The sequence below is a fragment of the Panthera tigris genome, chromosome E1, assembly GCF_018350195.1.
Source record: "Panthera tigris isolate Pti1 chromosome E1, P.tigris_Pti1_mat1.1, whole genome shotgun sequence".
Classification (NCBI taxonomy): domain Eukaryota; kingdom Metazoa; phylum Chordata; class Mammalia; order Carnivora; family Felidae; genus Panthera; species Panthera tigris.
In genome coordinates this window covers 23,266,980-23,407,093 of record NC_056673.1, presented here as the reverse complement: position 1 = coordinate 23,407,093, position 140,114 = coordinate 23,266,980, and the positions used below count along the sequence as shown (strand labels likewise).

The window sequence follows — 140,114 nt, the reverse complement described above, 5'->3', positions numbered from 1 at the left end:
TTTTTTAAATCATGAGTTGTGACGAATTTGAGGAATTAGATGACACATTCATAATTTAATCAACTAGATGACGTCTGGCCTCATTATGTCTTAAAATATCAGTTCCATTTCTTTCCTCTTTATAGCCTCACACTATATTTTGAACATTTAAAGTAATCAGTGTGTATATGCTAAGTTAATGAACATGGAGAAATAGGAACTCTCATACATTGTGTTAAAATATATGTATGTGCATTAAATATATTTGTGTTAAAAAGGTAAAACTGATTCAGCCTCTGTGGAAAAAAATTTGTTGGTTCCTCCAAGCATTAAACATAGAATTACCATATGACCCAGAAACTCTACTCTTAGGTATATACCTGAAATAATTGAAAACAGGCACTCAAACAAGAACTAAAATACATACATGTACATGCATGTTCATAATAGCACTGTTCAAAAAATTAATGAATAAATTTAGTTTTTTAAAGTTTATTTATTTATTTTGAGAGAGAGAGAGAGCAGCAGCAGGGGAAGGGCAGAGAGAGAGGATCCCGAGCTGGCTCTGCATTGTCAGCACAGAGCCTGATGAGGGGCTTGAACTTTGAAACCTCAAGATCATGACCTGAGCTGAAACTAAGAGTTGGACACTTAACTGACTGAGCCACCCAGGTGCCCCTGAATAAATTTATTTTTAATGTTTGAAAAAAAAAAATCACTGCTAGAATTATCTTTTGGAAGCCCAAATGGGACCATGTTGTTTCTCTGCTTAAAAACCTCTCGTAATTTGCCATTGTCTACTGAATGTAGTCTGAGTTCCTGTAACTTGTATGCCAGGCCCTGAGCCTTTCTTAAGAGTGTTGAGAGCCTTTCTCAACACTCTTAAGAAATATGACATCCTCGGGGCGCCTGGGTGGCTCAGTCGGTTAAGCGGCCGACTTCGGCCCAGGTCATGATCTCGCGGTCCGTGAGTTCGAGCCCCGCGTCAGGCTCTGTGCTGACAGCTCAGAGCCTGGAGCCTGTTTCAGATTCTGTGTCTCCCTCTCTCTGACCCTCCCCCGTTCATGCTTTGTCTCTCTCTGTCTCAAAAATAAATGAACGCTAAAGAAAATTAAAAAAAAAAAAAGAAATATGACATCCTCCCACAAATAACTCCAGCTCGGGTTCAACACCCCCCCGCCCCCCTCAGCCCTTTACTTACCAACTGTGTGGCCTTAAGCAAGTTAACTCCTCTAAGCTTTAATTTTATCATCTCATTTTGGCTTTGCTTCTTCTAACTCTGAACCTTGGTTACATATTTTTCTTTCTTTTTGGTATGTCCTCTCTTCTTTTCCTCCCTGGAAAACTCCTATATTTTTCAAAACTCAGCTTTATATCTCCTCTCCTTTGTAAAGCTTACCCTGAATATCCTCTCCTTGACATAATCTGTCTTCTTTCTATGAGTTCTCATGCCACTTCGTAAATACCTCTATTTTAGCTCTTTTCCTATTGCACTGTAATTGTTTCCAAATCTGTCCCACACCAGACTTTAAGCTTCTGGGGGGCTGGGCCTGTATCTCACTTATTCTTATATTATGTTTGCCTCTCATGGAGCCTGTTTCATAATAAGTGGTCAATAAATCTTGTTGAATTAATGAGGTGAAATAAAAATAGACAAGGATCTCTGAAACTGCCAACTTTGTGGATTTAGGAAAGGACCTATGTCTTTTGTTTGGTGCTTTGTAATCAATTTGGGCTGAAGGAATGAAAAAGTCAAATGGAAATTGTCAGACTTCTATCAATTCTGATCTTGACAATGTCCAAGTGACTCATTAAGAGACCATTTCCTCTTGGGGAAAAAAAAAAAAGAAACAAAGCAATTTAAAACCATCGTCAATAAAAGTGGCAAGGAAATTGAATCATGGTTTTGTAGAACTGGAATTTCTCCAAAAACCAGTATGGTCTGACTGGTAGACACACATGGTTTCTCAAGTGGACAACTGAGAACACAAAGTCTGGATAACACTGCAGTGGGTGCTATTTGGGATATCTTGCTTTTATGAACAGAGTGATGATTCCATGCCTTCAAATTATGTCTTTGAAAATATTTTTCTTCTCTACTCCCCGCCTATTATTCCCCCAATTTTGTGATTGTTGTTTTCAGGGTGCTCGGCATGCCCTAGGCCCTAGGGATATACAGACAGATTAGACACAGTCCTTGCTCTCAAGTAGCATCAAGTCTGCTAAGGATAGAGAGCTTCTTTCAGAGAAAGCAAGAAAATTCTGGGTACAGTTGTGTAAGTTATAGAAGGTAAGGAGGTAGTTGCTCTGTGGTGGCAGTATGGGCTTTGTGGAAGGTTAGGAAAGGTGTATAGGGGAGATAAATTTTGCATATCCTTAAAAAGATGTTGAGAAATTAGACAAGACAGGTAAAGCTATTTTAAGTAAGGGAAACAGTAGCAACAGACGTAAAGAGGTATGAAAAAAGCCTGTTGTGTTTGGGGATCTACTAGTGGTTCAACAAAGCTGGAAATGGATAAAACCAGACTCTCTTTTTTAAAAAGGTTCATTTATTTTTGAGAAAGAGAGAGACAGCGAGAACAAGGGAAGGACTGGGAGAGGAAGAAAGAGAGAATTCCAAGCAGGCTCTGCACTGTCAGCACAGAGCCTGATGGAGGCTCGAACTCATGAACGGTGAGATCATGACCTGAGCTGAGATCAAGAGTTGGACATTTAACCAACAGAGTCACCCAGGAGCCCCAAACCAGACTCTTAAATGCAGAGAACAAACTGGTGGCTGCCAGAGGGGAGGTGGTGGGGCTGGATAAAACAGGCGAAGGGGATGAAGAGTACACTTACCATGGTAAGTCGTGAGTAACATATAAAGTTGTTGAGTCATTATACCGTATACCTGAAACTAATATAACACTATCTGTTAATTATACTTGAATTAAAAAAAATAGAAGCTTAGTGCCGAGATCTAGTGGTTTGCCAAACAGAAGAAAGAGATCAGCCTCCAACTTTCTAATATTCCTCACTCCATGAACCTCAGTATAGGGCTATCCTACAGTGTTTTCATTCTGCATGTGCACAGAAATGTCACAGCTGGGACCCAAATGGAACAAACAGCAAATCTGTTTGCCATTGATATAAAAAATATTAAATGCCCTATTTCTGGATGGAAAGACATATGACATAAGTTACTTATTGACATGAGGTTACAAATTCTAATAATGAAGGAGATAATGTAAAGAAATAATTTGCATGCATTTGTGTTAATTTAAAAACAAGGTAGAAGCAGATCATGCAGCAAGAGTTGGATCTGGATGGTGGGTAAGGACTAGGCTCCTCATCCCTTATGGGATACCAAGGAGTTTTGACTTGATCTTGAAGGCACTGAGCCATTAAAGGATGTTAAGCAAGTGGTATAAGCAGTTTTTCATTTTACAAGATCACTCTAGCAGCAGCATGGAAGGGAGGCAAGTCTGAAGTTATAGAGACCTAAAGAATATTGCGGTAGTAGTCTAGGGAGGAGAAAAGGTGGTAGCAAGAGGGAGGAGGATAAAGAAGCAGAATTAAGGGACAATAAGGTGACATTGAGAGACTCTCTTAGTGATTCGATGTAGGAAGATGGGGAAAGGGAGAAACCTAAGACAACTCCCACGTCTCAAACTTAGGTGACTGGGTGAGGGTGGCTCTGTTCGTGGAGATGCAGAATATTGGAGGGCTAGGTTTGTGTGAGGATAATATAGTCACTTTAATGTTGTGTGGGCTGAGTTTGAGATTTCTGTGGGGTACCTGAGTGGAGTTTCTAATGGGACATTTGGAAATAGGAATTATTTCTTTGCAAAGGGAGCTAGAGACTTCAGGATCACAGCTTCAGGGGCTTAATTAAAATAGAAGTTGAGGAGAGGGTGATTGGCCAAAGATAACAAATCAGCAGCCATTCACACTTGGATAAAAATCTCAGTTTCCTTGGAGCTAAGTATTCAATTTCAAATTCTCAAGAGTCACCAGTACTATGGTAGTTTAGAAATCCAAATCAAGTACCTTAAGAAATCCAAATTTTTATACTTTTTGTACATTGTTTTCTTCCCATAAAGAGTCAATGGAGTGAAATTTTTAGGCTTTAATGTAAGTATAATGCAATATAAATGTAACTACTCAAATATTCCTGTCATCAGGACAGAATTCAAGTAAATATCATCAGGACCAAAGCTGACCTCATGGTGGCACTCCAGTCTTGTCGGAATAAAGGGCTCTGGAATCATGTTACTAACCTCCAAGAGGACAGTCCGCATTGAAGTAAAGAGTTGGCATAAACTCTAGATCCATAGACCCCACAGTGGAACTTCCTAGGGAGAAATTGCAGGGGAGGGTATGCTTTTCTGGTTTTAAATCAGCTCTGGCCTGAGGCTGGATCAACAGTATAGGTATTTAATATAGCAGAATGTCTCCATCCGAAACAGAAATTCCATCAGGGCTGAAAACTAACCAAAATAATATTCTCATTATTAGTTATCCATAGCTACCATTTATTGGTGCCTATTGAATGCTGCACACAGTTCTGGGTACTTTTCATATTAGAAGGGCTCATTGAACCCTCACAACAACCCTATGGGATTGGTAATTATTCTTGTTTTTCTGAAGAAGTCACTGAGGCTCAAAGACATTAAGTAGCTGGCAGTATATAGCCACACTATATTTTGAACCCAGGTTGTGTGATTCCCAAACTTGTGACTCCAGCCTTAAGCAAGGCTGCATTGCCTCATCTTACTGATGCCAAGATGAAAGCAGTAACAGATGAAACGTAGTTTTCTTTGGGTATAGATGTTTGGCATGAGGTAATTTCAATAATACCATATTTAAAGAGATCTAGTGAGGACGCCTATTGTGAATTTGAGGTCTCTTCATGAAATTCTTCCCTGCCTGTGAGAAACACATGAGGATATTTAGAATCACATGTATGTCCCACAAGGTACTTATTAATTACAAAGAGAAAAATAGTAAATTTACAGTGGAGAACCCTTGCAGACACTATATTAACAAAATCATCAAAGTACAAATGATAAAGCAAATGTGGTAAAATAACAATATTTGGGCCATAGGGAAATTCTTTTCCTTTTATAGTGGAAAAAACAAAAAGGACAAGGGAGGATCTGTTGACGTCAGTTAGCAACGGAGTGGAGGACTAATTTCTATCTTTGATCTTCATCTGTGAAAGCTCAAATCCCACAAAGGTTTCCAAATGAAACATTCACCTTTCTAAAGGATAGAGAATTACTGGGGAATCCCAGAATTTATATAAAGGAAGACTCCCAAAAGAAAGACATAAATAATAAAACTCAAGAATAATGTTATTATACTGACCACAGACTACAGAGGTGGGAGTTTGTTGTTCTTGCTTCTACAATGCTTAATCAAGAGTGTCAAATCATATTTATAAAGCATTTTTAAAATGCCTCACAGACTTCAAAGCCATAAAGCTTCTCTGCATCTCTAGGGATTAATGTCTATATTTTGTATATTCTCAGCCTAAGATAATTACCAGTCTGCCTATTTTTAAAAGAATTGTTCTTTCAGTGAGAAGGAAATGATGTCTGGAGAGCTTTTTGTTCAAAATGTCAGTGTTTGCATGATTTACAGTATAATTAACCAGCCTTGTAGCACCAGAAAACTGGCTCCCTTAACTATTCATCATTTTCCAGTGACTTCAGATCATCAACTCTACTGGGAGGAAATACCTCCTCCTTAGAGATGTAAAAATATGATGTCCCTGATCATCCCCATAGATAGAATGTGATCTAGCCTTATATACCTATTGTTTTTCAGATCTAAGGGATTTTTCCTTCATTATTTTTGACATTACTACTGTTGGTGCTAAAATCTAATTAAATACACATGTACAAAATCTAATCTACTTAAGAAGGATTTCGTTATTCAATTGCTTATAATCACCAGAACACATTTGTTAAGATATAATTGTGCTGCTTAAAAGACATACAAAGTCTAGTAGCCCAGAATCTAAAACAAAAATACCTATATGGATAAATACGTAGTGAACATTATCACAAAAATTACTTTAAAGCTCTATATTATAACCTTACCAGGTATCTTAAAAACTTCAAATGTGTTTACTTTTGGTCTAGTTATCCTACTTCTGAGAATTCACCCTAAATATATACCTCCAACAATATGGAAATACATATGCTCTAGGTCAATTATTGCTGCATTGTTTGTATTTACAAAATATTGAAGACCATCTAAATGCCCGTTTAGAAAAGAATGGTTGGATAACTTATGATATAAGCACAAAATAGAGCATTCTACATCTGTTAGAAAGAATGTGGTAGATGTCTGCATACAGATGTGAAATGATTTCTAGTATATATTGTTTAATGAAAAAAGCAAAAAACAAAAGAGAATGCTACCTTTGTGTTAAGAAAAAAAGGAAAGTGAGAAAATAGGCCTGTGCCTGCCTTTTGGTCAAAAAGGAAAACAGGAAAGATACACCAGAGACTAATGAGATTGTTTATTTACCAGAGGTGGGTGGGAATGTGATTGAAAGGGTGAGGAGGGTGGACACTAAGCAGAAGATGGAAAATGACATTTCTTTTGAAGATTCCTTTTTGTATGGTTCTTTTAGAGCCATGTTCATGATTCGTATATTGAGGGAAAAAAAAGAAACATACACACACACACATGCAAATAAGGGAAACCCTAACAACGGAATACAAACAAATCAAACTACATTTCAAATGAATAATAAAGTCACACTGAAATGTAGGTGTGAGGGTTGGGAGGGGAACTAATTCAAGCCAAATAACCTAAGAATACAATTTTTAAAAAACTGTATATTCTCAGACTAAAGAAAAAATGAACTATAAATGAATATTAAACTTTGTGGGTTTGGGGGCGCCTGGGTGGCTCAGTCGGTTAAGCGGCCGACTTCGGCTCAGGTCATGATCTCGCGGTCTGGGAGTTCGAGCCCCGCGTTGGGCTCTGTGCTGACAGCTCAGAGCCTGGAGCCTGTTTCAGATTCTGTGTCTCCCTCTCTCTGACCCTCCCCCGTTCATGCTCTGTCTCTCTCTGTCTCAAAAATAAATAAACGTTAAAAAAAAAATTAAAAAAAATAAACTTTGTGGGTTTGTTTTTACAATGGTTAGTTTTTTTGTCTTTGTTTTTGTTTGTTTTTGGTAGCAATTCTAGAACTTCTTGCCGTGTATTCTGGGATTGGGTAAATGAGTAAAAATATTATGAACAATGGAATTCAATTTTCTCACTGAGAGAAAAGAGAGTTACAAATAGGGAAAGAGAGAAGAGTAGAATATATCTTATAATAATGGATTAGAATTGGACAAGACAGTACAAACTCATGGTGTTTAACATAGATAGATATGGATATGTGTGGATAGATATGGATATAATTTCCTAGCTCTGTCCACTGAAAAATCTCAGAAGGAATAACGCCCCAGGAGTAATAAGCACACTGGGCACCCAGAATGTGGTTTCTAAATCCTGTTTGCTACTGAAAGGAGCCAGAGCTCCTTGGAGAATTGGCTGGTTCTAGAGCTTGAGCTGGGAAGGAATATGATGAACCTCATATTATGCATCATTTTAAGCTACTAAGTTAGGAAGCGCTCAAAGAATGGTGGGACATGTCCAAATGATAAAGAGCCATACTGAAAAGTCTTCAACCAGCCAAATCTGGGACAATTAAGCATAAAAATAAAAAATAATAGTAATATAGTACCACTTATGGACTAAAATAAGAATATAAAAACATATAAGTAAATAAGAGAGTAAATAACAAATGTGGGAGAAGGGAAAGTGAGTCCTTACAGTAGAATGGTAGCTAATAAATGTAGAAGGAATGATGGGATTAGAAAATCACTATTTGGCAACCATGATAGTAATAGTTGAATTGGTAGAGGATGGTTAAGCTAGTGGGTGACATTTGGATGAGAAACAGGATATTTACATAGTTACAAAGTATGTTGTCACAAAATATTAACTAACTACAAAGGGAAAAGTAGTAAATTTATAGTGGTAAAATATGAATTTTGGGAAATCTTGGTGAAGATTACAGGGATTTTTTTACTATTTTTACAACTCTTCTGTAAGGTTGAGATTATATAAAAATTAAAAATAAATGGTAATTAAAGCAGCTCCAAGGAGTTTGCTAAGCTACGGCAAGACAAAAGCTGTAATCAATGCATAGCAAGTTGATTCTGCCTGCCTCCTTAGCCATCAATTTGGAGAGGGGAGTGGTGGGAGGTCAAAAATCTTATTAGATGTTTCCTTGGACAAAATTTTAAGAAACTATTTTGGTCATTTTTTATTTTAGATTTTATTTTTTGTAAGTAGCCTCTACCGACATCCAACGTGGGGCTCAAACTTACAACCCTAAGATCAAGAGTTGCATGCTCTAATGACTGAGCCAGCCAGGTGCCCTAAAAATATTTTGTTTTGAAAAGCTGTAAACCTGTTGGAAAAGAGTTTTTGATAGCATTTTTAAAAACTCCCTGTTATCACCAGAGACAAATTCTGTTTCTAGTTATTAAAAAAAGCAATTGGATGAAGATTTCAGTCCCAGGAGACCCAAAAATCAAAGAAATCAAGAGTAAAGAAATGGAGTAATTTCTCTTTTCCACCCAGATAGTAAATTTAAATAGAAATTTATGATTATTATGGCAGTTATAAAGTCTTAATGTGACTGATGCATTGGCATACCCCCCAAACTGTTTTTTCTTTCCTTTTACACAGAAATAAGTAAAAAGATCATTGAAAAGAACTGTCCTGGGGAGAGGGGAACCCGAGGGCCTGAGGACCCAACTGCACATCCAAGTGGTTTGAACTCTGAGCCTCTTGTAGTCCTGATGAACAATTTCACTTTCCTCAAGTTTGTAACAGTTGGAACTTCAACAGCTGTGGGTTTATGCACTTTGGGACCAGTCAACACGGTGCAGAGTTCAAAGTGCTAAGAGACAAGAGATCAAAATGGCTTCCAGAGGAAAGACAGAGACAAGTAAATTAAAGCAGCATTTAGAGAACTAAATTGGAAGAAGAAATTTGAACAGACTAATGCAGCAATTACAGGCTCTGGAGGAATGCAGAGAGGAATGTGATAGAGATGAATATGAAGAAACCAAAGAGGAAACTCTGGAAAACTAAGTGAATTTAATGATTCAATGGAGAAAATTGAAAAGTCTGAAAATATGACTTTGATAGATGAGCTAAGTGGAAAGCAACTGCTAAGTGGAAAGCACCTGGAAGGCAGCTATCAGCCAGGCCTTTAAAACTCTGGAGGTTTTCAGGGGTGTCTGGGTGGCTCAGTTGGTTAAGCCTAGGACTTTGGCTCAGGTCACGGTCTCAAAGTTCTCAAGTTCGAGCCCTGCATCAGGCTCTCTGCTGTCAGTGCAAAGCCCACTTCAGATCCTCTGTCCCCCTCTCTCTCTGCCCTTCTCCTGCTTGCTCACACTCTCTCTTTCAAAAATAAATAAACATTAAAAAAAACAAAACAAAACCTTGGAGGTCATCAGATTATTTGCAAAGAAACAACCAGGACAGGGGCACCTGGGTGACTTAGTCAGTTAAGCGTCTGACTTCAGCTCAGGTCATAATCTTGCAGTTCATGGGTTTGAGCCTTGCATCGGGCTCTGTGCTGATGCCTCAGAGCCTGGAGCCTGCTTCAGATTCTGTGTCTCCCTCTCTCTCTCCTCTGTCTCCCTCTCTCTCAAAAATTAAATAAACACTAAAAGAGAAAGAAAGAAAAAGAAAGAAAGAAAGAAAGAAAGAAAGAAAGAAAGAAAGAAAGAACAAAAAAGAACGAACGAACCAGGGCACCTTCAGACAAGGTGAGCAGGGATGGATGGAGATCTCATGGCAGGAAAGTTGGAAAGAGGCCTGTACACTCAAGACAAAGTGGAGATACTAGCTGCTCTCAGGAAACTTAGGGAGAAGCTGACTGCAGATGATGAGGCTTCTTGTCAGCACATGCAGGTGCTACACTCAGCCAGTTTGAGAAAGTCTCTACAGACCTTGGCTTTGGAGACAAAGTTCTTGCACTGGCAAGCTCTGAGTTTGAAAAAACGAAAACATGACATGGTGTGGAACCTTGGGACATTGATCACATTCTTATTATTCTAGGGATTTTGAATCATTGCAAAGAAATCACGAGATTCTTGAATGCATTGATAACCTAAGAAAAGGTGACAGAAAAACATACTTGTGGCTCCTGGTTATACCCTTCATCATTGTGCTTTGTGTAGGGCTGCCTGCCTGAGTGATCCTAGACTTTTGGAGATGAGGGACCCATTAGACCTTATTCATTATGTCTTGTGTGTTTGAGAGAGAGTACAGAAAAAAGTTTCTCTGTTTTTATTAAGCCTTCGTGTTTTTTTTTAATGTTTATTTTTACTTTTGAGAGAGAGAGAGAGAGAGAGAGAGAGAGAGCAAGTGGGGGAGGGGCAGAAAGAGAGGGAGACACAGAATCTGAAGCAGGTTCCAGGCTCTGAGCTGTCAGCACAGAGCCCAACATGAGGTTCAAACTCACGAGCCATCAGATTGTGACCTGAGCTGAAGGCAGACACTTAACCAACTAAGCCACCCAGGCACCCACAAGCCTCCTTGTTTTTAAGTGCTGAGAGTAAATGAAAAGATGTGAACTAAAAAGCAAAAAAACAAAAAAAAAAACAAAAAAACACAAAAAACAAAAAAAAACCCAAAAAAAGTGCTGGTAATGAGGTGATAATACTTCTACTATCACAGCTTGCCAGATACTATTCTAAATATTGTTCATATATTAATTTATTTAATCTCACAGCAACCCTGCATAGTAGACCCTATTATTAGACTCAATTTACAATCGACAAAACCAAGGTTCTCAAACTTTCTTGATTAACTGTGGTCTTCAAGTCTCAGTAATTTTTTCATGACAACTCACACCAAAGGAAATACCTAGTAATTCCACTTGTTAAGTTGTTAGATCCAAATATCTTAACACATATTTATGATTTCACAACTGAGTAGCCATTAAAATACATACAAATTGAAAGAGCGAATAGTATTCTTATTTCATTAAAAATTTTTTAATGTTTATTTATTTTGAGAGAGAGAGACAGAACGTGAGCAGGGGAGGGACAGAGAGATATGGAGACAGAATCGGAAGCAGGCTCCAGGCTCTGAGCTGTCAGCACAGAGCCCGATGTGGGGCTTGAACTTATAAGCTGTGAGATCATAACCTGAGCCAAAGCCAGATGCTTAACTGACTGAGCCACCCAGGTGCCCCTATTTCATTTTTAAATAGTCAAATTACTTGCTAATGGGAGATGTGAGGCTGTTGGGTGCTGCACAACTTCTCCAACCTTGAGCTCATATTAGACACCACCACACTCATTTCCTGCTCCATACTGATGGTATTCATGCAGTGCTTGCTTTTCATCACAGCAAGTGCAGAAAACTCATCTTTGCAAAGATATGACATCATTAAAAGAGTAAGTTTAATGTTGAAACCATAATCTACCTCATACTAGAAGTTCACATAATTTCTAACAGATGTTGAGTATCACTATGTTGCCCTTAAAAAATTTAAATATTATATGTTTCTAATAAAGACCATATATGAAAGCCCCACAGTGAATATCACACTCAATGGGGAAAAACTGAGAGCTTTCCCCCTAAGGTCAGAAACAAAACAAGGATGTCCACGCTCATCACTTTTATTCAACATAGTACTGGAAGTCCTAGCCACAACAGGCAGACAACAAAAAGAAATTAAATTCGTCTGAACTGGTAAGGAAGAAGTAAAACTTTCACTATTTGCAGATGACATGATACAATATATAGAAAACCTGTGAGATTCCACCAAGAAGCTACTAGAACTGACAAATGAATTCAGTAAAGTCACAGGATATAAAATCAATGTACAGAAATCTGTTGCATTTCTACACACTAATAATGAAGCAGTAGAAAGAGAAATTAATAAAACAATCCCATTTACAATTGCCTCCAAACTAATAAGATACCTAAGAATAAACCTAACCAAAGAGGTAAAAGACCTGTATATGGAAAACTATAAACATTGATGAAAAAAATTGAAGTTGACACAAAGAAATGGAAAGATATTCCATGCTCATGGACTGGAAGAATAAATACTGTTAAAATGTCTATACTACCTAAAGCAAACTACAGATTTAATGTAATCCCTATCAAAATACAAACAGAATTTTTCACAGAACTAGAGCAAACAATCCTAAAATTTGTATGGAACCACAAAAGGCCCTAAATAGCCAAAGCAATTTTGAAAAAGAAAAGCTAAACTGGAGGTATCACAGTTCCAGATTTCAAGTTATATTACAAAGCTGTAATAATCAAAACAGTATGGTGCCGGCACAAAAATAGACACACTGATCAATGGAACAGAATAGAAAACCCAGAAATAAACCTACAATTATATGACCAAGCAGGAAAGAATATCCAATGGGAAAAAGCCTCTTCAACAAAAGGTATTGAGAAAACTGATCAGCTACATGTGGAAGAATGAAACTAGACCACTTTCTTACACCATCCACAAAAGTAAACTCAAAATGGATTAAGGACCTAAATGTAAGACCTGAAACCATAAAAATCCTAAAAGAGAGCATGGGCAGTTATGTCTCTGATATCAGCCATAGCAACATTTTTCTAGACATGTCTCCTGAGGCAAGGGAAATAAAGGCAAAGATAAACTATTGGGACTATATCAAAATAAAAAGTTTCTCCACTCAAAGGAAACAATAAAACTAAAGGCAACCTATGGAATGGGAGAAGATATTGCAAATGACATATCTGATAAAAGATTAGTATCTAAAATATATAAAGAACTTATACAACTCAACACCCGAAAAACAAATAATCCAATTACAAAATGAGCAGAAGATACGAACAGACATTTCTTCAAAGACTTCCAGATGCCCAATAGACACATGAAAAGATGCTTAACATCACTCATCGTCAGAGAAATGCAAATTGAAACAACAGCAAGATATCACCTCACACTTGTTGGAATGGCTAAAATCAAAAACACAAGAAACAAGTTTTGGAGAGGATGTGGAGAAAAAGGAACCCTCGTGCACTGCTGATGGGAATATAAACTGGTGCGGACACTGTGGAAAACAGTATGGAGTTTCCTCAAAAAGTTAAAATTAGAATTTCCCTACGATCCAGTAATCACACTACTGGATATTTACCCCCAAAACACAAAAACATTAATTCAAAGGGATACATACATCTCTATGTTTATAGCAGCATTATTTACAGTAGGCAAAGTAAGGAAGCAGTCCAAGAGTCCATTGATAGATGAATGGATAAAGAAGACGTGGCATATATATGATTATAGTGAAATAAGTCAGAGAAAGACAAATAACATACGATTTCACCCATTTGTGGAATTTAAGAAACAAAACAAATGAGCAAAGGGGAAAAAAAAAGAGAGAGAGAGAGAGACAAACCAAGAAACTTAACTATAGAGAACAAACTGATAGTTTCAGAGGGGAGGTGAGTAGGGGGATGGGTGAAAGAGGTGATGGGATTAGGAGTACTCTTGTGATGAGCACTGGGTGATGTATGAATTATTGAATAGCTGTTTGTACACCTGAAACAAATGTAACACTATATGTTAGGCATATTGGAATAAACAAAAAAACAAATTAAATGTTCTGTGCTTCCCCATAGGCTTATTGCTATGCACCCTGTGGTATCTTGGGCTACAGTTTAAGAACTGTGGATCTAACACAGAATTATTTTCAGTTTGAGGGACAGAACTCTTGGGCAAAAATACAACTCAGATTGTCATATGTGATATTACTTAATTTGTGTGAATGTTAACAAATTTTATAAAACATTAGTATTTTAAAAATCTTGCTCTCCATGTATTATTTATTTATTTATTTATTTATTTAATTTTCCATGTATCTTTTTTGTTTTACTTTTTAAAAAAATTTAAAAAAATTTTTATGTTTATTTATTTTTGAGAGAGAGAGAGAGAGAGAGAGAGAGAGAGACAGAGCACGAGTGGAGAAGGGGCCAAGAGAGAGGGAGACACAGAATCTAAAGCAGGCTCCAGGCTCTGAGCTGTCAGCACAGAGCCTGACGTGGAACTCGAACTCGTGAACTGTGAGATCATGACCTGAGCCAAAGTCTGACACTTAACCGACTGAGCCACCCAGACGCCCCTTAAAAATTCTTTTAATGTTTATTTATTTATTTTTGAGAGGCAGTGGGCAGAGAGAGAGGGAAAGAGAGAATCCCAAGCAGGTTTTATGCTGTCAGTGCAGAGCCCAATGCAGGGCTCAATCCCACAAACTGTGAAATCATGACCTGAGCAGAAGCCAAGAGTTGGACACTCAAATGACTGAGCCACCCAGGTGCCCTTCCATGTATCTTTTAAATGCATGTCTCTTACTTTGTTTTGTCTAATTGCTTTGGGATAAACTCCTATTTTGCAAATGACAAAGCAGAAACAGAATCGTCTGGAATGAACAATGAAATGTTACATCTTAAGGTCAAGGTAAATCACTGCATTTAAGGAATGGGAAGCAAAGACATTCCTGAAATGATAAACATTTGAAGCTGATATATATACTTAAAAAATACTTTATACTACCAAGTGCATAGAGTGAACTCTAGGAACTTTGCAAGTTTAACTGAATGAACTTCTCTTTTAAGCAACCTTATTACTTGAAAATCTGGATGGTTTAAACCAGTATACAAGGGGCTTATTTGTTTTACAAATGATATTATTTGAGAGTCCTTGGTGCATTTAAAGTAGGATGTGGTTCCCTGAAATTAAGATGTATGCCTAACTTTTTGGACACATTATTATAGAAAATATCTCATTGTTTACATTGCATTTTGTGTTTTGTCTTTGAGAAGGGCAGGAAGTGAAACATCCATCTCCTAATTGTGTACAAAGGGAAAATGAGGCACAGAGAATAGTGAGTTTAGCATCATGCAATAAGAAATTAGAAGGCATCACCTACTCATCTTGGTTATGAAAAATCATGTGAAAAAAAATCATGTATGAATGTTAGTCTCTAAATATCATAGTTCTTTTCACAATAAGGTGATGATACACAACAGTCAGTCAATAAAATTAAAAATGCCCAGGGGCTCCTGGATGGCTCAGTTCATTAAGGGTCTGGCTCTTGATCTTGGCTCAGGGTATGATCTCATGGTTTGTGAGTCTGAGTCTTACGTTGGGCTCTGTGCTGACAGCACAGAGCCTGCGTGGGATTCTCTCTCTCCCTCCTTCTCTGCTCCTCCCCTGCTTGTGCTCTCTCTCAAAATAAATAAATAAACATTTAAAAATGTTCTTTTTTTTTTACAATGATTTTGTACTAAAGTTAGTGTATGTGATTTTTCCTCAAGAATTGAAGTCTCAATTCTGCTGACTGTACTGACATAGTCAAGATAATGCCAGCATACGGTATGCCATGAGTGGTCTGAGTGATAGAGGCTTGATAACAAGCAGAAGGAGATGCTCACTGCTGGTTTACTCCTACAGCCATGCTAAAGGGTTTACTTTGATTAGTGTGACATCAGCACATATTAATAGAATGAAGAACCAAGAAAATTTCACTTCACTTTGCCATCATCATTTTGATGGTTGATTGACCCAACAAAGCTGGGGTTCCCAGAGCACTGAGTAAAACAACTCTGAGGCACCTTTGCAAAGTTATTCTGCAGCCCGGACTGAAATACTGTTTTCATATCTTCCGTGGGGCCTCTGTTATTTTAATTATGGAGAAATTACAGAGCACTGTCCTCCCCAGGCAGTTTGCTGCATGTGGCCCCTTTCTTTTCACTGTTCAGGCTGAGTCCTGGGATTCTTTAAGGTAGAAATAAAAGCATTTCCCTGGGTCCTTGGGAAAAGCAGGGAAATCTGAAATAATCCTGATGGAGAAGTGGTCTTTTTATAGATCTGAATACTAGATCTATTGTTGCTCAGGTGTCCTGAACGATTGTCTTCGGGACTGTGAACCAGAGTTCCCTATCCGAAGTTTCATTTAAATGTCATGATGAATTGGTTGCAAAAAAGAGGACAGGGAGGAATGTGAAAGGGCTTGTATAACAAAGAACCATAAATCATTGCTGGTGCAGCGGGCCCCCCATCATTCAGCCTGTGGGCTTCTTGACAGAGGTGCTGCAGGGAGAGAGAGGAGAGGGAATGGGGTCTTCCAGCTGTGGGACTGCAGCGTCCTCCAAACCAAGAAAGCCACTTAGCCCCAACCAAATCCTTCCTGAGGTAGGAACTTATCATTTAAGGAATGAAAGATAGGGGCAGAGGGACCTCTATCTACTATGGTGCAAGGCACTATGCAAGCTGCCATGGGGGTGGGCAGGGGAAGGGAAAGGGAGAGTAAGACCAAGATAAATAAGATACAGCACCTGCCTTACTATTTATTAGACATTATGGCAAGGACTCTGCCCCCCTCTTCAGCATAAACACTAGTACATAATTAGGGTGTGCCTCACTTGATAAAACAGCGGTATTTCTGAGCCTTACCGGCATTAAAGTGAATTTCCACCCACAAAACCGGCCGCGTTGCTCTCCATTGGGATTCGTTTCCTCCTTCCTCACATTCCTGTAGCCCCCTCTTCGTGTACAGACTCTATCTTCTTGGTCAGCAGGCCTTCTTGAGGCAACTATCCTAGAGCAGAAAAAAGAAAGAGCCTGGGCCTGGTGCCAAACAGGCTCAAAATAGAATCCCAGCTCTGCTACTTATTAGCCGTGTACGATCTGGATTCTCAACCTCTCAAAGCCTCAGTTTCCTCCTCTGTAAAATGGGAATAAGACAGTTCTTGTGTTTAGAACTTTGAGACGATTGGGGCACCTCAGTCGGTTGGGCGACCAACTTCGGCTCAGGTCATGATCTCATGGCCCTGTGGCTTCGAGCCCCACACCTGGCTCTGTGCTGACAGCTCGGAGCCTGGAGCCTGCTTCGGATTCTGTGTCTCCTCTCTCTGTCCCTCCCCTGCTTGCGCTCTGTCTCTCTCTCAAAAATAAAACATTAAAAAAAAAAAAAAGAACTTTGAGACGATTAAGTGAGATATGGCATGTCAGTATTTAGAAAAATGCCTGGGATATAATAAGCATTCAGGACTGGTTAGTCATTACTATCAGGTGCTTCACAGGTGTGGAAACCAAAGCTCATAAAGCTTAAATAACTCAGGTGCGCTGTAACCGGGAGGTGGTATGGCACTGCTTTTAAGGATGCTGAGGTCATGTATACCTCACTCCCATTCCTTTCCTGCCAATTACTATTTATACAACCCTGAACAAATAATTTCATTTCTCTTAGCCTTCATTTCTTTATTGGACAACAGAGAGGTTGATGGCTAGTAACGTCTGCCTTGCTGCTTATATTATGAGGTTAAATGACATGACGTATGTAAAGTGATCGGCACATGGAATGCACTCAGAAAATTGGAAGCCACTGTTTTTACCAAAAGGCACCCAGTTGACAAGTGGGAGGACGTGGATTTCAATGCAATGGGTCTGACTCCCCCAAACGTAGCCTTTTCTAGTAAACTCACCACTAGCTCCCTTGCTCTCTGAGCTGGAAGGCTAAAGAATTAGCAGATGCAATGAACACTTAGAAGGCTTTTCTCAAGTGCAATGAAATTAGTTTACTTTCCTCTTTTGATAGATGCTTTACCTTATTTCACAAATAGGTACTCACACACCCATAATCTTGAACTAGCCTTTTCTCTCTTAATCAACCATATATATTATATATATATAATATATACATATACATACAATATATATATATACACAGAAATTCTATACATATAGTTTTTCCCCCCAACCTCATAGAGGAATAGCCAACATCTCAAAGGAACATACTGCTGACTTCCCAACTCACAGAAATCTTCAAAAACACTTGCCTTTGAAAGAAATCATCATCCTAGAGAAAGCATTACAGGGATTCTCTCACGATGAGGAATAGGATTAAAACTCAAAGCTTGTGGGCTGAAATCCAAGCGGAAAGGAAAAGCAAGAGTGTGCCTTCTTCCTCCCAGCAAGCCCTGCCTTGGCATACTGCCCCTCCCCACTCCCAGGAGGGGAGAGAGCCCAGCCTAGGGTCAAGGAGTTGTGACCAGGTTAGCAACAAGGGCAACAGAGGGAGGAGACAAAAGAACAGCAAGTGGAAGCGGCTGGCTGAATGCAGGAGCATGTTTCTTTGCTGAAAGAGAATGGCCCGACATCGACTCTAACTGGGAGAGAGGAGTGTGGAGGGGGCAGAGGACAGCTAATGGATGGGGTGGCCCAGCAGGGGTCAGAGGTCATGAGGGCAGTCAGTGAACTAATTGGCCACTCTGTGCATATTCACTTTCTGCTTCTAGCCTACAGCTGGGCCTTGAGAGAAAGCCCTGGGGTTGAAGCTGGCTTTATTCATGCCCTGGGATTTGAAGCCAACTGGTGAAAAGCAACTGAAACTAAAAAGTAAGACGAGGACCCTTTTTTCTTTTTCTTTTTCTTTTTTTTTTTCACTCCAGGAAAAGTTGACTGGGGACAGCCTTCTGCAAGGAAAATGCTAGATTCCACTTCATTCGTTCACTCATTCATTCATGTATCCCTCTCTCTCTTTGGCTTCAAAAGCTTGGAATTTAACCCTTTTTTTTTTTTTTTAAATTCTCAAGTTAGTTAACATACAGTGTAGTCTTGCCTTCAGGAGTAGAATCCAGTGATTCATTGCTTACATATAACACCCAGTGCCCATCCCAACAAGTGCCCTATTTAATGTTCATCACCCATTTTCCCCAGCCCCCCCCAACCCTCAGTTTGTTCTCTGTATTTAAGAGTCTCTTATGGTTTGCCTCCCTCTCTGTTTTTATTTTATTTTTCCTTTCCTTCCCCTATGATCATCTGCTAAGTTTCTCAAATTCCACATATGTGTGAAATCATGTGATATCTGTCTTTCTCTTACTGACATATTTCACTTAGCATAATAGCCTCCAGTTCCATCCACATTGTTGCAAATGGCAAGATTTCATTCTTTTTCATTGCCGAGTAGTATTTCATTACACACACACACACACACACACATATATATATATAATGATGAATGGATTAAAAAGATGTATGTATATGTGTATATATATGTACATATATATGTACACATGTATATATACATGTATATGTACACATATATGTACACATGCATACATATACATGTATGTGTACATATATGTACATATATACACATATACATACATCTTTTTAATCCATTCATACATATATGTACATATATATATATATATATATATACACATACACATACATCTTTTTAATCCATTCATCAGTTGATGACATTCGGGCTCTTTCCATAATTGGGCTCTTGTTGATAGCACTGCTATAAACATTGGGGTGCATGTGCCCCTTCAAATCAGCATTCCTGTATCCTTTGGATAAATTCCTAGTAGTGCAATTGCTGGGTCATAGGGTCATGTATCTCTTCATCTTCCCCTTCTTCCTAATCTCCATATGTTAGCTGGATGCCCTAGGAAAGGTTATGCTGGGCACATTCCAGATGGGAAAGGATTATAGACACCTATAGCTTAGAACACAGATTATCGGAGTGAGACCTGGGCTTTAGGGTCTTCGAATGCCGCTCTCTTGTTTCATACTTAAGGAAACGGGGAAGGCAATTTGCTCAGACCACAGAGAGGTACCAGAAGAGGACTGGAATGCTTAACAGCTCAGCCTCTGGTCAGAGAGCCTGGGCTGGAATTCTGGCAACCAGCTCCGGGGCCTTAAGATAGTGACTTAAACTTTCAAAGCATCAAGTTGCTTGTCTATAGAAAAACAGGGTTGTTGTGTGGATTAAATGAGGCACATGCAAGTAAAGTGAGCATGTGCCTCAATAAATGTTAACTATTCCTATTACTACTGCTATTACTTCAGAGCCCAGGAAACAATGTTCTTATGAAGATAAACACGTAGCACAATGAATACCAACTCCCTGTTCCCCTGTCATCTCCATGGGCAACTCGTTCCAAAGTGAAAATCCTCATTCCCCCTCAGTTAAGAGACCTATGAAGATAGCAGGGAAATTTGGGAGTCCTGTCTGAACTTTCTGCAGGTAGAGCTGTCCAAATTTAGAACGAGCTGACTTGGGATGAGTCAATACACAAAAAGGGCTGAGAACGGTGCCAGGCACAGCACTCACTAAGGTTTGCCACTTAGTGTTATTGGTGTTTGCACCAGAGAGGGAGCTCTTTGTCACTGCAGAGGTTCAGGCATGAGACTGACTCACCCCTGGTCAGGAATGTTGTCAGGGAGCTTCACAGATAGGATCGGAAGGAGGCTGGCCAAGATGAGATGTGAGTTCTGTGATTTTTCTTTGTAGCATTTTTGTCTACCTCTTCCCAGATTTCTGAAGCAGACCATCACACTGGTACCATTACATGTGGATTCTGGAGCAAATAAAAAGATGAAAATACAAAAGAGACATAGACACTCTCTATAAACCTTTGCTCTCCAAACCCACCTGGGACTTTTACATTGTGGACATGAAGGGACACAGAGTGGAGACCACCAGTTTCTACCCAAAATTTAATTTTGAAGTTCCCTTTTGTCACCTGTTTTTCCCACTTCATTCATTCATTCATTCATTCATCATTGAAGTGTAATTTACAGAAAATAAAACGACAGATTGTAAGTATTCAGTTCAGTGAGCTTTGATAATTACATACACTCATGTAACTTCTATTCAAAGCAAGGTATAGAACAGTTCTATCAACCCAGAAAGTTCCCTTATTATCTTTTCCATTCAATCCCCTAATCCTTCTGTTCTCTCTAGGCTATTCTGACTTCTATCACCCTCTATTCATTTTGCCTATTGTTAAATCATACACATTTTTGTACCTGGCTCCCTTTCTTAAGATATCTTTGGTATTCATTCACATTATTCATGTATTAGTTGTTCATTCCTTTTTATTGAACAATCCCTCATACGAATATACCACAACTTATCTATATTCCTGGGGTGGACATTTAATTTATTTCCAGTTTTTGGCTGCTGTGATTATTCTTAGGTATTTTCCTGAGCCTCATTGCATTTATATATATTTTTTTTAAATTTTTTTTTAACGTTTTATTTATTTTTGAGACAGAGAGAGACAGAGCATGAATGGGGGAGGGTCAGAGAGAGGGAGACACAGAATTGAAACAGGCTCCGGGCTCTGAGCTGTCAGCACAGGGGCCTGATGCGGGGCTCGAACTCACGGACCACGAGATCGTGACCTGAGCCAAAGTCGGCGCTCAACCGACTGAGCCACCCAGGCGCCCCGCATTTATATTTTAATTATGAAACATATAAGAATAGTTGAGAGAAGATTACAGATACTCATGTACTACTACCCATATTTAACAAAAATTAACATTTTGCCATATCCAGTTCCTTCTTGAAGAAACATTACAGATTTAGTTGAAACTCACTCTGTATTCCTTCCCACTCTTTTCCCCTCTCATACTTTCGCAGTAACTACTTTTCTGAAGTTGGTTTGAATCTATTCTGTGTTTTATGTGTTTAAGAATATGTATGGATGGATTGATCTGTTTTCGTCTAATATGCTGGACATTTGGTGAGCCTTTTCCATCTGGAAAGCCATGTCCTCTGGAAAAATTTTCTTGGATTATTTATCTGAGAATTTCTTCTCTTCCATTTTTTCTGTTCTCTCTGGAACTCCTATAGTTCAAATGTTGGACTTCCTGGATTGGTCTTATTTTATTTTCTCTCTTGTTTTTTTTTTTTTTTCTCTTTGTCTTTTATTCACCTTTCAGGGAATTTTCTCAACTTTATCTTCCAATCCACTTATTAAGTTTTCCATTGGTGTTATCATATATATTTTAAATTTCTTTATTTTATTTTAAATTTCTAACATTTTTTTAATTCCATGACTGTTCATTTCAAAGCTTCTTGCTCTTGTTTTATGGATGTAGTAATATCTACTCTTACCTAAGAATAATAATCTTTTTTAATTTGTTCAGATTTTGTTTATTTGTCTTTAGTTTCCTTTTCCTACTTAGAACCTGTTTTCTCCAGGTTGCTTTTTTCTGTGTTTGTTTTCATCTCTATTGTTTATGGTAGAGGTCTTCCTTAGTAGTCTGGTGATCCCCAGATGCTCACTAATATATAAACATGGGGCACTAAAAAACTGAGAGCTCTGAGTTTGAGATTATGGGGCTCACTGTAGGGTTATGTGGCTGGGTCATGTCCTTGGGGGAGCCCCTGATGTCAGAAGTGTTAAGCTTTTCCACTTGGACCAGTCAGAATCCTTAGAGAAGCATTTCCCAATCTTTTCCTGGAGGGTATAGGGTCCCTTCACTTCATCAGCATTTGGTATATGAACATTCACTTAATCCTCATGTTCTCTGTATAATTACCGTCCCTCACGTTTGTCTGCTGTTTTGTTTTCCAAGGACTCTTTGTTTTATTTTCTTCAAAGTTCTGGCTGCATCAAGCAAGGAAGGACATCTGGGAACCTACTGGCTTTTTAAAGATTTCCATCTAATCATGATATTCTTCACAAATATCAACCTGGTATCTTTACCTGGAAGTCACTCTTATTATGATTTTAAGTTGCATTTCTCAAAATACCAGTGAGGTCAAGTACCTTTACATATGTTTTTTGCCCATTGCGTTTCCTTTCCTGTGACTTTCTTGTTCATATGTTTTGCATATTTTTCTCTTAGGTTGTTGATCCTTTTTTAAAAAGTGGATTTGTTAGAATTTCTTAAATAATCTGGAACTTACCCTTTGTTAGTAATATTCATTGTAAAGATGTTCTCCCACCCTGGGCTTGACTTTTAACTTTGTTTGTTGTGGATTTTTTTCCCAGTTCAATATAATTAATATATTAAACACAGTTAATATATTAAATTTATATTTTAACATACTCAAATTTATTCTTTATACTATTGTGTTTTTAGGATCTTACCTAAGAAATCTTGCCCTACTCCAAGGGCACAAAACTATTCTCCAATATTTTCTTCTAAGAGCTTTAAAATTTTGCTTTTTTCACATCAAAGCTTTCAGCTGTGCTTTATATACAGTGTAAGGTAAGAAGATAATATTATTTTAATTTTCCATATTGATAATCAATTATTTTGGCACCATTTGTTGAATTGTCCATCATTTTCTCAGTGATTTGTGATACCATTGCTGTAAATGCCAAATTCTTAAATGTGTGGGTCTATTTCTGAGCTTTCTATTCCATTCCATTGGAGTTACTTATCTCTCTCTGTGTCAGAATCACATCATTTTAATTACTATGGCCTTATTAAAAATTTTCACTTGTGGTAAAGCAAAATGCCTCCTTCTTCTTCAAAATTGTCTTTACTATTCTTGGCTCTTTTCTATCATATTTTCAGATTAGCTTGAAAGTTCTCTATGCACAGATATGGCCAAATTGGGATTGTTATTGGAACTATGTTGAATTTATAGAGTAATTTGGGATTTAAAAAATAATATTGTGTATTCCATCGATGAACATGGTATACTGCTCTATTTGTTTTGAGGCCTTCTGACTGTCAAAGTTTTATAATTTGTCCATTTGGGTCAACATAATTTTATTAGATCCATTGCTAATAACAATATACTTTTTAGTTTTTGTGCATATAGTGACAGGAACTCTTAAAGATTACAATTCCTAATTAGTTTTTGCAGGTGTATAAGAATGCTTTTGATTTTTTTGATATGATGAGTACGAATTCAGCAACCTTGCACAATTCTTGTAATAGTTACAATAATTTGTGTATAAATTCTCTTGGATTTTCTATGAAGACAATCACATTGTCAACAAATAGCAGTAATTTTATTTTTTACTTTCCAATCATTATACCCTTTATTTCTTTTCTTGCCTTATTGCATTGCCTGGGATAGCTGCTAAAATATGAATGAAAGTGGTGAAAGTTGATAGCTGTTATTAAAGGAACATGTTATCTTAATTATGATATGTCACCAGAATTATTGGCTCTGGAGCTATGCTGTGCCTGCTAGATCTGTACCAGCAAAATGTATATGCCTTTGGTACTTGATAATATGCATTTTTATTATCATTTAATAGATGAAGAAACAGAGACTCAAAGAGGTAAATAACTTGCTTAAGACCACATAGATAATAAGTGGAAGGTTCAAACCACAATCATCTGATTCATAGTTGAATGCTATTCAATATCATTCATAGTTGAATGCTATTTCCATGATTCCAAACTTCCCTCTAACTAGCTATCTGTGCTAATGTGTCATGCTTCTTAGATAACATATTTCACTCTAAGAGAGATATTTCAGCGATGCCTGGGTGGCTCAGTCAGTTAAGTGCCAACTCTTGATTTCAGCTCAGGTCATGATCTCACAGTTCATGAGTTTGAGTCCCCACATTGGACTCTGTGCTGACAGCTCAGAGCCTGCTTGGAATTCTGTCTCCCTCTCTCTCTTCCCCTCCCTCAATTGCTCTCTATCTCTCTCAAAATAACAAGAAAGGAAAAGAAAAGGAAAGAAAAGAAAAAAGAGATATTTCAGAACAAACAATGGCTTTACCCAGTTAAATGACTCTAATAGTGGGAGTGTTAGGCAGATATTCTGTTTTGCCTAAACAGAAGACTTGGCCTACTTACAACTTTTTTAAAAATATAAACTCACAGACTCTTACAGTTGAATGGCTTATCTTATGCAACCTCCTATTGAATGTAGTTATCTCTGTACCACATCCCAGCAAGATCATCCTCCAGCCTTCACCAACTGCTAGGGTAGGGTTTCCTCATTGACAAACAGTTAAATAATTCTCATGTGGATCCACAATCTGTCCACTGGTCCAGAGAGCAATGCGTTTTCTCCTCTACATAACACCTCTTCAAGTATATGTTCTCATTAGATCTTCCCTGTGAGACTACTCATCTCTAGGATGTTTGCTGTTGTCTGAATGAGAGTTTCCAGACCTTTCAATATTCTGATTATTCCCTTCTCAATGCTTTTCAGTTGGTCAATACCTCTCTTGAAAAGTGATGGCCAGTGGGGCACTTGGGTGGCTCAGTCAGTTAAGTGAACAACTCTAGATTTCGGCTTGGGACATGATCTCATAGTTCATGAGTTCGAGCCCCACATCGGGCTCTGCGCTGGCAGTGGAGTCTGCTTGGGATTCTCTCTCTCTCCCTCTCTGCCCCGCCCCAGCTTGCTATCTTTCTTTCTCTCAAAGTAAATAAACTTAAAAAAGGAAAAGAAAAGAAAAGGAAAGGAAAGAAAAGAAAAGAAAAGAAAGAAAAGAAAAAAGAAAAGAAAAGTGATGGCCAGATTTTAAGGTGGGGTCTGATTGCAAACATGGCTGGGCTCTTATGTCACATGATCTGGACACAGTTGCTTCTATTGATGCACTCTAGATTTTTGTCTTCTCAACAACTATGGCACATTGTTGACTTAAGTTTGGGGTTAACTAAACCCATATGTTTTTCATTTGAATTACATTTCTGGAAATCTGTTATTTGTTAAAAAGAGAAGAAAAAAGCCCCCAAAGAAGAAATATATATATATATATATATATATATGCATATTCTCATTAAATTTAGTCATTTGTGTTCCTACTTCATAACCAGCCATCTATAAATGTGATAAATCATGCCTTGTGTAGAGTGAGATCTGGACTTGGGGAATGCAAAGAGGTTGTCCTGCATTGCCTACTAATTCAGGCTAGGAGCCATGGTGGCTTATTTGGCTTTTTCCCCATTCCATCCCCCATATCCTTTCCTGAAGCACTTCGGAGCTCTCTAGGTCAGGGCAAGGTCTGTAGGGAGAAACTAGGACAGAAATCTATTCTGTTACAGAGACAAAAGGGGAAAAATGTGCAGCTTGGAGGCTGCCGACAGGTTACTGGCAAACACCTGATCAGTCAGGGGTAGGTGAAGTCATTTGGTGCTGCTGTTCTGGGACAGGATAAAACTCAAATTTCAGAGCATTGGTACTTTGAGATTTTTGCCATAGAGTTAAACTTAAATTTCTTATGTGAAACCAGGAAGCTCATGGTTTTTAAACCATTCTTAAGAGATGATAGAAGAACCCCAGGAAGGGAGGGGACAGCAGGAGACAGAGTTCTCTGCTCAGCTTTATACTACCTGGCTTAGTGGGGTTACCATCCATACTTCTATCTGACTAACACAAATGAATTCAGGGTTTGCTTTTGAGACTGAAATCCTAGCTGCCCAAATCTGCCTTGCCCCTGTCTTGCTCACAATCCATACTTGTAAATCAATACGCCTTCTCCTACTCTGACACATGCTTCTCATCTTCACCAAATATTTGTAATTTCTCCTGAACAGTATTTACAAGGACAGTGTTATGTGAATCCAGTATTGGCATTCCAATAACAAAAATTGCAAACATTACATGGCACTTACGATGTGCCATCCATTTTCTAAGTACTTCATATGCATTAACTCATTTTGTCTGGGCAACAGTCCTTTGTGGTAGAGACTGTTATTAGCATTGTTTTACAGATGAGGCAACTGAGGCACAGAAATTAAGTGCTTGTGCAAGGTCAAGCAGCTGAAAGTGGTAGGTGGGGTTGGACTCCAGCAGTCCAGCAGTGATGTCTGCGCTCTAAACTACCATGGGTTCTGTGTCTCTACACTGTGAAGGGAGCTACCAAGGACATCACATGTGTGGGACCTGCAGCCCAGACCTGGGTTCCTGCCCCAAGGCTGTCCTTCTCCAAATAATCTCCTCTTATGATAATCACCAGCAATATTCCTTTTTGAAGGTAGAGTCTTCTGATAGGCTTCAGTCTCTTTATAGATGAAGAAATGTAAGATCAGAGTGTTAAATTGTATTCTCAGGGTCATGCAGGGAATAAGTGACACAATTAGGATGTGAACCCAGCAGTTGGTGACTTTAGTGTCCACACACCTTCCCCTACACTACAGTGTGTCTCTTGTGGGGCCATCTCTTCAGAAAGAGCCTAGATGCTCTCAGTATCCTCTTCTGTGTGGGATAGAGAATGTGGGGGGGGGGCATTCTTCAGGGAAAAATCATCATCATCATTACCAAAAAATCTTGTTAAAGGTCTAACTGCATGCTGGATGCTACAACCTGGGATGACTTTTCATGCCTCTTTGAGGATCCCTGAAAATATGAGTGTATCATTGACCTGGCAGAAGTAAGTTGAAGGCTAAATAAGGCCTAAGTAAGTCCTAAGATTGGTTTCTCCATTTCTTGAGCTGATTGGCTGGATTAATGTACTGCTTCTCATATACCATTCTCTGCTCTTGCATTCAGATCAAGCATGAAAGTTTGTTTTCAGAATGTAAGTCAAGGGCATGGTTCCTCGAGAACCGTATGCTGGTGTCTGGGATCACTGGGATATGCACATTCCTGTACACACATATGCCCATGGACACACATACACCTGACATGGACAAGCACACATACCATACAACCATTTTTGTGGTGAGCAGTTCCTGGAACCAAGGGTAGCCTTCAAGGGAGCAGGTAGTACATGGGGTTGTGGTCTCCATTCCCCGGTACATTCTTGTGGCCAGTTACACCATCCTGTGATGGGTTGGAACCTGCCCTCTCTGAACTGAGTCCTGGCTGGGGCAGTCTTTCCAGAGGTGTATCCAGGGGTCTGGGGACACAGTTCCTATCATGCCTTCTCAACACATTCTCTGGTCTTATACTGGCAGGGCAGGCTGACAGGAATGCCCACCTCACAGCCCTGTTAGCAGGGTCCTGTGCTCTAGGCTGCCCCCCCCCCCCCCCCACCAGTAGTCTTCTTGCAACATGGAGGGATGCTTTCTTAGGTCAAAAGGGAAAGCATTGTTGCTGCTCTGTAGCCAGGCAAACAAACAGCTGGCTTTGAAGTCCCGGGAGGGGCGGGGGCAGGATTTCCTCCGGCTGGAGTTGGGAGTGTGAAGGAGAGGCCTGCAAGCCTCCCCCAAGCCTGGCTGTGTTTGTTAACTCCACCCTCCCACCCAGGTCTGCTGTATTTGATGTGTTGGGGGAAGCGGGAGGAAGGAGGCATGCTCCAGGGGTCCTCAGGCGGGGATATTTTCAAGTCCTGCTGAGCCTGCAGTCTCACCCAGGAGCAGAATGCAGACTGGGGCCAGAGTCCAGAGGAGGCCTCCCACCTAGAAGGAAATACCTAGTCTCCTCTCCTCCAGGTGGTCTACTGGGGTGTGGTGCAGGGCGGATTGCAGTGTGCTGCTTCCCCTGGGCGAGGTTTTTATTCAAGTGGGATCAGGTAAGAATGAATGGCAGGGAAAGACCTGAAGGGAGAAAGAGGCATCTAAAGGCAGCACTGATGCTTCACGGCCATGGGCCTGCCCCTCCGGCTTAGAGTCTCCTCTTCCCCATCTCCCCTCCACCACCAAAGCAGCGCCAGTGGATAGTTTGCTCTTCCTCTGCTGTGCTCCTGACTCAGAAGCTATAGCTGTGACCAGACACACTGCCCACCGGCCCCTTCCCCCAAGCAATGAAATGCACTGGGTGAGGAACTCTGGGGATGGGGGAGAAACTTCTAGAGAGTAGACACCTGGGTAAGACAGTGTTTCCACTGGGCTGGCTCTCTGGGCTTGCCTCAGGATTTCACTGCATTCCAAAGCACGGCTAAGACCTTTCAGGCCCTGGGCCACAGGGAATGATACAAGAGATCAAGCATTATTATTAATCAACTCAATATCCCATACAACATTAGCTTCCGTCTCCCTCTTTCTCCCCTCCTCCCATTCTCCCTCCCTCCTGAACTCTTATATCTCTACAACCTAATGTGCACACTTGTGCTAGATTCCTACCTCCCCCCAGTGCCCCTCTCCAGTCTGTCCCCACCTACCTGCTTCCCTCCCCCTCCCCCCAATGTTGTGCTTGAGAAACAGCTTGTTTGCGGTAAGACCTGGAAAGCTGGAGTTATACATCCTCCTGGGATGGCCCCCCTACCTCAGTGCTGATGCCTTGGTGCCAGCCAAAGCAGGCTCACCTGCTTGTGACCCATCCCCTTCCTCCCCAGAGTTCTCTGCTTCTCCTCTGCAAACACAGGACAATGGGCAAATGGGAGTTACCTGTCTCAACAGGTGTTAGCCTGGCCTCACTTTCCTACGGGGTGATGGGAAGGTCACCCTCCAGCCCACCCACTCTGGGCATTCCTGTGATTGTGAAAGGTCCCCTTTAACGCCATCCTCCCTTTGGCCCCCCATGATTTCGGCTGTGGGAGGCCAAGCCCACCTCAGAGGCTTTAGAAGTTTTCACGTTAGCTACTGGGTCCACTGGCTAAAGAGCAGGCAGCACTCATACTGTCTGAGAAGGCAACTTTCCCTGCTGAGCCAAGAGCCCCCTGAGGGAAGAGATTGTTTCTTATTTGTCATTGAAACTCTAGGCCCAGCAGACTGCACAGAATACAACTTCGCTAAATGACTCATAACTATTTGGTAAGTTGCCATCATTCTCATCACCAGTAAATATTTATTGGGGGTATCTTATGTGCAGAGCCTCCACTAACCAGTAAGGGGCACAAAGATTGTTTAGACACCATTCCCGCTTTCAGGGGGGACTTATGCCAGGGAGACCCAGAGGAACTTCACTCGGCAGGAGGTCTCAGGAAGGAGCTAGAGCTGGGGGCCCCCAGGGAATCTGCTTGGGCAGCCATAGTTTGCCAAAGAGTAAACTTACTGCTGGTAACCCCAGACTCAGATCCCATTCACTATGGATCTCTGCATACTCAGAGCAGAGCTGCTAACTCACTATCTGCCTGTCTAGCCTTTTTCCTTTGTCATCTCAGCGTCCTCGGCTCAAAAATGTGAATAAAAGTAAAAAACTAGTGTCTCTGGAAAGAATTTCTTAAGCTGTTAGCCTGGGAACAAAGGAAGTGTAAGTTGCCCCCCCTCCCCCAACCCTCCTCACCACGTCCCAGCTAGAGCTGCACTTGCTGTTAGATGGGCCCCGTGCTGTTTGCTTTGGGCTCCCTAGGGATCGGAGACCAGAGCTGCCACTGCCCTCAGGAGGAAGGAAGGAGGAGGTGCAGGTGTCTGGAGTTGAGTTCATCCTAACCCACCTTAACTGAGTGCTTCGTCTGAGCTGAGCGCTGTACTAGCCACGGGAAATACAGCAAATGACAAAAGGAATGTAACTCCTCTCCTCTCAAACTTATGTCTCAGACAACCTGGGAGAAGAAGGACAGCAAGTTGATCTCTTGGGATCCAAGGGTCAGCCCAGATGAAGTGAGAAGCTGTTGCTGTACCGATGCCTTTGTCTCATCAAGGGGACCTTCCCTGCATGGAGTAAGGGTCTAGCATCATGCATGGAAGGTGGGGACACTGTCAGTGGGTGGTATTTTCTGCATGGCTCTTTCAGGCCGGTGCTTCTGAAACTTTTCTACTGAAGTACCATTAATGCCAGAGAAGATTGAATTTGTGTTTCTCAAGGGGCCTGTGGTTTTAGATCACTGCAAGTGGGAGATTTCTCTGAAGCCCCGTATTTTATTTTAAAAATGTGTGTAAATTTTGTATTTTCTATCATGTTCATGCATTTGCTTTTATATAAAAATGCAGTTAAAATTACTTATCTCTGTACCACCTCACACCTGTCAGAATGGCTAAAATGAACAACTCAGGAAACAACAAGTGTTGGCAAAGACGCAGAGAAAAGGGAACACTTTTGCATTATTGGTGTGAATGCAAACTGGTGCAGCCGCTCTGGAAAACAGTGTGGAGGTTCCTCAAAAAATTAAAAATAGAACTACCCTATGACCCAGCAATTGCACTACTAAGTATTTACTTGAAGGATATGAAAATACCGATTTGAATGGGCCCAGGCACCCCAATGTTTATAAGCAGTATTATCAATGATAGCCATAGTATGGAAACAGCCCAAATGTTCATCAACTGATGAATGGACAAAGAAGATGTGATACACACACACACACACACACACACACACACACACACAATGGAATATTCACTCAGCCATCAAAAAGAATGAAATCTTGCCATTTTCAACAATGTGGTTGGAACTAGAGTATATTATGCTAAAGGAAATAAGTCAGAGAAAGACAACTATCATATGATTTCACTCATCCGTGGAATTTAAGAAACAAAGCAGATGAACATAGGGGAAGGAAAGGAAAAATAAGATAAAAATAGAGAGGCAGACACCCATAAGAGACTCTTAAATACAGAGAACAAAGGGTTCTGAGGGTTGCTGGAGGGGACGTGGGGGGGGGGGGATGGGCTAAATGGGTGATGAGCACTAAGGGGGACACCTGTTGGGAGGAATGCTGGGTATTGTATGTAAGTGATGAATCACTGAGTTCTACTCCTGAAACCAACACTACACTGTATGTTAACTAACTTGAATTTAAACAAATAAACTCAAACAATTTACTTATCTCTGAATAAAATCAATGCTCTGGGAAAATGAACTATTTTTACTGCAGCTTCTTGTACTCCCTGACCCACTGCCCTGTACCCTGGGGGTGAGAAGCATGCTTTTTAGGACAGCAGACCCATACACAGGCACCACATTCAGGGGTGCCATCCTGAAGCGAGTCTCTAACATGCTTGCATTGCCACACCCTTGATACCAAAACACTCCCCTGGGTTTGTCCTATGCTGTGCTGGCCACACACTGATCCAGACTGACCCATAGGATCATCCTTTCTCCTCTGGGTTCGTCCTGGTTCCTCTAGCAGGATTTGGAGATAGAGTGCCTGTAACACTATTCCCCAAATGTCTAGGGACAGTGGCTCTAAACCTTTTTGCAGTCTCCTTCACAGGGAATGGGCAGGGCCGGGCAACAGAAGCATGAGATCCTGAGGTGGCTGGAAAACAACTAGTAACATGGATACTTAAGGAACTAATTACCCAAAGGGCTAATGACTATCCTTGTGACTCCCTTGGTGGGCTTTAGCACTATGCCCCACCTTGCTTTCCCTGACACAGCTGCTCCATCTATACAAGGAAACTAGGAATCCAGATTGCTTATCTGATGAGGTAGAAACTGGGCGATCCGAAGTCCATCGTAGGTTTGTTGTGGATTCAGTATACCAATGGTTTTTAAATTAAAAAAAAAAAAATGCAACCCGTTTATCTATTCATCCATGCATTGATGAACTTTTATCCACTCAACATGTCTTTATAGAGAACCTACTATGCACCAGGCACCCTATGAGGTACTGGAGGTATAATGGTGACCAAGAAGGACATGGTCTGGCCCCTGTAGAACTTGCAAATGCGAAGCCCCCACATGCCACTTTCTCCTCTCTTCCTCGGCTACCTGCGGAGGTGGGCAGCCAGCTCCTACTTGGCATCATGGCCACTCTCGGACCTCTGGTGAAGTCCAAGATTGTGCAACAGAGGGCCAAGAAGTTCATCTGGTGCCTTTCAGACTGATATGTCAAAATTCAGTGCAACCGGTGGAAACCCAGAGGCATTGACAACATGGTATGCAGAAGATTCAAGGGTCAGATCTTAATGCCCAACACTGGTTACAGGACCAGTAAGAAAACAAAGCACAGGCTGTCCAGTGGCTTCCAGAAGTTCCTAGTTCACAATGTCAAGGAGGTTGAAGTGCTGCTGATGTGTAGCAAATCTTACTGTACAGAGATTGCTCACAGTATCTCCTCCAAGAACCACAAAGCTACTGTAGAAAGAGCAGCCTAGCTGGCCATCAGAGCCACCAATCCCAATGCCAGCCTGCGCAGCAAAGAAATTGAAGAGACAGACAGCTTATGTGCATGTAATATTTGTGTTAATAAAACCATAAAACTACCAAAAAAAAAAAAAAGAACTTGCAAATGGGAAACAGATTTACATGAATAATCTCCAAGGAAGTGATTGAAAGAAACACAGATGGGGCAGGCCCAGGTCCTTCTGCCTTTGACTGCTCCTGCTCTGGAATGTTCTGTCCAAAAGCATAGGTACACAAATAACAGGTTCTGGACTCAGAGGTAATGGCGGGTTTACCATCTGAAGCTCCTCTTAGAAAGGTAAGAAACATAAAACAAAATCTCCATCCACGTCCCCTCACATGCCCAAGTGCCCTAGGACAATGGTGTGTGAACACACTTGAGAGGACGACATTCAGAGTCTCACCGGATTCTCATTTCAGAGCTGTGACCCTAAGTGGCACATTGACATTAAGTCCCCCATTTCACAGATACGGAACCCGAGGCCTCAGAGAAGCGAAGCAGCCCGTTGAAACTCACCTGGCCAGGATGGGACCAAGATGGGGTGACTAAGGCGGTGGGGAAGAGTAGGGCCCAGGGCGTGACTCTTGCTTCATTTTCTTAAAGTTTATGTATTTTGAGAGAGAGAGAGAGAGGAGACAGACAATCCCAAGCAGGCTCCGTGCTATCAGCACAGAGCCTAGTGCGAGGCTTGAACTCATGACTCACAAGATCATGACCTGAGCCGAAATCAAGAGTCAGACACTCAACTGACTGAGCCACCCAGGTGCCCCATGATTCTTGCCTCTAATGAGCAGTGCGGGGTTGGAGGCCTCCAGTAACTTGCCAGACAGACCCCCTACCCCATGGTTCTGGAGACACTGGCCACTGCCCCTTATCTTTCCTCCCCATGACATGTGCAGATCTGATGGCTCTAATGCAGAAAAACTCTGGACTCTAGAACTCAGCTAAGAGTTGGTGGGACAATGAAAACATGGGCTTTGAAATATACCCAAACAACCCACAGCCCTGTCCTCTCCTCCCCAAAGATTGACCAATGACCCCTACACCAGTGACTGAATTGTTTCTAAGAAACCTTGTGTGGCTTTGGCTACTGACTGACAAAAGATTGTCACACTTTTCCACCCTTCACCTTTGGGGCATCTTCACTAAACATGCACTGCCATTTAAAGTGGGATTCAACCAAATTTGGACTAAGTTTGGTTGTATAGCTAATCATATTTAGAGTCACCTTCCTGTGACATTAAAGCCTCCAGGAGAGTCACTGAAAAGCCTGTGAGGTCTGCTAATTCCATTGCGAGTAAGGAATGTGTTTATTCTTCCATGGGGCAAAGATCCCCCACTCAACGTGACGCTGCCACATTGTGTAACCAGGAACATGGGTTGTTGCTGATGTAAACAAATGGCCAGGGGCAGACCTGCCAGGAGCCCAGTCTCCCTTTTCCCAGAGGTGTTTCTTATGAATGGTTGTACCCAGTGAAGCAATTTCCTGCCTTGTAAACTTCTGCCCAGCAAACCACATCTCCTATCTATCGCTGCCTGGCTCTGGGTCATAAAGCAATTCCCCAGACACCAATTTGCACCCGATCAAGAGTCCTTGAGTAACAAGAAAATTACCCTCCACCTGCGGACATAATGACACTTTGCAAGGCTAGTGGCTTTGCAGTTTCTGAACGTAAACATCACATGCCTTACCCCACGCCTTACCTCTGCTCATCTGAGATGTGGGGCCCACATATTTGATTCTCAGACTCTGGTCCACTCCTCAGAGGCACCAGCTGGCTAGTGACCCATTACCTTGACCTGAGGACCCTGCAGCCTGTCAGATCATGATTTACAGAACCAGGGCAAGAGAAGTTCAGGCAGGGGTCCCAGGCATGCAGAAGACAGAAGGTTTGGGCTGAAACAACACTGGGAACTCATTGATTTGGACATTCATTTTGCATGTTGTGGTCCCTCAACGTGAAATGTCTTTCCCACCCCCATCTGCCTGGTGAACTGTCACTCATTCTTTATGATGTCAAGTGTCTTTCAAAGGACCTTCTCTGATTTCTATCTAAACAGAATTGCTTCCACTGTCCTACCACTCTACCTTCTGACACCTACATACTGCATTACAATCACTTGTTAATTTGTCTCCCCAGCCAGGTTGGGAACTCCCTCAGGGCATCTTGGAGCCCTCAGTACCCACCACACTACACCGGCTCAAAGTCAGTGTGCAAAAGAGGTTTGTTGAATGAATGAGTGAATGGGAACCTGTTAACATGCCTCTCCACCATACTTAGATGTTCTGTGTAATGAAAATATACAAAGGACATGGTTAAAGGAATGAAGACCTGGGTTAGGCTAGTAAAGAAGGCATAGTCAAGGGGTTCTGTACTTGAGAAGGGTGCAATATGGCATATTCCTGCAGATTATAGGAATATTTGCAGATGAGGTATAGAGGTTGGGCCCATGGGTAGATAGAAGTGGTTTGTTGTTGGTTTTCCTTTTTGAGTGCGAGCTCAGGAGCCAGAACGGGTTCCAAGCCAATCTAACTGACCTTAGTATTACACTAGCCATAAGGCATTACCTAGGACCTCCATTTTTAAAAATAATTTCTCTTTTAATTTACACCTAACTTAATTAGCATGTGGTGCAACAATGATTTCAGGAGTAGATTCCTTAATACCCCTTACCCATTTAGCCCATCCCCCCTCCCACAACCCTCCCAGCAACCCTCTGTTCTCTATATTTAAGAGTCTCTTATGTTTTGTCCTCCTCCCTCTTTTTATATTATTTTTGTTTCCCTTCCCTTATGTTCACCTGTATTGCATCTTAAATTCCTCATATGAGTGAAGTCATATGATATTTGTCTTTCTCTGACTAATTTCATTTAGCATAATACCCTCTAGTTCTATCCATGTTATTGCAAATGGCAAGATTTCATTCTTTTGATTGCCAAGTAATACTCCATGGACATTTGGGCTCTTTCCATACTTTGGCTATTATTGACAGTGCTGCTATAAACATTGGGGTGCATGTGCCCCTTCGAAACAGCACACCTGTATCCCTTGGATAAATACCTACTAGTGCAATTGCTGGGTCATAGGGTAGTTCTATTTTTAATTTTTTGAGGAACCTCCATACTGTTTTCCAGAGTGGCTGCACCAGTTTGTATTCCCACCAGCAGTGCAAAAGATATCTTCTTTCTCCACATCCTCACCAACATCTGTTGTTGCCTGAGTTGTTAATGTTAGCCATTCTGACAGGTGTCAGGTGGTATCTCATTGTGGTTTTGATTTGTATTTCCCTGATGATGAGTGACGTTGAGCATTTTTTCATGTGTTGGTTGGCATCTGGATATCTTCTTTGGAGAAGTGTCTATTCATGTCTTTTGCCCATTTCTTCACTGGATTATTTGTTTTTTGGGTGTTGAGTTTGATAAGTTCTCTATAGATTTTGGATACTAACCCTTTATCTGTTATGTCATTTGCAAATATCTTCTCCCATTCCGTTGGTTGCCTTTTAGTTTTGCTGATTGTTTCTTTTGTTGTGCAGAAGCTTTTTGTTTTGATGAGGTCCCAGTAGTTCATTTTTTTTAATTTTTTTTTTAATTTTTTTTTAATGTTTATTTATTTTTGAGACAGAGAGAGACAGAGCATGAATGGGGGAGGGGCAGAGAGAGAGGGAGACACAGAATCCGAAGCAGGCTCCAGCCTCTGAGCCATCAGCCCAGAGCCTGACGCGGGGCTCGAACTCACGAACCGTGAGATCGTGACCTGAGCTGAAGTAGGACGCTCAACCGACTGAGCCACCCAGGCGCCCTCAAGTAGTTCATTTTTGCTTTTGTTTCCCTTGCCTCTGGAGACCTGTTGAGTAAGAAGTTGCTGCAGCCAAGGTCAAAGAGGTTTTTACTCCCTTTCTTATTTAGAATTTTGATGGCTTGCTGTCTTATGTTTAGGTCTTCCATCCATTTTGGGTTTACTTTTGTATATGGTGTAAGAAAGTGGTCCAGGTTCATTTTTCTGCATGTAGGAGCTCCATTTTTATCTATTATCTATTTCCTTTCTTCTTATCTCCATTTATAAAAGCAATAATAATGACTTGCTCCTTCCTTTGAAGTTTGACGAGTTTGACATGGTGGTGGTAGGTATACATTGGGTCATTTTCCAGACATTTAACTAGTAAACTCCATGACATACATATGCACATTCATTCATTCAAAAAATATTTAATGAGGGGGTGCCCGGGTGTCTCAGTTGGTTACGCATCTGACTTCAGCTCAGGTCATGATCTCACAGTTCATGGGTTCGAGCCCTGCATCGGGCTCCCCGCTGACAGCTTGGAGCCTGGAGCCTGCTTCAGATTCTGTGTCTCCCCCTCTCTCTCTCTCTCTTTCTCTTTCTCCCTCTCAAATAAATAAACATTAAAAAAGTGTATTTACTGAGTACCTAATATGTTCCAGGTACCAAAAGATGGGGCCCAAAACAGTGAACAAAACACCAACCCCCTGTTCTCATAGAACTTACATCCTAGTTGGGGAAAAACATTCAGTGACAGTGAAGTTGGGGCCCATCATGTTTTCTCATGTTGTAATCCTGGAGGGACTGGATGCCAATAATTAACACTTACTGAACACTTTCTATGTACCAGGCAAAGGGCTTGATGCACCTTGTCTCTCATTTAATCCTATGCCAACCTTATTTTCAGATAAGGAAACAGACCAAGTAGACTTCCCAAGATCACACACCTAGTGAGTGGCAGAGCCAGGATTTGAATCCAGATTTTTTATTGCTCTCCAGCCTGAGCTCTTAACCACAACTCTCTACAGCAGCAGCAAATATTTACTAGATGAACAAAGAAGTGGATGAATGGTTAACCCTAACTATAGTGGTAACTTGGTGTTTGGCTTCCATGATACAAACATGAGCAACATGTTTAGGTTTTTCATTTACTTATTAATTTAAGCTTCTCCAAAGTATGGATTCTGTTGAAAGTAGATTTCCTAAAGATTAAGAAGCCTCATTGTCATTCATGTTTCATGGGCAAGGCAATCTGTTTTACAAATATAATGATGATTTCCCTCCTGCCCCCACCCCAGTTTTATTGAAAAATAACTGACATATATCACTGTATACGTTTAAGGCATGCAGCATGATAGTTTGATTTATATCTATTGTGAAGTAATCATATTTTAATTCAAAAATTGTGCAAAAGAAACTATCACTCTAAGTTCTATTCTGGGTTTGTCATAAAGTCTCTGTATTAGACTATATAATGACCCCCAAATATATTAGGTCCTAATCCCTGGAAGCTGTAAATATTACCTTAAAAGGAAAAAGTCTGGGCAGATATGATTAAAGAAGATTATTTTATTTTATTGCTTTTGCGGGGGGGCCCTGGGTGGCTCAGTCAGTTAAGCATCCAACTCTTGATTTCAGCTCAGGTCATGATCTCATGGTTTGTGAGTTTGAGCCCCCTGCTGGGCTCTGCACTGACAGTATGGAGCCTACTTGGGATTCTCTCTCTCTCTCTCTCTCTCTCTCTCTCTCTGCCCCTCCCCTACTCACATGCATGCACATGCGTGCTCTCTTGTTCTCTCTCAGAATAAATAAATAAACTTTATTTGTTTAAGATCTTATTTTTAAGTAATCTCAACATGGGGCTTGAACTCACAACTCCAAGATCTAAATTCGCACATTCTACCAAATGAGACAGCCAGGTGCTCCAAAGAAGAATACTTTACATAATCCAGTGGGCCCTAAATGCAACACAAACATATGTATCCTCATGAGAAGGTGAAGGGGGAGATCTGGCACTGAAGAGAAGGTAAAATGACCATGGAGGTGGGGACTGGTGATGGGGCCACCAGAAGTTGGAAGAAGTAAGCAAGAGAGACTCCTCTATAGCCTCCAGTGGGAGTATGACCTGCTATCACCTTGGTTTTGGCCCCATGATACTGGTTGTGGACTTCTGGCCTCTAGAACTGTGAGAGAACATATTTCTGGTAATTTGTTAGAGCAGCCACAGGAAATGAATACAGTCTCCCACAGAGATCCCCCTACAAATGAATTCACCTCCTTCCCTGCCTCCAGCCCCTTTCTTGGCTATTTGTGTTTCTTTCTAGTACCTATCAATTCTTGGCATGATGTATGTTTGTGTATTATTGTAGGCTCCTCCCACTTGAACATAAGCGCCACAGGAAAAGTGACATTTTTTTAACAGCTTTTCTCCCCATGCCTAGAAGAGTAGGCACATAGTAAGTACTCAATAAATATTGGTTGGATACATGATTGAATGTCATGTTATTGCCACCTGTAGAGCTCGGAGATCACATCAGGGATATAGTAGCAGACATCACAGCATGACCTACCACTTTTAAAGTGCCACTTTAAAAGATATCTGAGGGGCGCCTGCATGGCTCAGTCAGTTAAGCATCTTACTCTTGATTTCAGCTCAAGAGTCATGATCTCACAGTTTGTGAGATCGAGCCCTGTGTTGGGCTCTGCACTGAGCATGGAGCCTGCTTAAGATTCATTCTCTCTCCCCACCCCCACCCCTCCCCGACTCTCTCTTTCTCAAAAAAAAAAAAAAAAAATCTGAGATAGAGTCTAGTCTCAGGCAACCCTGTTTTTCATCTCTGCATCAATTTTTGTTTCCTACTTCATTCAGGCCCCAAACCTTGCAATGGCCTTCAGAGTCTCTCCTTCCCACACTCTATGTCCAAACCACCGGGAAATCTTGGTGCCTTCAAATTCTCTTCCTTCAAGGGGACACCCACAATCCCACTGCCTCTCTTCACTTCCATTGCCCCTCTGCCACTCCTGGTCTCAGGCCGATGACAGCAATGGCTTCTGGTGGTTTTTTGCCGTCACTCTTGGCCCCTCCGTACAACTCAGCAGCCAGAGGGATCCTCTGAAAACATAGTTACATCTTGTCTCTGCTTCGTTCATGACTCTCTGATGGCTCCTAGATCCCTCAGAGGAAAAGCCAAGTCCTCACAGCAGCGCCTACAGATGGCAGTGACAACTGCCCTCTGTCATTTGTTGTCATATCCCACATCCCTGACACACCATTCTGTCACTCAGCTCAAGCTCCTCTAACCTCCCTGCTTCCGTAGAAGTTTTTGTCATCACACACACGCATTCAGTTACTGCTTGTTTCCCCCACTAGAATGAACTTCAAGAGGGGAAGGATTTCAAGATTTTGATTTTAAGTAATCTCTACAGCCAAAGTGGGGCTCGAACTCATGACCTTGAGATCAAGAGTCGCGCGCTGCACTGACTGAGCCAACCAGGCGCCCCAAGAGGGGAAGGATTTTTATTTATTTGGTTCATTGATGTATCCTCAGTGTCTAGAACAATGGTGCCTGGCACATAATAGGTGTCAGTAAATATTTCTTGAATAAATAAATGAGAAACATAATTTTGGACTAGGTAATGTTTCCAAAAGCAAAGGATACATGGGAGGACTTATAAAGCTCAGGAAACCAGGCACACTTTCCTTATACTAGGATTTTTTTGTTTTTGTTTTTTAAAAAAATTAGCTTTCTCTTTTTATCCCTTTCGTAATTGAGAATAATTTGATGTGATTGGCTTAGTAAGGCTCTCTGGACAATAGGGCAGAGAAAAGAAACCTGCCTTTTGGGAATATGACAGTATGTAAGAAAATTAATTATGTGGAAACTATAAAGAAATATGTAGTTTGTGTTGTACGATTTGTTGGCGTAAACATACATACACGGACTGTGTGAAAATTGCTTTGATGAGTCCCGCTTTTGATGTTACCCCCACCCCCCTCACTTTGTTTGCTCTGCTCTGCTGTCCCTTAGAACACATTTCCTCCCTATACATGCACACATCTCCGTACAGACACCCAGGAAAAAATGGTCATTCAGGCGTGTGTCAAGTCCTGCACACCCCAAAGATTCATTTAAAAAATACAGGCATGTTATAAATCTTGGCTGACAATCTAGTATTTGCCTAGCCAGAATGACCTCTGCACCAGAACTGGGGGCAGAGAGAGGGAGGAAGAGAGGGAGGAGAAGGAGAGGGAGAGGGAGTGGGGAGGGAGAGAGGGGAGGAGGAGAGGGGGAGAGGGAGGGAGGGGCAGGCTTTATAGCCATTTGGTTTAGTGGACTGCAGCTTCTCATGAGTATTCAGCCTATAGGATGCAATCAGGATATGTTTGAAGTATTATAACATGGATATGTCATATATCACTGCATGGGCCCCTATCAGCAATCTCACATTCCAGAGCAGATTTTGACGGTGTTTGTTTGAATTAATTCCTAATTCGAAGGGAACATATCAGCCCTGATTTTCCTTGGGAAGAAGTAGTTTGCTCCTGCTTCTTCCTGACCCACACCATTGCTTGCTCTGGGCACTCCTCTGGCATGCCCCCCACCGACCCTTAGGACCACTACCAGCTGTAGTCTCAGCCTCCTGGCTCTCAAACTTCCTGCAATGGTCACCACATTTCACCTCCTTCTTTCCCTTTAGGAGACAAAGACTCTTCGGTCAGGCCTTTCTCCTTTCCTCAGATGCCCCCTCCCTGACTCATCCTTGGTCCCTGGCTGGATTTTCCATACACCATAGAAATGAAGAAAACCACTTTACCAGCTGTTTTATCAAGCATCAGATTTGTGGTGAGGTTATCTGGAAATAGCAACAAAGCCTGGAAGACCATGCAAGATGTCACCGTGGGATGAGAGAGTACTGATAACACAACATACCAGCTACACTTCCAAGTGTCTCAACTCATTCACTCCTCAAACAACCTTATACAGGAGGTACTATTATCATTACTCAATTTAATGGAGGACACAGAGGATGGGGTTAAGTGCTGGAGTTGGAGATTCTAATCAGGGCATTATGGCTCCCAAATGAATACCAAAGACCTGCCTCCAGCCGTGGGCCAAGAGCTCAGATTCCCTGGGTGTCTACATTGTGTTCTTATCCCCTGAATCTAGCGGCTAACCCCCCAGTTATCTCTGCCTTAGTTGGGGGAAGAGTCCACTGTTTGGCATGGAAAAGGTTAATGCATTTGAAGGCAGGTCTTCATTACTGATTTCATTTCCATGAGTGTTAAAATGAAATCTGCTTCCCCAGAGCTTTTCCCAGAAAATGACAGTAGGTCATGGGAAAACAGAGCCATCTGTCTGTCAGTCTGGGCTCCAGGTGTAAAGAGAGGCCCTGGAAATGTCAGTCCATATAGCTCTGGGGGAAGAATGAGAGTTTTTAGTTACAGGTAAATCTTCAGAGGGGGTAATTCCACCTGAACCCTACATGGTGGCCTCCTTGTCCCTTGTAGAGCCAGTATAGAAGGTCCCTGCTTGATGCAGAAGGGAGGTGCTAACCTTGCCAGGGTTGTCTTCTACATGTCTTGGTTTATATAGGGTTTGGTTAGGAAAAGTCCCTAGAACCTTCCCCAGCCTACCTATCCTCACTCCCCTCAGCCTCCAGTTCTGCCCACATGACTGCTTGGATGAAAAGACCTTCTGCATTCTCGGGGCTATTGCAATAATGCAAGATCTAAAATGTACCCAATTAAGATACTTGTTCCAGAAACAACGTGAGTCCAGATATGGGGTTCCAACTGAGGCTCGGGCTTGAGGCCTGTATTCCCTTCCTCATCCTGGAACTCACAGGAGCTACCCAATAGGACATCTCAACTAGTGACAGGGGATCTTGGCCTCTCTTGACACGTGGTGCTTGGCAGTGGCCCCAGCTCCTCTCAACCGAACTAGGAATGTTCTCTTGACCACTTCAGCTCACGTGACATCGTCCAGGGGAGCCGGGAACCAAAGGAGGTCGGCATTTCCTTATCTACCCATCCCTGTCCTGGGCACATAGTAGGATACGTACTCAGTAAATCTGCCCAGATCACCGCGAAGTGCGTCTTCCACTGCACCTATTGCCTGCGACCTGCTCAGCACAATTCCCTTGTTCACACCGCGCCTGGCAAATGCTCTGACTTGAAGCAAGAAACCACATGCTGGTAGGTCTCTGCTGTACAAGAGGAGATGGCAAAGAAGACAGGTACATCCTCTTTCCTGAAGTCAGCACTGGATTGTTTGTGGCAATGTCCTTGCTGGTGGAGTGTCCAGGCCTTTGGCTTTTATTCGTCAGCATCCTGGCCGGAGGGGCAAAGCTGGACAGGAGGCGGCAACCACAAGAGTTTCCCATTCTCCTAGTGACTAACAGCTCCATAGAAGGAAGACTGGGATTAATGCTTGAAACGAGGCCAAGAAAGTTACCCACAGGGTTTCCATTCTTTCCGCTTTTAATCTGTCCCTATGACCAAGAGTCACCAAGAGCTGGCTCTATTCCTTTGTTCCTATGAGTTGCAGGGAAGACAAAGGTGTGGGCTCCCACTGTGGCCAGATCCCCTGGTGGTGGGGGTGGGGGGTTGTGGAGTCTGGCGAGGGGAATTAACTCTTCTTACCTTAGCAGTACAGCTGGTGTGAAGACACTAGGACGTGTAGCCATGAATCCAATGGACTAAGTGGAAAACTCCAAGGAGAACAGGAACCAGGGGCTCTTGGTGGAACCGGGGCAGGGGAAATGTCAGAGACAGAAATATGAGACTCTGGGCGGTGATAAAATAAATCGTTTTAATGGGAGGCTTTCCGAAAGGGTAACTTTTTCTTGTGCTATGAAGCAGTCAGTTTCCTTGCCTTGGGGGTTTCTTGGGTGGTGTCCTGACTGAACCCCTAGCCCCACCGGGAGCTGGATGTTAGTCTGACACTATGTTCAGCCCCTCCAGGATCCAGAGGTGTGTCTTAACATCAGGAGATTGGAGTCAGCTGGCAGTCAGTCCCAAACGTACAGTCCCTGTGTGTGTCCAGGCCCGAGGGAAAGGGGCAGAGGCTTCACTTCCGACTCAGGATATGTCTCCGTGGGGGGAGAAAAAAGGGGGTAAATCACTTTGAAAATTTAACTCTGACCTTTACAAAGAAAACTAATAGACACTTTAGTATTATATACAGGGTAGGGGCGAAAGGGAGTGGAGGGGAAATTGCACTTAATTACAGTAGGTTATAGTTTACACCCATTGGACAAATTTGCTTCTTCAAAAGAAATCTCGAGATCAGCCGGGAGGGAGTGGGGGAGGGGGGGTCTGCAGATATTTACAGTGTGTTTGGCTCAGTTCAACAGCACGTGTCCTCCTCCTGTCAGTAACAGATTCAAGTTTTCACATCAGTTTGTTCGATGAAGGAGCATAATGCAGGCACGACAGCGTTCTCTCTTCCTCTTCTGCGGTTTCTTGTCTCCCGCCTGTGGGCGGGATGGGAGTACTTGACGTCTTGGGAGAGGCATGGCAACAATACTGCATAGAAGGGAAGGGCTGCGCCTCGGAGCGGCTGTCTGAAGCGTCAGCAAGATGTCAGGTAAGCAGAGACCTCTCGAAGGTGCTTGTCAGGTCACTGGGCTTTTCTGTGACAGCTGCCCGGAGGGTGATGGTGTGGAAAATAGGGTCCTTGTTGCTGTGCACAAAGCAAGTGATGTGTGGTCATCACCAGGCTTGGAGAGGGCACTGCAGAGAGAGCAGAGAGAGCTCAGCTGTGTGCAGTTAGCGGGGACAATGGCCCTTGGTTTGTCTTCTCCAGGGGAGCTGAGACCCAAGTCAGCCGGCAAAGGGCCAAGGACCTAGTGCCTGCTCGATGCCACAGTGTTGGTCCTGAAGCACACTCCCTTTAGGAACACTCGGGAGCCAGATCTTCTGGCCACTCCAGAAGAGAGAAGTGAATTGCTGGGGACCTTGAATTAATCATAACTCACTGACCTTTATTCTGGAGTCAAGCTCCTCTTTCTTTGAGAGTGGGTTTTTATTTTAATGTTTATTTGTTTTTGAGAGGGGGGAGGGGCAGAGAGAGAGGGAGACACAGAATCTGAGCAGGCTCCAGGCTGTGAGCTGTCAGTACAAAGCCCGACGTGGGGCTCGAAGTCACAAACCGCAAGATCATGACCTGAGCCGAAGCTGGAAGCTTCTACCCAGGTGCCCTGAGAGTGGGTTTTACGATGTGCTCGGTGTGGGTGCAATGGCATCTGGACAGGAGCTTTTTGCCTCTCATGGAAGTCAGGGTTCTGTTCCTAAGACCTCTAAGGGCTGGGGTCCCCTAGACCATTGATCCCCAAACTTCAATGGACCTAAGAATACCAGACATCCCGTGAAAATGTGTATTCTGATGGAGTGGGCTTGTGGTGGACCTAAGAACCTGCATTTCTAATCAGTTCCCAGATTGTGCCAATGCTGCCGATCTACTTGAGCACATGAGAAAATGGCCACTTGCTCAAACGACCCATCAGGGAAGGAGTATGGGAAAGTGCTCTCTGTAGGCTTGCTCCTAATAGGACAAGAAACCTGGGCTGAAGGCCTCTGATGCCCAGATGAGGGCAGGAGACCCCAGAACAGATGGAGAAACCCCCTGAGAGGAGTTACCCCTTCCAGAGCCCTTGGCCTCATTCATTTCAACCGTCATGGCACACCATTCCCGTCCTTTTCCCTCCAGGGAGGCCCTTTTTGCTTCCCTCTGTCTCTTCTTTCCCTTTCACTTGTTTGGGCATCTAAGGGGAAAGTTCTGCCTTTTGAGTTAATGGCTCTTTCTCTAAAGACTCTTCCCTAAACACTTAGGAGCACACATAAGTGTGCGTGCGCACACACACCCACACGCACAGCCCCCCCCACCATTACTACGAAAGGCCTATTATCCCATTATCATCTCATAAATCAGTGCTCCCAGACATAATCCTGTATGAGGTTGCCATTATGCCCATTTTACAGATTAGGAAGACGAGTTCAAACAAAATGAATTGTCCAGGGTTTTAGAACTAGGACAGCATAGAGACAGAAATTCAAACTGGTTCTGGGTACCCTCCTGGCACATGTTCTTTCTATTATGCTCTCAGGTTAAGAGTCTTCTACTGGCTTTGTGTTCTTGGTCAAGGTATTCTCTTTGTGCCTCAGTTTTTTCATCTGTAAAATGGAAGTTGTAGAGGGATCGGGTGAGCCGATGCATGGGAAGTGTTCAGAATTAACACTGGGCTACACAGGGTGCCCTAGTCCGTGCTGCCCTCGAGCCCTCTTCAGAATGTGACTGAGCTGTACATTCATTTGAAGGGACCGGTTCTGACCCTTTTAAATTCTTGAGGCCCTTGTCAGGGTCCTCTGATACCCTTTGCCTCCTCTTCCTCCCGTCGCCCGCCCCCACTTTTGAGTCTCTTTACTTCCCACTATCAGCCCTTTTCCAATTTTCAGATTTCAGGGAAGGAGAGAGAAAATGGCTTGTGACCTTGCAGGTTTCAATAGAAGAGCAAACAAGAAGGGCAGATAAGGAGACGCCAGCGAGATTCTATGACCTGTCATTAGGGATGGGCTTCCCAGCTATCAAATGTTTGCTCACATAATAAAATGGTGGCAGAGCCCTAAATGTTGTCAAAGGAACTAGAGTTATTTGTCCCCTTCAGAGTCTAAACACAAACAGCTGATAAGGGGTGCGCTGTGGTCCCTCAGAACCAAGGCCTGGCACACACAGCCCCTCGGGGGCCTTGCCCAGAGGATCTGAGGGAACCTCCCTCTGAAGGGGGTGGTAGCTGTGGTGATTACGTATGGTAAGAGCTAACATTTATCGAGGTCCCACTGTGTACCAGGCACTGTGCTAAGGAAGGACTTTACTCACATCATTGTATTGGATTCACACATCAACCCTTTGAAGCAGGTAGTTATATTCATTCATTTAATACATTTTTGAAGGCCGTCTATATACTTAGCACTTTTTTAGGCACAGGGGATGCAGCCACAAATAAGACCCTGTCCATACCCTCACAGAGTTTATATTCTAGAGAGAGATCTGAAAAATAAAGTGAATAAATATATATGTATGTGTACACACATGTGTACATATATTGTACATATGTATACAAAATACAATTTCAGATGGAGATGAACGCTCTGTAGAAATATAAGCATGATGACAGGTTAGGGTGATTTGAAGGCAAAGGGAATAAATTATAGAGGGGAATCAGGAGGGGCCTCCTGGAGGTGGTGACATTTGAGCTGAATGAAATGAGGGAGCAAGCATGAAAAGATGTGCATTATGGAATTTGGGGGGCAGAAGAGACCACAAATGCAGAAGTCCTGAAGCGAGATCACTTCAATTCTGGTTCAGCTGAAGCCGGGTGAAAGAGGGAGGAGAGGAAGGAAGTGAGAAGGGCAGGGCCGGCAGGGGGCTGATTACACGGCAGGAGGCCTTGGAAGCCTCCATTTCAGCTTGGCTGCAATGGAACACTATTGGAGAGTTTTGACACGGGTGGGGGTGACATGATTGGTTTCCCCTCTCAAGAGATCATTCTGGCTGCTGCGTAGTGAACAGACAGTAACCACCATCGTGGGGCAGGAGTGGACGTAGGAGTGGGAAGCTGGGGCCAGTGAAGAGCATCAGTGAGAGCAGGGGCTGGACTGGTGGGGAGTGAGAAGTGCTCAGATGTGGGATGCAGAGCTTATCCATGGACTGGTTGTAGGGCGCGCAGAGAAGAATCAAGGAGACTCCCAGGTACCTCACCTGAATAACGGGTTACCATTTCTGGAAACGGAGAAGCCCCAGGACGAAGCAGTGCGAGTAGGGAGAAACGGGCAAAATGAAGAGTTCCTATTTTGGTGAGGCTTGTCAGATACACCGGGCATTTGCATGTACATGCCCGAGCTGCACCGGCTTTGTGAATGGGCCACTCAAGGGAGAGGTCTGTACTGGAGACAGAAGTACACGATCCATCAGTGTGTATGCTTGATCCAGAGCCATGGGATTGGGGATCACCCAGGAGTGAACACAGAAGAGAATGAGTGATAGGGCCCTCCAACAACTAAATGTTGGGGAAACAAGCTGCCAGCTATGGAAATGAGGAGTGCCACAGTGGGGGAGAACCAGGAATGGGTATCGTTCCAGAAACCAAGTGAAAAAAGGAGGGAGGATCAGCTGTGTCAGAGGTGGAGGTCGGAAAGTCCCCATTGGGTTTGACAATATGGCGGTACTTGTGAGCTGGACCGGAGAGGTTCTAATGCGGTGTCAGGACAAATGCCCATCAGGAATAGCCCTAAGACAGAATTGGGGGTGAGGAAGTAGAGACCGTGAGTACAGATAACTTCCTGCTGTTATTAAGTTAGATTAATCATGGCTCCATTAATTAGAAGTAATGATTATACTTCAAGGAAATTGAGGCCTAGAAAGATTATAAATAACTTGCCCAGGGTCTCACAACAGAAAAGTCTATGCTCTTAAACACAAGGAAGGTTATTTCCTTCTACCTTCTGAGTGTGGTCACAGGGAGGCCACAGAGAAATAAATGCTACGTACAGTCTTCCTTCCTCAGGGCTGCCAGCAGGGGAGGCCAAGTTCACCCCAGCCGCCATGGGCTGGGTGTTCTAGGCCAAGCACCAAGCTAGGTATTTTACAAGATTTATAGCATTCAGTCTTTTTAATGACCGCCCAGAAGAGGAATCATTATTTTCATGTTACAAATGAGGAAACCGAAGCTCAGAGAGGCTAGGACTTTTGCCTGAGGTCACCCAGGTAGAAGGTGGTAGAATCTTGGGCCTGGGTCTGCCTAACTCCCAAGTCAGTGCTCTTAATCATCACACCATACTGGCTGACCACCAGCAGAGATGGTTGGAAGCAGTGGAATAGTTGCCAGGGATTTATGGCAAGGCTGTCCACCTCCCTGTCAGCACCCCTGACTGGTGGCTGCTCTAGGGGCCCTCTCCTGACCTCTCTATAAACTAGGAAGTGGAGCTGTAGGCACAGAGGTTGTGGAAACAGGATTCGGCTCTCAGCCTGCCCACACTTGTTCTAACCAAGGTCGGTGCTTGCTGCGGTCTGGTTTCCAGACTGGCGGGGCATTGTTTTGCAGGAGCTCAGGCACAGACCCACTCGTATGGTAACTCGCCAGCACCCAAGGTTGAGGAGGAGGGGGAGGCATAAGCTCTGGAAAGGACGGAGGGCAGGAGCTGCAGGTGAGACAGTCCCACCCTGAGATTCCTGAAATGTGATCCACAAGGCCCTGGGGCACGTCTGTCCTGACAATGGAAAATACTGGGATCAGATACCAGTTCAAATCCTGATTTTAGCCTTCTACCTACATAACCTTGGGTCATTTTTATGAGTGCTTAAAAATGGATATTAGAAGGAGAGCATTGCCTAATGGATTTGGAGTGAGAAGACCAGTAGTCTGGAAGTTGAGTTCCAGGTTCATCATCTGTGTGAATTTGGCCAGATCCCACCTCCGAAGCTCAGTGTTTTGCTCTGTAAGTCGGCCTCGCAGAATGGGTGGGGAAGGTTGGCCACGAAAGGTAAGAATGGAAAAGCACCCGGAGTGCTGCTATGGAAATGGGAGGCACTCAAAAAATGTTAGTTCTGAATTCATTCATTCACTCACTCACTCACTCACTCACTCACTCATATTTACTGAATGTCTACTATAGCCCAGGCATTTGGCTAAGCACAAAGGCAGTCCCTGCTGTATTTGCTTTTATCCTGGGAGTGAACCTCCTTTGACCCCATGTAGTTCAGTGAGTTACATTTTGAAGAAGTCGATAGAAAGTATCTCCTAAAGGATCACAGGTGGCAAGGAGAAACAGGGGGTTAGCACTCTGAGTACTTGACCATGTACCAGACACTGTCTCCTACACTTTGAAGATCCTGTGGTGGGGGGTGGGTAGGATTTTCTCCACGAGAGACGCAGAAGTGGTCTCGCAGGGTGAATCAACTGCCCAAGGTCACATGGCGAGTAGGGAAGGAACCAGGATTAATGCAAGGCTGCTGGGCTTTCCTAGAACTCTGGGGTGCTTCTACAGTAGCACTGCTCAGGATGTGTCCCTCTGCCCGGAGCTTCTGTGCACACTAATGGCCCCATTCGAGGCACACAGCAGCATGTGAAAGATTCGGAGAAGCCCCGCCTTGTGGTGTCTAACTTTAACCCAGCCGTTCACCCAATACTTATAATCAAGGGATCTTCCCCTCCTCACACCATGTGCCCCCAACTCCCAGCAATGGTCTTAAAACTCCTTTTGGAAAATAATACTTTAAAACAAAGAGAAAGCAGAATTGCCACCGGAACTCACTTCTGACCCTTTGCCTTGGGAACAGAGTTAGTGCAAATTTTCTTCACCTTGGTTCTTTCTGCTGTCAGGAGGCAGCACCTGTACCCTCACTTGACTTTGTTCTGCCCTTCCCCCCGCTTCCTCTTCTTCAGTTTGTAGGAAGGAAGTTTCCTGATTGGAACACCTATGTGGGCTAGATTTTACCCTTGTTCCTGACCGTTAACTCCACAACAGCAGCAAATACCATGGATATTTTAGAGATGGATATTGGAAGATAAATATCGTTTAGGTGGAAGGAGTCTAGGATTTAGAGCCAAAGCCCAGAGTCTAAAGGTCCAGCTCTAGAAGTGATCACCTGTTGGACCTTGGGAAGGTCACTCTCCACCTCTGAGCCTCAGTTCATTCCTTTGTACTAAGGAAGTTTCAGTAAAAAGAAATGATGAGATCCTGTTCATGAGAAGTGTAAACATAAAATACTATGTGAATAGTTTTATCCCAAGTGTAATCATCCTTCTTATCATCCCAGAAATGAGTCTACTACCAGACTCCTGGAATATCCAGGGACTTAGGGACAACTTCACGGTGGTTCTAGAGGGCTGTTCATGCAGCTTCAAGGTTGGCTGGCCACTCTGTCCAGTGGAGGGGAGACGCCATTTGGGGGCCAGATGCTCAGAGAGCATCTCCAAGTATTTTGATTAAGAGACAATTTCCTGAATTCAGAGGGCCTGTTTCAACAAGCAAGCATCAAAGTCAACTTGGGGAAGACAGGAATAATTAATCACAGCCCTGTCTAGGGCTGACCAAGCGGCAGATGGATTGATAAACCTTTCAAAGGGGAAGGTATTCCCAAGCAGGGCTGCTGCGCCTGGCTGCCCCCCTGATTGAGATTTGTGAGCACAGATAAATGTTTTCCCTGCTCACTACAAAGAGTGGGAAATCACACGGGAGTCGAAGGGCAGGGCAACAGGGGGTGTCCTTTCATCTTCCATTGGGTGAGAGAAGAGTGGCAGAGCCGGTCCCACACAACGCTCCCTCTCTCCCCAACTCCAGAGCCCAGCTACCTAGGCTGTGTGTGTGTGTGTGTGTGTGTGTGTGTGTGTGCGCACGTGAGCACGTGCACGCATTTCATGAACGCACATGCACACACCCAGGACATGCCAGGCCCTTAATCTACATGACCTCATTGAATCTCCAGAATAAGGAGATGTTACAACTCTCATTTTAAAGCTGAAGAAACAAGGGCTCAGAGAGGTCAAGGTAACCAAACAAGTGGCAAACCAGGAACAGAAGCTACTGCTCCACAACACTGCAGGACCAGGAGATGTGGGCAAAGGGAAAAACAGAGAACCTGAGCCCATGAAAGAACTTGCTCGGCAGCATGTGGCAGTGGAGGAGGTGTGATTCACAGGGCTCAGGTGGATAAAAGACCATCAACAAGACCAAACCCTGCTGAGAGCCACTGACATGAAGTTCAAGGTTGTTGCCTACTTATCTAGTAATCAATAAAGGCCAAACAGTTCCCACACTGCACAGACCCCAGCTCCTAAAAGGTCCTATTGTATTATTCTGGAATTGTCATGCATGCTCAGACATCTTGTCCTATTTCCTAACTCTCGGTGTCCCGTGACAGTCCAGCTGTCCAAGCGGCAATGATGAGCCGCACCTTTGGTTGTCTTTGCTACTTCGTCAACCCTGCGTGGAGGTGGGAACCAGCCATCCACTGAAAGAGTGACTAACCCTCTGGATTTCCCACTTTTCATGCACCAGGAAGTCAATTCCAAGCTTCTTGACAGCAGACCAAGTAAATGCAGGTCCCCTCTAAGGCCAGGTTGTCTACTGGGGCATCTCCATGGGTTGGTTGAATTGGGTCATTCTCTGGAGCTTACAGCGTTCTGGGTCCAGCATGAGTCTTGGACTGGGGGAATTGGCCTCAGGACCCTGACTGCTTACTCCCTTTTTCCATTGATTAACTTGTGGAAAATCCTCAAAGGGGTCCCTCTTGCAAAGCATGAAACTCTTTAGAGGGTGTGACTTTCCTGAGTCTCCCTTGGAAACACCTTTTCTATGGCTCACTGATTAATCTCCTGGGGAATACTCAGTCTCACTACCTAAAGGCTCTGTGTCACCCAGTCTCCAGTGATTTATCAAGCTGTAGTCATTTTTTGCTCTTGTTGGCAAAGCTGGGGGAGCAGTCAGTCCCTTTAGGCTGTGGCCCATCTTCTTTGCCCTGTGACCTCAGGGATTCCTCTAGCAAGTAACCAGGAGCCTGGGAAGGACCAGGCTTACGGCTCAGTCCACATGCACCACGCTCTCTGCACGTCAGTAGCCCCAGCCATTGCCCTCTCCTGACTTCCTGCCGGCATTACCTGTTTACTGGAAGACATGTTGGTAAGCGTACTGATGCTGCTTGTATCCGTGACCACCATCGCAGACGGAAACCGGGATGTGTGCGAATACTGGGGGGGTTCCTGCTTGTGTGTGTACACTGGAGAGACAGAGTGAAGACAGAGTCAAGCTGAGATCACACAAGCACATGCACAGCTACAGATACCCCATCCCATCCCATCACTCCTGTGTCCCCAGGCAGACGGAAGGGCAGTGGTGGTGGCGGCGATGTTTTGGAAGGCAGTGTGATGGGGTGAAAACACTAGCCATGTGTTTAAATCCCCGCTCAATTACTTAACTTCAATTTCCTCATCTGTAAAATAGGAATGTAGGGTTAGAAAACATCATGTGGAAAGTACTTTGTACCAAAGAGCTTTGCACAGTGTCTTTCATGTAGTAGTGGACAGCACTTCTGTTCCCCTGACTTTCAAGTGTTTATTTATTTTTGAGACAGAGTGAGACAGAGCATGAACGGGGGAGGGGCAGAGAGAGAGGGAGACACAGAATCTGAAGCAGGCTCCAGGCTCTGAGCTGTCAGCACAGAGCCCGACACGGGGCCCGAACTCACGGACCGTGAGATCATGACCCGAGCCGAAGTCGGACACCCAACCGACGGAGCCACCCAGGCGCTCCGTGTTCTCCTGACTTTCAATAAAATGTTAGGTGCCCAGACATCAACAAGTGGCCCCCTCAGGCATATGTGACGCATCAGAGATTTTAAGACAAAAAAAAAAAAGTTCTAAGCAGTTAGCAAACATAAACGAGCTGGCCAGCGCATGCTTGTTGTATCTGCCATGACTCAAGCACCTGGCCTCATGCAAGCAATTATAAATGAATTAACAATGATAATTAGACATGGATATAGTTAATTGTATAATCAACAATTATACAATTATAAATAATTATATGAATCTGGGTTGTTCCAGACTGCACTAAAATGACATCGTATGTCACCTCATGCCATCGCAGAAATAGGAAGGATGACGAAGGGAGACAAGATTCAAATAAAACCTCCAGGAGCATGTGACTCGGTTTTTAGCTTTAACAGTACTTGTTCACCAAGTCTAGAACCTTTTGAGTTCTGTAACTGACCATTAGATTCATATAAACTCCAGGTCATATGACCTAACAGAAGCATGTGGCTGTTGGGCCATGAGGGAGGGAGCAGTTTATTCTCTACCAAAGCATCCTCTAGTAGGGAATGGGGTAGATGTCACCACTTGCCAGCCCAGCTTGTCCTTCCTGTGGAGGGAGGCCGGTTATTTCCTGGTCCGGGGGCCCCTAGTTGGGCCTTGGTGGTCCACAGGTCACTGGTGACCAGTGTCTGGCTGTCCCACCTAGGCCTGGCCACTGAGGAATCCTGCCCAGGTGAGGGGGCAGGGACAATTGGGGGCATATTGCCAGGCCCTGAAAAGACAGAAAGTGGGGTATGACATATGGTCCCAGACTCTGCTACAGGCTATGGCAGATTTTTTTTTAAAGCCACAAAAAAAAAAAAAAAAATGTGATTGGAATGTGAGATGGTGCATAGAAACAAGCTCCACAGGCCTGAGGCGGGGACAGAGCCTGAGGATAGAAGGCCGAACTTGGTTGCTCTTCCTTAGACCCATGGTTCCGATTGAGGCAGCTGGGGAGAAACAAAACTCCCCTTCCCCATTCCTGCCTCCTCTTATTAAAAACTCCCTTAATAAACAATGACTTGCATTTCTTTCACTCTTATGCTCACCAAACACGGTTCATACCAAGTCTTACTTCATCTCCATTATCACTCTACATTATTATTTCCATTTTACAGATGAGGAAAATTGAGGCCCAGAGAGTGGCTAAGTAACTAACCAATGGCTACACAACTGGTAAGTCTCAGGACCAGGATTTAAGTCTAGGTGTGTCTGACTCCAAGAGATGATCACTCTATTACAGAGACTTCTCTGGTGTTCCTGTGGGATGGTGCCTGCCATGATTTCTCCCCAGACTTGTAGGCCAGGGGCTGTATCCTGACATGGCCAGAGGGCTGGGGGCCTGGGGCTCAGGGTGGAGGGCAGAGATCTAGTGGCTGGCTGTGGGTGGGAAATAAGTGGCTGAAAGACAGGACTGAGAGTAGGTATAGAAATAGGATATGAGAACTGGGGGGGGGAGGGGGGTTGGGGGAGGGGAGAAGTGCTAATATTCCTTATCCAGGATGGCATGCAGATGGCATTTTCCACCTGTGCTCATGATTCTCAATTCGAGATGTTCGGGGTGTGTAAATTGGAGAGCACGGGGATTCTAGAAGATTCTTCAATTTCAGGGAGGGCACATGGGATGCAAATTGCATTCCCACTCTTGCCATCTGGTAATGGCTGCTCAGACTTTCAGATTGAAAAGGCTAAGTTGAGGCTCATCAGGAAAAGGTACTGTGACTGATCGGTGATATCTTCCATGGGTACCAAAGTGGGCAACGGTGGCATGTGTCCCACACATGTGCTACACCCTGCTTTCTTTCTCCAACTCCACTTGTGTAAAGTGGGCCCTCAACTGTCCTCTTCAAACCTGCCCACCCCCCAGGAATTGGGCGGGGGGGATCTAGGAAAGGCACAGACCACAGGAAGGTCATGCTGAGACACTGTCTGGGTTGATAACAGGTAGAGAAAAGTGACCAAATCAGTATACTTCCAAGCAAGTACAGATCCAGAGAGGGCAGAGGTGGGTTGCGTAGGGGGCCCTTGCTGGTACCTCCGCCCCACCCCCCCAACCCGCCTGCGTCCTTACTGTGGGAGTTCTGTAGCTGAGTCACGGCTGCCATGAAGGGCTGCTGAGTCATGTGGCTGCCGGGGCTTTGCTGCATGAGGGGCTGCTGGTGAGGGCTGTGTAGCTGCTGGGAGAACTGGACAGGCTGCAGGGCGGCCAGGCTGCCAGCCACACTGTTGATGACAGGGACGCTCTGTGCTTGGGAGGTGTTGAGGCCTGTGGGAGCAAGAAGGAAAGATCAGAGGTGGCTTCCGGGAAGGGGAGGGTTGAGTGCATGGATGAGGTCACCCACCGAGCCCCTGCTGTGAGCCAGGCAAGGCTGAGCTTTGCTTGAGAGATTGCACAGGAAACGACTTTCTAGATCCGTTATACAGACAAAGAAACTGAGGCTTGGAGAGATCGACCTGCTGACATTCCACAGTGAGTTGTAGATGGAAATGGGCTTACACAGATCTGAGGTGTGAGAGTCTCCCAAAGTCACCCGGCACCTCCCAAACTTGAGGTTGCCAGGGCCCTGGGAAAGCTGCCTCTACTTGCCCACTCCCTCCAGGCCCAACTCCCTGAGAGGGCTGCCCGGTGCCCTCAGGGCACTTAAAGGAGGCAGATTAGTGCCCAGGCCTGTCTGTCCAGCAGAGGGCAGGAGTGATCAGGAACTCACATTTCGACAAAACAACAAAACCACCTCCACAGTCCTAGGAGTACGAAGCCAGAACACCCTCATTTAGTGGACTTGTGCAAAGACCCCGACAGAGGTCAGGTGCTCATTCTCTTGCCGATAGCAGAGAGCAGGAAAAACAGCAGACCTCAGCCAGTTCTATGAAGTGGATGTAACTCATCCAGTGGCACGGGGCTTGTGGCATCCAGAGGTCCAGGTACTGGGAGGAGGTACGACTCACTTACTGAGTCGTAAGTGAAAGGTTGACAGTTTACAGTGGTTCTTGCCATCTTTCTGTTCTGGGGGTGGGAGGCTTCTGTGGTACTGCTCCATGCCTGTGTCCTGAAGCCTCTTCAGAACCAGGGCCGGCACTACAGAGACTGGGTCCCTGGTCCCACATCTCTGGGCAGGAGTGTGGGGGAGACAGCTGAGGCAGAGTATGAGTAGGGATGAGGGGATCAGGGGCAAGACACCCTGACCTCTTTCCTGGGGCTGTCAATGTTCCTTTGACCATGCTTTCTGTGAAATGGGGGGCAGGATGGGAGGGAAGAAGAAAATCCAGAAAAAGGTGTCTAGGCAAGTGTAGAAGGGACAACTCGAGAGCCTTTCCTGAAACAGAGAGGGTTCCAGAAGTGGGTTTGTGGGAAGTCCTCCAGGGAGATAGCACAAAGACCTCAGCTGCTGCTTACTCAGGGCTTTAGCTGATACTGTTATCAGAACCCTAAAAGGCAAGGCTCCTGAGCGGAAGTGAAGGAAGAAGCCCCCTCCTGGCTTCCCTGGGTGGGGATGGGGCCAGGTCCTCTGATCGCCCTCAGACCAGCACTATCTCCCATTCCCCAGGGGCTCACCTGATACCCTGATATCCTGTTTCCCTCTCCTGCCTTCCACTGTGGTCTCAGTCTCCTGGGAGGCCCCAGATGCTTGCTGTTCCCCCGGGGAGCCCATTACAGCTGCTCTTTCGGGAAATCCCTGCCCAGAAAAGCAAATTACCCTGCCTAGAGTGGATGACATTTGAGGGCACAGTTCTGAAACCTGCCTGTGCTTTAGAGTCATCTGGGGGAGCTCTTTAAGAAATACACATTCCTCCGCCCCACCCAAGACTTAATGAGTCAGAACCTTCCGAGGTGAGGCCCAGGAATCTTATTTTCAACACCGTCTGTGATGCTGCTGTGCCTCAATTCCAGGATCCAGAGCCACTGATGTCATCCTAGCTCCCGCGAAGTGTGACTCGTGGCCTTTTCCCCTGCTTTCTGCGCACTGGTTCCTGCCCAAGAAGCATGTTGTGCAGCCCAGGGGATGAAGAGAGTGTGAGGAGTCGGCAGTGCTGGGGCCTTTGCTATCACTTCTCCATGGGCCTCTGTGGTCCCCAGGCAGGACCCACACACTCAACCCAACAGTTGGGCACATGAAGGTGCCTGCAGTAATTATTCATCCTGACACTCTGTAGGGTAGGACCATGTGTCTCAGCTGGGTTTTCTGTTGACGCTCACCATTGTTCATGCTCCCTCCACTCCAAGCACACGCACGCACGCACACGCACACCCTTCCAAGGGCCACCTACACTCTGGTGCTGCCCACCTGCAGTAGATTAGGACTACAGTGAGAAGGTAGACAAGTGTGGGTGAGGAGATTAGGAGGAACGAGATTAAAAAATATGGGATAGCTCCAGGAAAAATTTTAGTTCAGATAGTGCCTAAGAAAATATGTAATTGTGGGGGCGCGTGGGTGGTTCAGTCGGTTGAGCGTCCGTCTGACTTAGCTCAGGTCATGATCTCACACTCCGTGAGTTCAAGCCCTGCATCGGGCTCTGTGCTGGCAGCTCAGAGCCTGGAGCCTGCTTCGGATTCTGTGTCTCCCCCTCTCTCTGCCCCTCCCCTGCTCATGCTCTGTCTCTCTCTGTCTCAAAGATAAATAAAAACATTAAAAAAAAAATTAAAAAAAAAAGAAAATATGTAATTGTGTAGCTGTCGGCCAAAGCTTGATGTGGGAAGAAAAGAGGCAAGTGGGATGGTTCGTGTATCATTTTGGTTGTGGAAATAAAGAGGTGGCATATCTTACTCATGGGTCTTTTACTCAAATCTTCTAGAAGGCGAGCAAGCTGGGTTTAGATATCCTATCTCATTCTCAAACCCTGGTGTTAGTCTGGTTACCATATTCCTGTGAAAAGGCAGTAAGTTCAAAATAAATTTTTATTTGGTAAGCCCTCTAAATGCTTCTCAACTCCCATTTCTCTCTGCAAAGAAATGCAGGGTGCAACCATTTCTTTAAAAAAAATTTTTTTTTAAGGTTTAATTTTCAGAGGCAGAGAGAGACAGAGTGGGCGGGGGGTGGGGGAGGGCAGAGAGAGACACAGAATCCGAAGCAGGCTCCAGGCTCTGAGCTGTCAGCACAGAGTCCGATGTGGGGCTCGAACGCACAGACCGTGACATCATGACCTGAGCTGAAGTCGGACGCTCACCTACTGAGCCACCCAGGCGCCCCTGGGTACATCCATTTCTGAGCAGTTGAGGATACAGTGAGAGCCACACATACTCAGGAAAGCCGTGCCTCCCGTAGGCCCAGCCCTGTTTTGCCCTCAAAGAACACATAAGCCGTCTCCTCAGAAGGGATGAGTTGCTACTTTGCTGGGGCTGATTTAGAGAGAGAGAAGAGAGAAACAGGAAAAGGTGATAAAATACAGAGGAGTCGGTGCAGCCACAAGGGCAGAGGAACAATGTCAGTTAAAACAAAGATGAGCAATGCGCCTTCCTTCGATCCCTCCTGAGACTTCTTGGGAGCGCTTCCCAGGGTCACAGTGGTGACTTGGCCTTAGCTGTCACGACTGAGCTGAGAATACACTGAACACTCATCCACATTAGGATTCTGAGAGAGCCATCCACAGACATGGCCCCAGTCAGCCTTCCCATGCCCTGAACTGGCCCATCTGTGAGGATGTGGAATGAGGGCCTCCTAGACCTGGGAGGACCTGATCCATTCACCAGTCTCCAGCCATGTTTCTCCTTAAAGACTCGGAGATGCTCCGCCAGTTTCCCTCAGAGCTCCCTCTCACTGGACTTGCACCACTGGGCAAACAGGCGTCCCATGACCACATGAAATTCCCTGTTTAGAAGGAAGCCCATTGTTGTTCCATCTTTGCCAACACAAAGAAACATCAGCATAACTTTGTGGAAAATCCACCGTAAACTTAGTGGTCGAAATGAACACTAGACAAAAGTATAAGCTATGATATTATACATACTCACGCCTTATAGATTGGCAAGCATGTTTCTACACACTATTATTTAATCACCTCAGCAACCCATTTTACAGATGAGGAAACAGAACCTCATTAAGGTTAATGATTTGCCCCAGGATGTACAGCTGGTGAGTTGTGCCCAATATTCACCTTGATTCTGTTATTTTCTCTTTCTTTAGGCTAAACAATCCAAATATGGTTGAGGAGAGAGAAAAGGAACTAAACAAGTGGAATCAAATCCTACAAGTGGTGGGTGAGTTTGAAGGGGGTCTGCTAGGAACTGTTTTGAAACTCAGGTTGACTTACTTCCCACACTTCTCCTTACCTACCCCCGAAGTTTTCTGACCAAGAACAGAACTTACTTTGTGCAATGGCCATGACTCCAGAGAGGGGGGTCATGATGAGGTTTTGAGATTGCTGGGGATTATGGTGGGACAGGCTGTGGATATTCGTCAAGGTGCTGACGGGGGGCAGACCACCTCCTGAGACTGAGATCTGCTGGAGAGAAAAAACAAAAACACCATGAGTGGAGCTGGGATTGCAAAAAGCAGTGTCCAAATTGACATAACTCAGGGCACCTAGGGGCTCAGTCGGTTAAGCGACTGACTTTGGCTCAGGTCATGATCTCGCGGTCTGTGGGTTTGAGCCCCGCATTGGGTTCTGTGCTGACAGAAAAAAAAAATTTTTTTTAATGACATGACTGAGCAATTCCTTGGCACAGCTCATTCATTCATTCATTCATTCATTCAGTAAAAATTATTAAGCATACACTGAGGCACATTTCTAGATGCTGGAGATAGAGAAGTAAAATACCCAATAATCCCTTCCCTATGGTGCTTCCAGTGGTTGACTATCTTTTTTTCTTTTAAGTAAAAAATATTTTTAACATTTATTTATTTTTGAGAGACAGAGTGCAAGCAGGGGAACGACAGAGAGAGGAGACACAGAATACGAAGCAGGCTCCAGGCTCTGAGCTGCCAGCCCAATGTGGGGCTCGAATCCACAACCCATGAGATCATGACCTGAGCCAAAGTTGGAGGCTCAACTGATTGAGCCACCCAGGTGCCCCTCATTGGTTGACTATCTCTGAGTTCCTAGCCTGCCTTAGACATTCTTCTGCCCATGGGGTATTAGAGGACTATCACTTGCTTAATTTGGAAGTATCCTCTGTTCTGCTCTGTACCTTGTATATTATTGGTGCTAAAGACACATGGCTGCTAAAAATAATAACTGAAGAAATGCTCTGGGAGAGCAGACTGGGGACCAGGCAGAAGTGCAAGAAAGCTTTCACGGACTACAGGCTCCATTAAGTACCACTTGTACATTAACTTACAAACTTCATGATAGTTCCATAAGGCAGATACTTCTGCCATCCCTGTTTCCCTGATGAAAAAAACCAAGGGTCAGAGTAGATATGTATAATGCCTAAGATCCAATAACCTAGTAAATGGTATATCTGGTATTCAAACACAGGTCTGTCTGCCTCTAGAATTTGAGTTCTTTTAGAGAACTTCTTTTAGAGAGAAACTTTCCCCACCCCTGCAATTCTTATCAAGGGTTGCAGGGGGATCAGACATCATTGGGCTTCTCTACCTTTTCCAAATCTCCACTATCCATTAAAAGATTTTTATTTTTTATTTTTTGGTCAAGGAACTGATGTTGTAATGAGAAAGCTACTAAACAATAAGCCCTCGGCCCCAGGTGCCCCCATTCTGTTTCACCATTATATTTTAGTGATAGGTTAGTAAGAGAAAGCTACTGATTTTCACGTGTTTACTTCATACATCCTTTTTTGGGGGGGGGGATCGAATCCTTTTATTTATTCCTAATAGTGTCTTTTCCTTATTGATTTTCTTCATTTCTCCAAACGTATAATGACATCACAAGCACATGTGCTGATAGGGTCTCTTCCTTGCTAGTACTCATATGTGTACATGTCTATTGCATTGGTTAGAACTTTCTAAATAGTATCAAACAGTAACAGCTGTAATAGATGTGCTTGCTTTGATTCTGATGTTTTCAGAAATGCTTCCAGTGTTTCCCCATTAATTATAAGGAGCTATCACTTTCACACACACCCACACCCACTTTTGGTGATGAAGCATTTTAATACTTACAGTTTTAAAATAATTTCTAAAATTATTAAGAAAGGGTGTCTCAGGCCACCTAGCTGGCTCTGTTGGTGGAACACATGACTCTTGATCTCGGGGTTGTAAGTTCAAGCCCCACGTTGGGTGTAGAGATTACTTAAAAATAAAATCAGGAAGGAAGGAAGAAAAGGAGGGAGGGAGGGAGGAAGGAAGGAAGGGAGGGAAGAAGGAAGGAAGGAAAGAAGGGAGGGAGGGAGAAAGGAGGAAGAAAAGAAAGAAGGAAGGAAGGAAAATAGAGGTCTCCCATCATTGTGAACTGCTCCAGACATTCTTGATGGTATCAGGACCACTGGGAAACGTTTTAGGGTTAGGATACAAACATTCAGTGTCTGAGTAACTCAGTTGCCCTTCCTCCCAGAGCTTGTCAAATTATAGGTCGCACACCAGCACCCAGGTAAGACACTTTCTCCCACCTTGACCTGGTCAGCCACAGAGCTTCCAAGGTTAATTTGAAAAAGAAAGAAAGAAAAAAACCAAACAGGTTTGTTTGTGTTTTTAAAATGGGCATCGAGAAAGGAGTTGGGGGGGGGGGTCACGTGACCAAGAAGGAATTCCGACCACATCAAACAAGAGAGAACCAGCCTGTTTGCTGGACTTGTTTTTCAAAATGTCAGAGTCATTAAAAAAAAAAAATCAGTAACCTGCCTTCGGACTTCCTTTGGGTAATGTAGTCCTTTGGAGAAAGTCAATGAAGTGACGGTAATCTCTCCTGTTTCAATGTTTGATTTTAATGGTGAAAGACAAACGCAGATGCCGACGATAAAAACAACTTAAATGTGCATGGCTTCAGAGTCTGTAATGTGCTTCCACTGACTGTCCTCAATAGGTATCGACACAGCTAGGGAGGGCATTATTATCACTGCCCCTGTGTTACAGATTAAGAGTCTGATCCCCCGAAGAGTTGCAAGACTAACACTAGGTCCCTTGACTAGTGAGTGAGGAAGCCAGAATTCAAACTCAGTTTTACTAGAGTTCAAATACTTACTGTTTGGGGGTAACCTTGGTCAAGTGCCTTCCCACTAAAATGCAACCATTCTTTTCTATTTGTCACCAAGACTGAAGGAAGCCCGGGGCTGCCAAGGACGCAGCTGGGTTTGAATTACATGAATGCTGCCATTTGCAGAACTTTCACCTATGTTAAGTGCTTTACTGCCTACAGCCTAAGAGGTTAGTGTTATTGCCCCTACATTGTGGACAAGGAAACTGAAGCTGAAGAAGTGAAGAAATTTGCACAAGAAGTGGTGTTGGTATTGAAAGCAGGCCATTTGCCGCCAAGGTTTTTCACTGTTAGGCTATACTGCTTCAATGTGAAAGAATCCAGAATGTGCTTTTTAATTATTATTATTATTTTTTAAGTAAACTCTACACCCAGTGTGGGGCTCAAACTCACGACCCTGAGATCAAAAGCCACATGCTCCACTGATGGAGCCAGCCAGGCACCCCAGTATGTGCTTTTGAAAAAAAAAAAAAAGGAGAGGGGCACCTCGGTGGCTCAGTAGGTTAAGTACCTGAATTCAGCTCAGGATCTCAACATTCATGAGTTCGAGCCCCGTGTCTATGCTGACAGCTCAGAGCCTGGAGCCTGCTTCAGATTCTGTGTCTCCCTCTCCCTCTGCCCCTCCCCTTTCATGCTCTGTCTCTCTCTCAAAAATAAACAAACATTGAAAAAATTATCTATGAAAAAAACAACAACAAGGTTCAACATACACAAACTGCAACCCTAAATCTGGCCAGCTTTTTGTCAATGCATTTGGGTATGGGAGAGGGGACAGATAGTGCAAAAGAAAGCTCAAATGATCAGCAGCATTTCCCAAACTAATTACTGGGGTAAGATTTCCAATTCACGTCCCACTGACAGTTAGTACACAAGAGATTGTCACTCCTCACATGGGGCTTACCCAAACGACAGCGGAGCTATAAGCAGCCCTCACACCAACCCCATGACGCAGGCATTATTACCCCCCATTTTATAGATGAGGAAGCTAAAGTTAAGCAACATATCCATCTGATTGCTGAGCCCAAGGCTTACACACACTGGTTCTCTTGCCCGTGTTATTTTTAACCATACTCCACTCTTGCCTTGGTGGACCACAATCTGTGATGCACCTGTTAGATATTAACAGAAAACAGATTCTTGAATTTGGGCATCCAGTAATAGTGACATAACATATGAACCAGGGTGTTGGAGACTAGTAAAAAGCTAGTCCCTGCAAACAAGCTTCCAGGTGTTTGCTAACGTTGAGGTGTGCTCTCTTGGTCAATCATCAATCCAATAATATACTGGCCATTAGGGCACTGCTGAGCAGAACAGGAAGCAGAAAGTGTGTCTGCAGGCTGCCTTTGGAGCAGCCCCGGCTTGGGGTGAGGCCACTTGCCTCTTAGGAAAAAGAGCAGGAGGGTGCAAGGGAAACCCCAAGGACCTTCAAGCAATAGAAGCAGAGACTTGAAGGATTTCATGCACTGAGAAGTCAAGACTTCTTCCACAAGACCCTCTTCCCCAGGGCAGCTTGGGCAATCCTTACTCTTAACCTGTTTGGGTCTCAAAGTGACTCATGAAGACTTGTCTGTGCCTCTTACAAAGTAGCCACACAAACGGTTTTTCATGAAGAAAAGGCATAAGGGATGAGGGGAGGGAAAGGGGGCTACAAAATGCCTCCCTCAGGAGCGCCTTTTCATTTTTGTTTGCACAGACCACTACCAGGGAAAGCAGCTCGCGTCCCCGAGACGAGAGTTGGCCGAGCCAGCACTCCTCTTGGAAACTACACTTTGTTTTTCCTCCAGGGAGCTGGGGACTCAATCACCTGTGACTCACCATTCCTGTGTTGCCTACACAGCACACACGTCAAGGTCTAAAATGGCATCTGCTCCCCGTCCCCTTCCCCCACGCCGGCCCCCACCTGCCCCTGGGTCAGACACCTTGAGGGAATGTGTGCGGCTCCACCTTGAGCGTGGAAGCCAGGAACCTGCAGCTCCTCCCCCCCAACCCCCCCACTGAAACATGGAGCATGACCCAAAGAATAAAGTTTTCCATTTCCTGCCCTTACTCGTGTCGTAATGCTTGTTTCTCTCCGGGGCTGCGCTCCCCTGCACTCGTGCTGTTAGAGAATGAGAGCCTTGAAAATTCAAATTCAAAAAGAGTCTATTCCTCGCCAAGTGTGCTAAACTTACATCTGGGTGTGGGCTGTGGTTATGATTGTAGAAAACTTCAGTTAAAGAGAGGAACACTGACATTAACAATAACACCAGTCACTTCTTGAATATTTAACACGGTGCTGAGTATTTCCCTTGTTATCACAGTTGTTCCCCCCAACAACCGCACTGTTATTATGCCCGTTTGAGACGGAGAGTGGTTCAGTAACCTGCCCAAGGCTACACAGCTATTAAATGCTAGAGCTGGGATTTGAACCGGGTCACTGGAACTTCAAAGTCGGTGCTTCTCACTTTCCTTGTAAGCCTCACCTCGCCCTGCCCCGCCCCACCGCCATTTTGTGCCCTGCTCTGCACTGACATACCACCTGATGTCCCAGTTCAAGAAGCCTCTCTCCATCTCCTGCCACCCACTACATCCTGACTTAATTTCTCTCCTTGCCGGCACCAGGGTGTGGTGAAGAGAAAGAGGGGGCTTGTTTCAAAGTGAAATACTCTCTAAGGTTAAAAGACTGGCTTTGGAGGCCTTGGGGGGTGGTGTTACGAATAAACATTTTATCAACACAAATGTCATTGCCTGCCCCAAAACAAACAGCGTCCCACCCGGCTTGCTCCTTTATGAGGCATTCAATCAATAAAATGAGAGCAGGACTCTGTCAGATTTATTGGCTAGGTTCAAACCGAACACCTCTTCCACCCGCCAAAGGCTGGGTCACCAGCTCTACCTTTCCGTCCCAACTCTGGACAGCCCCCGTTTTCCCCTCCGGGGCTACAATGGCTCATTGTTTGAGGCAGGCCTTGTGAGAAGTTGTGTTTGTTTTGCCTCTTATCTTATCAGCTCCAGAGCTACAATGGCCCAGGTGTACTCACCATTTTACCATCAGGTGAGAGGAGATTGTGGCCAGGGTCCAGACTGGCTGGAGAGACTTGCTGTAAAACAGACTGGCTGGTCACCATGGCATTGTTGCCATGGTGACTGATTGTTGAGGAGGAAGTGACCTCATTGTTTCCCTGCTGGCTGTAGCGGACTCCTGCAAAACAAGACAGACCCAACAGCAGACATGAGTGCCCCCAGGGCCCTGGAACACACATTTGACTCCCCTTGTTTTCACACAGTGGATGACAAGAACCCAAAGTTGCCTTTTCCTCCCCTGTTTCCTATGAGAGACACTGGCTGGCTTTCTCCACGGTAAAGGCTAGAGTGGACTCTACTTAATTTTGGAATGTAAGCTCCTTGAGGGCAGGACATTTTTATCTGTTTTGTTTTGTTCATTGCTGTATCCCCAGTACCTTGCCACTTGGTAACCACTCAATAAATATCTGTCAGAGGAATGAATGAATGAATGAATGAACAAACGAACGAGCGAGTGGACAAAAGGATGCTGCTTATTCTTGCTTCAGCATACTTCTTGCAGGATTTGGGGGCTGAGATTGGCCTTCTCTTCCTAACTAGAGTATTTCTTGTATTCTTCAAAATGTCTTCTAGAAATGTTTCCCTGGCATCTCTTGGCAATGTGGGGCTGCAAAGCATGAGTAGACCCGTCCTACAAAGAGGCACTTGTCCAGGGAGCCCTGTAAGAGCCAGAGTGGAAGGCATCGGTCTTTGCACACTACTATTATGGCTGAGCACAAGAGGCCGGGGCTGGGGGTGGGGAGGGTGTTGCACACGGACAGAACAGGTCAGGGATGGGGCTGTAGCTGGGGGTCTGTGGCTCTGGAACTCACATTCCTTTGATGGGGTCCCATTTGGCTGACTTCCAGGGCCCAGGGGAAGGCGAGTCTGCCAGGAGGTGGGGCAGGCAGCACACACAGGCAGGATGTGGATGCTTTAGTAAACCACTGCAGTTAGGTCTGCAAGGGAGGGGAGAACCAAGCATGTTTATAGCCTCACTACTCTGGCCCTCCCTCTGGTTCAGGAACCAAAACAGAGGTCTGTGCTCAGGAAAGGAAAAGCACTGGGCAGAGAAGGCGACCGAAGGGGTGCAAGTAACCTGGACCCAGTTTGCAGAGTCCAAGTCCTGCTAGATGTGCCCGTGAAACAGACAAAGACAAAGCTGGGGGCAGCTGGGGCATCTCACCCTAAGCTCAAAGCCTACAAAGACTGTGTTCTTGTGTTGTACTTTGGACTTGACAAAAAGGTTTGGGGGACCCTATTTCTACCTGCAGGAGAGGGAGACCAGTGCTCTGGGCATGCAGTTATTTGGAGGGGTGGGCCAACTATCTGGCTGCACTTCTCCTTTTGCCAGCTTTCCCAAGACAAACCATTACTGTATAAAGTATACTGATTCTATTGGTCTGTTTCCCCCTGTCCTGCTTCCTGCTTCCCCCTGGAGCCCCACCTGCCCAAGGAGGCTACAAAGCCCCCCTTCCCAGGGGCCAGGCAAGCTGCCATAACCAGCAGCCTCCAAATCACTAAGATGAAGCTTGCCAAGAGGAGACCCAAACCAGTCTTCTGGCATCATCCAAAGGACATTACCCAAGGCTGATATGACCTAGAGCTTAAGAGGGCTGGGAAGAAAACAAATGCTAAGGCAGGGTTCTAACCTTCAAGAGCAACGTGTTTGACTCTGCGTGGCTTGATGAATGCTCTATGGGCTTCCTCTATTGGTTGCTGTCCTCATCCTTTGATTCAAGGGGCTGTCAGTGGGGGGTGACGGTGGCAAATTGGAATTTGGTGGTTATTGGTCTGGGGCACCACACTTTTGGGGGAACAGGAGCCATGAGGTTAAAAGGAGGAAGGCTCCCCTGCCTCTGAACCAACACCCCCTCCCCAGTCCTGCCCGCGGTCCTCCACACCTATCTGCAGTCCCTGCGTCTCCTATCTCCTACCCTCTATTCATCCCATTGGATCACACTGGGTCTTTTTTCTCCACTCACATTTACCACTGGGCTCCTGGCAGGATACATCCAACAGCTCACAGTGTTGTGACATAGAAGAAGAAAGATCTGTGCCTTGTGAGCTCAGGAGGCAGAGAAGATCCAACAGAAAAGAGGGAGGCAGGTTTCAAAGCAATAATAGGAAGAATTTTCTGAGGAGGGACAGTGGGAAGACTGTGGGCTCAGGAGCTAGACAAACTCAGGCTCAAATCCCACTTTGCCCTTAGGAGATGTTCGATCTTGGAAAAATTACTTCTCTCTCTCTCTCTGTGCCTTCGCCTCCTCTCATAAAATGGAGGGAACACTTCCTTCACAGGGCAATTTCTGGATAAGAGAATATATCTAAAAGTTTCCTAGCATGATGCTAAAGAAATGGTAACTATGGGTCGGGAGGCAGCTAGTATGGGGATGGACCCCAGGATATTTGCCCTAAGACTCTAGAATTCTAGGCAACTTAGGGCAGATTCTAAGTACTGAATGGAATGACCTGTCCATGGAGCATAGTTCCCCAAGAATCCTACTCTGAAGAACCACTTATGTGTTTTGCCCTGGAAGCTACTTGGGAGGCAAGCCTGGCTCCTGTTTTCTCGTTCTTTCCTTTTGGAGGGACTGCACTTCACCTTGTTTTTCTCTTGCTTTCTCTGACTCCCCGGCCCGCTATTTACCTCCCCAAGATGCTCTGCTCCTGAGTGAGTGGTGATAACGCTGGGAGTCAGGTGTGTGTTCACCTCCCAGCCTGTCCCCATCATCGATTCAGCCTCAAGTCAAACAGACTCTGGTTTTAGCCTATTTAATTTGGCCAAAGGAAGAGGGCCCGTCCTCTGGTGATCAAATATGGGTCACAGGGAGGCTTCTCCCCTACTGAAGGCTACATAATTATGTATTTAAAAATAATTAACCAAGGATACCCATAGGAAACAAAGCCTTCTTTAGGAGGGAGCCTGGCAGAAGAGCGTCAAGGGCCATTTGTTAGAATCCAGCCAGGGTAGCCCAAGGCTGCTGTGGTTTTCAAACCTTGTTTTCTCCCCCAGCACAGCTTCATGTAAGGGTGGAGCTGTTCTGTTTAAAGACAGAGGGGCCTTGGGGCGCCTGGGTGGCTCGGGTGGTTAAGCATAGGACTTCAGCTCAGGTTCATGAGATAGAGCCCTGCATCTGGCTCTGCACTAACAGGGTAGAGCTTGCTTGGGATTTTCTCTCTCTCTCTCTCTCTCTCTCTCTCTCTCTCTCTCACTTTCTGCCCCCCCCCACTTGTGCTTTCTCTCTCTCTCAAAATAAATAAATAAATAAATAAACTTAAAAAAAAAAAAAGAAAGACAGGGGCCTAGGCCTCTGGCTAAGGGACAGCTTTGGGTTGGCAGGCAGGGGATCATCCCTGTTTGATCTCAGCTCGGCCATCAGTGTCCTGGGTGAGCTCAGCTTCCTCATCTCTGAGCCAGAGGTCTGCCCACTGTTGGGGGTGGGGGTGGGGGGGTGCTGTTCTCACTGCAGAGTGTGGTGGGAGCTGGTGGGGCTGCTTGCCAGCTCCAGATTCACCTGTAACCTTCCCCACCGGTGCTTCTCCCACCAAGGAGTTTGGCAGTCACTCTGGACCCAGAGAAAGTGGCTGTAATCAGGTAGCCACCTTAAAGGGGATGGAAGGTGTATCACAAAGTATCCACTGGCGATCCCCCAGAAATAGGTGTTCTTGTCAGAGGAAGGAAAGAGGCCAGGTCCTTGTGTATTTCACAAACTCAGAAGGGTACTTCAAAGGAGAACCAAAGTGGAGGAGGCTCTGGAGCCAGGCAACCTGGGTTTGAATCCTGGCTCTACCACAGATTAGCTGTGTGGCCTTGGGGAAGTTACTTAACCACCCCAAGCTTCAGTTTCTCTGCTGTTAACAGTATCTGCCCCTTAGGGTCACGGGGAGGAAGATGAACGACTCAGTGGATGTGAAAGTCCCCAGAATGTGTTTGGCACAAGATACCTCATTCCTTCTACTTTGGGACTGTCTTTGTTTAAAAGACATTTTCAGGAGGCTGAGGTTACAAAACTTTATTGAGTACCTATCATGTGGCAGGTACTGTGCTCGGGGAATGGAGCACATTCCCTTCCTCCTTCACCATTGCAAGCTCTGAAAATGAATATACCACAAGGGCTCTGGGTTACGATGCCAAAGATGCCAGGTTAACAGCCCCAGAGGCCCCACAGGAGATATGACAACACTAGACGTGGCCCCGTACCTTCCACTCTCTTCCTGGATCAAGTCACTAATTGGCCATGCCCCCATCGCTGGTCCTATGAACCACGGCATAAGCAGTAAACGTCATCCCAGCTAGACTCTAGTGACAAACACATCAAAACGTGAAAGAAGCTTGTGGGTTCCAGAAGCCAGTGTCTCCACATTCCACTTTCTGCACCAGCACCACCTCCAAGGCACTCTTCTCACTGCTGGAGCTTGGGATTTCTTTCTCAAACAAACTTGTACCACGTCACTGCCCTGTTTGGAAACCTATGACGGCCCTTCGCTGCCTTCTGGAAAACCCCCAACCCAAGACTAGCAGAATGGGGCCTTTGTGACTCCAGCTCGCCTTATTTGTATCATCTCTCATGACATCCCATACAGCCATGTCGGAGCACCTGCCGTTCGTCACATTGGCCCTGCCATCTCCTGCCTCTGTGCTTTTGCTTCTGCTGTTCCCTCTGCCAGGAAAGCTCTTCCCTTCTTCTCCATGCCACATCTTTTAAGAGGGTTAAATGCCATCTCCTCTGTGGAACTCGCTTTGATTCATTCTGATAGTTAACTGCTTCGCCCTTGGTATTTTACATGCAGTCAAGACTCTTACAGCAGGAGTCGGACACCCTGCACCATAATGTTCTGATAATAGGATACTTCTTGTTCCCTCTTAAAGGAAGGGATGACTTTTTACTCATTGTTGCTTCCTCGGAGCCTCACAGAGGGCCTTGGGACTGTGAATATTTCCCGAATGAAGGAATGAGCCCTCAGCTGCTTTGAGCATTCATGCTCTAGAACAAGGGAGCATCCCTCTGGCAGAAGGAGAGAATGCTGTCAGTCCTGCGGGAATGTTGGTATTGAAAGTGTGGATCTGTTCCAGTTCTACTGACAAATATGGGATAATCTGAGTGTAACATGAATTTCACACTTGAGGAATTCAGAAATCGGCACCCAGCTGAATGGAGCCACAAAGGACACTAACCATACTAGTGTGTGTGCACGTACATACATGCATGTGCACGCATGCGCACACGCACACACACTCTGAGCATCTACCAACAGTTCACTGCATGTGCTATAAGCCACACTGATCCGCAGCTAGAGTTACAATTTTCCTTCCGATTTCCGACAACCCTCCTTCTCCTACTTCACATTAACTCTCAAGCCACAGCCCTTCTGATGCCTGCTTCCGAAGGCAAACTGCAGGACTGTTTTCAAGGTAAAGGGCCATATTTATCATTCTACAGCATTTATGCATTTCCTAACCACGTAACAGGTGTAAAACTTGGCTAATGTTTTTGTTAGATTCTTATCTTTCTAAGGGGTGTCATTGAAGAAGTTTTGAGTATTGTGTCCTTAACCCCATTTTGTTCCCCATAAACCCTATAGTTTTTATTGGGTTACTTTACAGAGCACAGTGGTTTTTATGATGTGAATGTTGGGTTCTATAGAACTGACCATGTATCTGTTTTCAAAGACAGACACAACTGCCTTGTGGAAGGGACCCCAGAGAGGACCTGCTCAGGGAGTAATCAACCGTGGGGACTTTTCAGAAACCTGTGCTTCAGGGGCTTAGAACTATAGCCCTCTTAGAGCTTCTAAAATTTTTTTAAATGTTTTATTTATTTTGGGGAGAGAGACAGACAGAGTGTGAGCAGGGAAGGGGCAGAGAGAGAGAGAGGGAGATCCAGAATCTGAAGCAGGTTCCAGGTTCTGAGCTGTCACAGAGCCCAACACAGGCTCGAACCCACGAATCACGAGATCATAACCTGAGCCAAAGTCAGATGCTTAACTGACAGGGCCACCCAGGCACCCCTCTCTTAGAGCTTCTAAAAGCAGCTGAGATCCCAATTCCACAATTCCAGAAATCAACAGGACACCAGCAATTAGACACTTGAAACTAATACCCTCTTTCTGTCTCTCTGCCTTGATGATTCTGGACCAATCAACTTTTGGGTCTTGGTATTTTTATCTACAAGATGGGCATATGGATCTTCCTTCCTCAGAAGCCATAACGATGAATGAATTAAATAAGGTAAGAGAAACACCGGGTTTTGCTCAGAGAGAAAATGCCAGGCAAAGAAAAGAGCAACGTCAGCCAGGAAAACATGACCAGAATTGCTCTTTTTAGCAAGAAGAAAAGTGGGAGGTGTGGCCTCCTGGGCCATGTGAGGTTCAGCTTGCCCCCACGTGGCCTTTGGTGCTGAAGCGAGGGGGTCCTTTTTACTGGGGTCTGTGAGCCTCACCCAAGGATCTGGTGGGATGCCTTTCACCCTTGACATTTCAAAACCAATCTCCCATCCCTGATAATGCAGGAATGTTCCTCTGGCTGATGGACCTCTGCCAGCGCGAATGAGCGTCCCAGCCACCAACAGAGTAAACATTACTCAACTGGCCAGAGCTCTGTCACACGCATTCTTCCCCTGTGTTTCTAACCTCATGCAGAGCACAGCCCAACCCTGTTGGGTCTAGAACCTGGGAATTTAAACCCAGGCAAGCAGGAGCGTGCGACAGAGAAAGCTCCTCCCAAAGGAAACAACTCTGCTCATCAGTTATGGGTAGACAGAGCTGTCTTTCCTATGACGCCAACACATACGGCCGGGGAGGGGGCCAGGCAGAATTAGGCCCGGGAACCTATCCTCAGAAATCCATTTCCCCTCTCCCCACAGAGGAGTCACTTTCTTGAGAAAAGAGGCAGACACGCAAATTATTCAGTCTAGTGACCGTCTGAGAGGCTCATCTGGGATAAAAGATTGTGAACTGGGAGGTCCAGAAATAAAAGCTTTAAATAAAGGAGATAGCACGGCTGCCTCAGTTTCCTCACTGGTAACACGGGACTACCACCAGCTCTTATTCTCATTTCCTCCCCTCTGGGGATAAAGATTAACATTTGTGAAGAGTTCAGATTAAAAATCCGAAAGCCTGAGAGGAAAAAAGCTGATGCAAGGCGGAAGCAGTTGAAACACTGGGCTGGGTTTTAATTCCACATCTCTTTCTACCCGAGGTGGCTGGGTTAGGAGCCCAGTTCCTAAGAGGAGAAATACAGACAGGCCTGCGGGGACGGTAAACATTCTTGAACTCAAGGAGTAAAAGTTGAGTGATACTTAAGGAAAGCCCACAAACTGGTTTTCTTATAAAAATCAAAGCAAATGTAACCAACGGGGGAAAAAAAATCGTCTTCCATCAAAAGCATCTTGGCCAAGAACAGAAGTTGACCTGCACAGTGCACCTGAGAAAATCACACATGTAGGAGGGCCACAGAAACCGGCCACCATGCCTGGTCCTTACCGGAGAGCCCGTTTCTGCAGGCAAACATCAGATGCTTTGCAACAAGCCCTTCAGCCCGGAGGCCACTGTTACAAGTGAAAGAAACCAGGCCGGCACTTGAGAACTTGAGAAGTCCTCACATCTGTGAGTGTTTTACGCAGCCTGCTCTCAATGTGTCACGAATGCCCATTCGACAGAATGGAAAGCTGAGGTTCGAAGAGGAAGAGGTTATTTTCACTACCTCTTGTGAAGGGGCCCCCAGCAAGTCAGCGGCGTCCTGAAGCCGACCCTTCTTCTTCTTCTTCCCTGTAAGCCCCAAATTGATTCCAGGTAGGTTGAGCCTCCATCGTGACCCCCCAAGGAGTTTGAAATGATTTTGTTTACTCGTTTCTTGACTGTCTCTGTCACTGGAATGTAAGCCCAACGAGGGCAAGACCTTGCCTGCGGTCTCCACTGTGTCCTCAGCACCTCCCACAGAGCCTAGCCTGTGAGAGGCGCTCGGTAAATATTGGTGGAATGAGCAACTGATGACCAGGTTTCACATGGTCTGTGGAGCTGAGCGGTGCAAAAGCGACAGTGGTATACATTTCTCCTCTAGGTCTCCTGATTTTGCTGAGGTTAGTGGGAGGCATGCCCCTTAAAGAAGGAGGAAGGGGGAGTGAGAGAGGAGGAGAAAGCGAGAGTAAAATATAATCAAAATAGAAATAGCACTGACACATTGGGGTGATTTTGTGTTTGAAGGCGCAGGGTGAGTGCACCGAGGAGTAGTACTTACGAAGCAGCCTGGATCTCGTTAGTGCTTTACCTAGTGTGAAAAAGGCCAATGGGGGTGCCTGTAGGGGGCCTACCCATTCCTGACTTCTTGGGGCCTAAGCATAAGTCTCACTACCTGGGATGCTTAAAGCAGGTGGGGGGTGGGGGGTTGAAATGGGTGCTTCCATGGGCACAGGCTGGGCATTTCTAAAGGTTTGGGGCTGCGGGTGGGAAGCCCGAATTTGGACTCACTCTGTTAGAACCCAGTTTGAGGCTCATCGGGTTGATTTTGAGGAAGGATCAATTAATGGGAATTTACTGTGGCAACACTAAATGTCACTTAAATGCCTTTTTCTCCAAAGGAAGCTGGAGTGAAAACTTAGAAGGGTTAAAAGTGGACATCGTTAGGCCTAAAGGCTGTGAGGACAGACAGAGCCCTGCCGCAGTCTGGCTCCTGGGGTCTCTTTTCTCAGAGGCAGCCTTTGCAAGGAGGGGTAATGTAGCTGTAACAAAGGCCCCTGGGCTTGGCTGGCGAGGAGGACGATGACGCTTCTAGTGGATCTGGGGAACGAAGAAGGCTATAAAGCCATCAGCAGACTGAGCCACTGGGTGTCCACACAAAAGTAAGGTCCTAAAAACAGACATCTGTATTGTGACTGAAAGGCTCATAAAATTGCCTTAGAAAGGAGAGGTTTTCCACTGCGACCCATTCATAAGCAGGGCCCCGCTGGGAAGTGACACCCGGGGAGAAGATCCTTTGAGGCCTGGCAAGTGTCAGAGCTGCCCCGTTACGGGAGTTTGCCTGGCCAGACCCCAGCCTCTTCATCACCACCGTTGGAGGCAGCTCCCCCAGCAGCAGCAGCAGCAGCAGCAGCAGCAGCAGCAGCAGCAGCAGCAGCATCATGACAGATAGCCATTGGGTACCAGCTCATGGACGCTGGTCCCAGGCTGCACCAGGCATCGGGGTGAGGCTTTGGAGGTTGGATGATTACTGGCTTCCACTGAACAGGAGCACCAGCAAAGCACTCAGGGAGCAGTCCCCCAAGGATGGCAGCTGCTTAGAGCCATCTCTCCAAATGACTCTGATCTGCAAAAAAAAATCCAGGCCCTTTTCTAGACCTTGGCTCACTCAACATAAACTCAGGAAGAGCTATTCTAGCTCTTTTCTTGTCCAAGACATGCTGGTAAGAAATTATAATAGGAACTAATGTAGTAGAGCATTAAGCTGACTAGTAGAACTAAATTAAACTAGTAGACTAAGCTAGTAAACTAAACCAGTAGAACATTAAGAGAAAAAGAATAATAATATGCTCTCTTTTATGTTGAGAGAGAGAGAGAGAGAACAAGCAAGCACATGTGAGCAGGGGAGAGGGGCAGAGGGAAAGAGAGAGAATCTTAAGCAGACTCCATGCTTAGCACAGAGCCCAACATGGGGCTCCATCCCACGACCCGGGGATCATGACCTGAGCTGAAATCCAGAGTCTGATGCTCAAATGACTGAGCCACCCAGGCACCCCAAAAATATGTTCTTTGAAAACTTCCTGGTAACATTAAATATTGGAGGTTATGCATGTGTGTGTGTGCGTGTGTGTGTGTGTGTGTGTGTGTGTGTGTGTATACACTGTATACTTTGGTTAAGCAGTATCAATGAAAGTAGAGCTGGATGTCATTGTTTCTAGAAAAGGGAAAATATGCTTTAAATCATAATATGTACTATGTTACGTAAAACAAGACAAACTATGGAGTTTGTCAGTTTAACTCTAAACCTGAAAAACAGATTACAAAATAGAGGATTTATGTATTCGGGTTTTGGACAAGAAGCCCTTCATAATAGATATGGTCAGTGCACAAATAATGGAATGTCCACCATGTGCCAGGCACAGGTTATGGACTGGAGACATAGTGGTGAAGAAAGCCAACTCGGGCTTCGATGTGGGTACAGCCTGGAATTCCACCACTCAGCATACATACACAGTTTTAGAGACTCCGGGAACTACTTTTCCTCACAGGAAGAATGAGACTTACTGGATTTCTTTCTTTTTCTTTGACATATAGGGATGCAAACCCTATACTTCACCCAGCAGGAAGATTCTCAAGAAGGAGGAGAAGGCTTGTTTCTGTTTCCATTGGTAAAACATCTTGAGATAAATCAAGCAGCTGTTTTGTACCCACCATGCAAATTGATGTGACACAAATGGGAGATGTTATTCAGAGGTTTTCCCCGCTCGCTGAACAAGAACTCCCTGGGCTTCATCACCAACCCAGTCCAAGAGGTGCTGACCAGGAAGCGGCACCCTGCCTTGGGTAGGGCCAGAAGGCAATGGGCATGCAGGCTGCCACTCAAAGGCCCTGAAAGTGTTAACCTTCAGCAGTGATAGGTGTCTCGTTTACACCCATTATAAATCTGTTTATTGTGACTGGCCCCACCCAATCTGCCGCTGCTGTAAAGCTCTAATGGTCCCTAATAAAGGTGGAAGGATTGTAACAGCACACAGTTCCTGAAATGGGGAAGGAGCGAGAGACAGACAGATGATGAGCTTAACAATAAGATATCACAATGACCAACGTCCCTCTGCTACTTCAGGCAGCAGGGGCCTGGGCCCCAACACTTGATGCTACATACAATCTCCAAATACTCACCTGTCAGAGCTGAAAGGTCCGACACCCTCATTTGCCAGAATCCCTGAGAAGTTAGGTGATTGGCCCAAGGTCACCCCTTCTCATTCGCGGATCAGGTCTCCTGAATCCTGGTCCAGGGCCCTTCCCCCAGCTGCCTCACCTCTCCTAGTTTAGCAAAGGGCCTTCAGGATCATCATCAACCCCTTCAGACCCTCCTGCTCCATCTGGCCTTGTGATGTCCAGCCCTGACTGTATATCCAAATTTCTTAAGAGAGTTTATTGAAACTTTCCACGCCTGACCCGCCACCCCCCCCCCCCCCCCCCCCCCGCCAACATCAAGTTCTGATTCTAAAAGGTGTAGGTGGGGGAGATGTGGGTGTTTTTAATGAGCTCCCAAGATGCCTTTTATGTGGGCTGGGATGGAGGTGTAAGAAGCACAGGTCTTGCCAATACTTGGGTTTCATGGTTTCTGATGTCTCAAATGAGAAGCAGGGTTCGTGGAAAAGGAAACTTCCAGGGTGAAACTGCAAGCCACACCCTAGTCAAGAACCCAAGGAAACCCAAAGCTCTTCTTCTCTCTCAAGGCCCTAAGGGCTCCTGAGCCAACCCAACAATACCTTGTCAGGCACCTTGTTGCTGGGCCCTTTATCATACTTAAACCTCACATCAGCCCTGAGGAGACAGACATCACAATCCCTGATCCCTATTTTACAGATGAACACACTGAGGTTCAACGAGCCCAAGTAACCATCAGAGAGTGAAGGAACCACAGATCAAGCCCAAGCCTGTTTGGGGATGCTACCCCTTGCTACCCAGATACACCCTTCTTGAGTGCAGTCCAGGCAAGGGCCTGCCCGTAGCCAGCTTGCCTCAGGGGATGGAGACTTCCCTGGGAGAGTCATTAAACACTAAAGATATCTGCATGGTGTTTTTCCAGCTTGGGAGGGAGGTGAGTCTGTGTTCTGAGAAAGATGGTTCTTGACTTCCTGAAAGCATTAGAGATTGGGCTTCATCGGTTGACTCCTCAGTGGCTAAACTCACACAGTGGTGCTTTTGTCGGGCTGCTGAAGCCAGAGCACAGGGCAACAGGAAGGCGTATCTTAGGCAGATGCAGGCTCACAGGCTGAGGGAAGCAGCTTCCAGAGAATCAGCCCTCTGGAGCCTCTGAGGTTTCCTGTGTTCACTGCAGGAGTTGTGTCCACCCTCCCCTTCTTACTGCTCTTGTGCCTGAAATTTGGGGGAGCTTCCCTCCTAAGAACAAAGGCCATTAAGCTTCTCTGATCGGGCTTCCACCAAGAAAGTACCACACCCCCTCTAATTGGCAGGATCCCAGGGCTAATTACTAACAAGCAGGGTGCTCGCGCCTCCTTAAATTAAAGGAGAAAAATGCCCTACAGGAAATTCAGGGTCATCTTATGAACCTGACCTCCTGCTACATGGTCATGAGCCTCCGCCCCTCCCCACAATCCTTGGCGCTTCCCAGCTCTGTTTTTTTGCTCTAAATGCCTATGGTACTGGATATGGCACTGGACGTGCGTTATGGATGTCACAGAGCAGTCCTTCTTGGAAGAATGAGAAACTGCATTATACAAGAAGCCAGACTTAATCTGCCACAAACACCAAGATGAGTGTCTAGTTGGAAACCCTTCAAGTTCTCTAAAAGTCAGGGTTGAAAGAAACCTCCAAGAGGAACAGAGAGAAAGAGGGGGAATAAAAACCCAAAACAAGGCCCTGCAAGGAATGGCAATAGCTACCATTCATGAGCACCTGCTACATCCAGGGTGCTTTACATACACCAGCTCATTTAATCCTCATAGCCTCTGCATGAGTTGGTGTCCCGTTTTACAAATTGAAAAACTGGGGCTTAGTGATCCCAGAGATTTGCCCATTGTCACACAGGCCAAGTCGAGGTTGGAATTCAGGTCTGCCTGCATAGTATATGACTCGTTGCTACACCCACTGGATTTAGAAAAGCATTTCCCCAGATTATCTTCAATCTGTATCACACGTCAGGGTGATGGTCAGGCATCTATGGCACAGCCTGGGCACTGGGATTTTTACATTTTTTTTAACATTTATTTTTATTTTGAGAGAGTGATAGAGAGCAAGCAGGGGAGAGGCACGGAAGGAGGGAGACAGAATACCAAGCAGCACAGAATACCTTACAGCACAGAGCCCAATGAGGGGCTCGAACTGATAAACCGTGAAATCATGACCTGAGCCGAAATCAAGAGTCGGATGCTTGACCAACTGAGCCACCCAGGCACCCCTGGGCATTGGGATTTTAGAAGCTCCCTAGTTGATTCTAAAGTGTGGCAAGGTATTGGAAACCATTATCCTAGAGTGGGGGTCCGCAAACTGTGGTCCAAACAGGCCAAAGCAGTTTGTGGGACCCATGAGCTCAGCTTGGCTTTTACCTTTTTAAACGGTTGGGGGAAAAATCCAAAGAAGAATATTTTGTGATATTTGAAAATTATAGGAAATTCGAATCTCAGTCCCGTACATAACGTTTTGTTGGAAGACAGCCACATTCGTTTGTTTACATATGGTTCATGGCCACATTTATCCCACAAAGGCAGAGTCAAGTAATTGTGAAGACAGACTATACAGCCCAAAAAGCCTAAATTATTTACATAAAAAGTTTGCCAACCCCTATACCAGAGTTCCTAGGATGATAACCACAACTGAATGCCTCATTTGACCTTATATTGGGGCTATGTTACATTCATATATATATGAATTTTCATATATGTGGGTGTGTATGTATGTGTGTGTGTGTGTGTGTGTGTATATATATATATATAGCTTCCCCATTTGTGCTTGTACTTCTCATCGAAAAGTGGGTAGAGGCAAAATGCCAGATCTTGTGCCTTCCCATCGAGCAGCTAGCTTCAAAGGCCCTTGCACAGATTTTGGCCGCTCTCTGTACCTCTGGTGCTTAATTCCCCCCAAGTTCCTGTCTGTTCCCATCAAACCTTCAACAAACAGATTCCAAGGGCACTTCTATAACCTGTAGGCAGGGGCTGTGTGTTTACTGGCAGCTTCCTTCCTCCTCAGTGCTGACTGGAGGCACCAAGGAGTCCTTGAATCATCTAAGGGTCCTTCAGGGGGATTAGGCATGGCCCACGGGGCTGCCTACAGTGATAGCACTCCAGTATCTCCTGGCTCCTTTGTGCACAAGCTCTGAGCCCCACCAGCCCAGCAGCCAGGTTTCTTTGTATGCAGACCAGGCTCGGTCCACTATCAGGAGGAGGTTGCCAGCAGAATCTCTGAAGGCTGGGCCTCTTAATCTCATTAATATCCTGATTGTCTTCCTCAGTCTAGCGGCAGCCGACAGGGTGGTACCGCAAGATAAAATGACCTTCAAATTCAGCAGATAAAATGGCCGTCAGATAAAGTCCTTCTGAAGGAGAAACGTGGAGCCAGGTCCACCCCTGGACTCCCAGTCAGTACAAAAGGGTTTCCTAAAACACCAGATGTTTCAAGGTGGCATTTGTTTCTTTTCTGTACTGAAATAAGCTGCTACTTTGGGACAATAGGGCTTATTTACTATGGGGACCTTTGCTGCCGAGATGAATATTTTTACGACCACCCTCATAAACGCCCCGCCCCTTGTCTGCTGCCCGGGGAGGGGGCGGAGCTTCAGAGGTGAGCTGAGGTGACCGGGCTGTCTCAGAAGCCCCATTAAGTTGTTAAGGCATTTAGTGCCCCAGACAGTGCCGACTGCAAGGGCAGTTCAAATCCCTGCCCAGATGGGGATGGGGTGGTGGAAGAGGGGGCTCACATCTCTTTCTGCAGAGTGCAGAATCTACCTTGGTCAGGGGCAACAGTTGGTGCAGGGGAAGCAGTAAACTAGCCAGACTGGGAGACCCCCATCCTTGGCCATGCTCTCCTAAAGCCTTTTGTCTTTCAGAGGGGAGCAATAAGAATGTGGGAAAAGAAGGGACTGTGGGGGTATTGTGTGTGTGTTGGTTTCCATGCCTGAAAAGTTCTTAGCATCTGCATAAAGCAGAAGAGATGGTCAGTGTGTAATAGTTCAAAACCTGTCTCTACTGCTTGCTAACTATATGAACTTGGGCAAATTATCTACATTCCAAACATCTTACCTTCGTTCATTGTAAAATGGGGATATGGGTACAGAAAGTTTCTACCCTACAAGGTTGTCATGAGAATTAGATAAGATGATGCATGGAGGCACTCAGCACAGGGCCTGGAACCCAGGAAATATTTAGTCAACACTAGCTGTTATGATTATTCACATTAGCCATAACCCTTCCGTTGGGCACTTTTGAGATTTCCTTGGGTCCTACAGATTTCAGCATCAGGGAAAGCAGCAGCAACCACACAGATACCCTGGCCCAGAGTTTGATTTGTCTGAGACTCAGTCTTTGGACTCTTGTGGGTGACTTGGTAGGGCATGCGAGAGGCCACAAGGGGGAGGTGGGAGGCAAGATTCTCTGGGTTTCAAGCTCTGATCTGACCATCAAATCCACTAGGCTTGGAGAAAGGGCAAGAGAAGCAGGAGTAAGCAGCCACAGAAATAAAGGTCTCCACTTAAAGTACCCAAAGATTCTTCTGGAAGGGCTTCTTCTCACCTCTGGGAGAATGAGCCTCAATCTCCTTCCCGAAAGATGATAGAAGAGTGAGGACATGATGTGTTGGCTGAATGAAAGCTGAAGACCTTCTGCTCCCCCCTTGCTGTCGCAGACAGCTGCAGGCTGGAGCAAAGGGTACAGTGAGCCAGGCCACCACAGATCATGCAGCTGGGCCCCACGGCTTGGGCCAAGGCTAGCCCAGCTTCCATTCCATGCCAACTTCCTCCTCCTCCTCCTCCTCCTCCTCCTCCTCCTCCTCCTCCTCGAGCCAATCAATACAAGCACCTGTCTCCAACCAGTCCCCTTCCTCGCCACAGCCCTGCTCTCTGACCTTTTGGGGGCCTTTCTCTTGATTCCACTCCAGAATGGAGGTAGGGGCCATCACTCCGGGCCTGCTCAATGGCCTCAGAATGGGCTGTCATGGGGCCTATAACCAGGGACAGCTCCTGCTGGCGAGAGCAGGGCTGGGAGGGGGGGTGTGTGTGCAGATAAAGGCCTTCCAGGCTGAAGATAAATGGCCGCCTGCAGCCTGCTACAGTAACTTCAGGCCCCCAAGAAGAGCAAACAAAGGGTGCCCCTGTGACACTCACTGGAAAGATGAAGGCCCATCAGCGGCAGCCAGGCTGGTTCAAAGCCCCAACTTAATTGGCAATTAAGCATGCATAAGGGAGACAAAGCCATGACAACCCTGGGCTGCATGCTGGTGTGTGATTGTAAAGCCGGGAGGGGCAACGCCGAAAACAGCTGATTCTGCTGACAGCGTGTTTGTAGGGCACCTTGTAACCAATCAGCCGCTGACAGAGGCAAAGTGCTCCTCCTGCCACTCCTATTGTGCCGGACATTCCAGGACCAGGGTCACACTGTGGTCACCGTGGGCAAGTGGGCCACAGCACACCCAGAGTGGCTGGGAGAGAAGGCGGCTCGTTAGGGAAGGGATGCTCTCCTCTCCAGGAAGAAGGTTCAAGGGAAAGATTTGTCTCTAAAGTGCCTCCAGTCCTCCTGGCTCAGAGGCTGGCGTTCAGAGGGGAGGGAGTGCGGGGGAGGGAGATCGGGGCCTTGTCTCCCCAGCTTAGCCTTGGAGGGTGTTTGGTGCTGCTGCTGACTCTGGGTGTTGGTCTCTCCTCGGCCTCCACAGAGCTCGTTTTGTATTCTACACCCACGTACATTCTGGGCTTGGTTAGAGAGTGTACCTTGGCCGTGGGGCCCATGATAGGAAGTGCACCATGAGGCTCTATGGACCGTAGCCCTCCCTGAGTGCTGGGCTCCAGCCTGCTGTCGGCCTAGCCCTGGGTGCGTTCCCCAGCAGCCCCATTACACCTCACGTGCCCCCCCTGGCAACCTGAGAGGGGGAAACAGACACGCATGCCAGCATCCTGCACCCCAGGCCCCAGCCCAGTGGCCGCTTCTGCTTCCACTCCCAGGGCCAGGTCACATGTCACTGCCTCTTAGGAATAATGCCCCAGTGTGTGAAATTTAGAAGGAAATGGATTTCTGCTGCCTGTCCTTCTTCCCACCGCTGTAGTAACAAGAGTGATAATGATAGCAATTACAGTTTATTGGGAAAGATGGTGTTTATACATTCTCTCATTTAATCCTCACGTGGACCCGATGAGGTAGGCCTGACTTCTTGATTTTACAGACAGGAAAGTCAGACTCAGAGAAGTTACATGGCTGGGTCACGCTGCAGTTATGGGAATCAATCTGGCTGGCTAGATGTGGGCTTCAAAACTAAGTCCAGAGCATCTACTCTCTGGGCATGGAAAGGACTATCCTGACGAGCCCCGAGTGAAAATTAAGGCAGAGGGGAAGGGCAGCCACTGAAAATATACAATGTCCCATAATTAATGCTCCATAAATAGGAGTCTCTCCCTAGAAAGACACACAAAGCCCTGAAAGACAGCCTTGGTCCCTAGATGGTTCTGGGCCCTCCATGCCAGCACAATGTCTTCCCAAGAAGACAATATGCTCCTGTGGGCAGGGACACATGTGCATCTATGCTGTACCAAGTGGGAATCGGCAGGCCTGAGTTCCAGTCCCATCTGCCACCATCGCTCTGTATAACTTTGGCAAGTCACTGCTTCTTTTGAGCCTCAGTTTCCTTCTTTGACGTTCTGCCCAGTTCCAGCATTCCATGATTTTTTTCAAAGGCCAACATCTAGGGAGACCCCAGAGAACCCACTCCAAGTGGGCCATGCCTTCTGGGACTCCACTCAGAGGGCTCTGGGACTGTATTTTCCACCCACCCTGCTCAGCTTCCAGGACCTGTCCCTGTCCCTCCAGCCCCTCTCTGTCTCCTGTCCATATACAGAAGGCCTAAGCTAACGACCCTGTGGTGACCTCACCACAACCCCAGCTTGTCAGAAAGCTGCTGGGCCTTTGTTTGGTTTGCAGGCTCCCTGACTTTGGTGTGGAGATCACAGGTCCCAACACAATAGCCATTGTCTCCTCAATAATGCCCCTTGCCCCAACCACGCCCCCCACAGCTCCAGAGCCAGCTCCGTGGATCACTGCAGGCGGCAAGTGCTCCAGTCTTGCTCAGTGCAGGCCACATGCCGTTTGCCACTGCCCTCTGAACCCTGGTTTGAATTTCCATTAAGGCACTGGGTTACTCTGCAATCGGACCAGTGTCCATCAGGGGCTCCTCTGCCTCTCAAGGGTAACCAAAACTTACTCCCCGTGTGGCTGAGCCTCCCCTTCTATGGGAGTTGGATCCAGAGAAGCCCCTAGCCCTGGCCCTGGCTTCATGCCGGACAGTTTCAGGCTCCCAGAGATCCTGGTGGGAGCACAGAGTGGAACAAAAGCTTGGGCCCCACAATAAATACTTAGGCCAGCCCCAGACCTCAGGGCTCTCCAAGCAGTGGAGCAACCAGCAGGCAAGGAAGCAACAGACTTCAGAACCAACCCTGAGTTGGAAATGGTGCTTGGTTCTCCTTTTGCAAGCCCTTCCCCAGAGCAGGCGGGAGACCATGCCATACTCTTTCTACACGGGCACCACGCTGGCCTCAATAAGCATCCTAATTCTGGGAAGCCAGCTTTCCTGGAAGAACTAAGCCCCAGGCGGAGAAGTGCCTTCAGACTATGCGTGATGGAACACTCAGCATATAGGGCTTCCACCCTGATAAACCCACACCCCACAGCAGAGGCATGCTAATTCAGGCCGGGACCTGGCACACAGTAGGTACTCAATGAGTTTTGGCCGATTCATCAGTGCAAAGACTTTATGTGGCTGTTTCCACCCAAACTCTGGCAGAGAACAAGCAGAGACTGTCAACAGAGTGGCCCTTCCCCAGAGGCCCCTGGGCTCCTCCTGCTGGAGCTGGACAGAGCCCTGGGGTAGGATATGGACAGGGGTGGAGGAGGTGACCCCTCTGCCTGCAGTGTGGACCTGGCATGCCAATAAGGCAGCCTCTCCATCTAATCTGACAGCCGCACTGACTTGCTGAGTCAGCAGCCACACAGGGAGAAGAAAGGGGACCAGAGAAGACTGGGGAGAGGGGCTCTTGGAGGCTAAGCAAGGACTCAGAGGAAACCTGACCACAGCCAAACACTGTTTTCACAAGAACACTCTGGCAATGGGAGGCCAGCCTGAGCACCATCCCAGAGCATTTCCTCCTCTGAAAAGTCTTGACCCAGATGAGACCCATGGCGGGAAGCAGGATGGTTGGGCTGCCGAGGCAGTGAGGCCTGGGCTGGGCTTACCTGACAGCTTATTTGGAGGAGAGGTGCTGGGCTGGTGGTGGGGAGAGCCGTGGGAGAGCAGGGGGTTCAGGTTGTGTGTCTGGTTGGAACTGTAGGCATCCATGGCCAGCTTCTGCCGGAACGCCTCCTCCTTCCTGCGGTTTGCAAACCAGTTGTAGACACGGACCTCAGTGACCAGGTTGGAGCCCAGGCCGTGGGCTTTGGAGGGGGAGACGCCTCGCTGCAAACATTCTGCCCTAAGGATGGAGAGTGGGGGAGATGGTGAGCAAGGACAGCCAGGGGGAGGCTTGCCGGTGTTTGGCCCCAGACACACAATCCCAGTGGTCTCGGTTAGGAGTACGAAGAGGCCAAGGATAGAGCTAGATCCTGGGGAAAAGCCTGTCCTGAGAAAAGTCCAGCCTGTGTAGTAGTTCTCTGATGACATGCTGGGAATAGGGCCAAACACAGGTGCAGCACAAGCTCTGTGGCCCTGTCAGTGAGGGGCATAGGCCTCTGGTGTGGCTCCTTACAAGAAGAGAGTAGTCGAGAGGCAGGTAATTCAGGGAGAAGGTCCAGACTGGGCCTCTTGACATCTTATGTTGCTACCCTTCCCGACCTACAAAAGGTGATGTCCTTCACTAGCTCTGGTTCCCTTCAAAGGGACTTCTGGTCATTTGGGGTTTGGATACCCCCAAAGGGTGCCAGGGAAACCAAATTCCTCATTTGTGCCACAGGAATCCTCCCCAAAAGGCAGGCTGGGTGAGGTACAAGGAGAACATGCCCAGGTGGCTGGTCTCCAGCTTTATCATTGCCCATGAAACCCCAATTCCACGTGTCAGAGACTTTTAGACACCATTGGATGCTAGGGGGCTTCTCATTAGCAGGGGGACAGAATATAGGCTGTGACATGTCCAAGCTGATTGCTTTGCCTCCCCCTTCCTGGCCTGACCTCCCCAGCCATATGTTATTGCTAGAGCCAGCCCAGCCCAGAAACAGAGAGACCACAGGTGTTGGCCAGAGCAAAGACCAGACTTTTAAGAAAGTCAGTGTTGGAGGGACACCGGGGTAGCTCAATCAGTTAAGTGTCCAACTCTGGATTTCAGCTCAGGTCTGAATCTCATGGTTCGTGAGTTCCAGCCCTATACTGGGCTCCATGCTGACAGCATGGAGCCTGCTTGGGATTCTCTCTCTCTCTGCCCCTCCCGCACTTATGCGAGTGCTCTCTCTCTCTCTCTCTCAAAATAAATAAATAAACTTAAAAAAAATCAATGTTGGAGTCAGGGAGGATGGCAGGAATGAATGAATGAATAAATAAGGAAATAAATAAGGTATCCCAAGGATTTCTAATAGTTTTCTTTAAAATTACATGTAGTTGTTAAGATACCAAAAGAACTCTATTCAGTGTGGGCAGAGTGGATTGGACAGATCTGACCAGGTCTTTTCTGCCAAGTTTCCTTTTAGACCAATGGTTTTTCCCTAGTCTGCATGGAGGTCAGACATATGATTCTCATTTCACTGGCATATTTTAGACCAGGATTCTCCAGAGTATCTTCCCTGCAATAATAGCTCATGGTGTAAATATCCCCCAGAAAAAAAAAAAAAGATTCCACAGCTAACAATCAATTCAACAAAGCCAAGTAAGTCTCTTGACTCTAGGCCTTCTTGGAATCTTTAATATGTTACTTTATGCCATGACTCCCCAAGAGGAAGTATGCATCTGATTGATGTTTCTCAAATTATTTGAGACTTATTTGACTTATTCAAGTCTTATTTGACTTGAAATTGGGGTTCCGTGGAATGCACATTGGGAAACCCCAATTTAGCCACACTTAGCTGGATAATCAGTATTTCAATATCCTGGGACTGAGGGGATGGATCTCAGGTCCGTGTGCTTGCCTGCCTGCTCGAGCGAGTTTCTGGTCGTGTTACCTGTTGCACTCCTCCACTAATGCTTCCCTCTCTTCCTTGCTGGGGTTCTTTTGCCGGTCGTAGGCCTGGTACAAGATTTGCTGGGATGCGGGCCCCCATTTGAACCGGTTGCGACGCATCTTCTTGTTGGGGGGCTCAGAGCAGGCGTCATCGGACTGCCCAGGCCCCTGGCTCTGTTGACTGAACTCTGGAAAGAGAAACAGCAGCTGATCCTGACTGCTTTTGTCTGTCATATTTCCAGAACTCTGGACTGTCTGGTTGAATTCTGCAAAGAGAGAGGAGTAGATTTGATAGGGTCTGTAGCCTTCACTTGGCAGACAGACAGACAGACGGACGGACGGACGGACAGACAAAAACACTTTTATTCTTCTTCCCAAAGCTTTGCCATCTGCCGTTATTTCATGTGGGGTGTGGGGTACAGAGGGGAAGCCCATGATAGGCTCCTCTCTGCCCACCTCACTCTGCCCCACAAAGGCACCCCTTTCCTTTCTTTAAAGGAGCTCAAATATGACCAACCATTGTTTTTAGTGGTAATGTGTTTTCATTGGATCACTGGCTCTCAGACAATGAAGCAACCCTCTGAATCCTGACATCTTGTGTTTTGGTGTCCAAGAGGATGAGCTCAACCAAGTCTCAGGTCTAGAGGGAAAGGGCTCAAAGGTACAATTTGCACTTAGACAAAATATTCAGAGACTAAAAACAGCTTTCCCCACCTCTCCTCTCTCCTCATAGATCCTAGGGGTCCACATTATGATGCTATGTTCTTAGAAAAACCCAGGACCCAAACCTGTTGACTGGTACTTTGAAATAAATAGAACTGGAGTTTTATATTAGAAAGAGAAGCAGCTCTCTGATTTCAGATCATTTCAAAGGTGATGGTGTGTATGTGTGTGTCCAGGGGTCCATTTATGAGGGAAATAGCCCCAGAGGGAAATGTCTCACAGACTTGCCTACACATTTAAAAGATGGCAAATGCACAAGTCTACAGACAAAGGATCTTTCTAGCAATGGCATTTAATGAGTTGGAGAAAGATAAATATAGGTGAAATGATGCTCCCTGTCCACCCAATTCCCAGGGTCCAGGTACCGTCGATACATTTTTGGTTGAATGAATGAATGAAAGGTGGCAGCTCACCCAGTGATGACACCCTAGCCTATATGGTTTAAATGAGGTTTGATATTTACTTGTGGGCAAACTTTGTTGTTGTCCTCCTCATATCTGCATGAAGCAGGGTTCAGGGTCATTAGTCCCATTTTACAGATGAATAAGCATAGAGGCCAACCGCCCTGCTGAGCAAGGACACATAACAGATTCATTTCCTAACTCCTGGTCCCCATGTTCTGGACCTTGATGTTTTTCTTTCTTCGTTCCTAGAGTCCCTCCTGCAGGTCTCAGAGGCAACTCAATCCAAAATTCTCCAAGGTTCAAAGTCGGGGCTACTATTTAATGCTTGAATCCCCTTGACAACACCCTACCATGTGTTTTTCCAGTCTATTCCCTCCGGCAATAGGGAACTTACTACCAATCTAAGGATCCATTTCCATTTGGTTCCATCTTCAGAAGCAGTGGGCCTCTAACCAGCCTGGACTCAGGACTCAGGACTCAGCGATAGGTGGTGTTGGGCTTTGTTTGAACCTGTTGCCGATTGGCCAAGGTACAAGCAGACTCCTTGGTGGATGGACCGAACATGTCACTGGGGCCTTTGATTTGGGCCCCACCCACTTTGGATGATTCTCAGGCTACTTAAAGTGGTGTTTTCACTGGTTCCCAACACTTGCTTTAGATACCTGAGAGAAAGTTCTGCCAAATCTACTGGCAGGAAGCCACTGCCTCGGTTGGATACTGGCGGGTCCCAGCCAAGTCACCTAATTCCCCCCTGCCCTCAGCTTCCCTGCCTGTGGAATGCGACTGGGTGAACACCTAAGGGGCACTCAACAGTCTCTCAGAACATCTACCTCTAGTCAGGATGGTGATGGGGACCCGAATTCCTATGGATGCCATGTCTCTCAAAGTGCTTTCATACCTCTTATGTCATTTGGCTTCATGGCAGCCAACTAGTGCATTTACCTCAGGGACAATAAGAGGGAGAGAAAGAAGTTCCCCACTCAGGGTCTTCTCTCCTCACTGTGACCCTGTGGAGTCACCATAAGTAAGAGCCAAAAGCCAGTATGGATAATCCCAAGGACCCAGGATCAACATGAGGCTCTTCACGTGCTATGAAGAGATGTGATAACCATGAATATTTATTGAACCACTCCCCTGGAGGGGTATCGTATAAGGTCCTCTAAGTATATCCCTTCGTCTAGTTCTCACAACCTCTACATGCAAGAAGTATCATTATCTCCACTTTGTAACTGAAGAAACAGAGGTTCAGACTGGTTACAGGACCTGCCCGAAGTCGCATGAATGTGGGGCATCAGCCAGGACATAACCCAGCCTAAAGACACGAAGTTCCTTATCAGCAGCCTATGCATCATCTCTTGCTAAAAACAAAACCCAACCAATACATGCCCCAAACCTTCCAGTCTGACTTGGGTGGAGGTAATACAATGGACTCCACTGTTATCTGTGGCAGGTGTGAGGCTCACTCAGCCGCCCAGAAGCGCGGGGCTGTCCTCTGAGGGGGCAGCCACTGGCACTGTGTTCAGAACTATGTGTGTGCCGGGATCAGCCTTGATACATTGCCTGTGGGGGCCCAGAACCATCCAGGCTCTCCCCACCTCAGGGCCCTAGCTTCTCAATTTTTGAAGAAGCAAACTCTGGTCTCTACCACCTCTCCTCCACTTCCTTCTAGATTAATGCGGGGTGGGGGGAGGGGAGCGGAGAGACAGAAAATGTTCACTGCCCATAAAAATTACCTTGGAGAAGCTGGTTTCAACAGCCTCTTTACAGACTCAGAGCCAGCTTGGACAAGCAGGTTCTCTATGTGCAGATGGGCCCATGAATATTATCACTTATTAGTTTTAGTTTCTCAAGAAAATTTATGTAATCTTTTTCAGGTTATTTATTTGAGAACGGGGGAGGGACAGAGAGAGAGGGAGAGAGAATTCCAAACAGGCTCCGCATGGTCAGCACAGAGCCTGACTCAAGGCTTGATCTCATGACCGTGAGATCATGACCTAAGCCAAAAATCAAGAGCTGGACGCGTAACTTACTGAGCCACCCAGGCACCCATGTATCATCTTTAAATTCTCCCATTTCTTTCTCCTTCCAGACACCCCATTCACTTGTGTCTCTCTTTTATTCATCTCATTTCCTAATTTTTATCCCATGTTTACGTGTCTTATATTCATCCTTCAAGAATTAGTTCCAACATCACCTCCTCTAGGAAGCCCTCTGTGAGGTCTCTAGGCAATTTAGCAGTTCCTCTGCTGCCCCTTGTGTACACCTTTATAACAGCTCTTAGAAAGCTGCTGTCATGATCCACTCAAACATATCATCTCCCCCACTGGGCTGTAAGTCCCTGGAGAAAAGGGCCTTTGTATCTCACAGCCCCACACAGTGTTTGGCACCTAATAGATGTTCATACAGTATTTACAGAATGAAGGAATGTTTCTTAAGGTTTAGGTCTCACGTGGCTTTAAACCAGTAATAACAATAACTCAAAAAATCCCTGGCAGAGCCTGTCGTATGTTTTTGTAAAATGTTTCTTCTCAAGCATGTGGTGAAACTTTCTAGGACTTGTGTGTTTTTCAAAGCTTCTAGCTGGCCTTTCCTGTCTCCCTCTCCTTTCTGGGGGGACTCTCATTGAACACAGAGAGGCAGCTCAAACTGGAGACACCACATGGGGTTTGGATTGGAGCGAGGGCAGGCCCAATGGTTCCCTGGCCTTTGGAGACTGTGTCTCCTGAGAATGTTCTAGGCCTTTTCAGGAATTACAGAGAGTTGCTTCATGTCAGACACACAAATTCTTAAAGACCTAGTCACCATGGATGGTGAGTCAACCCAGAGTGGGCCTCTTCTCCTATGCCGCTTTGCTTCTTCTAATCTATCCATTTAATGTTTCAGACAAGCAGCCACAATAGGAGATGGAGGTCTAAAACCTTTCCTTCTGCCATGAAGGCCTTTCCAGCCCACAGACATTGAGACCATAAATACTGAAACAATCACTTCAGAGCAGTGTAGGACAGAAAACAAGAATGATTTTAAAAAGTGGCCATCCAGTGAGAAGGGAGAAATTCCAACCCAGAAGGCAGTGGAAACTGATATCTTAAAGACAGAGAAGCCCACGGCCCAGAGGATAGTATAACGGGAAGGGCAGAAGCTCATACAAAACTTTACTAGGAAAGGGGCTGATGGAAATAATTAAAAGATAATGGAAGTATGCTGTCCTAAAATAAACATAGAATATCATTCAAATGCTGTTCCAACTTCCCGACACTTCAAAACAAAAATCTCTTGGTATTACTAGGAGGAAGGGATGTTGGGACAGAAAGGAGATTTGGGGATGGGGATGGAAATGACAAGTATTGATCGGTCAGAGTTCCAAATGCAGACACTTGTGCTGTGTCCTGATTTAGCCAGAGAAGCTTCTTCATCAGGCAGTGTCACTGGCTCAAGTCTCAAAGTTTTATGGATTTTGGTAAATGTGAGTAATCACCTTGAGTTGCTTCGGGATGCGCGCGCACCCTCCCCCCGCCCTCCCAAATATCAGGGTCGAGTTCTGAATACATCTATATATAAAAATATCTTCAATTTTGTATGCTCTCTTCAGAGGGGAGGGAAGAGAACAGGAACAGTGATCAATATTATTGATCGCTACAAAATGTCTTCCTTGGAAACTCGGATCTGTGGTTATATATCAGGGGGGAGCTGCTTGGCTGACTTGGGGGACAATATTCCACTGTGACTTACTTGGCTTCAAAGAGAAGGGTGTTGGAAGCAGGGACCAGAAAATTCAAGGTACACTACATACACTAAGCACTTGTCAAGGTAGCTGGCTGGGTAGTAAGGACCATGGGAAAAGAAAATTATTGAAGCCAATCCATTGTACAATAACTATGGAAACCAAATCCACCTGCCAGCTTCCTTATATTTGCCAAGTGCTATGTAGGCCTTCGCAATGAAGGGGAAACGAGGCATCCCACGGGGGTCAGAATCAAGGCAAAGGTCACCACAGGTTGAGGTCGAGGGGGGATTAAAGCACTTACGTCGGAGGATCTCCCGTTGCTTTCGGACGTACCAGGTGTAGAGGGCTGCTCGCTTCTGGGTCTTCATGGGGGTGCCCTTGTTGAGATGCTGAGAGAGGTGTGACTGGTTCAGACCTGTGACATCGACCACTTCCCTCTGGGGGATGTTGTGTTGCTGCATGTAGCCCTTGATCATTTTGGCAGCCCTCCAGGGGTCCTCACTAGACAGATAAGCAGATGGTTAGGATTCTGGTGGAAGATGTCTGGGGAGAAAGATTCTCTTTTTAGGAGTTTTACCTAAACTCTGCAAAACTTTGATCTTCACCCACTTCTCCATCCTTGGGAGAGAGGGGAGGCCAAAACAGAACCTAGAAAAAAGGGAGATGAAATCTTCCATACAGTACACTCTGTCCCTTTCACATGAGATCAGGAGGGTAAAGGTGAGGAGGACTTCCTGTCTTCAGGGATGGGACAGCACCATCCACGCTCTCTCTCATTAAGCAGAAAGAAAAGTTCCCATTTTGTTTTGCTTTCCTCCATTTTCCTGGAAAGTGAGGGACCTGAAGGCAAGAATTTTCCACTTCTGGAAAGTGGAGATGCCATTAGCTCAGGGCGGGGCTGGCTGATCCTGCAATGATGGGGGCCAGCATCAGTTCTGATGCTAGACCTCTTCTACCTTATTTCCATTCCGAATGGGTGTCTCGGTGTCTTAGCTTATGCGATTGGAGTGAAACGCGTGCCCATCTCCTGAGAAGCAAGGAGAACTTCTTGGCCAAATGCTAAACAGTTTTCAGAGTTTCAGAAAAGTTTTAAGAACTACAATGATGTTCCTCCTGGAGTGAAGAATTGTTCCAGTGAGGTGAGGCAACTTAAAAAAAAAAAACAACAGGGGCATCTAGGTGGCTCAGTCAGTTAAGCGTCTGACTTCAGTTCAGGTCATGATCTCACGGCTCGTGAGTTCGAGCCCCACGTCGGGCTCTGTCCTGACAGCTCGGAGCCTGGAGCCTGCTTCCAATTCTGTGTCTGCCTCTCTCTCTGCCCCTCCCCTGCTCTTGTTCTGTCTCTCTCTCTTACAAGAATAAATAAACATAAAAAAAACCAAAAACAAAAACAAAAAACAAGTCACCAGAGCCCCACCTCTCAGATGAAACAGAGTGGGGATATTTTCAATTTCTGAATCAGATATTAAGCATTCCAAATGCCGTGGTCTCCTGTATTCTTGAAGTTCCTCCCTGATATAGGGTAAGGGTTTCTGGAAGGCAATGGCTTTCATAAATTTCAAGCTTGGGATAGAACTTGTGTATGCTTTTCATTTCTCATAAACACAGGCACGCATAAGCTTCTTTACAGCAATGTACTAGGGCCTTTGAACTGCACTTAAAGTGTTTTCAACTTCGCTAGTATGTTTTATTGCTTATTAACTTAAAAGTGAGAGATATAATTTAAAACAAGAAATTAAGAAAATGAGGCAAAGTATAGAACAAAAGCATTAATGCAATACATCACATGTACTGTTTGTTTAATACAGCTGTATATTTAACTTTTAAAACAGACCCAGCACCCCTTTACTGTATGCTGATGTGCATAGTAGCCTCATAGAACATGAAAAAAAAAAAAAAAACGAAGGGAAAAAATTAGTTTCATACCAAACAATAAAGAACGTGTAAAGCAGAGGACAAAACGGATAGTGTTGTAAATGAAATAGCCAATTCATTTCTAAATGGTGCCTATCGTAGGTCAAATAAAATTAGTTTTTGCTTGATGAATTTAAAAACCTAGTAATTTAAACATATTTTGTAAGCATTTGAATAATTGTGGCTATTTTAACAAGTCTGGTATTAAATTCGTGAAATCACAGGCTTTGGTGGAGATGTTTTTGGGAAAGACAAACTTTTAAGATTAATTATATATGTTAGTACATTTCCTGAGTATCTATAAAGCTACATCCAAGTAACAAAACATAATAAACTAACAACAAAAACAAAAAATGTGAAAACACGTTCCAGTTTCACACATGTAAAATTCACCTTGACTAAAAGTAGTGTTAACAGGTCCGTGGAATGCACATACCCGTATAAACACCCACGATCATTTTAAAGCTTACTTCTGACGAGTATTTCCACAGAGGTTTTTAGGGCGGAAAAACATTTCCAACAAACACAATTGCTTCAAAAGTTAGAGTGTTTGGATTTTCAAAGTTAATATCGCTTTAACAGATTCTTTGACTATTTCCGTTTTGTTCAAATTTCTTCACCTGTGTTCATTTCGTGTGTCTCAGAAACCTAGCAAAATAGTGTAATGTTCTTTAGAGCGAAGGGTTCTGTGGAAAGAAATATTAGCCTAACAATTGGAAGGTTAAAAAAAAACAACAAAAAAACCCAGGGAAACCCTGCAAAGCAGCAAACTTTTGAGCCCGCATCTGAGGACAGGAGTCAGGGGTAAGATGGCGCGGTTATTTCTACCTTTCCAGCTCTGACCACAGAATTCACCTGGGTTCACCGGGAAGCGCCCTGAGAGCTGCTTACGTTTGTTCATTGGAAATACAGCTTACATGGGGCGGGGGGGGGGGGTTCCGACCCCCAAAAATACACGGACTCGGAGAAGCACGAGCCGCCACCGTGCTCGGGGCGCAGGTGTCAAACGCCCGACCCCAGCGCCCCGAGTGGGCCCAGCACTCTCCTTTTCCAACAGTGACTTTGCTGCCCACGAGCAGGAAAGCCCTGGACCCCAGCACGGCTCGCCCCGCGTTCCTTAAGAAGCCTCAGCTCTGGCTTCCTCAGGGAGCAGCCCACTTTGCAAACGCTGCAGGCGCCCCAGGGCAGAGGCCGGCGCTGGAGGCCCCGAGCCCAGAGCCCGGGTCCCGGGGCTGGGCGACGCTCAGTCCCGGACCTTCCCCTGTCGCCTTTCCCTTCTAGGAAGTATAAAGAGCGTCCAGGCAGTCCAAAGAGTGAATTTAGTTCTGTTCTCTCGGCTTTCGAACAGGGTGGGCAAAAAAGGGAGTGCTCAGGAGCCGACCGTGCAATGACCTGGGAACCGCTAGCAATTTCTTGAAAAATTACTTTAATAAAGTCTGAGTACTCCCGAAGGTGGGGGGAGGGAAGGCGGCGCCCGCCGGGGAAAGGGGGGGGGGGACCTTGGGTCTGTCCAGCGTCTATACCGGGGTGAGGGGCTCGGCCCCTCGCCTTCCTCCCCGCCTCGCTGGAGCCAGGAGCTGGGCGGAGGGCACAGGGCCGAGGCCCGGGCAGGGCCTGCAGGTGCGCGCGACCCGGGGCGGCCGGGGCAGTCGAGGTCCGGCGCCGGGGGGCTTGGCTGGGAGCGCCCCGCAGCGCCCGGCGTGCGCGAGGGCAGCGGCTAGCCGACCCGCGTCGGCGTTTGGATTTCCTTCCCCCTCTAAGCCGCCTTTACAACTTCACCAATGAATAACCCGCCTCTCTTTTCAACCTAATCACGACTCTTTGTGTATCTTTCTGTTGATGATTTATAGAAATAAATTAATAACACCCTAACTCCACGTGCTGCCGTTTATGTTACATCTCTGCTGCGTCCAGCCCAGCGCGGGGCTGGGTGCGGAGGGGGCCCTGGGTCGCCTCGCGCTGCCCAAATCTTCCCAGAGCCCCGCTACAAGCGGCCGCTTGCAGCCAGGTGGATAGGCCTGGGCCCCGCTGGCTCCCCGTGGCAGGCGGCGGGAGCTCGGTTAGCCCCGGTCGCCCCAGCTGCTTCTCTTCCGACCCCTCGCCTTCCTGCGCCCGAACCCCGGCGCGGGAGAAACCGCCGCCGCTCGCGGAAACTGCGAGGCAGGAACCCCAAACCTACGAATGGCCAAATACTTTGGGGGGGGGACTAGAAACCCCCCCATTGTCTTTGCTAGAGACTAAGCCGCTGGGCCCTCAGATCGCAAATTCAAATGCAAGGTCACATCCCACTCCAAACTGCTGCTGCGGCCGTGCGACCGAGGCTGCCTGAATCAGAGCGCAACTTTGGTCCTGGCCCCTGCCTTGAAACCGCGGCGCTCAAGTGTCCGAGGCCACGCGAGGGGCTCGGTCCTCAAGCCAAGCGGCCGAGAGAGACGTGCGGTCTAAGGGTACCGCTGGGCTCCTTGGATAATTAGTAACCAGCTGTCAAAGCCCTCGGCCGGTCGGAGAGGCCCTGCAAAGGATCCCGGACCCGCCAGCCTGCCTGAATTCCCCAGGACGCCGGGATGTCGGGGGCGAGATCTGGAAACGCCCTTCTTTCTCAGTAGGCGACCAAATCCTCTGCGAATGTGGTCTTAGCCGCATTTGCCGCCCCCCCCCCCCGCGCCCCCCGCGCTTGCTTAGATACGTGCTTCTTTTGCCCCGTGCGGGTCAGGCCGGGCCCTGCGACACGCAAACATTTCCTTTTGCAAATCTGAACCGGCTTTGAGGATTCCGGATAATCCTGGGGCCTTGCATGGGCGCTGCAGATGGGAGTGCCCTCCAGAGCACTGGCCCCCCGAGTGCCGGCCCCGGGTGCCCCCAGGCCCTCTGCAAAGAACAGCAGTACGCTGCGCCCGAGGCCGGCCTGCGTTTCCCGGGACCGGGTAGGAGGCTGGCCCGGGAAAAATGCTCGGCCCGGGATTTGTGCGGCCCGAGTCTCTGCTCCTGGGAAGTGGCCACCGTCTCACTGCACCCACCCGCACCTTCAGTAGCGCGCGCAATCCTCCCGCAAAGGGTTCCGCCGCTGCGGTTCTCCCAGGCCGGGAGGACCCCGCGGTCCGGGGCGCTGGCCTGGGCAGGGGGAGAGGGAGCTCGGGATTCAGGGCCCTCCGACTGAGGTACTGGGAGGGGTCCAGGTGTCGGGAGAGAAGCGGAGCGCCCCCCGGGGGACTTCCTTGGTGGGAAACGGACTTGGCGAGAGGGGTCTGAAGCAGCGGAGCTCAGGCACAAGGCCCGGGTTCTAGGGGCTCCACCTCGGTCCGCGCCTACCTGAGCATCCGGTCCACCTCCGCCCGTTGCTCGGCCGCTTCCTCGGTGTTGAGCGCCTGCAGCTCCTTGAGGATGGGAGGGGTGTCATAGTCGTCCCCGTCCTCGGAACCCTCGTCCCCAGACAGGCGGCCCTTGGCGTGGCCGTTCGTGAGAGTATGGAAGACAGGCTTGGTGTCCGGGTCGGCCCCACTCCCGGGGGACAGGGGCAGCGTCTCCAGCTTCACCCCGAAACTCGGGGATGGCAGCAACTCCTCTAAGGCCTGGACCAGCACCTCCTTGGTGACCCCGGAGCTCAGCAGGGCGCTCAGGAGTTCTTGCTGGAGCGACGTGAGCTTGGACACCATTTTCCAAGGACAGAAAAAGAAGGGGGTGAGGGGGTGGGCGCGAGAGAGGAGGGTGGAGGGGAGTTTCACAAGCGAACCCCAAGTCCAGGAGCCCCCCCACCCTTCAGACACCTGTTACTCCCCGGGGTCCCGGAGTCTCCTCCGAGAGGAGTCAGAAAACTTCTAACTTGCCATGATCGCCACCATTAGGCCATATAAGATATGCAAATTAGTGGGGAGGGCCCGGCTTTCGGCAAGATGCAAATGGTCGTGGGGAGGGGGGAAAAGCGAGAGAGGGAGCGCATGAGGAGCAGACGTGGAGAGCTGGAGACCCGGGCCGGGAGCAGGGCTTGCCAGGGTCCATTGTACTCACGCTGGGGGGCTGAAGACCTTCTTGTACTGGTTCTGTTTATCAGCCAAACTTTAGCTGACCTTTGGACTTGGTAAGCAAGTAGCTTGCAGCTTAGTGTGGGAGGCTTTGGGGCTTTTCCACCCGCTGCGGGTCCAGTTTTAGTCTGGAGACAAGAAACTGCCCTTTGGGGGTTCAGATGAGAGCTGGAAGAAGTTAGGGTGCTCTTGGAAGGAGATGGAAGAGGATGCAAAGAGTAGAGACTTTCGGAGGCATCCCAACAGACGCAGGTGGCCGGCAGGGAGAGACAGCCTGGGGAGGAGAAACTGACTCCTTGGGAATGGACGCGGAGACCCGGGGGAAGTGGGGGTGTCAGGCGGGGTGAGTGCGGATCGCTGCGACCCCATTTAGCTCTACCCCTCCTACCGTTCTGCAGACCCCAGGCCCTTACCACACGGGTCTGGAGGTTTGGATCTGCAGAACTGCTGGCCCGGAGAGCGTAGGCGAGCGGGAAGGAGGCCCGGAGAACCCTTGGGAGGAGGCGCCCACTAATTTATGGTCAGGGGAGTAGCCAAAGGTGAGCCCCGCAAGCAGCCAGGCTGCACCTAGGCTGCCCAAGCCTCGCGGGAGCTGGCCGCCTGGGCCATGCTCTCCTGTTTAAACCCGGAATATCAAAGCGCCTCCGCTTTCCGGGCAAAACTAGAATCGCTGGGCCTTCTTCCTAGCCGTGAAAGCAACGCGTGGCCAGCAGCTAGCTGCGCGGACGGTTGGAGCCGGGTGTCCCCGGGGCCACTGCCTGCTGGTTTATTCGCAGCTCCAGGACACAGCAGTTCCCAGGATGGCGCTCTGCGGCCGCGAGGTCACCACAGCACTGGTGGGAGCAGACGCCCACCAAGCCGCTGAGGGAATGAAGTTTTTTTCCACCTGGGTCCGGGTCAGGAATGAAACCGGAACCGTTCAGCTTTACGAGAGTTTCACCTGCATCTCCCCAGGGCGCCGAGGAGGGAAAGGAAGGAGGCCTGGGGCGCACCTGGACGTGCAGGCTGGTTCTGACCTGCAGAAGAACAGGGCAAGGGGCTTTTTAGGATCCACCGTTCACAGACCCATAGGCAGAGGACACCCCCTGACCCTCTCTAAGCCTCAGTTCCTCATCCGAGAAATACTGCAGCGGACAGTGCAGGGGGAGGGGTGGTGCATACATTGAATGAGACCACCTGTGAACCCCTTGGTCTAATAATTGGTGTTCACACTTTTCAGCCTGGAAAGGGGAGGAAGCCAGTTCCCAGTAGGAAAATCTAACCCCTTTGGGGACTTAGTGTTCTCAGAATCGGGCAGATCCAGCACTGGGGTTGGAGGGACTGGGAGATTAGGGAGAAAAATTCAGAATCAGCAGGGAATTTGCAAAGGGGCTTCTAATCAAAATCTCCTACCATTCCCACCTTTAAAAGGCAGGAGGAAGTTGGGACTAGTTCTGGGAAATGTGGAATTTCAGCAAGGGGGAGGAAGGATCAGCGGCTCTCATCTGCTTCATTCTGGATCAAATCTCTTAGGTGTGCTAGAGCTGAAGCTCCAGGGGCGACTGATCCAAGTTTGACTGCTAAGAGTGAGGCTGCCTCTTAAACACGGGTTCTGCTGGGGATGCCTGGGACACGTGCCTGGAGCCAGAAGGAAGGGGGTGATTGTGTGCGTGGAGTGTATGGAGCCTTCCGGGAAGTTTACACTGTCTCAGGCTCTTCCCTTGAGAAAGGGTTAATAAGTTCATGGAAATGAGGGTCCTTCATTTCACCCTATTGTCTTTTAGTTTGTTGTGACATATGGCAGGTCCTTGCCCCTCCCAATTCGGCCCAATGGGAGAACATTCTCTGCCTACCGAGATCCCCTCAGCCAGGATAATGAAGTGTTCAGAGTAAATGTCCCTGGAGAACAATCTCTTTTTCTCTGTGTCTCACTTGCTATCATGATAGAAGCAGTCAAGTGTAATTGAAGATCAGTTTCTGTGTTCGGCTGGGAAAACCCATTAAAAAACCAGCAATCACTTCCCTTTTAACAACAAAGCTTTGATTTGTAGTTCTAACTACCATGTGCCCTGTCTGACTCAAGTTTCCTTATCTCTCAAAATTCAGGTGGTAGCAAACCCATTCTTTCCCCTCTACCCCAGGCCAATGATGTGAGCGTAGGGGAAGTTTCACTTTCAGAGGGAAACTTCCTATGAGTGTCCAGGTATGCCTTTCAGTCAACCTGACTCTTCATGTCCAGCAACTTCCTGTAATCCTCTTGCTCATTCCTACCTTGGATACGATACCTGGTGTAATATGGGTGCTCAGTAAGTAACAGCAACTATAGCTCTGTGAGCAGATACAACACCTACCTCTTCATATGGATATTTAAAAGGAAAAGTGTAATGATCTCAGCAGACAGTTCTTCAGGATGTGGGTCATAAATGCTAATTCAATGAGTTATCTCTTAAAACCCTTTGGTGAAACTTCCCCCAAATAGGGGAAACAAGAGTACAGTTGAAATACTTTGTACTTATGCTTCACACGGGATACACTGGTGATGAACTGATATAGTTAGCCTCCTTTTAAAGGTGGGAAAATAAACCATAAGACTTTAAAGGAGGTGGCTTGCAGCTCTTGGAGTAAATGAGGGGCTGGGATTGGGGCTCAGGACTTTTGAGCAGGGTTAAAAGAGGGAAGTCTCCAGTTTTTACTGCTTTGGGAGATGGGAAGTTGAAACAGCAGAAGTGAAGGATCCACGGCAGAGAAATAGAGGGTAGATGTTGAAATCAAACAGACCTCAGTTTGGGTCTCAGATCTGCTTAACCAGCGGTGTGACTTCGGCATAGTGCATCATCACTCTGACCCTCAGATTCCTTATGTGAAAAATGATAATACGCCCTACTGGGTTTTTGTGTGAGGGTTAAATGAGTTAGTAATCGTGAGTTCCCAGAGGATGACCGGCTCCCACACGTTGAGAAAGAAGCAGAGATATAGGTCATGAAAACATGCAAACAAGTGAGGCAACTGATCTCTTTGATATCATTCATTCCTAGCTTATTTTTTTTTAATAGTCACTGTATTTAAAGAGATCATACTAAGTTCTTCTACTCAAAAAATGCACCTGCAGGTTAAGTCACAAGATTTGCTATAGGAAGTGCAGGCCCTGGTGTAAGGTCATTTAAAATTCAATTGGCTCATTACTGGATGAAGGCGTTTGGAGCACCATGTTGGAAATTTCACAGGATGGCAAACGTAGTTCCAGTGGATTCAACTCTCCTGTGACTTCATAGCATAAGTGATTTTCCTTTTCTGCTCTTGGGCACACCATCTTCCCCCTACTTTCCATGGCTACCCTCCTTTGCTTATAGCAGAGAGAGCCTGGTCCTCTACCTCCTACCACTCCACTCTCCAAGGCTCTCCCATTGATTTGGCAGTCCCTAGAAGGCATCAAAACGAAATCTTCTCTAGAGCAAAACATAAATACTGTTCTATCCTGCTCTGAAGCAGGGGAGGGTCTTACTATTAGCACTGTCCATAGCCTAGAGAACTTTCTGCACTGCAGGGTTAGAGTCTGAGGTTCCAGCTCTGGATACAATACTCCTTTCTGGAGGACTCTTTCACCTTCCCAAGGGCTTTGGTGAGCATCCTTCTCTGAGCCTCTGATTCTGCTCTTTGAAAAATAAATCTTCTATGATTTGACATTTCTAAATGGTTCCATATTACCAGGCTATCTGTTTCCAGGCCTTTGGGCAGATGGCTTAAGAGCTCAGACTGGACTTCTGTGTAATGCTGGCCACGGGGCTTTTGAGCAGCTCTCGGAAAAGTACACCATAGACAGGAGACTCCATGAGGGCAGGGACTGTCTCAGGTCCTCCTCTTCAATGCCTGGAGAGATGCCTGATACATAGCACATGCTCAATAAAATAGCTGTTGAACAAAGGAACAAGAGATCATCTCTGGATGCCGCCACTAAGGAAGATTTTTGTTGCTTTATGTGTACTGCTCAATTTCCCAAATTGTCAGCAATTAAGTTGTAGTTTAATGTTTATTTTTGAGAGACAGAGTGCAAGCGGGGAGGGGCAGAGAGAAAGGGAGACACAGAATCCGAAGCAGGATCCAGGCTCTGAGCTGTCGGCACAGAGCCTGACACGGGGCTCGAACCTATGAACCATGAGATCGTGACCTGAGCCTAAGTCAGATGCTCAACAGACTGAGCCACCCAGGTGCCCCTGTGTGGCTGTGTTCTGATGAAACTATTTATAAAAACAACTGGCTGGCTGGAATTGGCCTATGGGCCACAGTTTCTCAACCCTTGGGTAAAGCACTTACACAGGTAGAAATCCAGAGATCTGAAGAGATCTTGTAGTCATCCCATATCACAGTCTATTTTCAGGTTGGGGAAGCAGATATAGGAAGGAGAAATGCCTTTCCCAAGAGATACAGAACATTGCACTAGAGAAATCCTAGCATTGGAGCCAAACCAGCTGCTTCTGGGGGGTGGGGTGGGGGTGGGTATGGCTATGGCTTTGTGCAAGTTACTTAATTTCTTTGAGTCTTTGTATATATGATCACCACATGTAGATGGTGATAATCATGGAATTTATCCCTTATAGGGTTAATAGAAGAATTAAATTCGATAACACAGGAAAACATCTTGTTATGGGGGCTGGCCAGAGTAGGGCTTACCTACAACCAAGTTGCTTCCTCAATCACAGGACGTGGTTCAGGGACTCCCTCCCTCCCTCCCCGTCTCCCCCACTGCCTCTCCTCTAAATGGAGAGCTTCTGGATTGAGTTCACTGACAAATACTACCAAGCGTCTGCTATGTGTGAAGCCCTTTGACGGGAGAGCTGTGAGCTAATAATGAATGAATACAGGAAAATCTCAAATCCCACCAACCCCAGGCCTCAGCTTTCTTTCTAGAAACCCCTTCCCACTCTGTGCTTCTATTTCCCAAACATGCTGCTATCAGATGATCTTCGTCGGGGAAACTCCTAGGGGTAGCAGAGATTTCCCTCATTTCGATTCAACAACCCACATCCTTCTCCTGGGTCATTTTTAGAAATAGGGTGTTCCCAGTAGCTTGTAAAAGATTAAATTAAAAACTAGCAACCTAGTACGATATTAAACTAATAAATACTACACCTCGCACAGAGAGCCTTCATTCCAGAGCAATAATCTATTCCTCCTCCTAGCACAGCCATGAAGAGTGATTGGCAGTGGGCCCAACACACAGCAGGTACTCCATAAGTGTTTACTGGACGATGTGGGCTCGGGTATGTATTTAGAAAAAAAAAGAAGAGCACTAGTCTTTACTAAAATCCCTTGGAATCTGTTTCCAGATTAATATTCAAATAAGTGCTAGTGAGGTGCCCTTGCTATATTTTCCCCTTCTCCTCATGAACTTACGAGATAGGTGGTATCAACCCCACCTTATTGATGAGCAAATGGAACCTCTGAGAGAGAAGGATTGGCCCAGAGACCCACACATGGTTAAGGAGCGGAACCTGAGATCTGAATGACGGACCTTCTAATCCCGCATTCTCAGTGCCTCTTTTCTGGCCCTTCCTGGCAACTTCCAAACCCTCCACCCACCCAAACCGAGGGGGGAGCACGTAGGAGCACCCCGAATGGTCTCGGCACAGAGAGACACCTTGTGATCAGGTGTGTGAGAGACAGATCAGTCTTTCCTGTCCAAGGAGATATCTGCCACGTAAAGAACTGTAATACTTGAACAGGGTTTAGTGGTGTGCAAAGAGCTCTCTCCTTTCCTTTGATCCTCAAAACAGCCCCGTAAAGAAGGTAAGGCAGGCATTACCATTCCCGTTTCACAGATGAGGAAGCCAAGGCTCCGAGAGGAAAACCGACCGACCCCCTGAAGGTGGCAGACCCACCATCTCTTGACCCAAGTCTTCTGAATCTAGAAGCCAGCGTTTTCTCCACAACACTGTGTTTGTGTAACGACAAGGTAACACAAAGTGCGGCCCACGTACAAGACCTAAGAATAAGACACGCCCAGAAACTCCCATCTCCACTCCTGAAAAGCTGCACGAGTGCTGGGGAAGACACCGGGTCCAGTCTATGAGGCAGGACCCGCCAGGCACTTGCTTTACCCTGTGCCTCCCCCACCTGTCTCCTCTCCGCCCCCCCTCCCCTTGGTGGCCCCTGTGCTCGCTCTGCCTGCTGTGTCTGGACAGGAGTGCTGTCTACCGCATGCACCTTGGGCATGACAGTGACCACGGGACCCCACGCTGAGGGGATGGTGTCCTTCAATGCTCTTGTGACTAGACACAGTCCCTGCTCCCAGGCCTGGGGGTAAAGAGCATTGCAGGGTTGCTGACTCAGTGTAGCAAACATTTACTGGGCACCCATTACGTGCCAGGTGCTGGGGTAGGTGTCCGGCCACTGAGATGGGCAAGATTCGATTTATATAGTGGGACGTAGAGACATGTAAATACTTCTATTTCTAGTTAGAATGGAGCGGCTTTATAAGAAGCCCTGTGCTGACTGTTTTACATAAGACATCTCACTTACTCCTACTAACAGCCCCATGAGACAGTATTATTACTCCTACTTTTAGTTTTCTCAGCTGATGCTCAGAGCGCTTGAGGTTCAGAAAGCCGGTTACTGATCATACCAAGTTAGAAATCAAAATAGCGCTGTCTGGCTTCTAACATCTGTAGCCAAGAGGCAGATACAACAGGGGAATCAGCATGGGGCTTGGAGTCAGGCTGATCTGAGTTTGAAATTTGCCTCTTCCACTTCCTAGGTGTGACATTGGGCGAGGGGCCGCTCTGAACCTCAGTTTCTTCACCTATAAAAAAAGAAAACAGCGTAGAATTTGGCAGGAAAGATAAATACATAAACCACCTGGCACAATTAATCATAGAAACAAATGCTAATAATCATAGGGGAGCCAGCAAAGTGTTGTAGGGGCTCAGAGCCCTGGAAGGATAAGTAGGATTTTGACAAGAAGTCAGAGAGTGTTTCAGGCAGAAAGAAGGGCTGAGCAAAGGCTTCAAGCGCAAACCAGATTCTGCAGCTCCTCTGAAAACTTGCTTTAAAATTCATGCGCCACAGGAAACTTTCCTGATGAGTTCTGTTCCTTCTAGCGATTCCTGGCCCCCCACGGCCTTCTGGGATCCGCTGATGGCTCACTCCCTTAGGAAACCCCAGCAAAGCCTGGAATGAGTTTAGTGGTTCTCAGCCAAGGCTGGTTTGGGCCCCTAGGGCAGATTTGGCATTGTCTGGCAGGGTGTTCCTGGATGTGCTTGGGGTTTAACGCACTGTAGTCCCTGTCCCGAAATTCTTAATAATTTTACATTTGAGTTTCTATTTTGTAAGTGAAGACTGATGGGATGTCAGAGCTGGCCCCAGGGGCTTGGAGCCTCAGCTCACCAGAATCATCTCCTGTCGCCTCCCTGACTTTCTGGGATGGAATTTCAGGTCCAGCTCCTGCACAACCTGGTGTCCCTAGCCCTGCCAGACCTGTCTCCCCACGCTCACCCGGCAGCCATTGCCTCCCTCTGTGCCTTTAGGGGATCTGACTGTGGGCACGGGGAGACTGGGATAGGCTGCTCTGGCCGTGTGGTATCTCAGGGTGGAGCATCCCTGACACAAGCTGGCAATGCCACAGAGCATGAGGCGGGCGGCTGTGTAAGGCCTTCACCAAACCACATCCTTGTAATACCTCTGGGGGTTGCCTGTCTGTGTCAGAGGAGCAGTGGTGGAAAGGGTACATGCATGGCTTGATTTCCATGCCCACAGATGGGGCACCGTGACCTGGGCAGCTGACTGGTCAGGAGGGAAACTGGCAGCTGGTGATGGAGTGCACGTTTGCACACTGAGTCACAGAGCAGTCCCCAGACACCTATGGGGGCTTGCACTAACCCCAGTAGCGTGTCCCCATTCCCCAGGGAATGAGACATGAAGTAGCAAATAAAAACAGGGGAGAGGGAGGGAGGAGAGAAAAAGTGTGTGGGGAGGGGACGGAGGGAGGGAGGGCAGAGGGAGAGAGAGAGAGATCACTGAAGAATTGAAAAATCTTTATATTTCAGGATCTTCAATAACACTCGTTTTCCCTGCTTTTTGAATAAAGGGTCCCACGTTTTCATGTTGCACTGGGCCCCACGACTTCTGTAGTCTAGAGACATTTTTTATTGTCCTAGCTAGGGGTTGCTACGGCACCTGGCAGGTAGAGGCCAGGGATGCTGCTTAAACACCCTGAGACGCACAGGACAGCCCCCAAAACAAAGAATTATCTGGTCCAAATGTCAACAGTGCCGAGGTTGAGAACCCCTGGGGTTATCTGCTCCTCCTTTCTGCTTCCAGTATCTTCTGCACTTATCTCTCCCTCTGCTCTTTGCCCACATGGTTGAAATGACCTCACCAGCTGTCTAGCCTGGGGGCTCCTCAAAGGCAAGGTTGCAGTTTTATTCATCTTTGCGTTGCCAGATCCTAAGGCAGCACCAGCACGTAGTAGGTTCTCAGCACTCACGGACTGGACTGACCAGTGGGGCCTACGAATTTACCTTCTCTTCCTTAAACCTGTCATTTTGTGGTTGTGGGAAACGTGAAACCACTCTGAGCTTTTCGGAGACGCTACATGATTCTGTTTTATCTCCTCTAAGTGGATTGTAAATATCTAAAGCCACAGGAAAGAAGCTTTCTAAATCTTCTGTGTTGGTCTGTGGTCCTGAGAACGAGCCCTGCCCTGCCGGCAGTCTGTAAGGTGCTTGCTGGCAAACCACTTTCTCTCTGTGCTGATGCCACCTTTCTGCATGTCCAAGGCCCAGACAACATTCACTTATTCATTCAACAAACAGCCATCAAGCATTTACTCTACGTGAAATGCTGGGAGCTTGGAGACCTTAGAGGTAGAGCTCCTACCCTCAAGGAGTTCAGTCTGGCCAGTTCTAACTCAGCGAAATTAAGCATCACAGTTGCTGTGAAATTAGCCTTCAGAAGACTAATGATAAAACAGAGGAGAGAGAGAAGATCCATGACCCCATTTCTAAGGGAATGCCCTCAAGCCCTGTTTGGTCCCATTGGCGGCACTTTGTGTGCTCGCTGAGTGTCTATGTGTGGGGGGCACAGTTCTCATTCCGGGGGGCAGCAGGGAGGAAAGCCGAGGAAGGCTTGGCCTCACAGAGCTTTCACTCCAGCAAGAGTGGGGGGACCCACCACAGAACTGGTGAGCGAGCGGAGCCACAGCAGGTCGGAGGATGGCACGCTCTGGAGAGAGGTCAAAGGGCAGCCAAGTGAAGGAGCATATGGGAGACATGAGGTACTGAGGGGTCTTTCCAGGGAAGGCTTTCCAGTGACAGAACTGAAAATCAAGCTCGGTGTAGTTTCTCAGCCTGTAGTATCCCCTCAGCTTGGGGCCCTGGGAGCCCAGAAATCCCCTCTGAGGGTAGTCAAAGGCACTGACTGTTAATAGGAATGGGTTGAATGGTTGAATGAGGTGTTAGTTTTTTTTTTTTTAAGTTTATTTATTTATTTATTTTTGAGAGAGAGAGCACAGGAAGGGCGGGGGGGGGGGTGGAGGGAGAGAGAGAGAGAGAGAGAGAGAGAGACAGAATCTCAAGCAGGTTCCATGCCGACAGTGTGGAGCTTGAACCCACAAACCATGAGATCATGCCCTGAGCCGAAATTGAGTTGGATGCTTACCTGACTGAGCCACCTAGGTGCCCCTGAACTATTAGTTTTTAAGGGGTTTTTCTTTAAAGCAGTAATCTGTAAATGGTTTTCCCAATTATTCCTTTCAGTTAAAATAAAAATGTTCAAGCACCTCAATCCCATTATCTGTATTAAGTAATCAATACACTTACTATGTGTGCAACTGGGCTAATACTTTGTGCTCATTATAAAGCAAGCAGGAATATTAAAAAAGCCCACAGAATTCACACAAACATGAAAATAAAACCTCATGTTTTCATCCTGTCCCTGCAATGTATCACCTTGTGAGCTCTGCTTTGGGTCCCCTGTTCTAATGCACGAAAGTGCTACATTTTATTTTATTTTAGAAGTGAAAACCTTCCTACATGCCATCAGATACCTGCCTCTCAGGAATTTTTTAAGAGTTGGAAAAAAAGGGAAATTGATTGGAGGCACAGGTTGAGAGAAAGGATCAAAGGAAGAAAAGGAGGATAATGAGAAAAAGAGGTCAGATTAATACAGTTTTAAAAGGAAAGGAAGAAAGGTAAAGGGGAGGGACAGAAAGAAAGAAAGAGAAAGAAAGAGAAAGGGAGAGAGAGAAAGAAAGGGAGAGAAAGAGGAAGAAAGAAAGAGAAAAAGGAAAAAGAAAAAGAAAAAGAGAAAAGAAGAAAAGAAAAGAAAAGAAAAGAAAAGAAAAGAAAAGAAAAGAAAAGAAAAGAAAAGAAAAGAAAGGTAGGAAGGTGTGGGGAGGCAGGCAGGCAAAGGGTAAAGGAAAAATGTCCCCAGGATGCCACTGGATAGAGGCAGTGAGGACTCTCTCGGGCTGGCCTTTGCCCAGACCTCACCGTGTTGTAAGAATGTCCCGTCACAGTTCGTAGGCTGGACCTTGGCCTCTCTCCACACATTTGGAATCACCAGCTAATGAAGTGGATATTGTTTTCTGGTCCTTCTCTCTTACCCTATAGCTAGCTCCCTTCCGTGGCCTTCACTTAGCAGCGGTGTCAGGAGTGATGGAGAGGCTGACCTTTTCCCATCACTGTCCCACACACCTCATTAATTTCTCCTTGCAGCTGGAGATGCCCATTATGGCTTAGGCGAGCCGATGGGTTCTTCAGAGAGCAGAGGAATGCAGTTTCCCAGAAGCGCCTGACCCAGGGCTTCTCTCCTGCAGGACATGGGAGACAATCTTCTGGTTTATAGAGCTAACAGAAGAAAGTCATGTTTGAAGCCCTCAGAAAGCCCTGAGCACTTTCTTTTTAGAGCCTTGCTTTAAAGGCAAAGGAACGACACCAGTCACTTCAGTGTAGCACTAACCAAAGAATACAAAAATACTGCGCAAAATTGGGTACAAAATGAAAACTCAAGCAATGCTCGTTGAATGCTTGTTTAGAATTTGATCTAGCCCGGGGCCAGGAGGCATACAATATTTGTTGAAAAAACGAATGGTGAATTTTCACAGTAATCCTGCGATGATGAGACCAAGTGGTAGTGTCCTCATGTAACAGGAGACAAAGGCCCAAGAAGTTAAGTGCCCAAGGTCACCCAGCGATAAAGTCCTGTCCTCCATTGTCACTGGGGCACTGCTTCCATGCAGTCCTTTTGTTACCTTTGGGAAAATTTGTCACTTTCCTAGATGTTCTGGTGAAATCATTCCTTCAGTCCATGTATACTGTGCACCTGCAAGAAAACAGGCATGGTGTTGGGCATGGGGTAGACTGAAGTATAAAGCTCCAAGGTTGGCCCCTGCCCTCAGCCATCACACAGCCCAACAGGTGCTCCTGGAGCCCATGGTGACCTCAATGACCCCTTAAGCCCATCGTCTTCTTTCAGTATTGTCTTCCATGCCTCAGTATTAAATATTTTTTAATCTACGTGAGCGTTCACTTAAAAAAACTTTTATTTTTAAAATTATAAACCTAATAAATGTTACCATGTGATCCAACAAGTCTACTTCCGGGTACATACCCGAAAGAATTGAAATCATGGTCTCGAAGAGGTAATTGTCCACCAATATTCATAGCAGTGTTATTCACAACAGCCAAAAGGTGGAAAGAGCCCAAGTGTCCATTAGTGGATGAATGGGTAAGCAAAACGTGGTGTGTACCTTGAATGGAGTGTTATTTGCCATTAAAAAGGAAGGAAATACAGACACATGCTACAACATGGATGAACCTTGGCTGAGTGGAATAAGTCAGTCACAAAAGACAAATACATATTACTCCACTTATATGATATACTGAATACAGTCAAATTCATAGGCACAGAAAGTAGAATGATGATTGCATGGGGTGAAGGAGGAGGAAGAGTGAGGGGTTAGTGTTTAATGGGTGCAGAGTTCCAGTGTTGCAAGGTAAAAAATTTCTGGATATGGACACTATCATGGTTGCACAAGAGTGTGAATATATTTAATAAGGCGGAACTGTACATTTACAAATGATCAAGGGGTGCCTGGGTGGCTCAGTTGCTTAAGCATTCGACTCTTGATTTCAGCCCAGGTCATGATCTCATGACCTGAACGAGCCCCGAGTTAGGCTCTGTGCTGACAGCACGGAGCTTGCTTGGGATTCTCTCTCTCCCTCTCTCTCTGCCTTTCCCCTGCTCTCTCTCAAAATAAATAAATAAACATTTAAAAAAAATGATCAAGATATATACTTTTAAAAACCCAAACAGGATTTCTGATTCCTCCTTTTCCATTGTGTACTCACTCCTCAAGGGCAGCCAAGAGGAGGATGGCATGCAGGGACACATGACTGGGTATGAATTTCCATTCCATCTCTTATTGACTGCGACCATGGGCTAGTGACTTTACTTTCCTGAATCTCAGTTTCTTCATGTGAAAATGGGTACACCATCATTGTTGGGACTTAATAAAAAGAGGAGTGGCAGATGCTTGACACATAGGAAACACACACTAAGGGCTGACTGTGGTTGTTCTTCTCTGGAAGGTCCCCCCATGACTTGGGCTCTGCGAGCAGTCAGGGCTCAGGGAAGTCCACGGCAAGGGAGGGGAAGAAGGACCTTCTGGAAGGTGCTATACTCATACTTTCAATGTGTAGATCATCTTTCCACAGAGGGGCTATCTGAGAACAAGTGATTAAGAAGGTATAATCTTTATCTTTCCAGCGATCAAAAGCAGCTGTTATATACAGATGTCCTTTTCAAAACAGCAGATCCCCAGAGTGAAAGCTCATAATGTAAACTTTTAGGAAGAGGTGGCCAAGCAGAATCCAGAGAATACTTAGGACCCAGAACACATGGATAGGCAACCACAGAAAGATAGTAGTGGAATATATGAACCACTTAACATCAAGAGACCTGAGTCCAACTTCCACCTTTTGGTTTTGTCTCACCTTGAGTCATGCATCCTATAAACTCTTTGAATCTCAGTTTTCTCACCTAGAAAGTTGGCATCATATTGCATATCATATAAGATTACTACGAAGATAAGGTAAAGCTGTATGCAAACGTGCTTTGCGAACCATATAGTTCTAAGCAGGTGTAAATGATTATTACTGATTTTTTGTGTCAATGGATTTGTGTCAATGTCCTGTCACACAGGCAGATGTAGTACTGGAATCTGATTTTGTTTTTTAGGAATGGAAATAATTTGCTTTTTTTGTGTTCTTCATAAAAAATTAAAGCAAAATGAGAAAGTGCCTGTTTCCTTAATCTCAAGTGCTATTGATACTTTTAAATCCTTATTTATTTGTATAAAGATATCTCAATATGTTAACTGAAAAAAAGGTTTCAAACATTTTATAGTGTGATCCTCTTTATGGCTTATGAAGTGCAACCAATCAAGTATCAGTGAGGAGGATGAACATATAAGACACTACATTAAGATCATATGATCTTTTATAATTCTGAAATTCTATTAGTTATTTCTAAAAACACCTTCCTGTATTTAAACTGGAATAGGGTGCCTGTTAGGAACTAGGTTCTACATGGGTAAAATGGATCTAATATAGTGTAAATTCATAGTTTTAGTGAACATTAAATTAGATAATGCACAGTGAGGGATGCCTGGATGGCTCAGTCGGTTGAGCATCCAACTTCCGCTCATGTCATGATCTTGTGGTTTGTGGGTTCGAGTCCCACATCGGGCTCTGTGCTGACAGCTCAGAGCCTGGAGCCTGCTTCGGATTCTGTGTCTCCTTTTCTCTCTGCTCCTCCCCTGCTCACACTCTGTCTTTCTCTCAAAAATAAATAAACATCAAAAAATAGATAATGCACAGTGATGTCATAGAGTGAGTCTTCAATAAATATCAGTTGTTATTATTGTCAGTAATGATACATTAAAGTTCTTTTGTTCCCTGTGTCTATCAGACCACTGGCTTATTGATTACCAGTGGGTCGTTGATCTGATTAACCCATGATTACCCGAGATAAATAATGTCGACGATTTTAAGAACTATGATTCTCAATTTACAAGGTTTGAAGGTAGAGCAGAAGTAAGGATGGTTGTATAAAGACTCTTTGATTGGGAGTGGTGGATGTGGATGGTGATTTCTAACCTGTGGTGGCCCACTGTAGCTTCTTTGGTCTAAACTTTAACCACTAGTCCTGAGATTTCATGTGACTTTCTCCCCATCTCCTTGTCCAAAGCTGCTTTAGTCCTCCTGCCAGATTTGCTAATATGTGAGGAAATAGTACCGTTTTTTTCTCCTCTGCCAATTTTTTTTCTGACAGGAAACCTATTATGTGAACCATCTCGTAATTCCAAAGCAAAAAAGTTTGTCCATTTAATCTAATTCTAAAGTCTTTCCTTCCTCTGGGAGGAAGTCTAAACCTTTCCTACTAGTTTTTGAAGTTTAAAAGTTACTTTTTAAAACAGCATTTGCCTACCATAGGGAATTTTTTCTGTATCAGAGAAAAGCGGTTAAAATACACACACACACACACACACACACTCACACACACACACACACAGGCACACACACAGTGCACACACACCTCTCTGGGTTTCCAATGAATGATATACAAAACAATTGGGACTTTAACCACAACAAAAATGTATCACTTTTTGGGTGGTCTTTGAGATTTACTTTCTAAAAACTGTTTAGAGGAGCCAGGTTTTGGTTTTGGTGTTTTTCCTCTGATCACTGCCGACTGACTAAGGACTTCAGGCTGTTTACCTGAGGGAGAGCTTTAGATATGGTTATTTGTGTGGCATTGTATTGAGGCCCTCAAATATTTGCCGGGAGGTTTGGTGGAAAAAGTCTAGACCAGTGCAAACACTGCAGGGCCCCAGAGAAATCCAAGAGGCTCAAAGGACCATTCAAGAACCCCCTCTCTGTACTGTTATACTGCCAAGAAGCCCTCAGAATCTTTGTCAGACTGGATGAGCCCACTGAAGAGAGTTAAAAGGGTCCAAGTCAAGGAAGAGATCCTTGATTTCATCATCACTGGTGGCACAGTGGAAAGAGGTACAGTGGAAAGCCATTGACCTACCCCTCAGCAACACTGACCACCAGCCCTAGCTCTGTTACTCACTTGCCAGATCACTTTGGCAAGTCACTAGCCCTCTCTGGGCTCTGGGTTATTAGTTTCATTTATTTATTTACTTATTTATTTATTCATTCATTTTTAAACATTTATTTATTTATTTTTGAGAGAGAGAGAGAGAGAGAGAGAGAGATCATGAGTGGGGGAGGGACAGAGAGAGAGGGAGACAGAATCCCAAGCAGGCTCTGCACTGACCAGAGCCCAACGTGGGGCTCCGACTCACGAACCATGAGATCATGACCTGAGCCGAAATCAAGCATCATACAGATGCTTAACTGACTGAGCCACCCAGGCACCCTGGTGTATTAGTTTTAAAAGGAGTGAAATGATCTCTAAGGTCCTTTTCTTCAGTCCTATCTGTCCATTACGAACCTCTTAGGTGTAGTCACTGGACCGGGCTGGCAGTGGACTGAGCCCTCTGCTAGATATTTTAAAAACTTTGTCTCAGGAATCCTCGTGACAATCTTGTAAGGTAGGCAGCATTATCCACATTTTACACACAAGGAAACCAAAGCTTTAAAAGATTACGAAACTTGCCCAACATCAGATTTCTTCTAGTAAGAGCCTCCAAATCCAGCTCTTGTCGGTTCCAGTCTCTCCTTGTACCTCCACCCCTGGGGGTAATGTTTTGCGTTTTACAAAGCACATCTATATGTCCAGATTATGAAATGAGTAGATCAGAGCACAGAGTGCATATGTGGTGTGGCCCAGATCCCTTGGCTAGAGAGTGCCAAATGTGGGGCTCGAAACCAGATGTTCTGACTCAAAAAACCAGGGCTTTCCCCACCTCACAACATTGCTTGTGCAGCCTGCTGTGGCTGACTTGTTTTGTAAGATTTGGGGCCCCACCCTCCCAGGTGGGGCAAGCATGCCACATGTCTCTGATCTTATTGTGTATACACAACTTCGGTTTCCTTCCCCAACCGTGCTTTTCCTGCAGTCGCTCCCAATTCTCTGAATGACAATTCCATCTTTCCACCGCTTGTGCCTCAAACAGGAACTCATCCTTTTCTCTTCTGCCTGTATCTAATCCTGCAGCAAATCCTGCGGCAAATCCTGCGGGATCTTCCTTCAGAATAAGCTCAGAATCTGACCACTTCTTGGCACCTTGGCATGAGTCACCTTTCACCAGGCCATTGTCTAATCCGGTGCCTCTGCTGCTGTCCTTGCTCCCTACACTCTTTTCTCCACACAGCAGCCAGAGGGATTTTGTCAAATCAAAAGTCATGTCATGTTCTTTTCTCCTGAAAAAGACCCCAGTGGCAACCCTTCTCGCTCTGAGCAAAAGGACCTCACTCACGAGGTACTAGACTCCAGCCACAGAGCCTCCCCGCTATTCCTGGAACACCAGACATATTCCTGCCTCAGGGCCTCTGCACTCACTGTTTCCCTGCCCTGGGACACTTTCCCCAGATACCTGCACGGCTCACTCTTCACCTCCCTCAAGTCTCTACCGATTTGTCATCTTCTCTAGCGTCTAGAGCAATGCCTGGCACTTAGTAGGTGTTTTGTGAATGAATGAATGAAACATCTCTGTCCCCTGACAGGTATTTGAATTTCAGCCCTGTGGGTCTCATCTTTTTGTGATCTGCAGAACAGATAATCACCCCCCCCCCCCCCCGCCCCAGTCACCTGAGGTCTGGTCCATTTATCACTGCCTCTTCACCTGAGCCCAGCTCCTACCTAAGAAGCTCTCCAAGAGGCTTGTGCTTGTGCTGCAGTCATGGTGGCTTCTGACCTAACCCCACATTCTGTGAACTTAACAAGGAACATTTATTCCAGTGCCATCCTGGACTCTTCCAGAAGGCAGTGCCTTCATGTACAGCATTCTCATTTGGGGGAGTCACCCAGGCGCTGAAGGTCAACCATTCAGCTTATTGAATATTAATTATTCAGATATGCCTGGTCACATGGGAAATTTCAGCCAGTAATGAAGCGGGGATGAATCCGGACAAGGGAGAAAGCCCATAAAAGTGCCCCCCACACCCCGCAGGATAAGTACCCTCTAAAGAGTCCTTGTGTTTCTGGGTTGAAGAGAAGGCAGGAGCAAAGAGGGAGAGGCAAGACTATCCCTTTTGTAATTTGCAAAGAAAGAAGTCATTTATCAATGCTTGAGATATTGAATGATATAATTGCCATTCAAAATTTCTTTAGGGGCAATGTTGGCTGATTAAAAACACAGCTTATGCTCCCATTTTGTGAATAAGGAAATAGCCACACAAGGAGGGTCATGGTTTTCCAAGAACAACAAACGACCCAATCAGTCCTACCCCTCCTATCAAGGGAAAGTCATGTTTGCCTCCATCTACCTGACATGTCCCAGACTGTCTCTGAAGACATATGTCATCACGAAACTTTCCCGCCATTGAGAGGAAGAAGAAGTGAAACTCATCTACCACTCAAGCCCCCAACGCTGTTGAGTCAGGGGTGAGAACAGAGCAGGCAAATCTGGGAATAACCTTAGAAGTGGCATCAGCGGCCCAGATAGAGTGATCCCCAGAGCTCATCTAGAGAGACCTCAGAGGTCATTTGCACACGGGGAAGCTGAGGTGCCAAGAGGAGAGCAACTCTGGGTCACATGGGGACTTGGTGACTGGAAAGGAGCCAGAGCTCTCCCACCTTGAGCCTCCACCTGAGGCTACGTTCAGGGTCCTCAAATGACCTTGTGACCTGCTGGTCACATAGTCTCATTTTCCAGTTGAGGAAACAGAGACCAGTAAGGCAGAAAGAGCAATGAGGCCGAGGAGGACTTAGGAGGCCAGAGAAGATATTTAAAATGGACTTTTGCCCCTTCAGATTCTCTTGGGTTGACTTAAGTAGGACTTTCAGTTCTTCCTTTCCTTCAGTGTCACAGTAACTTTTACATCAATTTCGTCTGGTCCCTGAGGAAATGGCCTTGTGAACTTGAAAAACAAATGCCTAAATGCACTGAACCAAGTTAGCTTCTTGTACTGTCCCTTCTGTTCCATGCCAGTGTTCCTGTCCAGAAGTGGGATCAATTAGGTGGGAGCAGTGGGAAGAGGTACATGGACTCCCTCAGAGCCATAGTGTGGCATGAGAAAAAAGGGACATCCAGGACATCCTCCTCAAAGAACACTCTCCCAGTTTTCTAGGCATACAGCAGGTGCTTAGCAAACGATCGTTGGGGTTGCCTCGCTAGAAAACTTTCAGGTTACCGGTTTCACAGTTGACCAATGGGTGAGTTCACTGATCGATCACTCAACCACTCTATGTCCAGAGTCACATTCAGAATCGTGTAATAGTCAAGGGACATACGTGTTTTGAGTCTTACCCTCAGGGGCTGTTTACTCCCATTGGGAAGTCAGTTCTGTGACATGTGTTACGAGTTGAGCAAAATACAAGACAGTTCCCATGTGAGACCATATAACCTTGATAGGATGATGGAAGTGGACGTAACAGCAGCCTTTCCTCGTCATTATGTCAATATAATAGTAATAGTAATGATAGATAGCTGCCTTTCTTTGAACACTTACTGTAGTTACAACAAGACACGTGCTAAGCACTTTCTAGGTATTGTCTCATGTATCTGCACAACACCCCCCCACCCCCCGTTGGTACTAATATTGTTCCCCTCCCAAGGTCACAGTGCAATAGTGTGGCAGCAGAATTTGAACCCAGGTCCGTCTTGCCCACACTCAGCCTTCTGCCCCACTCTAGGCCTCTGTGTGTAAGTGGTTTCCTTTCCCTTCACGATGCCTCCAAGACCTTTTAAACTCCCCTCATCCTCTGGCCACCATGTTTGGCCCAGACCAGTGGTTCTCCAACTCACATAATAGGGTCTAGATGAGCGAGAAAGAAAGGGGAACAGTTCATAACCCGTGGCCCGTTTGCTTCCACCCCAGCTGGGAGTGAGGGGTACAAGCAAACCTTGTCACAACATTACCAGTCAGGTGGAAGAAGCTGAGAACAACTCTTCATCCACTATTGCTCTGCTCCCACTTTGCCCAGGCCCTTGCTGCCCTCCTGTGTTTAACCTTGCTTCCCGAAGTCTGTCTTAAACAGGGGCAAAAATCACCTCTAAAGTTTGGGGAGCCAGCTCTCCTTGATTTACCAGAAGTCTCCTGAGTTCTTCAGGGTACTCTCAGTTCCTAACCCACTTATTTTGTCCTAAGGGGGTGGGCTCAGACACTGACGCTGCGGAAGCACAATCGCTGTGCCACCTTGTGGTGCTTCCTGGGAACTGCAGCTGTCCTTTTCCGTTACCCAGGGCATGAGCCAGCAGCCACCCCCACTCCCCTGCGTATAGATGCAGAAGTTTCAATTCCACCCCTCTCCCGCTCCTACACTCACCTAGACAGTCTTTCAGTTTGATGTGGAGGTAGATCAAGCTGACGAGCCCGTTTGACCTCCTCAAATTACTACGTTGGCTTCTGGGTGCATTGAAATTAAGATTACCCTGCTGCTGCTGCTGCTGCTGCTGCTGCTGAAGACTTGCTTTGGTCCATGGTTTATTGCTTAAACCGTCTCATTTAATTATCGTAACAGCCCTTTACATAGGAAATATTGTTATCCATATTTACAGACTAAATCTTGGCGAGTCCCAGGAACTGTCACAATTCCCACTGCTAGGAAGAGGCAAGTCAGGATATGAATCCAGGTTATCTGACCCTGGAGCCTATGCACTTAACCGCTATGCTAGATGATTTTCCGGTGTAAGGATGTGACATTGGCTTTGGAGTCAGGGAGAACTGGGTTTCCAGGCAAGTTAGCCTTTTTTTTTTTTTTTTTTTTTTTACATTTAAAAAAATACATAATTTATTGTCAAGTTAGCTAACGTGCAGTGTATACAGTGTGCTCCTCGCTTTGGGAGTAGATGCCCGTGATTCATCGCTTACAACACTCGGTGCTCATCCCAGGTGCCCTCCTCAATGCCCATCACCCATTTCCCCCTGTCCCCCACCGCACCCCCTCCCCATCAACCCTCAGTTTGTTCTCTGTATTTAAGAGTCTCTTATGGTTTCAGGCAGGTTAGTCTGTGAAATGAAGTTTCCATTTGCATGTGTAGGGTTCTTTTAGGGTTAAAGGAATATATAAAACATGTAACAGAGAGACTGCCATAATTCACCAGCCTCCCCGGGAGCCTCACGGACCTTCCATCTTGTGACTCTCCTCCCATAGCCAACAACAGATGCCCTGCAAACATTTGTAGGATGACCCAGTCTCCTACTCATCATTCGTTTGTTCGGCCTCTTACCACACAATCGTTGAGCACCTACTGTATGCCAGGCACAGTGCTCGGACTCTTGGGGGTAAGAAGGTGAGGAAGAGCCCTTGCAAAGTGTGCCCTAGGGGGGTTTTCTGTGTGCAGACTGCTGGGTATGTAAAGAGCAGTGTGGACAGGTGAGGCATGTAGCATCGAGAGAGCTTGGAAAGAAAAGCAAAACAAGAACATCCACAACGAGGCACTACAAAGATTAATGTCTTAAGAGAGAGGAGAATGGATAGTCTAAAGGGAGAGAACTCCTGACTGCTGGGTCAGGCAAAGCTTGGTAGCATCGATGTGAAGGGAAAGGCAATGGTCAAAAGTAGCAGCCCGGAGGTGCATTGCAGGTGATTAGTGAGTGCCTTGTCACTGAGGGCACTGACCAATTTTCCCAGCAGTGTTACTGAAGAAGAGGGCATTCAAAGTTTCTCTAGAATTAATAAGGGACAGATTCTTAACCAAAGGGAAAATACTTCCACTATATGCCAGGCGCTGTGCTGGACTGCTATCTCCCTCACCTGTGAATGGGCCCCCATCTCACAGGTGAGAAAATTGAGGCTCACAGACGTTCCGTGACCTACTCGAGTTACTAAATATGGAAGTCAGGATGCAAACCTGGAGGCATTTTGTTCCAAAGGCAACACTTTCCATCACAGGGCACATTGTCTTTTTCTTTTACTAACAAGGCAGGAATCCCGGTGAACTTGCACTCAAATCTGACCACCCAGGGGAGGGGGCCTCTGTCTCATGCAGTGTTTCTCGTGATCTAGAGGAAAGGCGATGTCCTCAATATAAAAGGATGCAGTACTTGGTACCACACAGGGTCGCTGATAGGAATGGATCAAGCGCCTTGGGGCAGGGTGGCTTACGGAGAGGCTGCAGAGGCCAGGGCTTGGGGTCAGGCGGGCCTGGCCTTGAATCTCAGCTGGGCAAGTTTTTCCAAGTTCTTTTTTTTTTTTTTTTTTTTTTTTTTTTTTAATTTTATTTTTGGGACAGAGAGAGACAGAGCATGAATGGGGGAGGGTCAGAGAGAGAGGGAGACACAGAATCGGAAACAGGCTCCAGGCTCTGAGCCATCAGCCCAGAGCCTGACGTGGGGCTCGAACTCACGGACCGCGAGATCGTGACCTGGCTGAAGTCGGACGCTTAACCGACTGCGCCACCCAGGCGCCCCATCCAAGTTCTTAAAGCCTCACTCAGTTCCCTCCTCTGTGAAGAAGATAAACCAAAAGTATCCACCATAGGATTAAATCAGTTAAAACCAGAGGAGCCTCACCCACCGCATATCTATGGGAAACACTCTGTGCGTATTACCAATGTTACCAAACATTCTTTTACCAAGAAGGGCCTGGGCCACTGCCCAGGACACGCTTGGTGCTCGAGATGCAGCTATGATGCTTCCTTTTTTCCAAGGCCTTCCCAAATCCTGGCCACTGTACCCCTAACCTGTAAGGCAAGTGGGTGTTTCATGAGCTTATGAATTTTTATAAGATTCTATTTCTGCAATTTCATGCAATGCTCCAGTGCCACTGGACACGTCAGCTCCTGACCTTTCGGTCAGCACAGCACTTCCCATAAACAGAGCCATAAAAGCCCGCTGGTTTTCTCCTTGGCATGTGAGTTTGTTTGGTGCTCTCCCTGCCTCCTTCACCATTTGAATATTGATGTCATATTCCCAAATCCTCTCCCCTCTACTGAGAAAGACCTACTCGTGATTCCCTCCTGGGTACTTAGCAATCCCCAGGGGGGGAAGTTGGGGTTTCAACAAGGAGCAGGCATCATGAAACCGAGAGAGCTAGCAGGGTAGAGGAGTTACTCAAAGGTGGAGGAGAGAGCACAACATCCGTGTGCGATTGTCAACCTCAAGTTGGTGGCTGAGTCAGGTTTTTTGTGGGTTGTTGTTGTTGTTGTTTTTGAGTCCTGCTGGTAAGACACGGGTATAACATTTAAGGAAATATAAATAGAATAAAGCATCCACCCGTATTTCCCCCTGAATGTTAGCCCAACTATTTTGGCTAAATACTTTCAGTATTTACACACATATTTTTATGAAAATTTTTAATCATCCCGTGGGGTTTAATTTGGAGTGCTTCTCTTTTTCCCTTAGTGTTATTCCAGGAAGGCCTTTTCTACATTGCTGTATGGTCTTCATGCTCATATGGAGGCTATCGCATCGTGGATCATTCCTGAGACTCACTGCTCTAGGGTCTTGGTCCTAAGGAATCTTACGGTTGAGTGGAACAGTCACAAAGCCTTCAGGTCAAGCCTTGGTTCTGCCATTTGCTAACCACGTGACCTTGATTCAGTTACTGCCTTGTGCTGTGAGCCTCTGCACATCTGTGGTAGAGTTACCGTGAGGTTTAGAAGCATGTCAAGTCCGGTCAGAGAATTTCTTCAACAAATGGCAGCTGTCAATAGAGATGTGCTGTCATTCACCTTATTGTTGGAAAGTTCTAACATGATGAGGGACATCTGGTACAAATTGCCTTCTCCTCTTGACTTCTGTTTTGGGGAGAAGAGTCCTAGGAGGGGGATTAGTTGGCCCAAGGATATAAACGTTTTTGTGGCTGGGGCACCTGGGTGGCTCAGTCGGTTGGGCTTCCAACTTCGGCTCAGGTCATGATCTCACCACTCGTGAGTTCAAGCCCCGCGTTGGGCTCTGTGCTAACAGCTCAGAGCCTGGAGCCTGCTTCAGATTCTGTCTCCCTCTCTGCCCCTCCCCTGCTTGTGCTCTGTCTCTCTCTCACAAATATGAAAATGTGCTCTGTCTCTCTCTCACAAATATGAAAAATAAAAAAAAAGTTCAACATTTTTGTGGCTCTTGATATGCAATGCTGACTTGCCTTCCAGAAAGCTGATACCAATTCACATAGCTGTTGGCAATGTAACCTGTATTTGAGCCAAAGCTAGCAGCAAAGGAAGGTGCTAGTAATGTTAGTAACGCAGGGGACTAGTAATGTTAGTAACGCAGTTCAGCAACAAGCAGGTTCTTTAAGGAACCAAAACACAACAGTTAGTGGGATTCTGATGACGGAGGGCAGGAATTTGCAAGATAGTATGGAGGCAGTGGGAGTTAGACTGGGCATAGTTACAGGGTAACTAAAGGCAGATAGTTACTTTCTGGGTGGACATAAAGCCTATGCTCCAGGAAAGCTCAAGGTATTTGATATTAAAATGTGACTCTTCCCAAATTTATTTCTAGTTTAAAGTCTCAAATGAAAATTTCTGCTTAAGTCTTGTGTTTATGGTTAACATCATTAGTTCTTATCTTAGGGAATTTATTAAACTGTTAAGAACAAGCTGCTCCATTCATCCCTTCTTGATTTTCATAGTACATCGAACCTGTTGCTTAGCTGTGTTTTTTTTTTTAATTAAAAAACTTTTTAAATTTTATTTGTTTTTGAGAGAGAGACAGAGTACAAGCAGGGCAGGGGTAGAGAGGAAGGAGGAGGCAGAGAATCCAAAGCAGGCTCCAGGCCCTGAGATGTCAGCAGAGAGTCTGACATGGGGCTTGAACTCACGAACTGTGAGATCATGACCTGAGCCAAAGTCGGACAACTGAGCCACCTAGGCACCCTGTTTTCCTGTTTTTTTTTTAAATGTTTATTTATTTTTGAGAGAGACAGAGAGATAGAGCATGAGCGGGTGAGGGGCAGAGAGAAGGAGAGACACAGAATCTGAAGCAGGCTCCAGGCTCTGAGCTGTCAGCACAGAACCGGATGCGGGGCTCGAACTCACGAACCCTGAGCCGAAGTCAGACGTTTAACCGACTGAGCCACCCAGGCACCCCAACCGCTTTTCTGGTTTTTCTATTCCACTTAGCCAAACCATAAACCATAGTGCTCGAGTACTATTTTCCCATTTGGAGGATATGAAGTTCGGGGCTGTGATATTTTCATTCATACGTGGTGGTTTGTACCACGTGCCTCCAGTGGGTGGAGAACACAAGGACCCTGCTTGGGATTCTCTCTCTCCCTCTTTCTCTGCCCCTCCCCCGCTCATTCTCTCTCTCCACCTACCCCCCCCCCAAAGAAATAAACTTTTAAAAAAAGAAGAAAATGGGCAAATATTCCTCTTTCTGACAAAATAAAACAGGATGATACATGAAAGAGTTTGTGTTTCATTTATTTATTTTTATTTTTAAGTAGGCCCCATGTGGGGCTTGAACTCATGACCTTGAGATCAAGACTTGAGCTGAGATCAAGAGTCAGACACTTAACTGACTGAGCCACCCAGGTGCCCAGATGAAAGAGTTTTGAATGGAAGTCAGAGAGTGTGGATTCAAATCCCACTAGAATTCTGGCTGAGTGACCTTGGGCATAATTAACATTTCTAACTTTCGGTTTTTCCATGTGTAAAATGCACCTCTCAGGATTGTTGTGAGGTCTAATATGACAATGTCTGTAGAACTCTTCTGTAATAAGTGACCCATTAATGGGTCATAAAATTAATTAATCGTTTCATCAAGAGAAATTGTTGGTTTTTACAAAAGAATATGACTGAAAATGCCAGAGTGTATCTCAAAGTAATGTTGTTGTTCTGTGAAACACATATCCCAGGTTATGATGTAAAATATATTCCTTAGTGCCCTAAGAGCCTAAGAGAGCTGGAGAGAGCTCGAGAGTCTGTTGCTTTAAGGTCAATAGTCATGGGGAGACGAGAATAGCAAAGTCTCCTTTCTCTTGTTCAGAGTGTGAAACTCAGCAGAATTGGTGTCTGGTGGGGACACCTGGGTGGCTCAGTCGGTTAAGTGTCTGACTTCGGCTCAGGTCATGATCTCACAGCTCGTGAGTTCGAGCCCCGCGTTGGGCTCTGTGCTGACAGCTCAGAGCCTGGAGCCTGCTTCGGATTCTGTGTCTCCCTCTCTCTCTGCACCTCTCCCACTGGCACTTTCTCTCTCTCTCTCTCTCTCTCTCTCTCTCTCTCAAAAATAAATAAACATTAAAAAAAAAAGAATTGGTGGCTTGCAAGTCAGTTTCAGGGGGAAGTTGGAGAGGATGGATGATTCTGCTCCATGATATTATGGTTATGTCTGTATCACGCCCTGCCATTTGTTAATGTTTTAGTGCTTAGGATCCATCCTTCCTGCTTTCTTTCCAAAACGTTATTTATTAGACACCCAGTGTTACGGACTGAATCGTGTTCCCTCCAAATTCCCATGTTGAGGCCCCAACCCCCAATGTGACTGTATTTGGAGATAGGGCCTTTAAAGAGGCAATGAAGGTTAAATGAGGTCCTAAGAATGAGACCTTAATCCAATAGCAATGGTGTCCTTAAAAGAAGAGGAAGGGACACCTGGAATGAACACACAGAGAAAAGGCCATGTGAGGATGCAAAGAGAAAGCGGTTGTCTAAAGGCAAGGAGAGACCTCAGGAGAAACCAAACCTGCTGACACGTTGATCTTGGACTTCCAGCCTCCAGAACCGTGAGAAAATAAGTTTTTGTCCCTTAAGCCACTCAGCCTGTGATATTTTGTTATAGAAGCCCTAGCAAACCAATACACCCACTATATGCCAGGTGTGGCCCCAGGTCCTGGGGGATCCAGAGATGACAAGATCAGGTCCCTGTCTTCCTGGACATAGATATCCAAATAACCACTTACAATGCAACATGTTAATTGCAAACTAATGCTAAGTGTGGCTCAAGCTCCAAAGGCACTCAGAGGGAGCTGTCTCTATGTTTTCCCAAGGGAGTTAGGGACAACACCCCAGAGGAGGAAATTCTAAAGGCTTTAAAGATAAATTCCATTTCTCCTATTTTCTCATACCGTTAATGACAGGTCTTAGATCAAAACACAAGTGCTTGATTTGGATACCTTCATTTCTATCTTCGACTCCTAACACCCTATAGCAAAGGGTCTCAGGTCAGAGGAATATCTGATACCTACACAGGAAGTGCAATGGTCTTAAAGGGATATGTGGAGGGGAACTGCCAGGAGGCTCTAATGGGGACCTTCAGGGCTAACATAGCTTATTGGTCAGGGGGAAGGTGCAGAAGTGAGAGAGACAGAGCTCACAGAGACACGAACCTGAGCCTCTGCACACGGGGGATTAATTCTTGCCCTGTCAACACACAGTCAGTCCTCTGTCAGCTGCTGGAGATTCTTCACGAGGGATATGTTCCCCCTTGGGAGTTTTTAGTTTTAGATGGCAGAGTCTGGGATCCCCTCCAAAATGCTACTCCAAATCTTCCTTCTCTACCTAAGGGGTCTGCAAGTTCCCTCTGTAAAGAGCAAGGTGGTCAATACTTTTGGCTTTGAGCACTATATAGTCTGTCCAACGACTGGCTCCTACCACTGTAGTGCCAAAGCAGCCATGGTTAATATGTAAGCAAATGTGACTCCATACCAATAAAATTTTATTTATGGACACTGAAATTTGAATTTCATATGATTTTTACACGTCATGAAATGTTATTTTTCCTTCTTTTTTCCCCCAACCATTCAAAAAATGTACAAACCACTCTCGACTTCAGGGATACACAAAAGAGCAGGCTGTAGTCTCCCCACCCTGGACTTAACATGGTTTCATGCATTTTTCATGAATTTGGTACTTTGCTCCCTAGATGAATTCAGGGATGCCTAATAGCATCTGAGAATGTTAAGGATGGTTGAGATAGTTCTGAGCTTTCATAAATCGGTCTGAAGTTCTCTAGGACAATGTGCCAAAGGATTTTAATCAAAGAATGTATCCCTATATTTTAATAAATGCGTTTAGAATACACTACAGATATTTGCACAGTGACTTGGGGCATCCATTCCTCTAGCTGGGCCTTGGTTTCCCTACCTGTAAACGAGGCGGTTGATTTTGGCAACTGTTCAGGTCCCTCTCTCTCTCTGAAGTTCCACGTGTCTCTGGAAGGTGCTCCCAGCCCCCACCCCACCCCACCCCATGCTAATGTTGAGGGTTGCTGTGCTCTGCCTCTGACCATGCACTTGACGCCTGTGGACTTTGTGGCACTCCGATCAGCTTAGCTGCTTTTCCCCTGTTAATCTTTAAGACGGAAAGCATTAAATATACAGAATTGGGGAGCTGGGCCCTTTGCATCTTTCTTGGCAACACAGTTGAGTGGCCCCTTCGAGGAGTTTCCTTCCTCATCTTCGCTGTCTTTCTTAGCCTATTCAAAGAGCCATTTGGGGAGCTCACTGCTGGGCTTGGAAGGCCCATCCCAGTGGGGAGCAGTGCAGACTCTGGGGACCCATGCAGCTCTGGGCTGGCTCAGGGAAGCCTATCTCAGTTTCTCTCGCAGGAAGTAACTAAGTCCTGAGGGCCCCAGACACTGTTTAGAGGCCACATTCATTGCCAGTGAAAGAAAAACGCCCAGGGCAATGTAATTAAATGTAGATGAGATTATTCCTGGAACAAGGTTTTTCTTCTCCTCCCCCCTTTAAGAAAAAACACCCAACAGGTTCTCGGAGTCAGAGTAGCATAGTGAGGGGGCTCTCACCTCTAGAGCCCCACCAGCTAGCGGTATGAAAACAAACAGGCAGATGGTCAGCCCTTACGACAATGTCTCGCTCTTCCCAACACCATCCTGAGAATTCAGGCATCCATAGGCCGCACAGTTTCTAAAAAGCAGATGGGCTCAGAGGAACCAGAGAGGCTGACGTCTGTGCCCTTGGGCTTTGACTAACTGAGCTGCCTTGGTTATGGCACCAATGCTGCAGGGGCATTTGGGGCGTGTGAGAGGATCGGGTCCCTGGGCCTGTGAGCGAGCATGACTGAAGGAGGCTGCCTTGTTAGGTTTGCTTGAAGACTCAGGACAAAATATTGTGGAAAAGGGAAGTGACTGCCCTGGCCTGGAAGGGACTGTGTTAGAGCTCCCCTCTCTGCGGTTAACTGGGGAAATTATTGGCTCTTCCTTTTCCCATGCACCTGGAATACTCTGGACACAGACCAGTCTTCACCAGAACCACACAAGTGTTTCTTACAGGCATTTTCCAGTAGCCTCTGAGCTCTGAGCTTTGGGAGTCTGGCCCTTTCTTTCTTAATGCTTGTGGGTCTTTTCCAACTCCTCACCTCCAACCCCCAAGGCCTGTGTACATTAGCACAGTATTTGGCTTGTGTTAGACCCTTGCTAGTCAAAGTGTGCTCTCGACGGGCACCCTGGACACCACCACCAGCTGGGATCTTGTTAGAAATGCAGACCCTTAGGCCTCACCCCACGTCTCCTCAAACAGGATGTGCATTGTATTTAAAAAAAATTCTTTTTAACGTTCTGTTTTATTTTTTGAGGGACAGAGACAGAGCATGAGCAGCAGAGGGGCGGGGGGGGGGGGGACGCAGAATCCAAAGCAGGCTCCAGGTGCTGAGGCTGTCAGCACAGAGCCTGACGTGGGGCTCGAACCCATGGACTGGGAGATCATGACCTGAGCCGAAGTCGAATGCTCAACCACCTGAGCCACCCAGGCGCCCCCGGATGTGCATTTTGAAAAGCTCCCTGGTTGATTTGTGGCACGGTCAAGTCTGAGAAGCCCTGAATTGGAGAAGAGATGTTTGCTGAGAGTAGGACAGGGAATATCAAGAGACGTGGGTCCTACCAATACTGCTGTCACTTTCTTTGCCATCCTCTCAGGAGCAATTCTTAGCCAGCAATTTAACAGCTTTGGGCCTCAACTGCCCGTAGACAGGATCAAATCATACAAAAGTAATTTTTAAGCATAACTTTATAGGTACTATAAAAGACGGACCCTGCCCTCCAGGGGTTTCGGTTCCAGGACGAAGAGAAAGAAAATAGGCAAGTAATGGTGATACAGAGTGAAAAGTGGCAGGTGACCTAAGGGAAGTGCAAAGAAGAGGCCCTGGGGCTTCAGAGAGAGAGGAGGCTTCTGCTAGCCTGTTCTGAAATCCTGCCCTTTTATGGCTCCAGGGGCAAATAAATTTCATGTGCAGGGGCCAGTTGAGATACCCCCACACTCTGCAAGCGACCGTGAAATAAGGTCCACAGAAGCTGCAGCACTGCCACTGTTCAGAAGGAAGGGACATCGTTTAGTAGGAATGTCACAGAGTCTGAGTAGGTGAATACTTGAAAGGAAAATTAAAACATTAAAAAATGTTAACAAATTTTAAAAATCACAGAAAAGCTCTTATTTCCCATCCACGTGCAATACCACCCAGACTGTTAGGATGAGGAGGGCAGGGGACTCATCCTGTTCATCTCTGTGGCCCCAGGATGCGGCACGCTGTAGGGTCCTGAGCAAGAGCTCATAAACGCTTGTAGCACTGAAGCAAACAGCGATGACTTTCATGGGCAAGGCAAGCATACGCTGGGGATGGAAGAGCATAGCCTTTCTCTAGGGCAGTTTCAAGGCAGTATGCACAAAATCCTATAATGTAGCAAATTATTATCCTGTCTGCATTCTAGACATGCAGTTTCTAGAAAGTACTTCCTTCAGCTGCTCAGGCATGAATGGGAATTTCCTGAGGACTATGTCTTAGTCTCCCTCCAATAAGAGTTGGGCATTTCTGTATTTCTTTTTTTTTTTTTTTTTAATTTTTTAATGTTTATTTTTGAGAGAGAGAGAGAGAGAGAGAGAGAGAGTGGGGGAGGGGCAGAGAGAGAGGGAGACACAGAATCCAAAGCAGGCTCCAGGCTCTGAGCTGTCAGCACAGAGCCCGATGCAGGGCTCAAACTCACTAGCTGTGAGATCATGACCTGAGCCGAAGTCGGAAGCTCAACCGACTGAGCCACTCAAGCGCCCGAACACTTGGGCATTTCTAAATGCCCGCAAATAACTTATCAGGGAGGTTTCTTGACATTTGACTGTTAGCCTTGTTGGGAATAAATTAAGATACACAGAACTTTTATTTGAAAAGCTCTTTAAAATAGTTCTTTAGGTCTTCTAATATTCCACAAATTGGGTCAAATAGAATTGCTTCCATCTTGAAGAAGAAAAAAGCTAGGCATATTTTCTGTCCATTGTCACCAAATGTAACTGGGAGCAAACCTTAGTTTATGTGCTAAAACATGTGTCCACTGGAGTCAGGGGACCCTTTGTCTATTTCCACAGAAAGGGATATGAAAAGATGAACACGTACTTGGATTTCTGTTTCTGATATTAAGCTTCTCCTCTGAGTACACTTAAAATTATAGACTTTAGACCTGAAGGAACCTTGGGTATCATTCATTCATTCATTCACTCACCATAAAGAAATTTCTGGAGACTTCTGCTTAATGCAACAGACTGACTGACATGGGTTTGTTTCTCTAAAAATTCATAGACAATCTGGATTAAGTAGAACAGAAAAAAATTTTTTTTCCAAATACATTGTTGAGTTTGTAAGAAAGAAATAAAGAGAAGGATTCAAAGCTAGAGTGGTAAGTGCTTGAGACCCTGATGGCTGACGGGGGTCCCACATTGAGAGATAGGCTCTCAGTGCTGGAGGATATGATTCAATACTAAATGGAGGCACAGAAGAGAAACTCTGAGGACAGGGAGAGGTGAGGAAGTGGGGTGGATTCTAAGGATTCCCTTGTTCACAAATGGGAACTGGAAAACTGCCCCCCACCTAAGGAATTTACGAGGAGCCTTAACACACACCTGGGACTGTAGATGGGAGAACAGACACCCATGAGAAATTGTAAGCCAAAGCCTGTGTCATATGTCAGTGTGGAGCCTGAATTTATAATATCCAGGTGAGGAAGTGTAAGAACCAGTTTATAGTAGTCAAATCACCAGGAACCTAGAAGAGGCATGTATGAAAATGCACAAGGGGCGCCTGGATGGCTCAGTCGGTTAAGGATCTAGCTCTTGATTTTGGCTCAGGTCATGATCTCACAGTTGTGAGATAGAACCTGAGTTGGGCTCTACTCTGGGCATGGAGATGGCTTAAGATTCTCTCTCCCCCTCTCCCTGTCCCTCTCTCCCATGTCCCTCTCTCCCACTCTTTCTCTCTCTCTCTCTCTCGAAAGGAAGGAAGAAAGAAAGAAAGAAAGAAAGAAACTGCACAAAACAAAACATTCCCTTTTGAAGATGAGCCCAGGACGAAAGTCACAAACTACGCTAGGAAATGAAGTACCATGAAGGAGAGTTAACAGAAACAATAAGTAAGAGCATCAGTACCCACAAAATTGCAGATAATAGGAATTCTGAAAGAGATAATAAAATATGTGTGTTGAAAATACTTATAGAAGTAAAAGGTCAAGAATGGGATACTGAAAATGAATAAGTTGACCTGAAAAAGTAGAATTTTCAAAAATGAAAAATACACTGAAACCTAAAACTTAAGGGGTTGGCTAGTTATAGAACAACTACAAATAAAGAGAGAATTAGTGATGTGAAGTATGGATCTAAAGAAGTCATCCAAAATGAAACATGGATAAGTAAAGACACACACATCATGGAAGGAGGTTAGGAGACATGAAATAAAGAATGGAAAGATCTTATATGCTTTTTAAAAAATGTTTATTTATTTTTGAGAGAGAGAGAGACAGAGTGCAAGTGGGGGGTGGGCAGAGGGAGAAGGAGACAGAAAATCTGAAGCAGGCTTCGGGCTGTCAGCACAGAGCCCCATGTCGGGCTCGAACTCCCAAACCATGAGATCATGACCAGAGCCAATGTTGCATGCTTAACCGACTGAGCTACCCAGGAGCCCCCTGATATACTTTTAATAGGGATTCTAGAAGAGTCTATAGAAAATATAGAAATGGCAGTATTTAAAGAAATCCTGGCTTCCAAAATTGAAAAGAGATATGAAGCCTCAGGTTAAAGAAGTATACTGAGTTCCATGCAAGATAAACCAAATAGATGTACCCTCAGACATATGAGCATACTGGAGTTGCAGAAATAAGACGGACCAAAGTAAAACAAAACATACACACAAAAAACCAAAAATGTTAGCAGCTACCAGAGATAAATACCAATACATTTCCTACACAGGAATAATAAAATGAAACAAGACCTTTCATCCTCAACCAAAGGTGCCAGAACACAGTGGAAATAATCTTCAAAGTGCACAAGAAGAATAACCATCAGTTTAGAAATGCATTTGACCCAGTGAAAGTACTATTCAGGAGGGATAGCAAAATAATGGTATTTTCAGGCAAAGACAGAGTTTACTTGTCACAGACCTTCACTGAGAGGGCTACTAATGGATGCACTTCAAGAAGAGAATTGAGGGGACACTTGGGTGGCTCAGCCAATTAATTGAGCATCTAACTTTGGCTCAGGTCATGATCTCACAGTTCTTGAGTTCGAGTCCCACGTTGGGCTCTCCACTCTTAGCGCAGATCCTCTCCCTCCCTCTCTCTCTCTGCCCCTCCCCTGCTCGCGTTTTCTCTCTCTCTTAAATATAAAAATAAACATTTAAAAATATTTAAAAAAAAAAGGGAATTGAGCCCAGACAGAAAGAGTGGTATTGAAGAAGCAAGGTAAGTTAAATTACATTAATTAAAAAAAGATATGTATATATATATATATATATATATATATATATAATCATACTGCTGTGATCTCAATAATCACTGGCTATAAATTTTTTTTAATTTTTAAAAATTTATTTATTTATTTATTTATTTATTTATTTTCGGGGAGGGGGGTAGGGAAGAGCAGAGAGAGAGGGACAGAGAGAGAATCCCAAGCAAGCTCTGCCTGATGCGGGGCTTGAACTCACAAACCATGAGATCATGACCTGAGCCAGAACCAAGAGTCAGACACTTAACCAACTGAGCCACCCAGGCGTCCTTAAAAAAATTTTTTTAAAGTAATTTTGATGGATCTACAAATAAAATGAAACTAAAGTACTAAGAAACAATAGGGATGGGGAAAGACAAGTTAAAGTGTTCTAAGGTTTTTATATGTTGGGGAAAGAGATCAGAGGTATTAGTAACTTTATAGTTATTAAGACAAGAGTTTATGTTACAATGTTAAGGGTTCCCACTAAGAGCAGGGAAATAAAATGTGAAACCTCTAAAAAGAAAAAGAAAAAGAAAGAAAATACAATCAATTGGGTAGAATGCAAAAAAAGTTGGGGGGGGGGAGCAGTAGACAGAGAAGAAAAAAGTAAAGTAAAAAGGAAACACAAAGCACAATGTTAGAAATAAGTTCATAAATATCCATAATCACAATGACTATAATTGGATGAAAATCGACATTTCTGAACACACACACTTGATGCCAGGCATTGTGCTATGGGTGGGGGATACAAAAATAGATCAACTACAGTTTCTGTCTTCAAGAACTTCACAGTCTCCTTGGGGGAGGGGGGGTGAGGAAAAACAAAGCCATAATCATAGGTCAAGTGTCATGACAGAGGGAACCAAAGAGAGGGGCACCTGACCCAGCCTGTGGGAGGAGGGTTGAGGAAGGCTTCCTGAAGATGGTGATCCTTCCGCTGCATCTTGAAGGATGAGTAAGAAGGCAAAGGGGACAGGAAGGGTGTACCAGGCAAAGGTAACAACGTGTGCAAAGGCACAGAAGTGGGGGAGAACATGGCACTTTCTGATCCAACCTTCTGTTGTGGTAGACCTGAAACCCAGGAAGGGTAGGGAGACTGTCTCAAGGTCACTCAGCTGATTAGTAACCAACCCAGGGTTTGTACCCAAGACCCCCATCTCCTTTGCCACCCCCCTTTCTACTATACCACAGCGTGTTGAGTCTATAGCAGGAGGCTTGGTGACCACGTGCTGTTGAGACCCCAGCCAACTTTGAAAAAGCTGCTTATGGGTGTGGGAACTGGATCTGTCTCTGGCCTATCCTGGGCTGGAGCAGAGCCAGGAACTTGGTAGTTTCCAGGCTGAGCAGCCCAGTTTACCCCAAGGAAGCCACGGCACCGATGCGCAGTTTAATCATTAACTCCAGGTTCACAGGACTGGAGCTGGAATGCAGAGGACCTGGGTGGGGGCAGCCCAGGTCTCCAGGGAGCCATGAGCGGTTCTTGAGATCGTTAAGAGACCAAAGTTTAGAATGGAGTCTTCTGACTCTGAATGGACCCACACTCTGGGCTCAGGAATAAGGACTCGTAGTGTTTCTCTCAATTTTGTGGGAGGTTAGCCATCATCTTGTTGGCTCGATTTCAGGATTCTTTAGTGTTCATAGGGTACTGTAATTCTCTCTGCCACAGCCCTTGCCCGGCATGGAAATTCTTTACTTGTCCATCTATCCCGCTAAACAGTGACCTCCGGGGGGGGGGGGGGCAGGACTCAGCCTTTCATCTGTGACCTCAGTGCCTGGCACAGCCTGGCACATAGCAGGTGCTCGTTAAATGTTTGCTGACTGGTTACATAAATGGGACTCTAACTGTGTACAGGTGTTCCAAAGCACATGTCTTTTTTGTCTGTGTGTTCAATTCAAAGAAATGGAGGGGTGCCTGGGTGGCTCAGTGGGTTAAAGTATCCGACTTCAGCTCAAGTCATGATCTCACAGCTTGTGGGTTCGAGTCCCACATGGGGCTCTGAGCTGACAGCTCAGAGCCTGGAGCCTGCTTCGGCTTCTGTGTCTCCCTCTCTCTGCCCCTCTTCCGCTCGTGCTCTCTCTCTCAAAAATAAATAAACATTAAAAAAATTTTTTAAAGGAAATGGAGGGTGATTTTTCATTAAAAGTTCAACAGAAGTTCACAAGCATCCTTTGTGATACTCTGTAGTATCTGAAAATATCACAGAACCAAGATGAGGCCCACTGGTCGGAAAGAGATGGAATGTTCTTAAGGGGTTTAGTCTTCTCTCTTTTATCCTTTAGTGTTTGGATGACTGCAGAGCATATTTATGGTTGATTTGGCATTCTTGGGAGAGAGGTGTTGTTCAAGCATGAGGCAAGATTTTATTGAGGAAACAAAAGCCCCATGGAGGTCAAATTCCACCAGCATGAAAAAGGCGACTGCTCCTTATAATTTCTGGAAGCTGCGGCCAGCAGTTGGAAAGACAGCATTAGCAATAGCATCACCGAGCCCTGAGAATGCAGCTGTAAAGGGACTTCGGGATTCTACAGGACGAAAGCTTCCACTGGAAGGTGAGGGCACAATGTCTGCTTCTTTGCAGTGAACCTGATTTTCCTGATCTGTACGGGCAGGCTTCCCTTCCTCACAAGGCACTTGGCAGGCTGCAAAGGAAGGATGGCATAAAGTCTTTTGTGCCTAGAAGATTCTCAGTCATGGCACCAATATCTTCTCGTTCTCCTGAAAGTGGAAATCCTAAACCTACAGAGAATCAGAGATGTGGAAATAAATTCTGCTCTTAGAGGCCACGTGACTGGTGCCCAGCCACTCAGCTGCCCAGTCTGGAAGGGGAAGAGTCACTCTGCTGCTACCAGCTTAAAGTGTAAACATGTGCCCACAGTGTTTCTACTGACAGCACCCGAGGTGCTGGGAGAACAGCCTTCGCTTGCAGGAACAGTGGCTCTCCTGGAAAAGCCAGCTTGCTTGGCTGGAGTTGAGCCAGCAGAGCTGGCTCTCGCCCTGGCAAATTCTCTATCACTCCAAGGTCCAGGAGACTGGGAAAACTGGCCAGCGTCAGGGGGCCTCCCTCTGTACCAGCCTCCGGGTTCTTGCTCAGGGTGCTGGTTGGTGGCCTACAATACAACCGGTTTGAATTCACCTCTTTCCACCGCCTGTAAGTTCTCGGAGTTGCGTAAATTTGAAATTCTGGCACCCTGTGATTGTTAGGGCGGGAGATAAGGTGATTTAGGAAAGACCCCAGGCTTGGATTCCTCCAGCTTCTCACCTGCCCTTGGTCCCAGTACCAATCTGGCGCAAATCACCTTTGCAGGGAACTGGGAGACACCGCTGCCGCTCTGGTCACCTGATTTCTTTCCCTTTCACCTTTGCAGTTCTCTCCCCTGCCCCCAAAGAACCGAAATGAAATGAGAAGTAAATTGCCAAGGGAGATCCTCTCCTGGGGCAAATTTCCTGTCTTTGCTTATGGGCATGCAGACCCTAAGTGGGGAGGCTAGTTGCAGAGAGCGCTCTCCCAGAACCAGCCCTGGGGGCACAGGTGCAGGCAGCGTCTACTCTTTCCTGGGGTGGGGGTAGGGATTTAACAAGAGAAGGAGGAAGAAGAGAGACTGTATAGGAGACCCCAAGGGCTGTCCCTATTTCTCCACCCTGCCCCACCCCGAAACTGTCAGTCTCCACCAAGCCTCAGAGAGAGAGAGAGAGAGAGAGAGAGAGAGAGAGAAGTGGGGGTGGGGAGAAAGAGACGGAGGGGGGAAATCAAAGAAAATTGCAAAAGTCAATGGCCCGGAACTAGAGGCAGCCTCAGCAACTGCAGTGTGACTTTGATTCCCCTATCATAACCCTGAATTAAAAATTCAGGCAATTATCTGCATGGCTTCCTTCTGATTAGAACGAGCCGGAGCCTCATTAATGCATCAGCACAGAGGAAAGCCATTAGGGTCTGTGAAATGGAATGTTTCTCTGAGAACAGGTTCCGCTTGATGTAGAATACCCAGCAAAAAGAAATTTCACACATTTTTGAGCCCAGAGTCACAGGACGGCACCCTGCTTCAGGGCTGCAGACCCCACCAGGACTGTCCCTTTTCAGCAGGCTCTGGGTGAAAGCCACCTTTGTTTCCCAGCCCCTCTCTGGCACCTCCATCCACTGGAGTCATGTGGAGGGAGGAAGAGGGGGGTGAGGGGTCAGAAGGACCTCCTGGCTGCTCCCTTTGCTAAGACATCAAGTCGGCCTGGATGCAGGGTCTCAAAGTCCTTGAGACATGAGGAGCACCCGAACTTCTTGGGAGTTCACTGCTCTGCTTTGCTACCAGAAGCAAGCTGGTCAATGACACTGAAGGTCCAAGACTCCAGAAAAGAGCAAAGTATCTGCATGTTCCCTTTCCTGACTCATGTGGTGACTTGGGCATCCCAAGGCCATCGAAGCAGGATGTGGTGACGCTGAGACAGCCCTGGGGGCTCGTTGCTTAGGAGAGGGTGAGGGGTTGGAGGTAAGGAGGGCACTCTTTGTTCATTCCTTATTCTGTAAGCTCAGCACTCTTAGAAATGCACATCTGCCAGTCCCTACACGGGCAAACATCCCTACCAACGGCTGGTATTCGGAAGCCCCTCTGTTTGGGATTTCCGGGGCACAGCTCTCTTCCTTCAGTGACTGTATATCACTTCCAGGGGAAGCCAGGCATGGTTTCCCTTGAAGCCCCAATAAGGCCAGTTCTTGGGAAGACTGGGCTTGCTCCAGACGTTATTGTCTAGATTTTCTTCAAGCCAGTGGGTGGGACTTGGGCTCCCTCATTTCGGACAGCCCAGCCTTCTTCTAACACAGGGATTCTCGGGACACCAAACACTGATCCTGGGGATAAGTGAGGTCTTCAGGAGGAAAGCTAGTCTTACACGGTGAGAACTGATACAGATGAAAAAGGTTTTGTAAAAAGAGAACTGGTTACAGTCAAATAGGATGCCAACCAGGAAAACGTTAGCCTTCAGACTGTCTGGCTAAGCCCCGTTCTTCTGCTGGCACACCTGTTAACTACTCCGTGTGAGGAATCAGGGCCAAGTGTCTGTGCAAAGCTGTAAACACAGTGAGCCGGAGTCAATGTGTAACTAATCTCGTTTGTAGCAGCTGCGCCCCCTACTGTATACCAGCCAAAGTAGGCGACCCCGGGGTAATTCAGGTTTTCAAGATGTTTTCAGTCACATCCCACGTTAGAAGGGTACATTCCTGGTCACCGGGGAGTTTTTATGAAGCGTGTTTTCAATACTGCAGACAGTTTTATGGGCAAAGGTTCTTAGAGTTTACCTCTCCTCCCCCCCCAACACAAACAAGATGCTCGGTGATTCAATTATGTTCTTTGTGGACTCTGAGTGTCCGGTCTTTCCAACACTTTGCTCTCACTGGGCCCACACTCAGCAAAGTCAAAGGCGGTGACTGCAGATGACCCCTGTGTGAAGGGCTGACCTAAAGGCACCCGAAGTCTTGGGTGGGGGGAGGTTATCTCTCTAGGCTCACCAGCTGGTATGAGAGTGAGGGGGGCCTGGCCAAAGGTCAGGAATGTGGGCCTTCTAGAGAGCAAAGCTACTCCACCAGCCCCACAGCACAGGCCTTCCTTCTGCCATGGGAAGTGATCAAATCTCAGCCCTGAGTGTCTTATGACCTTCCATGGTATTTCTCAATATTTTAAGCATAGACTCTTGCCAGTCAGATCATTCCTTCCTTCCCAAGACCATTTGGTTCCCACCGTTGTGACTTGTCACTCCTTATTCATGCAACAAATATTTTCTGAGCAGCTGTCATGTGCTAGATATTGTTCTAGGAACAGGAACGCTGAACACAAGACAGAGGAAGTCTCTGTTCTCATGGAGCATACATTCCAGTTGGGAATGCAGACAATTACAGAAAGACGGACGAGTGAGTCAGCGGTGTGAGTGCCGTGGACAAACAAAGCTGGGTCGGGAAGAGAAACTGAGGGAGTGCTACTTTATACAGGTGGTGTCTCAGAAAAGCCCATTGGAAAACCTTTGTGCTACACTCTGGCAATCTGTCTTATTTCTCTCTTTCTTTAAATTATTTTTTGATGTTTATTTATTTTTGAGGGAGAGAGACTGAGTATAAGTGGGGGAGGGGCAGAGAGAGAGGGAGCCACAGAATCCGAAGCAGGATCCAGGCTCTGAGCCGTCAGCACAGAGCTGGACACAGGGCTCGAACACACGAACCGCGAGAACACGACCTGAGCTGAAGTTCGACGCTTAGCCAACTCAGCCCACCCAGGTGCCGCCTTATTTCTCTCCTTTAAAACTAGGACTGCCTCTTCCGGAAAACATCCTACTAACTTTCCCCCCTGCACTGATGTTTCCTTCGGCTCATTTCTGTTCCATCTTGTTCATTCTTGGAAAGACGTACACTTGTATCTTGGATGATAGCCTCCTGGAATAAGGGTTCTGTCTTCTGTTTCTTTGGTTTGCTATCAGAACAGGAGTTGGGGAAGGCAGGGAGGGAACAAGTGTTTCTATGATGTGCTAGAGACATTACCACATCACTTCATCTCCTCCATGCACAACTCCTGCAGATTCTGTATTACAGTCCCAATTGGAAAACAAGGACAGCGAGGCTTCATTTATCCAAGGGCATACAACTTCCAAATGGTGTGCCTGGGATTTGAACCCTGACCTGGCCATGCAAAAGAAGTGATTAAACTCCTCCTGTCTGCTGGATTAGAAATCCCTCCTTTGCTACTAACCGGGCAGCCACAGGCATATCACTTCTCCTTCCTGGGGCTCATAACCCCTTCTCTGTAAACTGAGGTTAGATCACAGGATCTCCCAGATCTGTTCCAGCTCTGACATTCTAAGAAATACAATCTCCTACAAGGAATGGGGCAGGGTGGAGGGCAAGGGGAAGTCAAGTGACTTCCCCACCTCCAATCTGATCTTTTAAGAGAGAACAAAATGCCACATTTTGTTCATTCAGTTAAAATTCAACATGTACTGAATACGTGTCAGAGCCTGGCATGTGCTAAGGATATGGTCACAAACATTTATTTATTTGTTTGTTTGTTTATTTATTTATTTAAATGTTTATTCCTTTTTGAGAGACAGACCATGAGCAGGGGAGGGACAGAGCGAGAGGGAGACGCAGAATCTGAACAGGTCCTGAGCTGTCGGCACAGAGCCTGACGCGGGACTCGAACTCACAGACCGTGAGATCATGACCTGAGCCAAAATCGGTTGTCCAACCAACTGAGCCACCCAGGCGCCCTGCAGACACAAACTTTTAAAGCATGTCTTCATCCTGGAACGCGTATAAAGGGAAAGACAAACATGACAAGAAATTACTACAATAATTATAATGGCCAACATTTTATATTTGCTCTTTTCCAGTAATTGCTCTGAGCACTTGGAAACCTTTTAACTCATTTCACTCTTCCCAAGCGACCAGGAAATGGATACCATTTTTATCCCTACTTTACAAGTGAGTAAACTGAGGCACAAAGAGGTGTGTATGTCAGAGCTCTTGTGAACATTAATAATGCACGCAAACTATTTATTTACAGGGTCTGACATGCAGAAATTATGCTAGGCAGATGTTGTGCAACATTAACCGGTGCTTTCGTGTCCCTGATATTTCTGCAATTCCTTCCTTGACCCCTCTGCCATTGGGAATCAGTCACACACAGCCAGTTGGAGGGATGAGACTTTCTGCAGAGAGCAGAGAAGGCTTTAGGGTTTTAAAACTCCTAATCCGTGGCTGTGACATAACTCAGGACATAGAACAGATTGGATGAGTTAGAGCCAGTTTTCTGGCCCACAGAAAAGGGGAAAGCGAGGGAGTGGAAAGAAGCATGCTAGACTCCCTGAGAAATGGAGGACTAGACCCTGTTCCCTATTCAAGCTAGATGTCCAGCAAGGTGTAGAGTCAGACGGCAGAGCAGGAAGGGCTGGTGTACATGCTGGGGTGCCTGACACGGACCCGCCAAGTTGTTCCCTGGGCACTGACCTGGTGTGGGGGCAAAGTGCTCTGGGTTTGACAGGTTGAAAGTAGAAGAGATCTGAGCCCTGCAAAGTCCCACTCTGGCCAGCACAGTGCACACAGCACAGTGAATGTCCGTCTCCCTAGCAGGAATGTGGATGTAAAAAGAGGGCCACTGGGCCTGAAGAGTCTTCTAGAATAGGAACAAAATAAAATGCTGCCTGAAGGACCGGCATGGGAAGTGGATGTCTTATGGCTGCCACAAAGAGGCAGGAAGGCATAGCGGCCAGGACAGGGCCTACTTGAGGGCAAGGGTCTCTGTCTGCTTAGTCCACTGCTCCATCCTGTGGGTCTGGTTTGGGTAATAGGTGATCGATCAAAACTTGTTAAATGAATGACTTTAGGCACACTGCCTCCAGAACCAGGCCATTGTGTTTCAAACCTCATCTCTGCCTCTCACTGCCTGGGTAAGTCTCTTCCCTTCTCTGTGCCTCATGTGCAAAATGGGGATAAAAATCGCACAGATCAGGGGCACCTGGGTAGCTCATTACGTTGAGCATCTCTTGATTTCAGCTCAGGTCATGCTCTTGTGGGTTAATTAGATTGAGCCCCAAGTCGGGCTCAGTGCTGACGCGGAGCCTGCTTGGGATTCTCTCTCTGCCCCTTCCCTCCTGTCAAAATGAATAAATAAATATTAAAAAAATAGTTCAGATCAGTACTGATCCAAGGTCAAAAGAGAGGATGTGTAAAGTGCTTAGTGTCCGGCATAGCACAGGTGCTCATTAAGTATTTGTTCTTAGTATTAGCACGTGCCCCCCCTTGTCCTGCACCTCAGTGCTACATTAGGTCCCCCCAAACCCTGAAATCAGACACAACCTTGAAGAAAAGTTGAGGACTCCAGAGTTGGCTAAGATCGAATTCCCACACCATGCTACAATGGAGACTCCTAATAGAAATTAAGCTAAGCACTTAAAAACAAAAGTTACTTTTCTTGCACAATGGATTTTGGAGCCCGATATTCATATTCATGAGGAGTGCAAGCCTGTGAAAAATGAGGCATCCCTTGAAGACCTTTGCTAGCATTTTAAATTAAATAACGTTCTCCCCTGTAGGCATTCACAGGACAACTTACCTCTCACCTTACCATGTTTCTAGAAGAGCACAGTTCTGAATTCAGGTGAGTTCTCACTTGCCAGTGCTGCTAATACAAGTGAACTTGCAAGGAGGATAAGTCTGCAAAACCGAACTCTGTTTTTCTCTCTTCCTTCCACTTCCTCCTACTGAAAGCACTCCAGGCTTTCTTGAAGAAATTCAGTACAAAGGTTTTACTTATTGTAAACTCTCTTGAAGGTGAGTGATAAATATTATTAGTAATGTTTTTAAGGTTTCTTTTTTTTAATGTTTATTTTTGAGAGAGAGAGAGAGAGAGAGAGACAGAGCATAAGCGGGAGAGGGGCAGAGAGAGTGGGAGAGAGAATCCAAAGCAGGCTCCAGCTTCTGAGCCATTCAGTGCAGAGCCCAATGCCAGGCTCAAACCCACGAACTGTGAAATCATGACCTGAGCCAAAGTCAGAGGCTTAACCAACGGAGCCACCCAATTAATGCCCAAACATTAATTTTTTATTTACAAAAATCTGCATTGATTTGACTTCCCACTTATTTAAATTTTTTTAATGTTTATTATTGAGAGAGAGAGACAGAGTGAGAGTGGGGGAGGGGCAGAGAGAGGAGGAGACACAGAATCCGAAGGAGGCTCCAGGCTCTGAGCTGTCAGCACAGAGCCCGATGCAGGGCTCAAACCCACAAACCATGAGATCATGACCCGAGCTGAAGTTGGACGCCCAGCTGACTGAGCCACCCAGGTGCCCCATGACTTCTCACTTACTTAAATGCCAATAGGTGACCAACTCTCCCGTGTGCCCAGGACTGTCCCCATTTTAGCACTGAAAACCCCAAATCCTGGGAATGCCAGTGATAAATCAGGTAGACTTGTCAGCTCAAAAAAGTGTTTGGAGATTTTTTTTTTTTGATGGACACAAGGAAATGTACTTGTTCGAAATCAAAAGAGGTTACCTCCTGGGAAACCGATTCCCTCCGGGAGACCCCACTCCACTCACTATTAGCAAGTGTGGCTGATTTGACAAGGAGGAAGTGCGGGTGGGTTGGGGGGGCGGGGGTGGCAGAGATAGGACTGTTTCAGATATGGCTGCCTGACGAGCCTACAAACCCTTGTCTTGGCATCCTTCCTACAATGTCCCTCACTTTGAGTCAGGCTCTGGATCCCCCAACAAACCCCACGGAGCAGTTCTTGCAGCTCCAAGTCACCATCAAATCTGCGTGTACAAAGCGCTGTGGGTGTCCCCGCACAAGGGAGCAGCCCAAGCATGGGGGTTCCTTCAGGACATGTGGGGTGGCTTCCCCGAGCCTCTGTAGATGTATGTCCCGTTCCCTCAGACCGAGTGTCTTGTGCCGTTTTTGTGGTATCCGCACACCTCATGGAATTGGCCCACCGCATGCAGATCGAGTTTCCAGTCACAGAGGATGCAGTGTGGCCTGTTTTCACACACCCGAGAGATGAATGTGAGGGCCCGTCAGGACTGTGGGCATTTGGATTCCTGAGGCCACAGTGCTCCTCCCACGGGTTGGGGTCTCTCGTGAGATT

General features: G+C 46.0%; 1 protein-coding gene and 2 pseudogenes across 5 annotated transcripts; 2 read left to right on the top strand and 1 right to left on the bottom strand.

Annotated features, from left to right (window-relative positions):
- The first annotated feature begins 8,958 nt into the window (after positions 1-8,958).
- LOC102969636 lies at positions 8,959-10,087 on the top strand (annotated as a pseudogene).
- Positions 10,088-32,293: 22,206 nt separating this feature from the next.
- LOC122233415 lies at positions 32,294-33,274 on the top strand (annotated as a pseudogene).
- A 9,979-nt stretch (positions 33,275-43,253) lies between these two features.
- On the bottom strand, positions 43,254-96,635 carry HNF1B (HNF1 homeobox B). 5 transcript variants are annotated; one of them, XM_015543751.2, is made up of 9 exons: positions 96,049-96,586; positions 91,127-91,326; positions 85,976-86,240; positions 84,068-84,303; positions 64,916-65,076; positions 59,111-59,246; positions 54,880-55,074; positions 52,113-52,231; positions 43,254-44,190 (listed from the first exon to the last, which is right to left on the bottom strand). In XM_015543751.2, the coding sequence occupies exons 1-9, from the start codon at positions 96,390-96,392 to the stop codon at positions 44,170-44,172; spliced, it is 1,677 nt and encodes a 558-aa protein (XP_015399237.1). In that variant the 5' UTR covers positions 96,393-96,586; the 3' UTR covers positions 43,254-44,169. The 5 variants fall into 5 exon arrangements, with proteins under 5 accessions (XP_015399237.1, XP_007096096.1, XP_015399238.1 ...); XM_007096034.3 differs by having other exon boundaries at positions 59,111-59,243; positions 96,049-96,585; XM_015543752.2 differs by having other exon boundaries at positions 85,976-86,162; positions 96,049-96,585.
- Between the last annotated feature and the right edge of the window lie 43,479 nt (positions 96,636-140,114).

Coding starts and splice junctions, on each gene's coding strand:
- HNF1B (XM_015543751.2), bottom strand. CDS start 96,392: ATGGTGTCCAAGCTCACGTCGCTCCAGCAAGAACTCCTGAGCGCCCTG. Junction 86,241..91,126: donor GCAACGGGAGATCCTCCGAC/GTAAGTGCTTTA, acceptor CTCTCTTTGCAG/AATTCAACCAGACAGTCCAG. Junction 55,075..59,110: donor AGTCATGGCCATTGCACAAA/GTAAGTTCTGTT, acceptor TTGCTCCCACAG/GCCTCAACACCTCCCAAGCA.